Source organism: Marmota flaviventris, chromosome X, assembly GCF_047511675.1.
Source record: "Marmota flaviventris isolate mMarFla1 chromosome X, mMarFla1.hap1, whole genome shotgun sequence".
NCBI lineage: Eukaryota > Metazoa > Chordata > Mammalia > Rodentia > Sciuridae > Marmota > Marmota flaviventris.
Genome location: NC_092518.1, coordinates 118,105,654 through 118,249,832, shown reverse-complemented (window position 1 = coordinate 118,249,832; position 144,179 = coordinate 118,105,654). Strand labels below are relative to the sequence as shown.

The 144,179-nt window shown below is 38.8% G+C and overlaps 2 protein-coding genes across 9 annotated transcripts; one reads left to right on the top strand and one right to left on the bottom strand.

The window, feature by feature from the left end:
* The first annotated feature begins 30,447 nt into the window (after nucleotides 1-30,447).
* Map7d3 (MAP7 domain containing 3) lies at nucleotides 30,448-62,845 on the top strand. 4 transcript variants are annotated; one of them, XM_027940167.2, is made up of 18 exons: nucleotides 30,448-30,570; nucleotides 35,907-36,005; nucleotides 36,094-36,177; nucleotides 36,995-37,158; nucleotides 40,865-40,979; nucleotides 45,146-45,238; nucleotides 46,136-46,261; nucleotides 49,025-49,593; nucleotides 50,171-50,307; nucleotides 50,577-50,779; nucleotides 52,556-52,691; nucleotides 54,354-54,492; nucleotides 55,670-55,774; nucleotides 56,874-56,927; nucleotides 58,237-58,339; nucleotides 59,413-59,611; nucleotides 60,691-60,962; nucleotides 61,537-62,845. In XM_027940167.2, exons 1-18 carry the CDS (start codon nucleotides 30,504-30,506, stop codon nucleotides 61,542-61,544), a joined length of 2,673 nt encoding a protein of 890 aa, XP_027795968.2. In that variant the 5' UTR covers nucleotides 30,448-30,503; the 3' UTR covers nucleotides 61,545-62,845. The 4 variants fall into 4 exon arrangements, with proteins under 4 accessions (XP_027795968.2, XP_071462889.1, XP_071462890.1 ...); XM_071606788.1 differs by having other exon boundaries at nucleotides 50,580-50,779; nucleotides 60,691-62,845; XM_071606789.1 differs by having other exon boundaries at nucleotides 54,354-54,480; nucleotides 60,691-62,845.
* Nucleotides 62,846-67,506: 4,661 nt separating this feature from the next.
* Nucleotides 67,507-125,792, bottom strand: Fhl1 (four and a half LIM domains 1). 5 transcript variants are annotated; one of them, XM_071606192.1, is made up of 8 exons: nucleotides 125,661-125,792; nucleotides 106,144-106,217; nucleotides 72,794-72,975; nucleotides 71,745-71,919; nucleotides 70,976-71,145; nucleotides 70,291-70,477; nucleotides 69,473-69,672; nucleotides 67,507-69,073 (listed from the first exon to the last, which is right to left on the bottom strand). In XM_071606192.1, the coding sequence occupies exons 3-8, from the start codon at nucleotides 72,947-72,949 to the stop codon at nucleotides 68,990-68,992; spliced, it is 972 nt and encodes a 323-aa protein (XP_071462293.1). In that variant the 5' UTR covers nucleotides 72,950-72,975; nucleotides 106,144-106,217; nucleotides 125,661-125,792; the 3' UTR covers nucleotides 67,507-68,989. The 5 variants fall into 5 exon arrangements, with proteins under 5 accessions (XP_071462293.1, XP_071462294.1, XP_071462292.1 ...); XM_071606193.1 differs by lacking the exon at nucleotides 125,661-125,792 and adding an exon at nucleotides 125,426-125,534; XM_071606191.1 differs by lacking the exons at nucleotides 106,144-106,217; nucleotides 125,661-125,792 and adding an exon at nucleotides 80,230-80,266.
* Between the last annotated feature and the right edge of the window lie 18,387 nt (nucleotides 125,793-144,179).

Below are 144,179 nucleotides of genomic sequence, written 5' to 3'. Positions count from 1 at the left end.
TGATATCCAGATTCTCCCCATTGCTGATCAGGAAGTTGTTTAGAGATAGTATGGACTTGAAATCTCTCCTGCTTGCTACAAGATGAGTTGTTGTACTCTCTGATATAAAAATGACTGCATGATACGAATTCAATATAAAAGACTTTGGAAAGATTTCATCAGCCTACTGTAAGATAAGCAATGATCAGAAGCTTACATCATAACATGCCTCAAAGTCAGGAGCCTAGATTATGAAACCCAGGCAATGAAACCAACTAGGACTGCTTGAGACAACCAGGTGTTTTTTTTTTTTTTTCAGCATACTCACAAACTATTATACTTTCCCTGTAGTATTTGCAAAGATGTAACAAGCAATATTTCATCCTTGGCTGGCTAAGAGGAAATCCCGAACTACATGATTATCCATAACCACTCCACCTAATGAGTTTTGACTAGTTTCTTCAACTTTCAGAGCAGAAATTTTGCTTCTACTTGTCGGAGACAAGTTTCAGAACACCTTTCCAGTTGTATTATGTCCACTGTGGGAACTACAACTCATGGCGTAAGCATAAAGAGGAAATAGATTATCCCTCTTAAAAGTTCTCTTGAATAACCTGTGTTTGCCTGATTTTGGAGACTACTGGTATTATTCTTAAGAAACTATGATCCACTATAAAGATTATGATTTTTAAATCCTAAAAATTACCCCCAATATGCAGGACATAGTAGTGTATGGCAGAAGGTACACAAGAAGGTGCATACAGAGATATGTAAGAAGTAGTACCATTAGTGAAGCATACAATTTATTAGGGGTGCATAATCATCATTTACTATAATGGAAGTGAGCTCATTGTGTCTCTCAAAATGGACAAATCCCTTTAGTAGGGTTAAACAGTTCTTCCAATGAAAGTTGAAGACAGCAAACTGACCACCACAACCAGGATGTCCCCAAAATGACATCATGTTCACTCGTGATTGAATAGATTTTTCTGATAAGATTATAATGACTTCAAGCAGAAGCATTTTTGTTGATGTGAGTTCTAGTTTTTACTAGACTAAAGGTTAGGGTTAATGCTGTGAGGAAAAAGAGTACCAGAAGAGACCTGTAAAAGGGAATCTACCTCCTGAAGTGTTTAAAGGAACAGCTATTACATTTTTGTCAGCAGGGCAAGGCAGGGGGTGACATGTTCAGCAATCAGTTAACTTCAGAGTTGTGGTTATGGGAAAAACATATAAGACAGTTTTATTTTTTTTCTTAAATTATAGATAGCAAGGCAAAAATAATAGGATACAGATAAAAGATGTCACATTAGTATTCTAGAAGGCATATAAGTGGAATAATAGGCAAAATTAGAAAAGTAAAGGAACTGAAAAGGGAGTTTTTATAGAGTCAGAAAATTAATGTTGTTCCTGTCAACTTGGGTGGAAATTGTCCACCTCTAAAAGCAGGAGCTTCTGGAGGGTTCCTAAGAATCTAAAATCCAAGGTCCACAGATGGAATGGATGGATGTGCAGTAATGAGCATGAAGTTTTGTATGTCTTGAATTGAGAATCACGAATCCAAGTATCACCATGTTGGAGTTTTAAGGCTGTGTCAGTTGGTAACAGTAATAAGGTCTTTTCCATTGGTGTTCAAAAGCATTGTTTCTCTAATGTCTTTGCTAGAAGACCAACCCTCCAGGTTGCAAATCATGCAGTGGCTGTTTAGATAGAAATTCTGGAAATGCACTTTGTACCTATTAGTGATAAAGTTAGAGGTATTTATGAGTCCATTGTATTAATAAATCATGTTGGCTTATAATAGGGTATAATCTAAGATTGAGGGTGAAATTCACAAATAGATAGGATAGTCTACTATTAATTCATAACTTGTAGATCCCAGAGAAGAATGATCTTGTAGACATGAAAGTTAATGGTAATACTTTAGGCCACAGAAATTTTAGGGTTTCTGTCAGCTTTGCTAATTTTAGTTTTAGAATTCCATTAATTTCCTCTGCTTTTTATGAGGACTGTATACAATAAGGATAGTGATGCTTTGGGATAAAAGAACTTTACAGAACTCCTTAGCAACAGTGCCAGTAAAATGAGTTCTGTTTTGTGAAACATAATTTGGAATTCCCCAGAATAGGAAAAATGATATCAAAATATTAATTTTTCCACACTTAGGGCCTATTGTATGTTGCATTTTGTTCCCCCCAAATTTATATGCTGAAGCCTAACCTCTATACCTCAGGATGTGTGTGACCTTGTTTAGAACTAGGTTCTTGGCAAAGGTAATTACTTAAGCTAAAATGAAGCCATTACAGTGGGCCGTAATCCTCACAAAAAAGGCAAAATTTGGACTCAGGCACACATAAAGGCAAATTGATATAAAGAAACTCAGGAAAAGGCAGCCATCTACAAGCCAAAGAGAGAGGTCTTGAACAGATTCCTCCTTCCGCAGCCCTTTAGAGAAAGCAACTCTGTTGCCATCTTTATTTCAGACTTCTAGCAATATATTTCTGTTTACCACCCACTCCCCAATTTGTGATCCTATCCTACAGCAGTCCTAGCAAACAAATACAGAATTGTAGCCCTCTGAACATAAATAATAACAAGATATATTTATAGCTATTAAGGAGGCATTTGTATGAAGTTCATTTGTTCAAAGTGCCCTTGAGGCTTTGGTTCCTATGAGCCACTTTTCCTATTTAAACAAGATTGCTGGCAGGTAGGAAATATTCTGGAAATGTCTTCAACAATACCTTTAAAAATCACTCCCATCAATATTGGTTTAATATCATGACCAATTTATCTCCACTATTGTGGATAATATCATGGACAATTTTTGCTGAATTCCGTTTTAAAGCACTTGGTGCTGCCAGTCAGCCATCCAGGCAGTACCAAATATTATTCTTATGCAATAAATCTTCAGGTTTTCCCAATAACTTTTTTCCCCAATTAGGGGCTTATCTCTGACAGCACCATAATCTCATTTAATTCCTCTAATGTTTTTCCCTTCTAAGTGATTATAGGAGCAATTGCCTTGGCAGAAGCTGCTTGTTTAACCTAGCGGTCAACTAAGGCTATATCCTGAGATTCTGGGTCCTTGTGCTTTGAACTATGCTCCACTTTCATTTTAGCTATTTTCCTCAGTTAACAGCATCTCAAAGTTCTTTAATGTATCCATCTTTATAGGTGTTTCTGTTGAGGTCAAAAAATCTCTTTATTTTGAAGTCAGACTAACTAAAGCCACATACTTACTATCACTGTAAATATTTATCCTTTTCTTTTTGGGGGGAGGAGTACCAGGATTGAACTCAGGGGCACCCGACCACTGAGCCACATCCCCAGCCCCATTTTGTATTTTATTTAGAGACAGGATCTCACTGAGTTGCTTAGCATCTCACTTTTGCTCAGGCTGACTTTGAACTTGCAATCCTCCTGCCTCAGCCTCCTGGGCCACTGGGATTACAGGCCTACACCACCCAGAAATCCTTTTCTTTTTTTGTCATTTGGTAAGTCTAAATGATGACCACTAATGAATCCATCTGAACTGATTTAATTTCTGTGAGTGTATCTTTGAAACGTGAGTTTAAGTCTATAATAGCATATCCTATTTGTCATTTTTTATTTGGCTCTTTATGTGTAAACAATTAACAAACAATTACATTCATATTTCTCAAGGGAGTTCTTATAGAAAATCTATGCAATATGTGGATGTTTTTTTATTTGTTTTGCTTTTAACAGAGGTAAGCAATTAGGATTTTTTTCCTTTGTTAGGTTAAAGAAAGAAATTAGGTTTATAATGTTTTAGCAATGGACAACATTGTGTCCTCTGATGTGTGAAAGAGAAAGCAACAATGATTTACAGAAAGTTGGGTAACAAGCTAAAAATCAGTTAGTGTTTTGTTTTTGGTTTTGTTTTGTTTGTAGTGGTGTGGTTTGAACCCAGGGCCTTGTGCATGTTAGACACATGCTGTACCACTGAGCTACATCCGTAGCAAAAGGGTTGATTTTCTAATACATGGGTTATCACAGCTTAGAGAACCACTAAACTTAGTCAGAACTAAACTAACTGAAATCTTCATATATTTTGCTATTGCTATTATGACACTTAAATAAAGGTTATGTCTTGCTACTGATTCTAATGAAAGACCAAAATAAGCAATTAGTCTCTGATGATTCCCATGTAACCGAGTCAGTATTTCTAGTGCCTCTTTTTGTGCTTTATGAACAAAAATGGCAGTGGATCCATGAATCTACAATCTTGGGGGAATTTTGTGATTTTCAGTCTTTGTGTTTATACATGAATATGGGTCTTTTACCTTTTGAAAAGTGTTCAATCATTGACATATACTCATATATAACCTGTCCCTAGTCCAGGTATGTCATAACTTAGCCTAGATCATAGTAAGTTTATTACAGTGCAATAATGCAGTCTGGAAGAGGCCAGGGTGTAAATACAGTCTCACTCCCTGGGACAGTTCAGATACTGCAGGAAAGCCTGAATGAAGATATTGTAACCTACATTCATAGAAAGGCTCATTCCAGAGAATGGCCAACATCTACCCACCTACAAGCATGCAATTACTTGGACATCAATCAAGGCATGTAAAAAAGAAATAGATCTGGCCAAAATGAGGTACAAATGAATGGAGTGCACAGAACAAGTAACAAAGAGGAGTCCCCAAGCCAGGGTTTAGGGCTAGAATTATCCAAGAAAGACTATTTATTTACTAATTATGTATGGATTGATTACTTTTCTTTCCAAGAGAATTGGAGAGAGTGTAGAAGAATTCATTCAATGCTGCAATAGAAGCAAGTTTCAAACAAACAAAGCAATATAGGATAAAGCGATAAAGGTATTTAAGCGGATAAACTGGTCCAGAAGTACACAAAAATTCAGATCTAGTGTTGCAATTCACTCAAGTAACAAAGGGGGACCATTTAAACTAGGGGGTGGAAGAAGATTTCAATGGTCCAGCATGAAACTGGACTTTGAAAGGTAAGTGATACTTTCATAGGTAGAGATAAAGTAGTAATCACTTCAGTTAGAGGGAGAGCACTAGTTCTTACACCAAAGCCTGAGTAAAGCCTCTGAAGCAGAGACAATGGGGAGGAGCCATGGGAAGTGGATAAGACCAATGGGAGAGGCACAGGGACAAGAAACAAGTGATACAGGATCCTGAACATCTGATACAGAACTGTTATGGACTCCTTTGCAATCAAAGGAGTTTTGAAGAATGCAAAACTTAATTAGAGAAAAGACTTAGGAAAATATGCTGTACAACAGGGCAAATGTTGTGTTTCAGTGTGACTGTACATGAACACCTAGGTCTGGAAAGAGGTGCAGGGATGGGTGTTACATGGTAACATTGGTTGCTGTGATGTAAGGAGTCCATGACACCACAAGATTAAGAGGGATGATTGAAGTGGGGACAATTGGGTGGGGACAATTGAGGATGAGGGAGAGAAATGGAATTAAGAGAGACTTCAGTGATCTACTTAAAACAGACTTCTGAGTTGATTTCTATGCCTGTATAAGTATGTCAGAATAAACCCAACTACTATGTATAATTGTAAAGCTCTAATTTAAAAAAAAAATAAGCTTCTGAAAAAAGCACTTCCTTCCTAAGGGAAGCTGTTCAGAGGGAGGCACACATTCTTTGGCTGCTCACATGTCATCATAAGGTTCTCTCTAAATGGGAGAAGGGAATCCATGTGAAGGAGGAGCCATGATGCATCCATTATGAGGGGTTGATTGTTCCTTAAATTCAGGTTTCCCATTAGCAAAACGTGAGTCAGTGGCAACCCTCCTACCTTATCAAGCCAATGTGCTGACTTCCATGGAAATACCTAGTATCATGGAGCTTAGCTGTTAAAAGAAATACAGGTTCAGAAGAAGCCAGTACTCATCCAATGATACCTCCAACAATACAAACTGTACCATCCCCCCAAGGAAAGGACTTGATATGGTTTCAAAAAAACACCATATCTATTAACAGCACATTGCCATAAACATTTCAGAAAAAGATTATCTCTACCTGACTGAAGGACAAAAAGAAGGGAGGATTTGCTACACCTCCATTGGGAAGATTGATGGTCTCTCCATTAAGGTTTCCCATTAGTGGAAGTAAGCCAATGACTGACCTTCTACTTAATCAAGGTCACTGTATGATTAGCGAGTGTTCATGTCTCCTCTACCAGAATGTGAAGTCATAGGGTTGCACCATAAAAATTGATAGGGGTGGTAGGAAGAAGTAATGCTTCCTCTATGATGATATCTGAACCTCCATGTGTGGCACCCCTAAGAGACAGAATTTAGAGGGCCACAGATGTCATCACTTCCATAACCAATACATGCATATGTCCCTCATATTTCAGCACAAGTTTCTTTTATTGGATTAGGAGACCCATAAAAGAGAAGGATCATGATGCCTCCCTTGTGAGCCGTAATATTGTTTCTAAACACTGTTTCCCGTTCGGTGTCATGTCAGCCAATAGCTGCCCTCCTTCTTAGTGACATCATCAGTCACTACACCACAATGTGCTTGTCAAACACCCCATATGTCTAAAGCATAAGATCTGGTTATTAAGACAAATATGAGTGGTCTATTAAAGTAGTGTTCCCCACAACACACAGTCACACCCATACCCTGCACTCTACCCCAGGAGGAGATTAGAGGGATTCAGAAGACATCACACACTTTACTTTTCACACATCTGCATAAGGTGATCAGGTGATCTCTGATTGGCTGAAAGGCCCTTACCAGGAAGAAGCCAAGATGCCTCCTTTATGAGGTATTGATGGCCTCTCCACTAATGTTTCCCATTGGTGGAAGGTGGCCCATGGCTGTCCTCCTCCTTAATCAAGGGCACTTTGTGGCCAGCCAATGTGCTCTCTTCTCACCTCAGAGCTCCAAATTATTGGTGTGTACCATGAAAATTGATAGTAGTGGCTCCAGAAAGAAATGTTTCCTTTATGACATCTGCACCTCTGCACATGGTACAGTCATTAAGGTTCAGAATTTAGTCTTGCATATGCTTTCCTTTCTATTACTAATGTCATTAGTAATACATTACTAATATACTACTATTTGCTTTTCAGTGCAAGTTTCTCTCTAATGGGCTATAAGGCTATTCAAGGCACATGTGTCATTAATCCCTTATTCTGAGGCATCAATAGCCCCTTGAACTGAAGTTTCCATTAATGGAAGGTGGTCAATGGCTTCCCTATTTCTTAGTCACCACCTCAGTATCAGTACCAGTGTGCTTATTTATTATCTCAGAACTCCAAATCATAGGGCCACATCAGTAGGAAGAATACAGGACCTAGGATTCTATGCTCCCCCATGAGGCCTTCATAACCAAATACTGTAATCTATCCAAGGAAGGAGATCAAAAGGTTATTTAAATCATCCTCTGACATTGCTCTCAACATCTCTGTAAAAATCTTTCTCAGGGTGCCTGAAGAGACACTTAGGAGGGAGGACCCATGTTACCTCCATTGTGAGTCATTGATGTCCTTTCTGCTGACTTCCCATTTGTGGGAACTGGCCAATGGCTGCCTTCCTATTTAATCACAGTCTCTATATCACTAGCCATTGTGCTTGATTCCCACCCTAGCACTTGGTGTTACAGACTCAGGTAGCCCCCCTGAAAGGTTTAGGCTTCTATATACAATATCCACTTCAGCATAGTTCTTCCTTCCTGGGGAAGGAATTCATTGGGTTGCAGAAGTCATCTCCTAGTATACTATTCACATATCTTAACAAAGCCCTCTATAAAGACTGAAGGACTCATGGTTGGAAGATCCAAGCTTTTCTTATGGTGCCAAGTGGCCTCATAATCTACAGACTTCCACTGGTGGAATCTGAGCCAATGGCTGACCTTCTACTTAATAATAGTCTTCTCTTTGCTAACCATGGGTGGGGTTTGTGTCAGATCTAAAGGTGAAAAGGTCTCTCTCCCATTATCACTCTCCTGAGTATACAAAAAGCACATACAGGTTTTATGAAGAGATTAGTTAAAAGCTCATAGTCTTGAGACATTAAGTGCAAAATGTCACTGAGAGTTTGTGGAATAGGATAGATGTATTACATGAAATGAGAAAGATATTTTAGAATCTTTCAGCCTAATTATATGTAAATGTATATATTATAGGATCTATAGGATTTGCATATTATACAAATATACAATATTGATTAATTAATGATGGTGTTGCCAGTCAGAAAATGTATGGGCCTTTTCCTGACCCCTTTTGAATCTTTTGAAATTGATTTTAATTTGCTTTTGGGATATATATGAATTGGGCCATGGTTGCTATGGAGATCTCAAAGCTCATCCAAACTTCTCTGTGGTTATGTCTGAAATTATGTCTTTGGGGAGATTCAAATTATGAGAATGAGGACTGTGGGTGTCTGCCTCTCAAGGTGCCACTTGTTATCAGCTACCATCATCTACTAAACTAGAAAGACTCATAGATTCCCAATCTTAATAGATGATTACATTTCATAGTAGATCTTTTATCCTGTCAACCATCCTGAATAACACACCAAATTAATTTGGGGGCATAAATGGATGTGCTTTTTAGGAGAATTTGGCTCTATTTTCAGCTGTGAATTATGCATTAGTAAGAATTATTTGGACAGCATTCATCATCATTTCCGAAGTTAATGAAATTCCATTACACTTCGGTACATTTTCATTTCACCCAGTGGTAAATTAATTCTCCCTCACTCTTTCTGTCTCTGTCTCTTGCTCCTCTTTTGCATCATTTACAGTAGTTACAGAGAGGGAACATGGAAAGTCTTCATAAGAAGAATAAGTTAAATAAGGGCTAGGAAAGACAGATGTTACTGATTCCATCTATAATGATGATGTGCTTTGTAAGTCAATGCCAGGATGAAGGCTGCTTGTTTTCTGAGTTGCCCCCACTGTTGTTTCCACTGATCCAGAATTTAGGGCAGGGCAAGGAGCTTATCAGGGCTACAACTTAGTAGTGTGGTTGCTCATTCCCTTGTTACATGACTCACACTAGTGAGCCATCAGCAGCAAGTAGAACATGCCACCCAGCCACAAAGACTGCTGAAAAGACTACTTGACTTGGTGGGCAGAGTTCCTTGAACAAATGAGAGCACCAATGGCATTGCAAAGTCCAGGTTTACCATGCTGAGAAGCAAGCCTGGAACTCTCCTCGGTGCTGGATATTTCTATTACCAGTCTGGTCCTTCCCTGGTTGGCACCCTGTTGACACACCTTATCATGGTGGAATCCTGCTCCCACAGGTCCCCTGCCCAATAAGCAAACAAATGTCTTCTGTCTAGTTCCCTAGAAACAGACCAAAGTGCATCCTGGAAGCAACTTTGACCCCTCTGTCTCTGTATCTTTCTAGACTTTTCTTCCAGCTAATAGTGTAGGGTTAAAAGGGAGTTCTGACTGTGAACACAGAAAAGACTGAAGTTTGAGTTCCTTGGACTACTGTGGGGACATTGGCAAGTTCTATACCAACTTCATCTATAGTTTCTACAACATAAATACTCTCTCTCACAGACAAATTATGAGGAAGAAATGAGAAAAATTATGCAAAAATATCAAGCACAAAGGCTGCAACTTAGGAAATGTCAGTTATTATTATTACTTGCTCATTCTAGTGATGTTTACTGATCATTCCCTGATCCTCTGCTCCTTTTCACTTCTATTTTCTGCTGTATACATCTTCCTGCCCATCCTCCATGAGGCTTAGAGAGTTAACTAAAGCATGATACATGCAGCCCCAAACATTACACAGAAAATATGGGAAGTTGGGGTTTCCTTGTATTCTCTTTAACCAAATCATTCATTCCATCACTGAGTCCCATGAGATACTGTGTTAGACAAATGTGTTCGTGGTGTGTGTGTGTGTGTGTGTGTGTGTGTGTAGAGTGAGAGAAGGGTGGGAGAGAACCTGTTCTATTCCAGATAAAATTAAAAGCCTCTCATTTGAACAGGCCCCTGTATGTGCTGGGAAATGCTAGGAGTCATGGAATGTTTTAGGTGGAAAAGGATATAGATACTAAAGTCATCCCATAGATGAAGGAGGACTTGAAATTAAGAGGAAGTTAATTTTCAAAATGTTCAGTGATTCCATTATAGAAGTAACAGAGGACATAGTATAAATTTTCTGCCTTCAGCTGCCTTCTCCTTTATTTACAAAGGAGAATTGAACCTTGAATCATTTAAAGAGGGATGAAGCTTCCAAATTCCTATCAAAAAACATATAAAACATATCAGTTTCTATAGCTGAAAATGTCCTCAATCAATTGTATCACAATGTTTAGAAATGACCATAGTCAGATGTATTGTTTTCTGGTTTTCAACCAAATGGACCAGAATGAAATCAACGGATGGCAATACCATTGATTGTACAATCACTGGTCATTTTCTAGGCCCCCAAAATGGCTTCCCAATGAGCAATTCAAACTCCTGCTTATATACAGTAGTCATCACTTTAGATTGCTTTTCAGCTTAATCTAGTTGCTCTGTGTAATAAAATATGTGTTTATTCAGATTATTTAATGCTCCTTATTTCAATTAACTCCAGACAGGTCCCCTCCAGAAGCAAAAGGCAGAGAGTACAATTTTATTTGCCTATATTAACCAAATTAGCAGGTACTCAGGCAAACACAACCATAGCAACGTCTGTGTAGTAAGCTGCCTGGAGCTCCTAAGCCAGGAGAGTGATTTGAGTCAGGTGGAGATAAGAGGGGACCTTAACTGTAATTTATAGTTGTTGGGGAAATGACAGACTTGGGGAAGTGCCCTGCTCTTGCTGAAAGCAGAAGCCATTAATGAGGGGAAGTCATCAATATTGATTGTGAAATGTACAGTAAATCCTGTGACCACATGCATCCCCTTATCAGGAGATGGTCTCGAAGAGTCACCAATCCTGGGAATCTGTACATAAACCTGATAGCTAAAAAGCAGCATGATATAGACACTGCATTAGATTGGGCACCATGGAGCCCAAGTTGCTGGTCTTGGCTACAGGCTATGTAACTTTAGTTAGGCAAGATATCACTCGCTCTTTCTCTCCACCCCCACCCCCATCTCTTTCCCTCCCCCTCTTCGCCCCCCAATCCCTCACCAGGTCCACCTGCAAAAGGAGACAAATTACACTAGATATCTATCTACCCCTCATTCTATAAACTCTCAACTAAGAGGGAAGTAAAGAAATAAAAATATCCTACATTTGGAAGGAGTAAGTATTCTGTCAATGGTGAAAGTATTTTCCAGAAGCATGCAATTTTAATAACAATAATGGTAGCTAAACTCTTCTTGTTGTGCAAGGTTTCAGGTTGAGATCATGAACTCAAGTCTTTCAAGTTCCTCATTTTGACTGATTTTGTCACCACACAACACATGGACACTACTATTTTTAGTTCCTGGCCCTATCAAGACCACTTTATACCTTTTATTTAGTTCCTGGCAAAGAAAGCTCCACCCAAGAGAAAGATACCAAACTATCCCACATTTTCATTCCACTTTGGTGGAACATTTCTCATCTCACTAAAATATATGAGTGGTTCAAATACTCTGCATCCTTGCTGACATTTGATATTGTCTTTGTCATTCTAATAGGTATGCAATGGTCTCTCACTGTGGTGTTTACTTGTTTGTTTGTTTTGTGTGTGTGTGTGTGTGTGTGTGTGTGTGTGTGTGGTACTGGGGATTGAACCCAGGGATGCTTAACCACTGAACCACATCCCCAGCCCCTTTTTAATATCTTATTTTGAGACAGAGTCTCCCTAAGTTACCTAGGGCCTCTCTAAGTTGCTGAGGATGGCTTTGAACTTTTGATCCTCCTGCCTCAGTCTCCCACTCCCAAGCTGCTGGGATTACAGGCATGTACTACCATGCTCGGCTCTCATTGTGATTTTAATCTGCATTTTCCTGATAACTAATGATGGTGAGCATCTTTAATATGCTTATTTGCTAGCACTATGCCTGGTACATAATATATGTGCCTCTACAAGGTTTCAGCTAGTTTTTACCCTCTTCTTCCCCAAAACATGACTTCAGCAAAATCCACCTAGAGATAATAACCCCAGGATTTTAAGTGCAGTCACATGCTTGGAGAAAAAGGCATGGGGGAGCTAGGGAGAAAAGGGGGACTCTTTTGGAACTTGTCACACACCACATCACAGAACAAACCACAGACTTCTGATAGAAAGAAATGCACTAATTCTAAAATTTCTTTTCAATACTAACTTTTCTGAATTAACACATATACATACACAGAGGGAGCTTTTTAAAATATTATTTTAGAGTCATTTGTACAGTAAAGGTAGACAGCTAGATTGTCAAGGAGCTGTTGCAAGTCACCGAAAAACTACCCATATGTGCTGCATTATCACAGTTATGACTCATGTAAAATGAGATGAGAACATTTACTATCTTTACAATCTTCCCTTCACACTCTGAAATGAAGTCTCCATAGTTTCTCATGTGTTTTGTTATTTAAAAAAAAAAAAAACACACACACACAACTTGATTCTCGAAGCCTGATACCCGATTACAAAGCTCCTTTTCACTTACCAAATATATATTGAGAACCTAAAACATACCAAGTGCTACACTACACAACATGGAAGAAACTAATGATAAATGAGACATTCTCTCAATTCTTGGAGGGAAAATTGTAGCCTTCTTGTACCCCAGGTATATTTTAGGAAACAACTTAAAATTCTGCTTCTCATCTAGTCTGAATACATGGAGTCTAGGTGTAAAATGAGTCTTCTATTTTTTCTTTAACTGGGCCTTTTCCCTTCTGATAACCCTCTGAACATAAAGCTTCCTTTAGTCCTGGACTCACTTCCTCTTTTTTAACAGCTTCTCAGCTTGCATTCAAGTATTTCCTGTTTGCATATTCTAAATGTCCTTATTCTATGCATTTAAAAAACCACAGAGAGCCAGGTGCAGTGACTCACAATGGTAACATCAGGAATTCAAGAGGCTGAGGCAGAGGGATCAGGATCCCAAGTTCAAGGCTAGTCTCAGCAACTTAGCAAGACCCTGCATCAAAATAAAAAATGAACAGGACTGGGGATGTAGCTCAGTGGTAAAGCAGTCATGGATTCTACCCCCCAGTACCTCCAAAATATTACAAAGAAAAAATATAAAATGTTAAATTTGTCTCAGCTTATATTTTTAGCCTAAGGAACCCAAAAAAGTCAAGGAGGAGTGGAATAGGGGCAAGAGTAAAGTCACTGTGGTGCATATTTGCTTCATAATAGATTAGACAGATACATACATAGATATATAGATACATAGAAAAATACTGCTTTAAGGAACCTCTTCATCTAATTATAATTCAATAGGAGGAAGAGGAAGAGGGGTTTGTATTTAACAACAAACACCAGAAGGAAGTCCATTCCTTTCAGTGAATGATTCTTTACATGCTTATTTACTATTGAAGAGAATTTTGAGTGTGAAAGAGAAAGATTTGGGTTACTTAACTACACAGTTAATTCTTAATAATCCATGTTAACAGAGAGAAGCAATTTCTCTGATAAACTGAGACAATAGATAATCAAAAATTATTTTCACTAATTAGTCACCTATCCTCCTACAGTCTGTCTCCTGTTCCACCCGCCCCACCCCCCAGACAGCAAAATTTTTTTTGCACATTAGAGAAAATATTTTCCCGAGGTAATCTCTCCCCCTACAGGCAACTAGGCTACCAAGCCCATCTATCATTCCCTGAGGAGAGGCTGTAATGCTGGACTACCTATGCACTCATTTACATCAGGGGCTGGGGATAACAAGGAGGAATCTCCTCCTAGAGACAGAAAGATGCATGTTTTAACCAGAAAATACACTCACTTCCTGCTTCTTTGTATTAGGACACCCAGGAAGATTAAGAGCTGATATGATCAGAGAGAGCCATGTGATTTCAGGGAAACTGCTCTGAGCCTCAGTTTACCCCACTGTAAAATGGGTATCACAAAAATCATTACTTCATCAGGCTATTGCCAGATATATGAAAAAATGAGTGCAAAGCACTAGATACAATGGATGTCCTTGATGATAACAGCCATTATTATTAACTAGGGTTATTGACTGTAAAAGTCAGGATTATGTGGATTATCTTAACTAGGGGCTGCCAGTTTGTTGTTTGGGGTTTTTTTGTTTTGTTTATTTGGTTTTGGTTTTGGTTTTTGTGAGTTTTGTTTCTTTGTTTTTATTTTGGAACAGAGTCTCTCATAGGGCCTTGCTAGGTTGCTGAGGCTGGCTTTGAACTCACAATCCTTCCGCTTCAGCCTCCTGAGCTGCTAGGACTGCCAGTTTGTTGTAATTGATCTATTATAATTACAATAAAAGCTTTGTTTTTTTTAAAAAAAAGAATTTTTTCTAGAAGAATCTAGAAGATTCATGTTATTTCACAAAAACGTTTGCTTTTTTCACTCTCACTTCTGATATTCTTTCCTTGTAGCAAAGAAAATGGTCAGGTTGCACCTGGTGCAATGAGAACCCTGGGAACTCCCTCAGAGGTAAAAATGTATTGCATGAAGTTTGAGACATGCTAACTGCAGCCTTGACATGCAGCCCCAAGCTGCTATAAGTCCAGATGAGCATGAGCAAGCAAGCCCTTCTTCCAGCCAGGCACAGAGTGTCTTTTAGTACCTGAAGCTCTGCTCAGCTTCACTTTCTCCAGGTTTCTAGGCTGACCACCCATTCCTCCCTACCAGCACAACATGGCTTCCTTCAAACATGTTCACATCATTGATATGTTTCCTAATCATGTCACAGACCCAAGAGCTATATTCTCTTGTGAAAATGATTCAGCAAATATCCAACCTCATTCATTCTAGGCAGATTTTATCAGACCAGTCTTCATTCTGGAAGCAGTCTACAGGCAACTTTGCCTGCATTAACTTTCTGCACAACCTCGGTCAAATCCGTTTACCTCTGTTATATGACGAAAACTACCCTAGAAATCCCCTGAGGGTGATTCCTTCCTTCTCGGACTCCATAGGGTTCTGGGATTCTAAATAGGAGAGAGAAAGGACCAGTGAGAAAGGACACAGTATAGCAGACGTTTGGAGAAGGCCAAAGATGGATCATGTCTATTTACACTGCCCAGAGTGAGTCTTCTCCCAACCCTGTTAGCTCAAAGGAAAACGTATTGGCTTGAATATGATAAATAAATCAAACACTGCGGTATTTAATGTACCAGTGAAATCCCATAAGTTATCTGCTTAACTAGATGATTTATGGTATTTTTCAATGGGCCTCCACAGAAGGATCTGACCTTGCATGAATGCAATGCTCCTTTTACACACTAGGTGGCAGCAACACTCAGCTTTGCCAACTAGTAGAAAGTGGCCTTTCTGTTGTCATTTCTGTGATTTGGGAACACCTCCATACTTTGTATTTCTATTTTTATTTTTTCTGAGCAACTAAGCACATCTAATCCCACTTATGAGTGATCACAAATAATTGCAGAATTAGAATAGAAATTAGAATATAAATCCAGGAAAGAATGAGAGTAGTAATTGCATATGGCCCTTTAATTTACAGAGGATGAAACAGAACTGGACTGACTTGCCAAGGTCATACAGGTAGTTAGTAACTCAAAACTTAACGCTCAGTCCCAATATCTTCCCCTTTTCTTCTTTTGAGAGGTGAAAAGTCCCAGTAGTTTCACTTAGTAACTGCATGTGTACCCTGTGGTGATTAGTTACCCTCTCTAAGCCTCGAGTTCCTCATTTTTAGTATAGAGATAATCATAGTATCTACATCATGGGATTTTACCAGAATTAAATGAGGCCATCCACAAAAGGGTCAGAGAGGTATGTCACACTCAAAAAGGCATTTCACATACAGGGATGCCTTATAGCATTTCATAACCCAATTTCCTGCAACAGAGTCTGATACAACACACTACATAGAGTTTTCCTTCTTTTCCCAATATTGCACAGTGTATGCATTTAAAAAAAAAAACATGGTGTCACTTTTAATACATTTATTTTGTTTGTTTGTTTGTTTATTTATTTATTTTTATGTGGTGCTGGGGATCGAACCCAGTGCCTCATGTGCACTAGGCAAGCACTCTGCTACTGAGCCACAACCCCAGCCCGTGTATGCATTTCTAACAAACTATGTTCAAGAAATAAGAAATGTCCCATAAGAGATTGTCTAAGGCCTCTTCCAATGCAAATTGTCTCTGATTCTCATCCAACAATTCAATGTGCCTAATTCCAGTTTTCTTTACTTAGAAGAGGAAGTCAGAGGGACAGTGGCTCCTTCAGTTAATACCCTGTTTCATCAGTCTCTCACCTACACCAAGATCTGAGGTGAAATAATTGAGTTCCCCCGACAGCCTCTGAGAGCAACTTCTGGTTCATCTGACCCTTTTGAAGGCATGAACAGGACCCCTCATGTACAAAAACATCAATACAAGTGAGTCTCATACATGTGGGAACATCACACTTGTAAATATCATAGTGTAACTATTATCAGAGACCCAACAGTCAGAAATTGTTCTTAGGACAGGGTCCTTTCCAGCCACATAATTACTGGGCCACATTATGTGGCTGGTAGCATTATATAGAACAGCTGTAACTAAATTAAATTCAAGTCACTATATTGCTTTATATTTACAAAATGCTTATACATTTATATAATATTTTCTTTGTTCTTTACAAGGTACTTTGGGATTTTTATCTCATTAGATCCTTGAAACAACACTGGAAACAGTATGGGAAGATAGACAGACACCATCTCAAAAATGAGGAGAGTATGAGAGGCAGAACAAGATCAAGAACAAAGAGGAGCCAGGCACGGTGGTCTGTACCTGTAATCCCAGCTAATCAGCAGGTGAGGTAGGAGGATTGCTTAAGCCCAGGGGTTCAGGGCCAAGCTGGACAACACAGCAAGAGAGTCAAAAAAAAAAAGAAAAGAAAGAAGGGGTGAGGGAGGGAGGGAGGAGGGAAGGAGGAAGAAAAGAAAAGAAAGCAGGCCCTCAACTCAGAAGAATTTGAGTTGATATCACAGCTCTGACACTTCTTTTTTTAAATTATTTATTTTAGTTGTAGTTGGACACAATACCTTTATTTACATGTGGTGCTGAGGATCGAACCCAGGGCCTCTCACATGCTAGACAAGCGCTCTACCACTGAGCCTCAACTACAGCCCCTCGGCCACTTCTTAGCTGTGTAACTCTGGGCAAGATAAATGATCTTTCTAAACCTCAGTTTCCTCCTTGGTAAAATAGGGATAAGAGAGTATTTCCAATAATTGTTATAAGGATTAAATAAGAGTGCATAGAAATAATGTGCTCATCATTTAAAAATGTTTCTTATTATTAACTGATTGACAGTTTGTGACAGAAGTCAGAACAGGCACCTCAAATCCAGTGGGCTAAATGCTCAAATTCAAGGAAATGGTTACACAGATCCAGAGGCAGACTTTTCTTTCTAAACAAAAAGAGCAGAATCATCAGCTGATTTTTGAAACCAAAATCCCATGTTTGTCCCAGGTGGAAATTCACAAACAAATCTCTAACATTTGATTTGGTGAAATACTTTAGACGTTCAAACTTCCATGTGTGTTGCTTTCATTAAATTTTGTCTAGTATGGGTGCAGAAACTGTTCATTCTGTTCTATAATCAGCAGGACCACTTCTGCTCCAAGATTCTCTATAGAAAGAGGAAGTTAGAAAAAGTCCAAGAAAGCATTAACAGTGTCGGGTGGGTGGGGGTACAGAAGGAGGTTTCAGCCAAGAACCCTCAAGTTCCTTTTCTATGCCTGGAGAGAAGCGTTAAGACACTTTTTCCCCAAAACATATAACTCCCCATCACTGATGACACAAAGATGCAATAAACTGGTGATATTTCCCTGGAAAGTAATTTGATTTGAAAGCTTTTTACATCTCTTCCTGAATTCCTGAGACCATATTCCAAAGATGCAATCCCCCAAGGAGCAGGGAGTGAGATTGTGTAAGATTGCAAAAGGTCATTCCAAGCCATACTATTTATAATGGTGAAAAACTGGGAACAATCAATAATAGTGTCTAAAAAAATTGACCAGATGGAATGCTATTTAGGCATTAAAAGGATAAGTATGTGAGAAGTGTTAAGTAAAAACAGCAGACTATAACATGACATAGACAAAAACATTATAGCTATGTAAAACTAAAATATATGTGGACATTAATATGAAAGAAAGAAAGCAGGTGTAATGGGTAGAACTTTTTTTTTTTTTTTTTTTTTTTTTTTTTTTTTTTTTTTTTGTAGAGGGAATTGAACCCAGGAGCACTTAACCACTGAGCCACATCCCCAGCCCTTTTTTTAAATTTTTTTTAGTTGTGGATGAACACAATACATTTTTTATATATCTTTATTTTTATTTGTTTATTTTTATGTGGTGCTGGGGATTGAACCCAGGGCCTCACATGTGTGAGGCAAGCACTATACTACTGAGCCACAACCCCAGCCCTGGACACAATACTTTTATTTTTTTTTTATATGGTGCTGAGGATTGAACTTAATTCCTCACACATGCTAGGCAAGCGCTCTACCACTCGGCAACAACCCTAGCCCCTTATTTTTATTTAGAGACAGGGTGTCGCTGAGTTGCTTAGGGCCTTGCTACATTTCTGAGGCTGGCTTTGAACTTGTGATCATCCTGCCTCAGCCTCCAGAGCTGCTGGGATTATAGGCATGAGCCATCATGCCTAGCATGGGTAGAACATTGTAATTGAGTTTGATTTAGCTACTATGCATGCCATTTTACAAACATTATCTCATTTAATAATCATGTCAACTAACCATCTTGCTAATTCATGCATCAAAAAAAAAAAACCCAAGAACTTGCCTGGAATATAATTTGGATTGCACATACAGCATTTTGAAAAGGGGACTTTAAAATGAATGCCTTGACCATTAACTAGCTATGTGACCTTGGACAAGTCACTTCATCTATATGGTTTCCTTCATAAAATTGAGGGAGAAGTTGATTAAATGTTCAATCTGGGTGTCTTCAAGCTATCAAGTGAGCCATACTTTTAGCTTTTGTGTCTCTGGTGTTCCTGAGAATGACAACTTAGACTGCCTAGCATACAGGTTTTGAAAAGTAAGGCACAAAATGGCACTAGAGAAAAATATTACTGACCTTCCTATTTTAAAGCAATACAGAATTTGAAACTTTCTATTACTGCCATTTATATTTCCATGAATTTTGGAGACCAGACTGAAAATATTTCCTTTCTACCACACCCAGAGAGTTGGCAGTCACTGCGGTGGACGGGGAGCAACATATCCAGAAATAATTTGAAGCTATGCACAAAGAGTTGCAGTGAAAAGTGTTGAAATTCTGTGCCATGGCATCCCCAAAGCCAGAGAAAAACCGGGTTGTTTTCAGGAAGCATTTAAATATCTTTGTCCTCTAGAAGGCACTATTCCCCCCAGGGCAAGTACCTCCTGAGGTGCTTGAAGTGGTTTTAAACACACGATCTGATCTGGTTAGCCCCTCCTTAACCTGATCTTCCAGGCCTACATGCCTCCCTCTTCACCATAAACTGCTGAGGCTATGGCCTCCTAGCTCAGATTCTCACTAAATGCTGATTTGTTTGTTTATTTATTTATTTATTTATTTATTTATTTTTGGTACTAGTAATTGAACTCAGGGCCCACCACTGAACTACATCCCAAGCCCTTTTTAAATATTTTTTTTTTCTATTTTGAGACAAGGTCTGGCTAAGTTGCTGACATTGGCTTCAAATTTGCAAATCCTGTGGCCTCTTCAGCCACTGGAGTCGCTGGGGTTACAGGCTTCAGCACCACGCCTGGCTGATGCTGCTTACTCTTGAAAGAAGTTTTCATTTCTTGCAAATCTATCTTCCAATAAGGCTGTTGGCATTTGTAAAACAAAAAAAAAAAATGAAGGAAGGGTTCAAGCACTGTGGTGGTAGCTATGATCTGCTGGTTTGGAATGCATTTGCTCTGCTTTCTGGAGGGGAAGGATGTGCCTGGGGGAGGGGGCAGATGGGTCTGTGACTGTACAATGTGCTTTGCCACTACCTTGAGGGAACAGACCCTACCTTGTCCCCTTCTGAGGCAGGCCTTCTTCTACTCAACAGCTGAGGGAAGTGGAGGAAGGAAGGAAGGGGGTGGGGCAGGAACACAAAGGGTACTGGCCTCTGTGAAGTTCCAGTATTCTGGTTTTTAAAAAGATTTCAAGTATATGAATGACTCCTGTGTTTATTTCCCCCCAAACAAGGCTCTTTGTTAAATAATTACACACAATTATTATCCCTTGCCTGAAAACTTAATGTCTTTCAGGCTGCAAACCAGAGGGGTTTGCTTACAAAATGCTTGTTCTCTTGACCTCTTGTCTTTATAGGCTGACCATCTGGTGAAACATATTCATCTCTCTGTTCACAAATGAAGACATTTAGGAGCAAGGTGCAGGGGAGGAATATAAGGCTTTCCAGTAACTATAGTTAGGGCAGGATTACTAGGTGAGGAATTACCTATTCCAATCTGAGCTATGTGGTATATCATCATTAGTAGTAGTATTAGCATTTTAGGGGATAATTCTACTGACTCTCATAGCATTATTGTCAAAGGTAAGTGAGGTCACGTGAACAAAGTGTCTAATTCAGTAGCTGCCACATACTGCCTCCTCATATTAGCTATTATTACTACTAGCCATGTCATATGGAGTCTGTACTATATATTGGATGCTATATCTGATCTTTTATATTAACTGATTTGAGTATCAATAAAGCATTTAGTTGTTACCAACTGTCATTATCCTCATTTGACAGAGGAAGAAAGTAAGGCCTGAGACTGCACAGTCAGTGGCACCCAGGCCCAAATGTATTAAATTTCAAAACCCACATTCTTCTCACCACACTACAGAGGATAAAGAACACATTTGGGGGCCATACAATTTAGCCAGTCGGTTACTCTCTTAGCTAGTCTGTAACTAAAATTCAAATGCTTATATAATGACAGCATTTCTCCCTGAACCAATTTCCTCCAAATGTCATTTCCTCCTTCTATAAACAGACTGAACACATCCCTGACTCACATTTGAACAAAGTCATTTCACATTTCAGATTTTCTTTCCCCTGCAGTCATCCCTATGGCAATTCCGCAGGCCCAGGGCCAAATTCCAGCTCATAGTGGAAGATGTGTGAATACCATAGGCTAAGAAATTAGCATGGGACCAACTGACAGAGTTCCCTTAAGAGCTCCTTACCCAGCTATTTCCCAGCAGGCTGTGGATTAAGATATAAACGAAACATATGGAGATGGGAGAAAGCATATGTCAGGCATGCTGTGGCCCGTGTTCCTGTCAAGCATACACACTGGGTCATTTTTAATCATGAAAACACCACCAAACAGTCTACCCAAATATTTCTATAGAACCAAAATTAAAGTTACTGCTTTATTTCTCACACCTTCCTTCTTAAATCACTCTCATCAGCACTATGCCAGTGTACACACATCCAGAAGAAACCAGAATTCGATACACCCACCCCTTCCCCCATACAAAGCAAAGAACCGTTAGTTCCAAAAGACTGAGCAGTTCCTCCTGGATCTGTTTCCATTGAATTAATTATCCCCAGGCATCATGGTAAATGTCGTCATCATCAACAAAAACTGTTGAATATAAACCCTCTGCACAGACCTGGATGAACTCTGGAGATACCACATACAAGAACTTGCTATAGTGGTTGTGGCTCAGTGGTAGAGCACATGCGAGGGCTGGGTTCAAGCCTCAGCACCACATAAAAAAAATAAATAAATAAAATAAAGGTGTTGTGTACAACTACACCTAAAAAAAATATTTTTAAAGGAACTTGTTATCCAGTAGGGTGCAGTGGGGAGCGCCTGCAGTCACAACTACTTGTGAGACAGGAGGATCACTTGAGCCCACAAATTCAAGATTGGCCTGGGCAACATAGCGAGACCCTCATCTCATTAAAAAAAAAAAAAATAGTCCTTGCCAGCCAATAGACAGCAACCGCTTACAAAATTCAGTTGGAAGAGCTATTTCTTCCATGAAACCTCAGGTACTCTTGTGCTTGGCCATGTCTGCATTTCCCACCCTCACTCCCAGATTTGGCACTTGTTGAGCCCTTGGCCTAGGCACTGTTTTTAGTTGTCCTCTCTTCCTCTGACTCCTCAATCTGCTGGAAAACTCCTGAGCTCTGGAGTCAGATTATCCTGACTTTGAATCATGCCTCTGGGAGGTGGGGGGGACGGTAAAGATGAAGAGGCAGAGGCTCATGGGCTAAGATGATTGCCTGGGAGGAAGCAGTGAGGAATGTGTGTGGACCAGAAGGCAGGGGCCACCTCACAGGAGCCCTACAGAAAGGACAGTTGCTAAACTGTCTTGCAGTATGCCTTTCACAACTTTGCCACATCTCCCTTCGTTTCCCTCTCATCTCTTTTTCAGTTTCATCTGAAGGGAGGATATAGGTCAAATTCCAACTGGATTACATAATGGTCCCCAGCACTAGTTCAGCGATGCTCACTTTATTTTTCTTCCAAAAGATTGTTTGGAGGCCTTTCACATGTTTGTGTAGAACAAAGAGCATTAGATAGGGCCTCAGGCGACCCGGGTTCCCACAATGGGGACTTGAGTCAACTCCTAGTCTAAACTAGGTAGCCTTCCTACTGCTGGTATTCTGTGATCTGTCCTCAACAGTAACAACTGGAAACTAAAGAAGAGCATGTGTCTTTCACCATAGCAGAGAAATATGATCTTAAATTTATCCACTGCCTCAGAGATCACCTTCACTTTTTCTCTTTTCCCTCCCCTTCTTCCCCCAGTCTTCCTCAACACTCTCCTTTGGGGCTTGGAAAGGCTCAGGGGGTAACCTGAGCATTAGAAGTTTTACTGTGTTTTTGTTGAGTCCTTCACCCCAGCTGTGTGCAGAGACAATGAGAACCCATTGATAAAACCTGCTTCGGCTATATGCCCAGGAGAGTGTGCCCTAGAGAGTGCACACACAGTTTGCTTTATACTCTTTGGCTCTTTTTTTCTCCCAGAGTACACATTCTCTAAATAAATCTTCAAGCTGGCCATGAAACAAGGTGGTTTACAGTGCAGCCTTTTGACTACACAACTCTTTTAGTCCATTCACAACTGAGTTTTGCAAATGGAAATTCTCAAGAAAAATAAACTAAAGTCAGATTTGTACCCACTGAAAATTGTTTCAGTTTGGGTCTCAAAGTCTTAAAGATGGAAGACTTTTTAGAACAATAGGACTTGATGATTCATGAAGAAAAAAATATGAATACGAATGAAATTCCTTCCATCTCCACAGCTTTCAAACATCTAAATCAATACTCAAAGCAACAAACCATTCCCTCTTCCATGGAGGCATCTGAATTTGAAGCAGAATAAACTGGCGATTGAGTGTCATGGGTCAGGGAATTTTTGTCTACTCTCAGTCTGGTTCAAATTCCCTGGGAAGGGGCTGGGGTTGTGGCTCAGTGGCAGAGCGCTTGCCTAGCATGTGTGAGGCACTGTGTTCAATTTTCAGCACTGCATATAAATAAATAAATAAACAAACAAACAAACAAATAAATAAAGGTATTGTGTCCATCTACAACTAAAAAATATTTTTTAAAAATTCCCTGAGAAACCTCTCAGGAGTTTCTTCTGCCTTTTGCTTCCTGTGTGCCATCTGAATGGCTGTACTTTCCCCTTGCTCAGATAACTAGCTCATACTAAAATGTAGTTGGGTTTGTGCATGCACTATCCTATGTGAGGAAAAGAAGAGGGAAAACATGTATGTTCTGTATTGTTTCAGATGATACTGCAGGAAATATGGTTACAAAATGCCATTAGGCACCTCTGTCACCCCTCCATGTATGTGATGCTCCTTTCACCTGCCTCTGTGTCTTTAAAGGGCATTCCTTGATATTTTGTGCTTGTTGCAACCTATGAAGCTTCTTATATTGCAGGCCCATATTTAGAATGAGAAGTCACAGCCCATGTTTGCTCTACTTTATTTGATGTCAAGAAAAAAAGGGACATTTTCTTGCCCTTTAATGATTTTAAGTCTGAGCTTTTTCAACACCCTGGAGACCATTCAAAATATTTTCATTTCTTCCTCCTTCAGTACCCAGGGAAGCTTTCAGTACTCTCTTTCATTTATTCAACAAATATTCCTTGTGGGATAAACAGTGTGATAAATGTAGCACACTTTCCTTTTACACATGTATTTTTTAATTTGTTCTAATTAGTTATATATTATAGTAGAATGCATTTTAACACATCACACATAAATGGAGTATAACTTCTCATTCTTCTGGTTGTACATAATGTACAATCACACCAGTCATATAGTCATTTGGCACATAGGGTAATAATGTCTGATTCATTCCACTGTCCTTCCTACCCCTATTCCCCATCCCCTCCCTTCACTCCCCTCTGTCTAATCCAAATCCCCACCTTATTGTGAATTAGCATCTGAATATCAGAGAAAACATTGGGCTTTTGGTTCTTTGTGATTGTCTTATTTCACTTAGCATGATATTCTGTAGCTCCATCCATTTACCAGCAAATGCCAGAATTTCATTCTTCTTTAAGGCTGAGTAATATTCAATTGTTACACATGAATTTTTAAAAATTTCTTTTGTAGTTATAGATGAACAGCATGCCTTTATTTTATTTATTTATTTTTATGTGGTGCTGAGGATCGAACCCAGTGCCTCACACATGTGAGGCAAGCGTTCTGCCACTTAGCTACAGCCCCATTCCTACACATATATTTTTGAAATCAATAACGTGGGGGCTGAGCCTTTCTAGAAAGAACTACTTAAGAGGAATCATATCTATGTACACTGCCAGACATGCATTAAACTCACATTTTAAATGGTTTCTTATCCAATAGTTTGAGTCAATTCCATTAAAGGCATTAGAGGCAGCTATGCTGATACTTAGGTTGGGCAATATAGTTGTGATAAAACTTTACCAATGAGAAAGTACAACTATGTAAAGGCTCCATCACCAGGGTGTGAGGATTGGATCAAGGAAGAAGTGATGACATGGGTTGTAAATTAAGAGTGTACTACAGCTTATCAAATAGGAAACTGAGAGGTGCCAGGAAGAGGATATGAGCCCTAGAGTCAAATGTACTCACTCTGCTTCTTCCTGACTCTGTACTAACCTTCAGCAAGTTACTTATCCCCCTGTGCCTCCTTTCTCATCTGTAAAATGGGAATGATCATAGAAGCTAGCTCATAAAGTTGTGGTGAGAATTACAAGAAACAATCCCAGTCAGACCTTCAGCACTGTGTCTGTCATTGAGTCATCATTGACAAATGACAGCTCTCACTATCTACCAGTAAGGGTCCAAGACTTACCTACCACTCCAAGCAAATCACCACCACTGCCCCATCCTTCCTCCAAGAGCTTTTTATGAATTTCCAGTTTGAACGGAAATTGTCTCTTCTTTTTTTCTTTCTTTTCTTTTTTTTGGGGGGGGGCGGGGGTGGGGGTGGTACCTGGGATTGGACTCAAGGGCACTTGGACACTGAGCCACATCCCCAGACCTATTTTGTATTTTATTTAGAGACAAAGTCTCAATGAGTTGCTTAGCATCTCACTTTTGCTGAAGCTGGCTTTGAACTCGGGATCTTCCTGTGTCAGCCTCCCAAGCCACTAGGATGCCACCATACCCAGCGTCTTCTTCATCCCCTCAGAAGCTCACACCTCCTACCCTGGTGATCCCAGACAATGAAAATCAGGCCCCTACCCCAGGAAAGACCAGAGGCTCGCTAAAAGAAGATGGCACAGGACAGCCTGTGGAAGTTCAAGAGTGAGGTGTCCTGTTCTATCCTTTTTATCATCCCCACCTTCTCAATCTCTGCAAAAAGAAGGAGGGATGCCAAAGTGTCATTTGGGAGGAGTTGCTGCAGTTGTGGTAAGAATTATACATCTGAGAAGGCTTCCATGAGCAAATTGAGAAATGAACTGGCCCTGAGGTAGGTCTGTTCCTTAAGAGGCAATAGATTCAGGGCAAGAGTCGACATGAAAGCAGAAAAAATTACAAAACCAGAGCTCTGTCTAAACTGGGTGTAATGGATGAATCAGGTAGCTCAGGACAGGGGAAAAAGAGCTCCCACATAGCTGGGAAGCTTACAACTCAGTACAGTGCTGAGGTGGTGGCAGCTTTAATACAACAAATGTGTTGGACTGGAAAATTCCCTGAATTTTTATTAGATGTAAATTAAATTTTTATAAATTTTATCTTTTAATAGAAAAATATTTGACAATCCCTAGACCTGTTATGACTGTGGTTTCTGAATATTTTTCCTGTTGGTGTAAAGTTTTTTTTTTTTTTTCGTTGTAGATGATCTTTATTTTATTTATTTATATGTGATGCTGAGAATCAAACCTAGTGCCTCACACATGCCTGGCAAGCACTCTACTACTAAGCCACAACCCCAGCCCTGGTGTAAGTTCTAAAGGGGAAAATGAGAGAGAAATAAGTGAACTGGATTCTTGTTCTGTTCTGCCCTCCCTAGGGAACACTTCTCAGATACCAGGAGGAGACTAGAGGGAGGAGAGGGAGAGGAGGAGCTGCCTATATTCTTTCCCAGCTATGAATCTGTTTTAGCTCCTGAATAGATGCCACTCTTCCCAAGCTGGGAGCCTTACCTTCCATGTTATTCTGAGAAATGTACAGACAGTCTGGCAGGGGGTCCTTAGGGAGCTGCTCTAGGCCCAGGGAAATATCTAAAGATACTCAGATATGAATCATTAGCTTAGAGTCAATGAGATGTGTAGGCCAGGTGCAGGACTTCCTTCTCTGTCTTTTGATCTGTGCCAGACACAGAGTAGGTGGGCAGTAAAATTTAATTGGATGACTTACCTACAGAATGAAACGATGAATACTAAATTTCATAGTAATCCATCAAAGATGTTAGAGAGAAAGAAGGGTTACCTATACATTAAAATGTGCTTAAAAGCATATCAATTAAGGCAATTTATGGACTTAATTTGGATTTTTAAAAAATTAGTTGTTGATGGACCTTTAGTTTATTTATTTAGTTTTATGTGGTGCTGAGGATCAAACCCAGTACCTCACACATACTAGGCAAGTGCTCTACCACTGAGCCACAACCCCAGCCCCTGATTTGGATTTTTATTCAAGCAGCAAATAGTGAAATAATTGGAAAATGTGAACACTGGCTAGATATTTGATATTTTTGTTAACCCTACAGAGTATTTTTTTAACTTTAAATGTTGTCATCATTTTAAAGTAAGAGGTTTTACATTAAAATCCAGATTCCAAGCTTATTTTTTAAAAATAGGGAGCTCTGATCCCAAATGGACCCATCTCCCCACTCAGGAACTGTGTGCTGTGGTGAAGGCGTACTGGTCTTTTGAAAGTAAAACAAGGACTATCTGGTTCCCTAGGCCCCCATCTCAAGCCCAAAATAAGTGCCACTTCTTCCCTTGACATCTCAAACAGGACTAATGCCTCATCCTTCTCAACTCTTAGAACCTATCATAATTAGTTAACCAGCTCCTTGTACTTTTGTTTGTGGATGTCTTATCTCCCCTCCCTCTCTCACACCCAGGCTAGACTAAAGTTTTAACAGAATCTGAATACCAAAAAGATTGTGTAGGGTGCTTCCCCATATGTAGTTCCCAATCAATTTTATGTTTCTAAGTAAGCTGAAGACAAACTTTCAAGATTAAGAAATGAAAAAGAAAAACCTATAGAAGAGTTGAAAGAATGGCAAAATGAACTCATGTGACTGTCCAGATTTTTAATATTTTTTGGTATTTGCTTTTATCTGGTTTTCTCCCCTAACTCCTCCTCATCAATGTGTTTCAAATATTATGAGGCTTCACCTCCAAATTCTTTTTTAAAAAATATTGTTTAGTTGTCAATGGACCTTTGTGTTATTTATTTATTTTTTAATTTTTATTGTTGGTTGTTCAAAACATTACATTGTTCTTGACATATCATATTTCACACTTTGACTCAAGTGGGTTATGAACTCCCATTTTTACCCCGTTATTTATTTTTATGTGGTGCTGAGAATCAAACCCAGTGCCTCACACATGCTGGGCAAGCACTCTACCACTAAGCCACAACCCCAGCCCCACACCCAAGAAATGTGACCTTTATGCACTATTATCTATTATACCGTTTATATTCAAAATCTTCCAACTATCCCAATAATGAATGTCATTTAGAGTTATTTTTAAATCCAGATTCTATTCAAGGATCATGCGCTGCATTTGGTCTCTTTAGACTCTTCCAAACTAGAACACTTTCTTGATGTTTCAGTCTTTCATGACACTAACATTTTGAAGTATCTAGGACCATTGTTTTGTAGATTAAGTTACAGCCTCGCTTTGTCCAAATATTCTATCATTTCTAGATTTGAGTTCCACATTTTTGCAAGAAACCACAATGGTGATGTTGTTTTCTAGATTTTCTATTTGTGAAGTTTCCAATGAATTAAAACCCAATTCATCAAAGTTGAATTTGGGTTTGTGTATGTGTATGTACTTTGCTGGTGCCCTAATCACAGGTGTGTCATAATAATAATCATGGCACTATGATCACTGTATTTACTTAGAAGCAGGGCTTCTAGTGTTGTTGATTACTTCCTCACCAATACTTATTGTTCAGTCTTTAATTTGTGCCAAATCTGTAGGTGTAACATGATATTATTCGGTGCTTTTTATTTGTATTGACTACTAAAGACTGAGCATTTTTCAATATGTATTGGCTATTTGTGTTTTCTATTGAGAGGTGTGTTTATGCCTTTTGCCAATTTTTTGGAAGTTGTTTTATCTTACATACATTTAGATCTTTGAATTCTGAATACTAATCATTTATACATTTTCTATGTCTCAACTCTCATGAACCAGTATTACAGAAGGCATAAGCACATGAATACTGTAGTGAAACATTTTGTTCAGATTCCAGTTTTGTCACTTATGTGTGGCTCTGGACAAAAGATTTAACATCTCTCTGCTTTATGTAAAAATGAGGTTGATAATGGTACATATGTCATAGGTTAGGAGGGGGACTAAATGAGTTAATACATGTAGTGAAGTAAGAACAGTACATGGATCTGGGTGTGGTGGCACACATTGTAATCCCAGTGGCTCAGAGGCTGAAACAGGAGGATCCCAAATTCCAAGCCAGCCTCAGCAACTTAACAAGGCCCTGAGCAACTTAGTACGATTCTGTGTCTAAATAAAATATAAAAACGGCTAGGGATGTGCTTAGGGTTTAAGTAACCCTGGATTCAATTCCTGGTACAAAAAAGAAAGAAAGAAAGGAAGGAAGGAAGGAAGAAAGAAAGAAAGAAAAAGAAAAGAAAGAAAGAAAAAGAACAGTACATGGCACATAATAACAATAAGTGTTTGGTATTTTAGCTTCTTCCATTTTATAGCTTCCACGTTTTTTTATTTGTACTTATTAGCTATACATCATAGTAGAATATATTTTGAAATATTATACATATATGGAGTATAACTTCTTATTCTTCTGGTTATACAGGATGTAGACTTACATTGGTTGTGTAATCATACATATACACACAAGATAGTAATGTGCTATGTCATTTTGATGTCTGATTCATTCTGAGACTCAGTGGGCTTATTCAAGTGCTGTCCTATAAGTGGTCTCCTGCTCCATTTTGAGGCTCTCCTGCAGCCCCAACCATAAACCCTTTCCTTTCAACCATGTGTCATAACACACAGTAATAATACATTAATGCCAGGGGTGAGTGCATCTTGTATAGGCAAGTGGCCATGAAATCATGTTCTTCAAGCCAACTTAGTTTGTCCTGTGAATGGGAAAAATATTCTGCAACCTCAAAAGCCTCACTCCAAATCTGGAGATTCATGCCAATAAGTGCTCTGTTTTACTTTAAAGGTACACACATATCCCAGTGATTTTTCACTCAACTTTGAGGCCCAATGGCGTCATCATTTGGTCTGCAACCAGGTAAGATAGTCTCTCCTCACAATAGAGCCCCTAGCACCTCACAGCAACGTATCCTCCCATCCTGTCCCTGGGCCTCTTCCCTCAACTCAGGCCTTTGTGGTTCAAAGACTAGTAAACTGGTGATACAAGTGCTCGGTGGAGGCACTCCGTAAATGTACCCTAACTAAATGAATGGCTGGGGAAGGGTGGAATATTAATGCGTTGCTAGGTAGAGATGAAAAAAGGAGAACAGGAATGTTGGATGGGCAAGTAGGCTACTGATTGGCTAGCACCCAGGATGCGCAGGAGTACAGCACGAAAATAGGAGAGGGTTTCTTCAGATAAATTAGTCACTGCCCAGTCGGTGAGGCGACCAGATGTGTGAAGAGCCGCGCTGCCTAGATTGAGGGTTCCACGGCGGCGCGGTGGCTCTCCGGGCCCCGCCCCGCCCCGCCCCGCCCCCCGGGGTCCAGGCCGCTTTCCCCTCTGAGGCTACGGCACTCGGAGGCTACGGCAGCGCCTGCGCATTGCCGTTCCAGAGTCACCAGTGGGTCCCATCTCGCCTCCGAAGATGGCGGACCACACTGTCGCCGGCCCCAGCGGCAGCACATCCTTGCGGGGACTTCGAGAACGTATGGGTGAGCTGGCCGGTGGCTCTCAGGTTAACTCGGGCCATCACGGGAGGTGGGCTTCCCAGGGCCCTAGAGGCCAAAGGAGCCGCGGCGCGAGTTCCACAAAACTTTTCTCCGGAGTCGCCACGCGCGGTCCGGTCCTTCCTTCACCCCCGCGGGAATCCCCGGGGATGGAACTCGGGGAGTCCTGAGCAGGGGGCGGGAGGGGAAACGACTGTCCAGACCTGCCAGTGGTTGAAGTCCCGCTGCCAACGGCCAAACTGTCGCTGCCAATGGCCAAAGTCCCGCGGGCTGGGCGCGAGTGAACTAACGGGCACTGCCCAGGCGGGTGGGGCCCGCGCGGCTGGAACCTCGGACTCCGCCGTTGGCCCCGAGCCTCGCCGTTGGAGGACGGAGGACACCCGTGCGACCGGCCGAACGGATGCTCAGCTACCGGGGATGTGCGGGAGACCCAGACCCCGCGCACCCGCGCCGCCACTGCGGCTGGGGCAGCGCTTCCAGCCTTGGAAAGTTTGAGTTTTTTCCCAGCCTGAGGCGTTCACACCCTTCTGGTCAAAGTCCAGGAAGGAAGGAGCTGTGGGTGGGGGGGTTTAAAGTTGGGAAGAAACTTGGCTCTCTGTACCTCCTGATTTGCCTTGCTGTAGCACGACTTCGACAAGATGTCACCTTCCTGGGACATTTTGCAGTCCCTAGGCTGAGCAGTACTTAAGAGTGTTTTCATCTCAACAGATCCCATCGTCAGAAAGTTTTTCCCTCCTAAAAAAAAAAAAAAAAAAAAAAAAACGAACAAACAACAAAAACACATTAATCAAACGTGGCAGTGCGTTGTTTGATTCGGGATAGTGTGCTCCTACTGAGCCAGAGTGTTTCTTGCTCACGGGAGGGTGTTTTAAGCCTGTCCTCAGTAATTACCTCTGCTATGAGCGTGAATAAAACGGTTTTATTGGTTTTTTAAAAAAATTCCTTTTTTTCATTTGCAATTAAGAAGTTAATTTAGATTGAGATTGGGAGGCTATATGATACTAAACAAGACTTTGAATCAACTTTCCAAAGAATATATCAGAAAGAAATACACTTTCATTGTTCCGTAGGGAAAAAAAAAGACTATACCTTCTGCGTCTATGTTTGGTTCACTCAGAGTTTGCAGTAACTTGTAGTGCTTATTGACACCTTAGGCCCTCTGATAGTAGATTATCAAGGATTGAAATTAACCAGCATGTATTCCAATATGTTGGAAAGAGCATGTGTTCTAATATGTTGTCTGTATATCCACTAAAAACATTTGTATATTGAGTTTTGGAAAATGTTTTAAAATTATGGAAAGTTGTCTTAATTTACAGCATTTCAAACTTCAAAAATATCATGCAAAAAAGCCTTAACCCTTCTAGAACCCTAGTTTACAGCATAGTTTACATCCTTGCTGCCCCTTTCATATTCACAATCAAAAACATCACATGCTAGACTTCCACAAAGCACTAGCTTGACTAGAAATGCCCTCATGGTGTCAGCATTTTCCTGAAGGGGTCAATGAGACAATGGAATGTTTTTGCTAGAAGGTCAATTTCATCTCCTACTGGGAGCCTAGCTGCATGAATTAAAATAGAACAAATAACTTATGTAGGTGCACAGTAAACTCTACACATATTTATTTTATACATTTATACATGTATGCATTAATATATATATACATTATATACATGTACATGTATATACACTATATAAATGTGTGTGTATATGTACATTTACTGAGTTACGTTTCTCTGTGTAGCACTATGCTAAGGTTGTAGTATTATATTGACAAGAGACATGTTTCACACTTTTATACAGAATTGTTTTAAAATAAAGTTTATTTGAATATTTCAGCCAGATGAGCATAAGAAACTTTGCTCCTGACATGTCACCTTTTCCTTCTTATTTTTTAAATCCGCACATGATTTCTCAGTGTAGAGTTTATTATTCCAAGAAACAAATGCAGAAAAAGCCACTGAGACTGAAAGCCACATTATCATAGAATTTGAGAGCTGGAGTAATCTTAAATTTAGTTCAGAAGTCAGTATCCCAGCTAGAAAATTCTGGGCAGGTTCTACAACTGGACCATATACTGTAATGGGGAATTGGCTGTTTTTCCACATAGCCATTCTATTCTAGACAGCTCTAAATGGTAGAAAATTGTCCCTAATTTTTATTGTCTTTAAGATATTGGTTTGGCTTTGTGTGTGTGGGGGGGGGGGAGGTGTCTTCTGAAAGTACTTATCCTTAGGACTTTGGCTGTTGCTGTTTTAGGCAAAATTCTGCAATCTACCTTTGTGTGTGTGTGTGGTTCCCTGATTGCAAATTTGTGTTCCTATTAGTTTTTTCTTAATACTTTAATATTTCAAAATTAGTTGCTTTTTAAAGTACAGTTAATTCCTGGCTTTATCACTTACTATTTTTCTCTGTGATCTGGGAAAGTTATGTTTAGCTTCAGTTTATTCATTGGTGAATATAAAAATGTGCACTTCATAGAATTGCTAAATGAAGTAATACAAATGAACTTTGTAGATTGCAAAGTGATATGTATTATTTGGTATGGCAGTTGTATAAATATTAAGACTCATAATTCAGTTATTTAATTTTTTTAGTTATAGATGGACAAAATATCTTTATTTTGTTTATTTATTTTTATGTGACTGCTGAGGATCGAACCCAGCACATCACATTGCAAGGCAAGCGCTTTGCCACTGAGCCACAACCCCAGCCCTATTTAAATTTTTTTAACCTCATTCAATTTTAGTAATATTCTTCAATTTCCAGGCAAAAGGTGGCTTGGTCCCTTACTTTGAGTTTAGAGTTGGGATAACAAGTATAGAAATAATATAGTGTTGTATACTTACTGTACCTTGCCATTACTTTTTCTTTTTCCCTTCAGGGCTGGGAATGGACCCCAGGGCCTCATATGCTAGGCAAGTGCTCTGAGCTATCATCCATTGCCCTTGCTGTTACACACACACACACACACACACACATATACATATATATGTATATTTATATATATACATATATATGTATATATATACATACATACATACACATGTATGCATTAATACTTCAAATGAATGTTAAACAAATTATCTCATTCAGTGAAGTTGAATGAAGTGAATCTGGAAGGAATTGAATCTGGACATAATCTCTCATTACCTGGACATTTAAAATAATTTTTAAAGCCTGTCTTTTTTGTGAACATATTTCTTGCCAGTAGGAATTTGTATACAATGATCTAAAAATCGGGTTTAATATTATTACTATATTAGTCTTTATATGATTTAGTTCATTAATCCCACCGCAAGTACTTCTAAGGTTATGTGGTATAAGATTTTTATGGGCTGAGGTTGTGTGGCTCAGTGGCAGAGTGCTTGCCTAGCATGTGTGAGGCATTGGTTTCCATCCTCACACCACATTAAAAAATAAATAAAATAGTTATTATGTCCATTTACAACCAAAAATTTTAATAAAGATCTTTAGAACCTGGTAAAATTGTACCTTTTGAATGAAATTGTCTTATGGTCAGCTAAATTGTAAAATTCAGAGTCCAATTCTTAGGACTTCTAAATAGGAGAATTGAATGTGCAAAAACAATACTGTGTTCACAAAAATGTGAGTGGGGAAGTATGTGGAAGGGTTCAATTTATAGACTATTTGTAAAAATTACTGTCTCCACATAATTGCCAGTAGTTGAATTATCAAGAAAGAGGAGAAGAGTCTCATCTTCAAATTTAGTCAGGTCCTAGATTATCTGAGCTGTTAGGTCCATGGGTCAAAAAATATCCCTTTTCTCTCTTGAAATAGTGATCCCTATGGCAGCATTTGTGATGTCACTTTCAAGGTTACCCTGTAAAACAACTCCCATGTAGCTTAAGTGCAAGGAAAGCACCTCTTTTCCCTTATTTTTAATATTTTTAAAACTTTTACTTATTTTATATTGTGCTGAGGATTGAACCTAGTGCCTCACATGTGCCAGGCAAGTGTTCTACCATTGAGCCACAACCTCAGCCCCCTTTTCCCTTATTTGTTTTGATTACCCATCTTTGTTATATTTTTCCTATACCTAACAATCAGACTTGTGTGCAGTTTCAAAGGTGCATATTTTCTGTGCTTTTATACAGGAGTAAAACAGTTTTCAATGTTATTCTCCATACCCTTCCTAAAAAAGTCCAGGAATCAAAGGGTTCAGAGATCCCCTATAATAACTCTCATGTGTATCATTTTATAGTCTTTCTTACTTTATCTCAAGTTGCAGTTTCCTAATCTTGCACATAGTCCTTACTGAAGTTTATTTTCTCTCTTTTCTGCCTGTTGATATATGTTAGCAACTTTGCACAATTTGTATTGCTTTTGCTTGATGTTTTGCTACCTAGAATGATATGTCATTGGAAATTCCTTCTACTCATTGCTGTTGCCTCCACCTTCCTTGTAAATTAGAATAGACTTTGGGAGGCCTGGAGGTGTAGCTCAAGTGCTAAGAATACTGGAAAGCCTGGATTAAATCCCCAGCACACACCAAAAAGAAGAAAACAAGAAAGAGAATCGAGCTTTTTACAATTGCAGATGCTTGTGCCCCACCTGGGGCTGGATTAGGCATTGCTGATGTTTTTAAATTGACTCAGGTGATTCTAGTGTGCAGCCACGATAGAAAGCCCCTATTCTAGATGACTTACAAATGTACTTCTTGATATTGGGCCCAAGCACTGAGGATTTCACTGTTCATACTCTGCTTCCAGATTCAGATCCATAAATTTATATATGTGTGTGTGTGTGTGTGTGTGTGTGTGTGTGTGTTGTATTTGGACACAATAACCTGTATTTTATTTTTATGTGGTGCTGAGGATTGAACCTAGCACCTCACACGTGCTAGGCGAGCACTGTACCCTCAGATCCATTAATTTTTAACCTATTAGTTTCTAAATTCCCAAATTATGGTGAAACATATTTTTTCCCAGTTCTTGGCCAGCTCAGTTTTTTTCTACTACTTGGTGTAATGTCCTTCTCACACATTTTGAAGAGCTATCATCATTGGTCTCCCATTGATCCATAAACTTGTGCTGCCACATACAATACAGTTGTCTTTATGTCCACAAATACTTTGGCACATCCATAGTAAACACTTTTAACTCTTTAATCAGGTATTGTTGAACAATATAGGTATTCAGTACATCTTTATTGTTGACCCAGATTAAGCAGTCACAATTTTACCTTGAAGAGTGACCCAGTTCTTTATCATCACATAAAATTGACTGTGGTGATCCCTCTATTTCCTGTTTGTGTTTTGATATCTAATCCCTTTCCTTTATCTCCTAATATTTTAGTTGCTGCCGCTCAAGCAGTTGCAAAAGAAAGGCGAGATCAAAGTGGAGTTAGCTCTTTTTCAAGTCAGTCTCCAACTGTAAGATCAGCATTTAAGCCAGGTATAATTTCTTTAATGCTTCAAGAACAGCAAAGTGTTGTATCTTTAAGATTTGATAGCATATTAATGTCTATATTCTTTTTTTAAAGTAATAGATGGGTCTGTTCTAAAAAATGACTTAAAACAAAAATTAGCAAAGGAGCGCAGAGAAGAAAGAAAAAGACAACAAGAAGGTATATTTCAGACTTTTATTTATATTAAAATGAATAAATTTTATGTAAAGTTCATATTGGTTTTACTTGCTTTTTCTCTGTGTTTATATGATAGATAATAACTTTTGTTATATAAAAGATTATTATATTGGATTAAATCCAGTTACCAAATCAGATAAAAAATCTTTGACTAAATTATTCAATTTTTCAAGATGTAGTTTCTGTTGTCTGTAATTTTCTGAAAAGTAAGATATGAACATTTCTTCAACATCTGTAAAAACAAGCAGAATGGGATTTTAGTAAAAATGATTTTAAGCCAGGTATGGTGGCACATGCCTATAATCTCAGCATCTTGGGAGGTCGAGGCAGGAGGATTTCTAGTTCAAAGCCAGCCTCAGCAATTTAGCGAAGCCCTGAGCAGCTAATCCCTGTAATCCAGGGTTTACAGGTGTGGGCCACCATGCCCAGCTAATTTGTTTTATTTTTGCTTTTGTTTTAAGTGTTGGGGATGGAACCTAGGGCCTTGTGCATGCTAGGCAAGAGCTATATCTGCTGAGCTATATCCTCAACCCCCTTAATTTGAAATTACCATTTGGACAGGATGACGGTCATCTGGCTCAGACACTCCAAATCACCAGAGTTAAATGAGCACCCAGTGAAAAATGGTTCTTTAGTGTCCACTTTTATCCACTTATTACATAAATCTTTAGTTTCTAGCTAGGTTATGTTATTTTGAGAAAGACAATGAGTGATATTAGCTGTTTTCTTTGTGTGTAATGTAGAAAACAAATTTTTTTCTTGGCTCTTACACCTTGAAATTGTGTTTGGATTATTTCAGCCAGTAAAGAAATACAACTACTTGAAAAAGAAAGAAAGGCCAAGCTCCAATATGAAAAACATCTGGAAGAAAAGCAACGAAAACTAAGAGAACAAAAAGAAAAAGATGAGCGGCGAAGAATATCTGCAGAAGAAAAAAGAAAACAAAAATTCGAGGAAGAAAGGGTATCTAATTTTATAGCCTATTCATCAGATGATACCATATGTTGCCTGAATCTGAAATATGTTTATTCTTAGCCCTTGTCGCTTTACTCCCTGTGGAAAAGAACTCAGTCCCAGCTCTTTCCTCTCTTCTTCCCTTTTCCTTCCCTCAGCAGTAGAGGCTCCTGCCCTGTCCTGATAAGGTCCTAGGAGCTCAGACCCTAACCTCAGAAAGGAGTAGCCTTGCAGATGTAGGAACAGAGGTCCCATTTGCCTTTGGGATATGGCTCATAGGATACCTGTGATTTGGGTTGTGCTCTGAGCAGTTCTATCTATTATCAAAAACCATTCACTATTGTCCCATTGCCTAGAGACTGAGGACAGACCCCAGTGCCTCAGCTCCCTGACCTGCCCCCATCTGACTAGATGGTTTCTCTAGACTCCTCTAATTGTGTGACTCCCCAATCAAATCTAAGCACTTTCTCTCCCCTTCCATGTACGCTGGCTCTCTTGTGTGTGTGCCTACTCTCTCCCTCCCTGTCCCTGTCCCTTTTGTGCTTCACAGTCCCTTTTCTGACTTGGCCCCTATGGACCTGTGGTTCATGGTCAGCATTCTTCATTTTTTCTCTTGTCTTGTGGCACTACCACTCTTCCTTTCTGGGCTCTTTTTGGTGTGTGACATGTTAGTGTGAGCCGGTGGCTTCCTTATGCCCCCTTTCTTCCTCATGTGTGCCTCTGCAATCAGTTTGTCTTTTGTTATTTATACTGTGCATCTGGCTACCTGTCATTCTCTATGATTTTCCTTTTTTTTAATCTTAAATTTTTGTCTCATAGGTCATTTCACTGCTCGACTCCTTCTGAATCTGGCATGTTCTCTGTGACACAGTCTGTTTGTTCCACTGACTATTCAGTGTCTCTAAATATGTTTTAGACTCTCTGACCCTGACTTTTTCTTCCTGAGACCACTCACTTTTCTTTTTATTTTCTTTGTCTTAGAGTTTCCATGCTTTTCCCCATCTTCTAGCTCTCTGCCTGTCATTCTCTCAGTGTGAATGCATCTTTAATCTCCCTCCTTATTTTCGATTGCTCTGATTTTTGTATTTCTTTTTTTCTCCTTGTCTCTTTGGTTCCATTTCTCCCTGTGAAACTTCTTTTGTCTTTCTCTGTGGTACATACTTGTCCTCCTTTCTGGTGGATGCAGGTGCTCTCACATGTGCTTCATGCGCAGCCCTGCACCCCATCTGGAGATCTTCAGTATTTTCTTGTGCCTTTTGTTCCCCATACATGGTCTGTTACCTTTTCCTCTCTGCCTTACTGAACATTTTTTTCAGTAGTGGGGATTGAACCCAGGTGTGCTCTACCACTGACCTCTATTTCCAGCCCACACTTCTTTTTTAATTTTGAGATAAGGTCTCACTAAGTTGCCCTGGCTGGCCTCAAACTTACAATCCTCCTGCCTGAGCCTTCAGAGTAGCTGAGATTATAGATGTGTACCAACATACCCAACCTGAGCCTTTTTCTTTTTTCTTTTCTTTTTTATTTTTTGGTACCAGGTATTGAATCCAGTGGTGCTTAACCACTGAGCCATATCCCCAGCCCAACCTGAACTTTTTTCTTTGGATGTTTGTGATCTGCAGGTTTCATGTTCCAGTATTTAGTATAATATCTTTCATAATTTCTTGTCACTTTCCATTGTCTTCTGTGAAACATGTCCTCATGGAAGCCAGAGAAAATAGTAGGAACTAAGGAAAGACAGTTCAAGAACCAAAGAATGTAAAATAGAAAACTGTGTGCAGATTGAAGAGGAGGGTCCTTGGAGAAGAGACAGTCCCAGGGACTGAGAGAGAAGGAGAGAGAGATAGAGAAAGGACCATCTAAGTAAAAAGAAAAAAAGCTGAAAGACAGAACACAGAGAAGAGAATATAACAAAATGACACTGCAGACAAAAGGGGAGCCAAAGGCTAGGTGTGGTAGTGCATGCCTGTAATCCTAGTGGCACAGGAGGCTGAGGTAGGAGGATCACAAGTTCAAAGCCAGCCTCAGCAATGGTGAGGCCCTAAGCAACTCAGTGAGACCCTGTCTCTAAATAAAGTATAAAATAAGCCTGGTGATGTGCCTCAGTGGTCAAGTGCCCCTGAGTTCAATCCCTAGTACCATAAAAGAAAAACGAAACAAAACAAAAAGAACAAAAGAAAGAAAGGGAGCCAGAGACATAGCCAAAGGGGCAGGAAGGAAGAGAGAACTCCAGAGAGCTAGTGTAAGGGAGTCCCAGACAGAGTAGGGGACATGGGGCACTTTAAGTAGGCTTGGCTATAGGAAATGAGAATATAATTTTGAAGAGTAGAGAAGGAGAGGTGAGTATAGAGAGGAGATATATATGACACAAGATGGAAACTACACGTAAGCTATGGGCAGCCACAGATTTGAGAAGGAACCTGAAAGACAGCACAGAAGGTCAGTACATTTAAAAACAGTGGGATACAATTCTTATGGATCAGAAATATTTTCATAAGGCAAGGTTCTTCTCTGGTTTTAGTCTATTATAGTTCCAGGGTTTCTAAGCAATTTAGAATAACTTGACTTTCTGTTAGAAAATGTGATTTTCAAATATTGCCATTACATAAATTCTCTTTCATTTTCCTGGCATGTTTATCTTTGCCCTCAGAAATGGTGGGGACATTATAAGGATGATGTTGCTATGAAACGGTTGTTAAGGAAGAATAGAAAACCTCTGGTCCTGAGGTTGATTTGCTTACTCAAGTATAGTACATGGTATTTTACACACAGAAATGAGAAATATCTGAGTAAAGATCTCGTTTCTGGAGTGCAGCTCTTCTGCCACAGCATGGCAGTTGTGAGTGGTGATTTGACTAGTTTAATGCACAGTTGAGGTCAAGACAAAGACATCACTTATCTTTTTTAGAACACTATTAGTTGACACCAGAATTAAGCTGCTGTAGGTGTGGGTATAATAGATGACTGTGGCATAGATTTACTGATATTTATGCTGTTATTTTCTTGCTTCATTTCACAAAAATTTAAGGAAATTTAAAAAATACATACCACACCAGATATTAAAATTAATGGTTGAGAAAGTAATGATTGAGGGAATCAAGCTGAGGGGAGAATTTAGGTAGATAAAGGTATTGAGGTAGGTAAGATATGATTAGCACTCAGTCTTTGCAATTGCTAAAAATAGACCACAAACCCGGCGTGTAGCACATCCTCCAGCTCAGGAGGCTGAGACAGGAGGATCTTTTGAGTTCAAAGCCAGCCTTAGCTATTTAGCGAGGTCCTGAGCAACTTGGCAAGATCCTGTCTCAAAATTAAAAATAAAAAAGGGCTGGGGATATGGCTCAGTGGTTAAGCACCCTTTGGTTCAATCCCCAGTGCCGAGAGAGAGAGAGAGAGAGAGAGAGAGAGAGAGAGAGAGAGAGAGAGAGAGAGAAATAAACCATAAGTTTGACTGTAAATTTCCTAAGGATATAAGCAAAGAGGAAAGCATGGTCAGTTCATTGATGCAGGGTTCATAAAACAAAAAAGAAACTATTCAGAAGAAGCACTGGTATTGATTGGTACCTGAAACATGTCTCCAATTATTTTAAACTTTTATCTAATAAAAACTTCTGATAATGAAATTTGGTGATGAGGTTTGCTTTGTAAACCACAAATCAAAATTTTTACTAATATAATGAATGTAGAAAATTGTGTTGGCATTTATTTTAAATAGGAAAAATACAGAGCTGTTCTTTCTCGCACTTTGGAACGGACTAACCGTGTTGATCAACGGCAAAAGAGATGGTCATGGGAAGGCTCCGCCATGGCAAATTCTGAAAACAAACCTGGTAATGAAAACAACAATCAAATTTTAAGTTCACTAATGTTCATATTTAAATGTTGGCTATTACTATAAGGATGCATTTATAGCAAGATTGTAATCTCTATCCTAAACAAAAATGCTATACACAGTAAATTTATATTTAAATTTGTGTCATATGACAGTGTAGAAGAAACAGGTAAGATTTTATAATATATTTTAATTCAGTATACCCCAAATCTTAATTAAATTTATAACCAGCATAAAATGATAACTACACACTACTTGTTTTAAAAAATAAACTATTTTCTTTACTATTTACTCACCATAAGTTTTTTTTATATGTAGGTATAATTTTACGCAGTTTCATAAAATAAAATATTAAGTTTATATAGTTTGGAAGGAATGACTGACAATAAATATTATATTCCTAATTAATGTAAATCTGTCCTCCATAGAACTACATCTATGAAAACTCATTTTTTTCAGCTAATATTGTCTTGTAAAAATATGATTACAGTAAATATCATATCTTTTCTCAGTTGATAAATGATCTATATTTACTGAAAATCTTCAGCAGGGCTTATCTGCTTTAATTAAATAGATGCCTATGTCATTTACACGTCTTAAATTCTATTGCTAAGAGTAAGTAGTTATGTCATGAATTCTGCTGATTTTCAACTTAAGGAAATCAATTATTTTTATGTATTTACACAGTGCCTCTTGTTTAGATTGTAGAACATTTAGATTTATTTCAGAAAAACACCACATTATTTTACAGTAGAATGAGATGGCCATTGCTATTTTGTATTTTCATCAATATAAATCCTTGTTTCATGATTTTTGTGTTAATCATATTAGATGGGATTTGGGGGCTCAAATTTGAAATGTTTGAAACATATTTTGCCAAAAGACATTGGCATTAAGTGGCATAATAATTTATTTTACTTTTAAATTAATTCACATTCTAGTCAATTTGTAGAATGTAAATTAATTTAATTTACTTTTAAATTAATTCACATTCTAGAAATTTTGTTTTCTAAAGTATGGTTAGACTAGTCATTCAGTTTACACTGTCATTTAAAGAAAATAATAGCATAAATATAGTGGTGGACAGATTGATCTGCTTTACAAATATCATATTTGTTATCTACAGTGAACTTGTGAAATATATCAGCAAGTACAATTGCCTTCCTTGTTTCATAATTAAGACATCAAGAAATTCAATGATTTCTACCTTAACATGCTTTATTTTTATTTTTTATTTTTTGGTACCAGGAGTTAAACCCAGGGGTGCCTACCAATTGAGCCATATCCCCAGCTATTTGTTTTACATTTTATTTAGAAACAAGGTCCCCCTAAACACCCTAATGATAAGAATATTGCCAAGTTCACTTTACAAATCTTCATAGTTAAAAATGCAGTGTTGTTTTAAATAAAATGAAGTTATCTGTTATGAATACTTTAAATACCTTTTTTGTTCCTGGTGTTTCCCCTTTTCATTACTATTTTGTATTTTTATACTTTGTACCTTATGCTTGCTAGGCAAGTGCTTTGTCACTGAGCTACACCCCAGCCTAGTATTACTTATTTTTTTAAAAAATCTTTACTTCAGTGTGTGTTGGTGACCATTTCTGACTTTTTTCACATGTATTGAAATATATTAAGCAACCATATCTATCAATCTAAGAGGAAAAATACCTTTGTCTTTCCAGAGGAAGCAGTAGGAATGATCTTGGCAAGAAAAACATTGGGAAACAAATTCTGCATCATTCCCTCAAACTTGGCCATTAAAAAAAGATAGATAGCTGGGCATGGTGACATGTGCCTGTAATCCCAGCTACTCAGAAGGCTGAAATGGGAGGATCACTTGAGCCCAGGAGGTTCTAGGCAATATTTTGAGACCCTGTCTTAATAATAAGGACAAAAAAAGATGAAACAATATCATTTTTATGCCTGGAATAAGACATCATAATAGTTTGAATTTAAAATGTGTCCTCGTTGGGCTGGGGATGTGGCTTAAGCGGTAGTGCATTCGCCTGGCATGTGAGGGGCGCTGGGTTCGATCCTCAGCACCACATAAAAATAAAATAAAGATATTGTGTCCACCAAAAACTAAAAAATAAATATTAAAGAATTCTCTCTCTCTCTCTCTTTAAAAAAAATGTGTCCTTGTGTTATTAGGTGCTTTGACATTTTTTGAACAATGCTGATGACTTTAAAATTCTAGTACAGCAAAAGATTCTGGGTGGTACCATTTAAAGAATAATGAATCGTAGCAGTGACTAATCTAGTGGATAGGATTTCTGTTTTTTGTCCAAAACAATATTATACTTGTGATAGGTTCAGGGGAAAAAAGGATTTTTATTTTGTTGAAACTCACCTGTTATTTGTCTTAAAACTCTTACAATTTCAACTATGAGCTTTCATTTTGTCTTTTGTTTACTTTTGTTGACAGTCTTAGTCTAGCACATTTTCTCTTACAATAGTCTGGGAAAAGTTGGATCCACATACCACCTCTCCTCCCTCATTGTTCTTTTCCAAAGCACTTTTATGTGTAGCCTGGGTTCATTCATACGCTAATGTAGGAAGACTTTTTTTTAGCACCTTGCTTGTCTCGTGGTAAAATTAATGTATTATTTACCAACTAAATCTCTTAGAAAAATTAGATAGCAATAATTGCAATAGCATATTTGTGTCCCATGAACATTGTTCTACAAGTGTTGACTATGTTTTATTACCTATTTACTTCAAGAATTAGCAGAGATTAAATATAATATTATATAAAACTATGCTTTCATTGATATGTCCACTTGCCATATTCATGAAACATGTAAAGAGAAGGGACAGGCGATGACTTAAAAGGTAAGGTAATAACTAGTTAAACAATACTGAAGGAGCAATACCAAGTTAACTTTTTAAATGATTTCTTTACTAGTTTTTAATAGAAGGTATTATGGAAGATACTTTGTGAAGTAACCTACTTAAAGGTACAGTATGATATATACTCCAAAGTGATGAATACTGTAATTAATGATTCCAGAAAATCTCTTTAAATTGAAATGAGACCTATTCAATCCAGAGAGATCAATATTTGAAACTCAAATGAAGTTCACAATTTAATATGTAATATTTTAAATAATCTTGTTTTAAATCTTGGTTGATTTAAATAGTCTTATTTTTCTTCCACTCATTGCTGACTCATAACTATTCTCAGTATTTTGTCATTTCTTGCAGTCTACTAATGAGGAATTGTGTAACTTAATCATTGACTTGCTTACAACTTTGTAGTTCATGCTATACAATCACATTATCAATTCAAATTTTCAAATGATGCTGGATTGTCAATATGTACTTTAATTTACAGATCTCATTGTTATACAAAATTACATACAAGAGGTTGTGAGGGGAAAGGGAAAAAATAAAAAAAAAAACAAGGGAGAGAATTAAATTACAGCAGATGGGATAGAGAGATAAGATGGGAGGGGAGGGGAGGGGGGATAGTAGAGGATAAGAAAGGCAGCAGAATACAACAGACACTAGCATGGCAATATGTAAATCAATGGATGTGTAACCGATGTGATTCTGCAATCTGTATACTGGGTAAAAATGGGAGTTCATAACCTACTTGAATCTAAAGTATGAAATATGATATGTCAGGAGCTTTGTAATGTTTTGAACAACCAATAAAAAAAGAGAGAAATTGTTTTTTTCAAACAGACATTCCTCAGTATTCTGAACTAGAATATTTGAAGCAAAATGAAAAAAGTGTCTATTGGAAGCAGATTGTTTTCCCTTGTGAATGGTTGGGTTGCTTAAGTTGTGACATTAATACTTTTGTTTAAAAATACTAGTTATAACTAACATATAAATCACTTTTACTATTAGACATCATGGATTGTGTCTAGAATCAAAGGTTGTATATTCCTAATTTGGGAACTTTGATGTTGTGGATAGTATCAGACATTTTACCTCTTAAATTTTAACATTTTCTAAATCACCTTATTTTCATTTCAGTAACAGAGTAAATTAGTTTTAAGTTTGGGGAGTAGAATCTCTGTATTGTATTTGAAATTAAATTCTTATAAGCAAGGGTAGATAAGATAAACAAAAATATGTAAACATGAGTGGCTCCTAAAATAATATATTTATGTCATTTATGAAAAGTAATATTTCTTTGCTTTTGACCTCTAGGAAAAACAGAAAATAAGAGAAGCTCATCTTTGAATAGAAGAGAAAACAAAGTACATTCATCTACTGACATAGAACACATGGAGGACAAGCCAGGTGATTAGTTAGTGGTTAAAACACGCATATTTATGTCAACATTATTGGTTAAAAATCATTTCTGAAACTGAAAAGTGAAGCATCCTTTTTTTTCCTCCTTGAAGTTCTATGGATGGAACCTTTTCATATGTGTTTGTTGCTTTTTGTTTCTCACCATTCACTTATGGAAGACTTTGTACTTAATTGATTCAGGTTCAACCCTATTGGAACAAATGCCATTTCATAGGAATCTTTAACAATATAAATACTTATTGGAGCAAGATATTTATTTACAACAATGGTCATTTTGGTAGGAGGTACTGGGGATTGAAATCAGGGGCACTGATTTCACCACTGAGCTACATCCCCAGCCCTATTTTGTATTTTATTTAGAGACAGGATCTCATTGAGTTGCTTAGTGCCTCACTTTTGCTGAGGCTGGCTTTAAACTCATGCGCCTCCTGAGCTGCTGGGATCACAGGCGTGTACCAGCATGCCTGGCACAAAGCTCATTTTTAACAAAAAAGTTCAGTCAATTCCTGGGAGCTTTTGGCAATGCACTTGATGATTGTCAATGACATATATCTGGAAATCCATGTAAAGGTTGTTTTGTCATGTGCAATTCTTTTTCTCCATGTGTGAGTTCCCATAAGGACACCATACTATGGGAGGTGGTTATGTCAAATATGTTACCTGGGTTTCTTCTTTGGGGTTATTATGGTATGCTGAGGCCTTTGCTCCTTAATTCAGGTAATCTTGTCCCTGACAGTGCAATCTGATTAGATTAGCAGTGTCCAATCCTATTATACTATGTATTGTTGGGAAAGTTACCATTTTTACAGCAGTTTACATTGATCATTGTTGCTTTGTATTCATTCATCTGTAAGACCTCAAATTGAATGTTTTTTTATCATTTAGCTCGTCGATTTTATAGCAATCCCTCAGAGAATAATTTAATCAGTCGCCTGCTTATCCCAACAAGAGCATCAGTAGCCAGAAGCAAGACTGCTGCTTCATTATCCATCCCAGGAAAAGATACTCCAGGTAACAGGCACATGGAAAAAAGCCTGAAAGTACTCGTGTTTGCACTTAAAAAGTAGACTCTAACACTTAACTTTTTGCTTTTAGGTGTCAAAATAATTTGAATCAATAGTTACAAAATTTCTAGCATGGTAGATTAAACTGGGTAATGGGTAATTAATAGGATGAGATGACTAACTTGGTGATGGTTAAATTTTATTTTGTTTATTCAACTGTTATTTATTTATTTATTATTACATGGTGCTGAGGATGGAACCCAGGGCCCCACATGCACTAGGCAAGTGCTCAATGACAGCCACAACCCCAGCCCATGTTGGTTAAATTTTAAAGCTCTATAGATTCTAAAAATATAGAAGAATTTCACTAATATCAAACAAGAAAATTTCCTACTAACCTTTTTTTATTCAAAAATATGGAACAATAACATTGATCAAACTTCCAGTTTTCAATTAGGGACATAAAGATTGTAAGTACAACAAAACAAATCTTCAGGATTATGAGGACTTTCTCATTTGTAGTTTACATAGCCTATGGACAGCAAGATATCCCCAATAATGGAAAGGTCTATTGCATTGTCCCCATTATTTACCCTCTCTGCTTTTTCCTTTCCAGAATACATCCCACCTCTTTTTTTTTTCTGTCATTTTCATGTGATTAGTAAAATGAATCAACATTGTATCAGTCTTTCTTGTAGTACTCTGATTCCTGGCATGCTTTATGTGTGTGTATGTGTGTGTGTGTGTGTGTGTGTATATGTATATATATATATAATCAGATTAGTTTCTGCCAGTTTCCCCCACTACCAATCTAGATATTTCTGATTATTTTTGTTTTGGCTTAATAGATCACTATCATGAAAAACTCAGTATTTTGTCTTAAATTTCTATAACGAGCTAAGTGTAGATTTTAGCACACCTAAAATCTCAGCAATGTGGAGGCAGAGGCAGGAGGATGGCAAGTTCCAGGCCACCCTGGGCAACAAGACCCCATGTCAAAATCAGAAATAAAATGGACTGGAGCGGGACTGGGGTTGTGGCTCAGGGGTAGAGCGCTTGCCTAGCACGGGCGAGGCCCTGGGTTAGATCCTCAGCACCACATAAAAATAAATAAGTAAAATAAAGTTATTGTGTCCAACTACAACTAAAAAAATAAATATTAAAAAAATGGACTGGAGGGAGATAATGATCAGTGATAAAGTGACCCTAGGTTCAGTCTCTAGGATCACACAAAAATCTTATACTTTATACATGTTCTATAATACTAATTTTTTGTGTTAATTAATGTAACTGTTAGGCACATGTAGATATGTAAAGAAACTGCTTTCTTTATCAAAAATGAGGAAGTAAAAAAATAACAACTTTGTCAAGTTTTTTTCATAAGTAGTCAATTGATAATTCTATTTTAAATATTTGACAAAATCATGAAAATTTGCCACGTAAAGTTGATGTACCAAATAATTGTACCAAGTGTTAAGAAAACTACCACAGACATTTTTAAAATGTTTACTTTATTATATAAGCAGTAAACATTTAGCATAGAACAAGATTTTAAGTGTAATCTCCCTAATATTTCAAGGCACACTGGTAATTTAATATCTCTCCACATATATATTTTTTCACAAAAGGAGATAGTAGCCTGCCTTTGTTAAACTCAATAAATATCATTTTCCTGTATCCAAAAAATTGCAAATTACTTCTTTTAATGACTGCCTTCCTATAGTGCAAGTTTTCTTTTGAATATTTGGATTATATTTTCAACTATCCCAGTATTTTAAACAATAGTTTAGTTAGCAACAATGTGAATACATTTTTACATATTTATCTAGTTTTTTTTTTCCAGGGCTAAGGACTGAACTCAGGGCCTTGCTGTGCTAGGCAAGTGCTCTGCCACTGAGCTAAATCCCCAACCCCTTTATCTAGGTTTTTTATCTTTATTTTTTTACTAAGGATAAATCCAGAGGTGGAATTGCTAAAACAAAGAGTATATACTACTTAAATGGCTTTTGATACATATTACCAAATTGCTCCTCAGGAAGCATATACAAATCTACAATCCCACCAGCAATGTATGAGGTTGCCTGGTTGCAAATATTGGAATTACCATTTTCTTCCATACAAGCTGACATGGAATATTAGCATTTTGCTCCTTCCCTAGGCAAAAAAAAAAAATATTTGGTTTGCTGAAGCTGGAAGAGACCTTTGAGATCTAGCCCACTCCGAGTAAGTCTTAGTACAGTTTTTAATATGGCTGAGAAAATGCTTTTCTTAATTCCCTTCTGCAACGATCAACTATGAAGTGTCTTATGTAACCACCTGTAATGGTTAAAATCTAGTCCTGGTGAAGGTGTTCATATTACTTTTTAAAGATGTTGAAGACCTTGCAATTTTCATGAAAATAATTCTGGAGTGCAGTGCAGTTAAAATATAAATGGCAGGTCTGGGGCTGTAGCCCCGTGGTATAGCCTTAACTGACATGTGTGAGACACTGAGTTCAGTCCTCAGCACCATGTAAAAATATAAATAAATAAAATAAAGGTATAAAAAACAGAAATGGCAAACATCAACTTTGGAAAAACATCTTATTTTCATCTGTAATAAAGACCATTGCTTTCACAGTGACTGTTGTTGGGGAATACTTCCTGTGATGTGTGTAATCTCTGTGATTTCCTAATAAACAGTTGTCTCTTTTCTCTGTTCCTGTTCTTATACTGTCTTATCAAATTTCTAACTTTAGGGTATTTTACTCTCCATCCTCATTCACTTATAGGTGTCACCAATCACTTCCTCCAGTATGTACATATGCCCTTGCGTAGCCACAGTAGTGACGAATTGAAGAGTTCCATCATGTTCAGTAAGCCAATAGTGAAGACGCCTCTTCAGACAAAATTAGAAATGGCTCCCCTGGAGAAAGTAGTAACACCCTTTAAGGTAAATGTGGAAGCTACTCCCAAGGCGAAAATGGAAGTGCCCTCTGAGGTGAGAATGGATGCCTTGTTGAACATGGAAGCCTCCCCCATGGAGAACATGGAATTGTCCCCTGTGGTGAGCACAGAAACATCCCCCTTGGTTAGTGTGGAAGTGTCCCCTGTGGTGAGCATGGATGCCTCCTCTGAGGTGAGCCTAGATACATCCCCTGAGGGGAGCATGGACTCATCCCCTAAGGTGAACATGAAAGCTCCCTGTAAGGCAAACATGGAAGTATCCCAGAGTGTGGAAACACTTCCTGAGGCAAATGTGGAGGTGCCTCTTGAAGGGGAAGTGGAAGCATCACCCAAGGAGAGCTTGGAATCATCCCCTAAGGTGGTGGCAGAAGTGTCCTACAAGGCATCCCCCAAGGTGAGCATGAAATTATCTTCCAGGTAAAAGTGAGAGACTCTTCAGAAGTTTGTCATGTTTTATTGACAAGATTCCTATTAAAATGTGTGTATTTCATTGTATAGAACATAATAGGTTAGGTTTTACAACAAAATTATCACTATTATAGTGTTGCGCAATAAAATTAATAAAATAATTCACTAAGTAATTTAAAATCTCTGATGTTTGTTACTCTAGTGTAATATTTCCCCCAAACTGTGGAATATTACTTTTGGTTGAAGGGAGAAAGTGTAACATTCCTATGAACTGTTTCTGAACTCTGAAGAAAAGATTTTTAAGAAGTCTTCCAAACCCTTAATTAAGACTTAGAAATGGAAATAGGTTTTGAAAAAAAGATTTCTCATAAATTAGTTATTTCTGTGATCCATTTGAATTGTGTAATATAATTGTTAGTCTAGAAGAAAATGTGTCTGAACCTGATTTCAAGCACTAAAGGAAATTTGTGGATTTAAGGAACTATAATTGTACTTTATTCAGAATGTTTTTCTTTTAGAAAGCTAGCTGCAATAAAATACTTACTAATATCCTACTGCATTAGCCTGTTCAGAAACCAGAAATGGACAGACAGACCTCCAACCCTGTTATCAAGAAGCATCCATCCTCAAACATACTATCTAATATGCAGTCACCGTCTCCTGCCAGCGGGTGTCATCCACCCTCTCCCGTAAATACTATGTAAGTAAGTAGCCTACTTGCAACCATTCTGGTAGGTGTTAATTTCATGTCAGGACAAATTTCATGTCAGTGTTTGATGATGAAATATGATTGTATGTGCAGTAACACAAATGTGAAGAAAAAAAACTTTTAAAATGGATTTAGCTTTGTCTATTATAAAAATTCCCAGATCATAATCTTATGATCATTATCTCATAGTGTTGAGACTTTATATTTTATCAAATTGTATACTAAAAATTAACTAACACACATTTGTTACTTTTTCTCAGCAGGCACATTCAAAAGAACCGCCCACCATCACCTTCACCAGTCTTGTCAAAACAATCAGTACATGCTCCTCTGCCCTGTAAAATCATACCTGTTCAACGTACCCTATTTGTGCCAGATGGTATTGTCAAAAAGAAAAGAGAAACGGTTTCTAAATCCCCAAACAAATATGAGCCTGTGAGCCAAAAACAGATGATCTCTGAGGGTAAGTTCTCTCATTAAGAAGTGTGTTTTAAGACAGGTGTGGTGGCACATTCCTCTGATCCCAGCTACTCGGAAGGTTGAGGCAGGAGGATCACAAGTTTGAGGCCAATTGGGACAAGTTGGTGAGGCCCTAAGCAACATAACAAGACACTGTCTCAAATGAAAACTAAAAGGGCTGGAGATGTAGCTCAGTGGTAAAGCACCCATGGGCTCATTCCCCGGTATAAAAAAAAAAAATTAAGAAGTTCATTTTAACAACACATAAAATCCTGAGGTACTTTGGGAGTGGTCAATATCATTTTATTCCCCAATGGAAAGAACTTTAGGGAGTGATCTTTCTTTTAGATATTAAGAGAATTTAACTAAATCACTGGTTCTCCTGGAATGTAGCTTCTCTGCTTACTTGTCATTGCCAAAGCTTCGTATTCACCCCACCTCTTTGTTTTGGAAAGTTCATTTTGAAACTACTGCTAAAAGCACAGGTTGGATGAGAGGGTTGATCTAGGAGATCCCTGTAGGCTCTCCCAGCTCTGATGTTAGATGATTGCTGGAGAGAGCACATCTAGCCATTCCTGGATGAGCAGGTTTCCATTAGGAGATGTAGGTCAGGTTCCATATATAGGTCAGACCATGTGGTGTGCCTTAGTTTGTATTGTATGCAGGTTCCTGAAAATTGCCACATGGCTGTTTTGCCTTCCACACACATTTTTACACCTACAGACATTACTTAATTTTAAATACATTAGGGAGTTTTGCTTTTTAAAGGAATTTCACAGTAAATTCTTTGTAACAGAAATAATCTTTTTATTGCATATTGTTCATTCTTGATATGTCTTAAAATTTTCCTTTTCACATGTGATTTGTTTTAAGTAAAGCAATGAGTTACACAGACTAAAATATGATAATAGGCCTCCACATCTTCACCTTACTTTACTGATAGTCTTGGTTTCTTTGGTTATCATCTATAGTTAGACACTTTATTGATAACCAGATACACACACTGTTATCAGAGTTTAACTGGAAAGTAATGAAAATGTGCCACAGATCTCCAGATGTATGCCTAATGTATTTTTTGGTTAATCAGGTATTTAAGATTTATACTCTTCATTTGGACCAGGCTAAACCTTGACTTTCCCTATAATCAGTATATCTTAATCTTTTCCTATACAGTAATTTGATCAAGTTATCTCCAAATAGCTAAAACAAGGCCAGATGTGGTGGTGCAAGCCTGTAATGCCAGCAGCTCGGGAGGCTGAGGCAGGAGGATCCTGAGTTCAAAGCCAACCTCAGCAAAAGCTAGGTGCTAAGCAACTCAGTGAAACCCTGTCTCTCTTTTTTTATTGTGGTGCTGGGGATTAGAACCTAGGGCCTTGTGCATGCAGGGCAAGCACTCTACCAACTGAGCCATATCCCCAGCCCAAGACCCTGTCTTTAAATAAAATATAAAATAAGGCTGGGCATGTGGCTCAGTGGTCGAGTGCTCCTGAGTTCAATGCCTGGTACCCACCCACCCCCCAAAAAAGTATAGCTAAAACAAAGTAGAAGTATAGTATTGCATTTTGGAAAAAGTATTTATTTAAAAGAAAATGCTAATTCTCTTGTCAGGGAACAGTTGAGGCTTTGAACAAATCACCTATAGTTTGCTTATGGTTTATAAATTTGGATCTAAGCACACATTGTTCATTTTTTAATGTTTTGGGTTATATTGTACTTATTTATTAGACTGAGAGACAATAAGTTCACTAAACTAACTATTTTACATTTTCATTTAAACTAGAGTCTGGTAATAAAATTGCACCAGGAACCATGAGTGCTGAGGAAGCCACGAAAATTTTGGCAGAGAAACGCCGTCTTGCTCGTGAACAAAAAGACAAAAAAGAAGAAGAGAGACTCCAGAAAGAAATGGAACCAAGGTCAGCACAAAATCATCATCCTTTCTATACTAGTCTAGGCTGGGGCCCCAATTTTGAAATATTACCCACAAGTTATAATTTCTCAAAAATTGAATTTTTCTTCAGCAAGGATCAAAATTTCCTTGTTACCTTCTAACCAAGTGAGTGGCTGAACATAGAGGACCTCTCTGTCCCTTTTAATCTCCATATATTGTGTGCCATTAGGTTGTGCTACTGTATAAAAAGACCAAACTCATGCCCAGAGTTCCCATCTCTAAGCACAGTAGCACTTGAGTGATCACATGACATTTATATTTGTATTTTCTGGTGTCAGGCCCTTTAAGACTTGTAACTTCAGTATTTGTAAACCTGGAAATTATACATACTCTTGTTTCACTTTGGGTACTTTCCAAAGACCTTTGTGATACCTGAATCTCATCTGGCCAGTGAGTCACTGCTTGTAGGATGTCTTGTGGGCAGCAAACCTCATATACAGCTATATGCCTCAGAACTTGAAAAGAAAGGTTCCTTGCTCTTCCATTTATGGACCCATTTTAAGTTGAGCCCTGTAATGTAAACCTCTGTCCACTGCCTGCAAGGAATACCTACAGCACTGGCTTTATTTTCTTTGCAATATAATTTTACATGTTCTGTGCAATATAATTTCACACTTTCCATAAACTTTATATGGGCTCAGAGAAAGAGGAGAAAGGGGATATTGTGAATATTAACAAATTATAAGTGGAAGAATATTATCACCTAATGTAAACATGGCTAATTTAGCATTTGAAAGCGCTGGATACTGGGGCACCACTAGACCATCCTCTACATTACCCAGGTGAGATTGGGTGTAAGCATGTGTAAATAAGGACTTTGGGGAGTGCCGCAGTCTGGCTGGGCACAAAATCACGAGCCACCACACAGCTTGTAGATTCAAACAGCAACTCTTTATTCCCGAACTCACACCAGCTGTCTACAATCACGTTCTGGGGAAATCCACGTTCTCTGCCCAAATCCACCCCCACTGGGCTTCTGTCTCCCAAAAAATACTGTCTGAATCCCGTGAGAACTCAAGGGGAACTCAGGCAGCAGGATACACCCTATTCCCAGCAGGAATAACCTTAAACCTGGAACCACCCTAAACCCGGATAGTCCTAAACCGGGAACGCCCTAAACCCGGATTATCCTAAACCGGGAACACCCTAAACCCAGATCCGCCCTGGTCCTTGAGCAAGGTCACCTTAGATGCAATGTCACTGCAAAATGTCCTATTTTCACGAGTCCTTCCACTAAGCAACATAGGGTACGCTGGCAAGGAAATTGTCATACCTACTTGGCTAATGGCTCCCAGCAGGGGAGGATCTCTAAAACAGTTCAGGAGTAATTCTTTTCTGTTTTGCAGGTGTGCATGTGTATGCACAGTTTTTAAGATTCAAAGTAGTCCAGTACTTGAGAGAAGTCCTTTTCTACTCACAGGCTAGTTCCCCCACTTTTTAAAAAAAGGGTGAAATTGTGTAAATTTTGTGTAGTAACAACACAGTAAATGTAGTGAATATGGTGCAAATGTAAACTGTATTAGTGTGGGAGCAATTTCATTATAAAAGGTTGCATACTACTGCAAGCTGTATATGGTAGCAACTAAGATAAATACTAAGAATTATTTGAATACTCTTGTTTTCCTAGGAAAGTGGCAGATGTGAGAGAGAAGGTGGACAAAGGCCAAGCAGAAGAGCTCTCAAAATGTGAAGATGGGCAAGAACAAGAAAACGAGATTAAAAAGAACAAAGGATGTCAGCATCAAGACCAGGAAGTACTACTACAGGTTTACTGGCTTAACATTTTAGCAGCAATTAAGAACCAGCTAATAAAATTTAGTTGAAACTCACAGCAGGGCTGGGAATGTGGCTCAGTGGTAGGGTACTTGCGTAGCATGTATGAGACTCTGGGTTCCATCCCCAACCACCAAAAAAAAAAAAAAAAGGCAGCAATCTTTGTTTCTTATTTTTGGTACCAGGGATTGAACACAGGGATGCTTAACCACTGAGCCACATCCCCAGCCCAACAGTGAGACCCTGTTACTTAGAGCCTTGCCATTGCTGAGGCTGGCTTTGAACTCACGATCCTCCTGCCTCAGCCTCCTGAGCCGCCAGGATGATAGGCTTGCTCCACCATGCCCAGCTGACATCTGTCTGTAAGGAGATGTAGCATTCCCTGTGGCACTTTAACATTACAGTTTCACTATAACCCATTACCACTGCAGGTCATCTTCAGCCATCCTTGGCAAAGTCCCCAAGTTTCTCAAGGGCAGCTAAAAAAAAGCAGAAAACAGTATATTATAGATTAGTAGTCCTTTAGTTTAAAATCCAAACTGCTTGCTCAGATTAGATATCCCAGGTTGGTTTTCCCCAATTTTGCTTTCTGTGGTAACACTAATGGCATTCACAGCTGCACCCAACACCTCCCACACCAGGCAAAGTTCAAAATCAGATTCACCAGTAAGAATATATCACCCTTCTAAATTCAAGCCACTAGGAAACTAAATTCCTGAACTGAGCTCAGACTATACTCAGTTTGAATTATTACCATAGTCTAATTTCTAGTCCCAATTTTAGTGTGTGATTCATCAAATTTGGTAACATGTAAATTCCATAAATGATTGTGTGTGCTTGCATTTCTCTAGAAGGAACCTTTGTGGATTCTCTCATGACACTGGGAGAAATATGACTTTTCACTCTTGTTGCTATGTTAATGGATAGCTCCATAGTCACCTACGTAGTTTTAAAGTAAGATGATGTGATGTTCATAATGATACTCTTGACATCCTGAGCCTTCCAGATAACATTTCACCTAGTTCTGTGTATTCTAACTAATGGTTTGAAAACTGATAATCCATGACTGGTCATAGATAGGAGTGCTCAGTCAAGAGATTACAACAGTTGACTTTTTAAATGTGCTATCATATATTGAAATTAAATGATATTTTTACACACTTTTTCTAGAAAGGGGATGCCAAAATAAAAGCTCAGGAAGAAGCTGATAAACGCAAGAAGGAGCAGGAGAGAATTATGTTACAAAATTTACAAGAAAGATTAGAGAGAAAAAAGGTAAGTGTTTTCTGTTTTGGGGTGTTTGATTGTGTTAAACACAATTGGGTGGCATTTTTGAAAATCACAAGTCAGGTGTGTATTAACATCTGGCTTTTTTCCCACTATACTCTCCTCTTCCTTATCCAAGGAGCTGGTTTATATATAGAAGGTTTTTCCTCTTCATTACCACTTCCCCAAGAACCCTTGGTAATGATTACAGCATTGCCACAATATAGCAAACCTGTGGGAACACAGCTCCTTTGAACGGAATGACTAGTCATGGTACGGGTTGTCAAAAGTTAGAGTTCTAAACTGGCTAGCATTTGCAGTAACTATCATGGGAAGAAGTGCAGGCATCTTTGAGAGGCCAAGGTGCAGGCCATTTGTAAGGGTGAGCCACATGTTATGCAACTCACATGGCTCATCTGGGAGCCCCAACCTGGGCTGAGGTGTACAGGACCTCCCTGTCCATAAATCATGAGGCACCCTGAGTTGGCCAGGGAGTCACAGTTCTCCTCACCTTATGCATGGTAGAGAATTCTTTTTTGTTAAGATAGATACAATATTTTGTTTATTTTTATGTGGTGCTGAGGATTGAACCCAGTGCCTCAAATGTGCTGAGCTATATATAACCCAGCCCCGTGCATGGTAGGGAATTCTTAACCCTCCCTAAAATATACCTCTTGTCAGCCTCCTGTCTATTTTTAGTAACGAGATCTGTTGACAGTGCCATGACTGAGGTGCATTATCTTCATTTAGCCTCAGGAAAGGTCCGTAAAGACTAAAATCCTACTAAAAACTCCAATTTGTCTGCAATAAAATATGCTTACTCTAATTAATGTCTATGTGAAAATAGAAGTAAGAAATTGTCATTTGGGTATCTATGTTGTAATAAAAAGTACAACTGTCACCATTCATGGCATATTATAGCTGAAACCAGTTCAGAAGAACAGGGAGGCCAGCTGTCCTGCCATGTCTTTTGTGGGTGAAATCTATGGTTTTGGAGCATACATTGTGTGCCATTGTCCGCCTGTGTAAAATGGAGATAATCAACTGCTTCAGGACCACTGGTTTTTAATCTCTTTTCATGTTTGACTTTTTGTTTTCCTTTTAATAGAGAATTGAGGAAATAATGAAGCGGACAAGAAAGACAGATGTGAACATCACAAAGGTAGTCTCCATTCTACTGCCAGCAGTATATAAGAATTCCTCTTAAAAAAATAAAAATCATTGAACACCTATATTTAAAAAAAAAAGAAAGAATGCCTCTTACTTCCCATCCTTGCCAACTTTTGCCTTTTTGCTGATCTTATGGCCATGGTATAAAGTATCAAGTTTACATTTCCCTGATCATTACAGAGGTTGAACATGTTTTCCTGTCTTTAATTAGCTTTCATGTTTTCTCTCATGTGAAATGCTTTATAGGTCTTTTTACCTAAACCTTTTGGTTGTTTTGTCTTTTTCTTGCTCTTTAAATCTCCTAGATATTGCTGCTTTTTTGGTTGTGTGTTGTAGATATCCTCACCCTCCAAATGGTTTGGCTTTTCTTTTTTTTTAATTTTTTATTGTTGGCTGTTCAAAACATTACATAGTTCTTGATATATCATATTTCACAATTTGATTCAAGTGGGTTATGAGCTCCCATTTTTACCCCATATACAGGTTTGGCTTTTCTAATTGTCATCTTCTGCTAGGTAGAAGCTCCTAATGTCATTGCTGTTGAATTTATCAATACTTTCTGATGACTAATGAGGTCAAGTGCTTTTTGATATGCTTCCTGACCATTTTGAGATTCCCTTTGTTGACATGTCTTTTCAAGTCATTTGCCCATTTTCCTATTTTGTCACTTGCCTTTGTAGGAGTTTTTGCCTACCCCAGTGAGGAGTTCTTTAGATATATGTACTGCAGGGAGCTTCTCCCATGCTGGTTTGCCTCACATAATATTAGTTTAGTGGACCAGATGTTCTTCAATTTAGCAAACTCCAGTTTTTCTCCCCTTTATGGTGGAAAGTTTCTGTGTCTGTTGCATCATTATTTGCTTCCCCCAACAGTGTGTCTTTTGATTGAGCACATGCCTTTTTCCTAGATTCTGTGCTGCTCTTTATATCCTGTGTTACAAAACTTATATTTTGCCTTTTTACAATTGTTCAGTTATAGTCGTTTATACTATGAAGCCACCCTGTCTTTGGTAAAATTCTAAGCAGAGATGATGAATACCAGTTCAAGGCTGTAGTGTCTGTTCTTGCTCAGGGAAATCTTTAATTCTTGAGGGTCTTTCTCTAGCTGAAAGACACAACAAGGGCAACCTGCCCCTGTCCCCATTCTTTGGACCACTTAATGTTGTTAGAATTTTTTTTTACCGTGTAGTTGAAGTATTGAAAGTTAGCCATCAATCCAGTCTTGATATCTAAATTCTCTTAAATTCTAAGCCAGAATGATTGAATATTAGATATAATATTGATTTTCTTTTTTGACCATAGGCCTCAGAAATATCTGGCAGTAATACATCTGAAGAGGATGAAGCTGATGATGAGGATGAGACAGAAAGTGATGAGGACTCCCTTGATACAATGTTCCCATCAGGTTTGTTTGTGCCTAATGTTCTGTTAGTTGCCATGTAGGAGCTGGACTGCCTTGGTTTATATTTAAGGGCTCTGTCACATCTGAGCTTTGTGGCCTTGGGCAAGTCATTTAACCTCTCTGTGCCCAGCTTTACCATCTGCAAGAGGGAGAGATAATGTCTCTTTACCAGGGTTGGGCATGAGATTTCAGTGAGATAAATCTGAGTAATACTAAGAATAGCAGCTAACTGTCAATAAATATTTGCCACTGCTTCTTAATTTTACACTTTATGCTATTAGATTGTAGGTGGTAGCTCTTTCTCAGTAGAATATGAGGACTGTTGACATAGCTTAGAGCCTCAGAAGGCAGCTGTGATTAACTCTAGGTGGGATTCGACTTTCTAACTTATAAGGAAAAATTGAAATTGTGTCATGATGCTCATACCCTCTTGAAATATATTGGTGACTCCCTCCAAGTAGGAAATACTTCATAGTAATGGGCATTTGAGAAAACACTATTGATCCATATTTATCCTGAAAGCAGACATTGAACAGGTAAGCAAGGTATTCTCAAGGTACTGAAAAGCCTTGGGGAGATAGACACCTGAACAGAGAGTGGTTACTACCACACAAGGACTGGGTTCAAAGAAGTCAGGTGAGAGTGCAGCCAGTGTATGGCATTAGGACAGAAGCCTTGGGTCAGCTGGAAGGAGGAGAGCCCACAGGAGAGTCCAGTGTGAGAAGTAGCATTTGGGGGCAAGACAAACTCAGGGCCAGCCTGTTCTAGATGAATGCCAGGTGTGAGTAGCAAGAAGTAGCCCTACCCACTGGTCCACCAGTTTTTCAGGGCACAGGACAGGTTCCTTAAAGGTGGCCCCTTTGTGCATGGAGGGCAGGGTGAGTGCAGGTACTGGGCAGCACTGACTGTAGCTCAAGCACCACAAGCAGCTGGGGGTGGTAGGCCTGGCTCCCCAGAGTGTTACCTGCCTGATGCCCTCTGTGTCAGGCACCCGCATCTCCTCAGGATTGCAGCTTTGTCTTTTTCTTGTGTTGTTTGAAACTCCAGTTTTAATTTTGTTCCTTTCTCTTCCCTAGCCAATGGAAATGGCAGAGAGTCACCTAACAAGCCCAAAATGCCTTATAAAAATGCCAAGAAAATGCCTCAGAAACTGATGTTTTTACAAGCCACAACTGGTGAGACCGATAAAGAAAAGAAATCATATTTTAATGGTGATCTGAAACCTTTCAGGCAAAAAACCCTGAAAGAGTCTTCGACTCAAGCAAAAGGCTTAAAGTAAGTCACTTTGCATCCTATTTATCTGAATAAACTTGGGGGGATTATGATTGACCTTCTTAGAATGCCAAGCAACATTATTTCTTGAGCTCTTACTTTGCACATGCCAAACACTCAACTTTACAGAAATAAGCTAAGCCCCACTATAACCTTGCTTGGTAAGGAGCCTCCTCCTGATTAGACAACCAAACTGAGGTGCAGTGAGCTAAGGGGATTTTTTCAACATCCCACTGCTAAAGGGCAGAGCCCAAACTGCTTTTCTTTACACAATGACTGTTGTTTCATAAAATCAGAGAAGGGGCTATTTATTGAATGCCTGTTGTAACCAGGCCTTTTACATGGCCTACTTTAATTCTCACAGTACTTGTGAGATTGGTAATAATATCCTCATTTTTTAGATGGGGAACCAAGTTAGAGGTTAGTTTCTTGGAAAGGAATAGTAGTTGGGTGATTACCTGAAAAGATGTTTAAGCTATAAGGGCCTGTGGAAACACAAGGCTACTAAGAGGCTCAGAAACAGTTGAAAAGAGCTCTAGAGTTACAAATCCTGCTCTGGTTCTCTAACTGTGCCATAGTGGACATTTCCCTTGACCAACATGAAGGAGGGGGACTGGGTTCCTATGTGTTTATCTGCTCCCTAAGTCCTGGTACCTCTGTGGCACTGTAGGGCTTTCAAGAATGCAATTTGAAAAGCAGTGTGTGATCCCCTGGTCCCTTCCAGCCTTTCCATGCTAGGATTCAGGAGGTTCATTAATACCCAAAGCATCGCTTAGAAGTTAACTAAAAAATAATGCTTTTTTCAGGGTACAGGCTTGGTTTTGGAACTATCTGGACCTTGTTTTGTTTTGTTTGTACCAGGGATTGAACCCAAGAGCACTTAACCACTGAGCCACATCCCCAGCCCTTTTTTTATATTTTATTTAGAGACAGGGTTTTGCAGAGTTGCTTAAGGCCTCACTAAGTTGCTGAGGCTGGCTTTGAACTCACAAAGGCCTCAGCCTTCCTAAGCTGCTGGGATTATAGGGGTGTGCCACTGGGCCTGGTACTATCTGGATCTTAACCAAAACATCTCTCTCCAGGTCATCTACCAAAAGATCATCTACACGCACAGCAAAAACTGGAAAAGCAAAGGAACTCAGCACCACCACCCAATCCATCCCGAATGTCAGCACACCTCAGGAGCAGACTTATGGCAAAATTGACAGTAGTAGTCACAACACTGAATCACCAGACACAAACGTCACCCCTGATAGCCACAAACAAAATTTGAAGGATTCTGTGACATCCCACCCAAATCCTCAGATGCCTACAGACCATAAGAAAAAAAGCCAATCTGTGCCTACTATTTCCAGTAAGGCCTCATCCCATCTCTGCTTTGCTCCAAAGGCAGATGACCTTGAACCCTCTCCTACTTCTAGCAGTAGGGCATTATTTGGAGGAGAGGAAGAAGATGGTGTTGAGTCTGCAGGAATACTTTAGAATAGAGTCTTCCATTAAGTTAGTTTTGAGAGAGTAGATGGCTTGCTTCTAATTTTTATGTCCTGCATTTCCTGTCAGATACAAAAAACTAAGTTCTTTTCAAGATCCAGATTCCTCAGAGCTCTTGATCCACCAGCAACTTGACAAGAACATAATTTTCCTTTAGGTCAGAGGTCCAGGAAGGTCTTTGGAATTAGTCCCTCATCCTCTGTTTCCAAAACCAAGAGACCCCAAAAGACCATTGTTTCTCTTGAGAAGCTCTCTTAGAAATCAAGTGAGGCAGTGTGGGCTCCTTTGGGGATCTAGGAAGAGGGGAACATTTTAAGGGCCCCAGTGTGTCAGTCTATGGGGTCCTAGGCCCACCCCAAAAGGAGGCCAGGGACAAATTGCCATGAGACCACCAGCATCTTCTCTACTGGTCTTTCTTTCCTTTTCCCTCTGCTTAGATACATAAACCTCGTACAGCCTAGAAGATTGATCTGTCCTCCACTCTGGATAACTCCCAGGCCTATGCCTTAGAATTCACCTGCTTCATACTTGAACCTGGCAAAGGAAATGACCATTAAAACAAAAAAGAAAGGATACATCCGAAGGTCACCCTGACATCTGTCTTGGAAGGTGTTCATATCATTTTTTTCTCTTGTGAGAGTTCTGAGTTAAAAAGAAATGCTTTGGTTTCCCTTAAAAAATCATAATTGTCTTTTGTGTGTATCTCCATGTGTGTTGGAGTGTGTATATCCAGGGTGCTTTCATTAGGTGATAACTATTGAGTTTCTAAAAGAACTCTATTAAAGGAACGATGTTCTTTCATCATGTATTAGAAGTCTTAATGATTCTTGTTTGACAATGACATCAATTTAACTACTAGAAAGTTTGATTTTGTGGAGAACTTGATAGAAGATGTGAGGCACTCAGGATTGCTGGCAAAAGCTATCAGATTGTCTCTAATATACAAATGCCAAAGGCTGCATGATATAGTAAAATTTGAGCATAATATATGCATATTTCAGTTCTTCTATTGTCAGTGCCCGGCATTGATACCCACAAATGCTAGCAGTCTTGGAAAGCATAAACTTGGAGCATTCAGCATCTCTCACACTCCTGTCAGTGTTTCCTTTGAAGTACGTATTGGGGCTTATCTACCAAAAGATGGGTTATATTTGTTGTGTCCATAAAGCAGTACTTGGCCATTGTCTCGGGGTATGTTTAATTCCTCTAAATGTTGAATATTTATCATCTTTTTCTGTTTGTGTTCCCTAGTTCTGTCCATCAGTATAGGCTTGGGATATGTAACCAAAATATACTTGCCTTTCTCTAGGCACTGGCTGCAGGTGAGGACAGCAGCAGTGTTATTCTTCAGTTCCCGTGATAGGCACATAGGCTATATGATTCCATAAAACTTGAATGCAGATTCCTTGTCCTCATGGTAATGAGCTTTTAGTGTTGAATCACAAATAGTTTGAAGCAGGCCTGTGTTCCTTTTGGCCACCAGTCTTGAATTAGTCAACGAAGGTAATGATTCTTTCTGATTGCCTGGTTCATTGCTACACAGAGTACTGTACCTTTGTTATAGATTAGGCAGGATGCCTTAGGTTTAAAACTATTTTTATACACTAGCTTTTTTTGTATAAAAGGCAGAGACAATCATCTTAAAATATGAAATGCTATTTTTCTGCACAAATATCACATGCTGAAACATTGTTACCGTTCCCTGTAACTCTGATCTGTATGAAATAAACTTCACAGATAAAGCAATTTTTGTTTTCATTATAATGGCAAAAAATGTACTGGTACTGGTCATACCAAGTTGTTAATTAAACTATGAACACAAGGAACCAGCAAGGTCAAGAACTAGTAATCAGATCTTCTGCTTTCCCTCTTCATCTAGTTGGTGATTAGACAGAGTTACACTTCTAGGACAGTAAGAACTCTTCTTCCAACTCTTAACTTCTTCCTACAACTCTTAGGATGCTACTTGTTGCTCTTCCTGTGATGGCTTGCACTTATTATCAAGGCCCATTGTTAAAATCTCTTTATTGTAAAAATCATAATCTAACAGTCACCATTTTCTTTTTTCTTTTCTTTCTCTTTGAGATGGGGTCTCCCTCTGTTGCTCAGGCTGGCCTCAAACTCCTGGGCTCAAACAGTCCTCAGCCTCCTGAGTAGCTGGGGCAGCAGGTGCATACCACTACATCCAACGAAAAGTCATTGTTGTAATTGAAGTGTACATTCACAAGGTTGTGTAGGCGTCCCCACTATCTAGTTCCAGAACATTTCAGAAGAGATATCTATTCCCCTGGCCTTTTAAATCTTGAATCCTTGAATTCATTGCTTGACTCAGAAGAGGAAACCTATCTCTACATTTCTTAATTTCTTTATTCTTTCTTTTGCTCACTTTTTTTGTTTGATTGATTGATGGATTGATTTTTGGTACTGAGGATTGAACCCAGGGAACCAGGGGCACTTACTTAACCACTGAACCACATTCCCAGTATTTTTTTATTTAGAGACAGGGTCTCACTGAGTTGCTTAGGGCCTCACTAAGTTCCTGAGGCTGGCTTTGAACTCACAATCCTCTTGCCTCAACCTCCGAAACCCTTGGGATTATAGGTTTGTGCCACCACACCTGCTTGCTTGTTTTTTAAAGTCTATACTCAGGCAGTTTGTGTGCTATTTTATATGTACATTTTCTTCATTACATTACTGTTAACTGTGAATGATAAAGCAAATATTCTGATATACCCACAGATGTTTAGTTTGAACCTTTTTTGGGGGAGGGGTAACCAGGGATTGAGTTTAGGGGCACTCGACCACTGAGCGACATCCCCAGCCCTATTTGTATTTTATTTAGAGACAGAGTCTCATTGAGTTGCTTAGGGCCTTGCTTTTGCTGAGGCTGGCTTTGAACTCATGATCCTCCTGCCTCATCCTCCTGAGCCACTGGGATTACAGGCATGTGCCACATCCGGCTGTTTAATGAACTTGCTTTCCTCCACTAAGTTTTTTGAAAAGGCCAGGTACTTGTTATCCCAGGTATTTGGGGTCTGGCAGTTATGTAGCTATTCCCCACTGGCCTTTCAAGAGCATTCTATGTACATTTGAATCAACACAAGCAGACACATCCCATTCCTGCCAAAGGTACCACCTCCATGTATTTATCTGAGGAGTTCTTCACTGCCAAGTCAGGTACCAAGTACTGTTGCTTCATCTGTTGGAACTGCTGAACCAGAGTGTTCTGTTTACCACTCCAAGGTAACAGAATCCCTAGCCTTCTCCCTGCTTATCCCCTCATGTTTCCCTCCCTCTATAGCTTTTAGATGCCCTCTCCCTGAGACACAGATCTCTGGCCACTACCAGGTTTTACAGATGAGCACATTTCTTACATCACTGTTATCATGGGCACTGCATGTAGAATGAAGCTTTACACAGCTTCAGTGCCTAGAAAACCCAGCAGTGCAATATGGGATCCTGTCAGTGCTCCACAGTACCCTGAAGACCTGAATCCTAGCCACAAGGATTTGTGTGTGTGTGACTTTGTGCACACTGCCTCTCCTCTCTGAGCCCTGTTCCTTGTCTATCAAATGAAGGGGGCTCTGGGCCCTTTTGGTTCTATAATTCTGACATTCCTAAATGCCACTCATTCTGGTCGGGGCCAGAACATCAGGAGATATGAAATAGGAGTTACTGCCAAGGAGCCAGAGGTGGAAGGCAAACTGTCCATCACTTAATCTTATCAGGGGTCAATTCCCTGTTGTTTTTAGTGCCCCACCCCTGGCCTGGTTTGTTTAAGCAGAACATCTCCCTTCCCAGCAGTCCAGTTAGTGTTTCCAGATGGGTCCTAGCTGCTCCTCTACTTCTCCAATTCTGTGGTATAATGGTGGTCAGCTCTCCATGTACCATATGCCAGCTCTTTAGAGACATCATTTTAAATCCTCAGAAAACCCTATGAGGTGTGGTATTCATTTTTACCTACAGAACATTGCCATTTATACAGGTTGGCATTTTTTCCAGGTTGCACAACTAGAAAGAGGAAGAGCTGGTATTTGAATTTAAGTCTCTCCAACTCTGAAGACACCCCCATACTGCTATGGGAGTAAAATTGTCTTTTGGCTTACAAGGTAGGTCAGGGACACCAGAGCAGTGTCTTTGGTGCTGGGGAGAAAATTTTTGCTAACATTGATTACATTTACTGGATGCCAGTCACCCCACTCATTAAGCACTCATAATCATGTCATCTGCATGTGATTTGGCAAAGTAGGAGTCTCATTTTAAAGGTGAAAAACAACAAGCTCAGAGAGGTTAGGGAACTGCCAAAGATCTCATCGCTAAGAGATGGCAGAGCAGCCAAGGTTTGAACAGGCAGCCTGGCTCCCGACACCATCCTATTAGCCATAGTTGGCCTGTTTTGAGATTCTGATCCCCTTTGAGGATGAAAATGCTTCTTTATTGACAACGTGGTAAGTAGAAATTTACCCTCATTCCTCCTGAGCCTTACAGTTGTTGCTTTTTCAACACACACAATTGCCTTCTAAAGTATTGAGCATAGTGCATGGTAGTTTCCTTATTGTGATGCATTCCTTTTTATGACAATGCAGTGTCACCATTGATAAACTAGAGGGTGTGGCTTGTCAGGCAAGCTTCTCAACCCATCTGAACCTCCATTTTCTCATCTAGAAAATGGAAACCATGGACCTAGCATGGGCTGGAGGAGCAGATCCAAAATGTATGAGGTATTTGCTTCTGAAGATGTTTAAGTACTAAGTGCTGAGCAATTGCTGAAGGCAGACACTTGATAGGCCTCCATGTCTTAGGTGAAGAAGGTGGTGGGGGCAATCTGTTGGGAATGTGGCCAAGTAGTGGAGTGGCTGTATTAGGAATGTTAGGCAATGTGGCTGTTCCTCAGTAGAACTCAGGCCACTAATTCAGGTTTTGTGGACTGGGGGTGAAGGTAACAGAATGGAGGCAAGAAAAGAATGATTGAGGTGCTTGGAGCAATCTAGGACAGATTTGGAGGGGAAGTAAGGGTAGGAAAACAGAGGAGTTTAGAGCAATGAGCAGACTATAGAGGCCAAGGAACCAGCAAGGTGAGTACCAGTTTCCAGAAGGACAGGAGTTCTGGGTAAAGGAGGGTGAGCTTGGGTGTGGAAAGGCCCATCGCCTGGCCCAAGTGGACCTTGCAGAAGTGGAGATCACTGGGGTGCTGTCATGGGCTCTCCTGGGGAAAAGGGCATAAGCCAGGTTCCAAGTATTCAGGGAAGGGAGTGGCTTGTCTGTCCCAGGCCCATCTCCTTTGGTTTTTTTTTTTTTTTTTTTTTTTTTTTCCTTGCTGTAGTTTCAAGAACCTGCTCCCTTGAGAAGCAGAGAGAACAGCTGCTCTCCACTCCCTAATCCACCATCCCTGCTCCCTGGTGTCCCCAGAAGACTGGACAGACTCTCTGTTGGTTTAAAGGTTTTGACATCGAATTTGATCTAGAGAAACACAAGGGGATGTTCCATGTTCTTAAAAACGTTCATGGTCATGCAAGGCCCATGTTCAATCTCTAGCACCAAAAACCAAAACAAAAACCCCAGTGGTTTTTGACAGGTTTCCATCCTCTTCTGAGATGGTAAATGTTAGCTACTAAGGGATTCTGCCCTAGCCATGGAGCCCATCAAAACCTAACACCCTCTCATCCCTCCAACTCTGCCTCTTAGCTGAAGTGCAATGAAGAGATGCCCTTAGGGCCTGTTAGACCCTTCCATGCCAGAAGGCAGGCACAGTAGCTTTCTGATGCCCTGGGACTCCTGAACTATACAGAACCCACCACAAGGGTGTGGGTGGGATGTGTGAACCGCTTATGTCAGTGTGTGGTGATCTGAAAGCTATAGCAACTGGGGAGCTGTATGCTGGACCAGCCTCTTCCTCTGCCCACACTTCTTCTAGCCCCTCAGTCCTAACAAGAGACATGGGCCCAAACCTCATGGAGGAAACTGGGTCTCATTAAAGTAGATGGCAGAGATTATGCAGTTGGGCTACAGTAGTGCTCAGCATGGATCATGGCCTCCAGAGGGCCCAAGAGGAAAGGAGCCAAGAGGAAGATCCTTCTGAAACAATCAGGGACCATGATTACTTCTCAGTGACATGCCTCATCTGGGATTGCCCCCCCTACCCCACTCACACCACCCTGGCCAAATAGAATCAACTCATCCTTTTTAAGAGATGCAATCCTGGGGCATGCTATTTTGGGGTCAGAGTGGTCACTAGGTTTTATTTTTTAACTAGATCAAAGTGGCATTATAGGCTTGTTTATAATCTATGTTCAGAGTAATTGCACTGAGCTGAGGAAAATCTCTCAGAAGAAGTTACTTGGATTTCTAGTTTAGTACTATCAGGTTATAGTGCTTCCTCTGTGCAGAACTGAAAGACAGGAGGCAAGTTCTTTCTATGCTGCTTTATTTCTGTAAGGATACACTGAAACGTTAGATGATAATATCTAATGACAAAATGTAGAAATGAGGCATTGGCTTCTATAACCACTTCTACAAGAATGTTAATATGTATTGTCATTACATTTTACTTTTGATATTGTCTCATTATACTATGTAATATAATAATGAAGAATACAGTAAGTAGGTGATCCTGCATTTCAGGGAAGCAGGAGGTGGAAATCTGGTTCCGCTGGTAAGGACGGTGGCCTCCCCACTCCCCCAGAGATCCAGCTAAACTCTTAAGGAAAAGTCTTAGTAATCACAAGAGAAGGGACTTTGCAGTCCTCTTGAACACACGGACAAAGAGCAGACAACTACTATGTTACAAGGAATTCAACTTGTCACGGTTTTGAAATGTCACAACCACACTGATGACAGCCCTGGCGCCTGCTCAGCTACCCCTCTAGAGTTTTATAGTCACTTTTGTAGGATGACTCTCAAAACTGAAAGTATGTCTGAGGGGGCTCAAATATTGTCATGCAAGTTTCCAAACCCATAAACTATTTTACTATTAAAACAAAAATATCATTAATTAAAAAATATAAAAAGGACAGCAGGGTTAGTTTTGATAAGCTTCCATACGTACTCGCTGTGACACTGTTGCTCTGAAACAGGCTCGTTTTCTCAGGCCTGTTTACACTTCCCAAATCACCTGTATGTTCCATGTTTTAAAGTAGGAACACTCAGAAAACATGCCACACCAGGAAATCCAATGTTAGTATGGGGAAAGGTCAGGTGAGAATTACCATTAAGTTCAAATGTTAATTTTCTGGAAATTCTTGTTAGTCAAGTGAAAGCACAAAAGAACAGAAGTCAGAATTTTGATGAAAAAGTTACACCATGCATTCCAGCAAGTTCTTTTTCTGCTCACAGAATAGAGTGAGCAGTGAGTTGGAGCAGCCGCTGCAACTCTTGCATGTCATGTCACTACATGGTGGGTCCCAGCTGAGCCACAAAAGATAACTCAGTGGGGGCTTTATCACGTATGCTTCTTGCTTACATCACGAAGGAGCTAAATGGTTAGCACTTTTCTGCTCTATGATAAACATGCAGAAGAGTCAATCTATCTAAGTTTTTGTTTTTTTTTTTTGTTGTTTTTTTTTGTTTTTGTTTTGTTTTGTTTTTTCATTGCAGCCATAGAGTAATGAGCTTTGCTGCAAGGTTGCTTTTTGCTAAATCCTAACATGATCACTGTGTGCCCTTATGTGACAAATACTGTAAAATGGGAGAAAAGACAGAAGGAGCAACTTTAAAGAGGTGAAAGGCCACTCTTCCCCTACAGATGGTGTTGGGCAGAGAGGGCAAGGACACAAAGAACATGATGCAAATTCCATTTTACAGGACAGGGGCCCCTGTCGATTTACAACTTTTTGGCACAGTCAGGGCAATACACTTGCTCCCCATGAAAAACAAAGCGCTTGTTGGCAAGATTCACGGAGCATTTTTTGCAGTGGAAGCAGTAGTCGTGCCAGGATTGTCCTTCATAGGCCACCACACTGGAGCCTTTACCAAACCCTGTGGAAAAACAAAAGAAAACGAGAGAGACAGCTGAATGAATACAGGTGAGGAAGCTGCGGTTCAGAGATAAAATGATGACTTGCCCCATTCACAGAGCCGACAAGCACGCAGAGTCAGTGTCTGGCCTGCTCCCAGCCCCCCACCACTCCACCGCGCACTGGCCCCACGCCGCTGCAACCCTGCTACGGCTCTCAAGGACCTGAGAAAATGCCGGAGCTCAGCCAAAGGCTTTCCTGATTTAAAGAACCCACATTCCCATGCCACTGCTATCGCCCTGTGACGCGCACCGCACCGGACCTCCCAGCATAATCAGTTTCTTTTGATTTAGGTCAGGGCCATGGCATCAAAGTGGCCACCAGGAGGCAAACTTGGGCTGTTTGTGGGGTGTGCACTTACCGGGCCTCGAGGAGCTGCTAAGCTTCGATTTTTTCTATAAAGAACCACCACCCACGAGGGACAAGTCCTCTCTCCACCCGGATGCCTGCCCCGGAGGTTGGCGCTGGGAAACAGGGTGAGAGGCAAGCGTTTCCCGTGGCACACTGGGGGCTTCCTAGCTTTAGAGACTGGGTGGCTCACTCTTGACACAGTCCTTTTCCCTGAGGATGGCAAAAGTCTTCTCAAATGTACATTTCAAGGCTCCCCCGGGAGATGGGATAATTGGAGGCAGGGGAAAGGGCCCGGGGCACGTGGATCGCGGCCGCGAGATGAGGAATGAAGTGATTAGCTTTGCTTCTGATCGCAAAAAAATAAAAAAATAAAAAAAATAAAAAAATAAACCCTGCCAGCAGGTACCTCTGCGCTAGCCTTCAACTATGGGGTGTCCCCATCCCAGGTTATTACTCCGGCCTCCCTGGTCCTCCCCCTCCCCCAACCCCATCCCCACCAGCATCCCTCCCTTTCCCTCTCCCCCCAACCCCCCTGTGCAGTGCCTCCCCCCTCCGCACCCCCCCACCCCCCCCCCCATGGTCTCAGGATTGTGAACTCCTGGCATGGTTAGCTATTCAGCAGTATTCAGGAAGTGTTCTGTATTGCAAATGCTAACCTGACCTGGGGGAGAATCCAAACTATTGTGGGACCTTTGGGAGCATAGTGGCAGGGGCAGAAGGGCATTCTTTGGGGCCTTTGTGGATGAAACCGACGACATAGGAAAATGAGAGATGGTTACCATGCGTAAAACCTAGCCTGGCAGACTTAGCAAGGACTCTTTAGCCTACCAGTGATGGGGTTCTTGCATCCAGCACACTTCTTGGCCACAAAGTTCTTGTAGCAATCCACGCAGTAATACTGGTCCTCCACAGCGGTGAAACGCTGCCCAGCCAGCTTCTTAGAGCAGGTAACACACACAAAGCACTCGGCATGCCAGGGCTGATCCTGGTAAGTGATTCCTCCAGTTGTGATGGCCTAGACCAGGGGGTGTAGCACCGGATTCAGATTCAACAACCATTTTGTTGAATGACTACAACATGCCAGGCACTGTGCTGGGCGCTTTGGTATACATAATCTCCTTCAATCTTCACAACAGCCATGGGAGGCAGGTGCTATTATTATCCCCAATTTACAGATGAAGACACCAAGGCCCAGAGAAGGCAAGCCCCTCTGTGAGATTCCACAACAATTAAGCAGCAAAAGCAGGCCTCTGGAGCCAGGGCTTCCCTGGCTCAGAGCACAGTGCCAGCCGCCGTGCCACACCACCACAGTGAGTGCACACACGGGGAGCCTGACTTGGTCATGGCACTATTTTCTCATCCCACAGTCTCCTCATCTGCAAAATGGGCATAATAATTCCTACGTCACAGGGCTGTCGTGAGGATGGAATGGGATAGTGTGTGTGCAAGTGCTCGCAAACTGTGAAACACTTCTAGAAACAAAGGTCAGTGCAGAATTCCCTTGACGACATACCTTCTTGCACTTGACGCAGTGCTTGGCAAACTTGGTCTCATGGCAAGTCACGCAGTAGAAGTCTTCCCCTTTAGGGAAGAAGCTTCCAGTCCCGATGACTTGCTTGCAGCTGCCGCAAGTGAAGCAGTCCTTGTGCCAGACGGTTCCCTTGTACTCCACATTCTGGTCTCCTGCAGGGAGAAGCAACCGGATAGCCCCACTGACAGGCACTGCAGGGGGCTGCATCCACTCATCTCCCCTCCTCTGGGCCCTACAGAGGTGAGGGGATGCAGGCCCTGCAGTCACTGGCCTCACGCCTCCAACTAGCCTACTGGTGTGCTACTTGCAGTTGTGCCAACCCAGGATTTTGTCATGAGTAGGGACCCCAGCAGTATTAATTTAGGATGAGATGCCTGAATGCCCAGTCCCCCGCCTCTACCCCCTACATGGACTTAGAGGTTCAACAGGGGGCTGCCACATCCAGAATTACACCCCAGAAAGAAACATGCTTTGATCACTTACTACACCCAAATGAGAAAGCGCTACATACTTTTCACTTCATTCTCTTGCCACAAGCTGTTCTTGCCAGTGTTCTTTAGTCTCCGAGTGTGTGCGTGTGTGCGAGCATATATGTGTACGCATATATACGTGTATGTATATGTGTACATATATATGCTAAAATCTCAAAGCAGCTCACAGCAACGTTAGCCCCACCGTGACAAGCAAGCCCGAATCACGCCTGCCCTCAGGGCCTCCTCCCTGGCAGCCCAGGGTGGGAGAGAGATAGTACCTGCCACAATGGCCTTGAAGCACCCTTTGCACTTGGGGGAGTCCTCCCGAGTGACACACTTGTTGCAAAAGATCTTGCTCTCCTTGGACACGAAGGTCTCATTGGCCAAGGGGTGAAGGCACTTGGCACACCGGAAGCAGGTGTCGTGCCAGTAGCGGTTCTTGTAGTGCACCTCCTAGAAACAAAGCAGAGTGGGGCAGGCCACTGTGAGGGGTGTCAGGGGCAATGGAAGCAGCCTCCTATCAAGGCCACTTTCCCCAGGACTGACTGACTACTGAGATGCTGCAGTCCCCTATGCCTTGGGGATGCCCTGGGGTAAGTATTCGTTTCAGTAGCAAGAGAAACACTGAGGTGAGGATGAAAACCTCACATTTCCTGAAATACAGAGGATGCAGGTTGAGCAGTCCTAATCACAGAATCTGAAATTCAAAATGCTCCAAAATCTGAAACTTTTTGAGAGATAACACGATGCCTCAAGTGGAAAATTCCACGCCTGACTTCATTTGCCGGGGGGCGTCAAAACCCAGGCACACGGCACAGTTTATTCAGTGACCCCAAGGGGAAGAAAGATCTTCAGAGCCCCTTCCTCTGCAATGCACACAGTAAGCTGCATGTACACAATTTTTTAAAAATTTGTATAAAATTACCTTCAGGTTATGTGTGCAGGATGTATATGAAATTTTGTATCTAGACTTGGGTCCCATCCCCAAGATACTCATCATGGGTATATAAACATGGGTATGTAAATATTCTAAAATCCAAAAAATATCTAAACTCTGAAACACTTCTGCTCCCAAGCATTTCAGATAAGGGAGACTCAACCTGTACAACCAAAAGAGCTAGCAAGGGCCTTGGCATCCCTCTAGTCCAAGGCACATTTTAAACATCTCAGGACACCAGGAACAGTCTCAGGGACTGGAGAGGCCATCTCAAGGTCTCAAGATGGCTACCCTTGATGAGAACTCACAAAGAAAGCTATTGTCACAGCTGCAGGAAAAGTACACTCCAAAGCCCAATCTGTCCTGCTCACACATGGGGATGATCATTACCTTGGAGTCAGCACCAATGGGCTTGCGGCATTCCACACAGGTGTTGGCGCAGAACTTGTCAAAACACTTTAGGCAGCAGTTGTGGCCATCCTTCTCCACGTACTTCTTCCCCTGCAAGGGGTCCCTGCAGTAGTGGCAGTCGAACTTCTCAGCCATAGTGCCCACCCTATAGCTGGAGGGACCTGTGGAGGCAAGCCAGCAGAACAAATGACCAATGGAAGAGCTAGGGCACTCTACAGAAGAGGGTCCTAGAAACATCTGTGCACTACTGTGTGACCAATAAAACCCTCTGAGTCCGTGGGATCTGGGGACCAAGGCCCAGCTTCCTCTGGGAACCGGAGCCCAGCTTCCACTGGAGACTGACTGGCCATCTGGTGCCAAGGCAGCAGATACTTCACTATGATTCCCAAGAAGAAAGTGCTCTGAGTGGAACTCCCCTGAGTGCCAGAGGCCAAGGGCCAGCAACTCCCTGGGGAGATGGCAGAAATCCCTGCTGGGACATACCACTATGCTGACTCTCATAGGAAACTGAGGAGGATAAGGGGATCAGAGCTTCTGCTGGCTGGGATTACCACACAGGGATTTTGGAAGATGAGATCATAGTGAGCAGTGAATCTGAGAGATTGAGGAGTGTGATGGAGCAGAGAGGAGGAAGAAATAGTTTCACACAAAAAAGAGAAGCAGGCATACTATGTGCACACAGCAGCTTCTTGGGGGAGATGCCTACACTGGCAGCCCGGTCCACAGGAGGAGACAGGGGCCAGGCCCTATGCTCCAAGGACTGCCCTGGTTACCATATTACAAGACAGAAGCCTCCCTGCCAGCTGTTGCCCCTTTCCCCATCACTTTCTAGGTAGAAAAAAGTATTCTCTGCAGGCCTTACTATCTTCCTATCTGTCCAATTCTATTTGTCGTGAACAATACTTAACTGCTAACTCTGTACCATACTAGGTACAGAAGTTCCTCAAGAATTCATTTTAATTTACTTGAAATCTGGCAGAAATGTTTGTAGTCCCTGAATAGATCCCTAAAACTTTTACCCCTGACAGCTTACTGACTTTTGAGGCCTGAGCAATAGGGCCACAAAGTATTTATCAAAATGGCATTCTTGACAGGCACCAGCATGTTTCGCAACTGAATAATTTTGTCATAGTGATATGTGGTTTTGTGACATACCAAAATCAAATCCCCTATGGTCAAGCAAGTGAGAATCAGTATATTCACTAAAGTATATTCACCAATTGGGACAACTGCTGTTTAAAACACTGCAAGTTTAAAATACAATGTGGAAAAAATGACTTTTTACAAAGGTTTTAGCTGATTATTCCAAGAATCTCAGAAGTCCCTTCTCATGAACAGCCTCCACTTATTCCCCCAGCCCTGCCATGGCCAGCCCGTAGCCCTAGACAACAGGCCAGAACAATCCTGAGCACTTCCAAGGCCTTTTGTGGCCCCTTTGCCAAATCATTTTCTAAGGAATTTTGTGCCCGGGAAAGTACCAAATTATAAGTTTCTATTAGCTCTCAATTTCTTTACACATATGCTAATTTTTCCTCTCCTTCTGAAAAAAGAAATCTGTACAAGTAAATCAAGAGCAATTATCTAATCTATGCAAGGAACAGTAGAACTCAGAGTATTTTATTTCAAACTATCCACATACATGGTTATCAAGCATCCCAAGTATAATTTAAAGAGAAAGGAAGGAAAATAAATGAGCAGTTGCCTGCTACTCACCGCAGCTCTCCCATCAACTGAATGGCCCCAGACTCCCACTTTGGGTTCCATTCCCAGGTTTTTTTTTTATACAACCACATGTCCAAGTTGTTTGGATCATGTTGCCAGTGGCAACCAAACAGCAGAGAGTGAGCTAAGGAAACCACACCCTGTGTCTGGGAACCAGCCTGGGTCCAGGCTGTTGAACTCTCACTCAGACCCCAGTAAGTCTCTGCAGCCAACCTCCAAACAAGGGAAACTGGGTCACTGAACACACACAACACCTTCTGCCTCATAGGGACATACATCCAGGCCCCCTCATCTCCAGAGAGCTGGCATGCGAAGTAAATGAGTGACATTCTTGTGTAAGGACAGTTGCTTGGACAGGTGTGTCACAGTGAAAAGACAAGAGAATGGTTCTTACTTACATATTTCCCTAAAAGGAATATGGAGACATTCCCTTGTGTGACTGGATTAGAAACAAAATGTACACACAAAGTGAACCCAGGGCCAATCTCCTTGAACTATGCATTGTTTATGTAAGACAGCTGTTCAACTGTCTGTGGCTCCATGCCTAGAGACAAAAGTACCTGTCACTGTGACAGCATGTGGAAAAATCACTCTCCCTCATCCACTCTCATTGGTCTTTCCCATGTCATGAGATTCTTGTCTTCTCTTTGCCACATTGAAACTGTGCTCTCAACAAAGATTTGCTTTCTTGTTAAGAAGCTGACTAGTGAGACCAAATAAATCTCCAGTATGAGTAAATGCCAGGAAATTAAATTATCAGTGGCTCCTAGGTGCCATTTGGCAGAAAAACAGATTTTGTAAGATTAGCCAGCAATGGCTTCCTACACGGCTAGGAAGCATGACTGGGCTCGCCTTTCAGAGACTATCTTCTTGGACTATATCTGAAAGTCCCTCTTGCTCCCTTACTGACGCCTCTATTAAGAATACAACTTTGAACCTGCTCATTTTAGACTCTTTTAATGTCTATCAAAACAGAAATTGGATTCCAAACATTTCTACATTAAGGTACCATGCACAACCCCACTTAAGGGGAGTCCTACCTTTTGGTAATTTCAGAATCCTAGCTTTATGGTATATAAGTATCAGCATCATACAATAGAAAAAGAAATGCTAGGTGCTGGGGTTGTGGCTCAGCGGTTGAGTGCTCGCCTTGTACATGCAAGACCCTGGGTTTGATCCTCAGCACCACATAAAAATAAATGAATAAAATAAAGGTATAAAAAAGAAAAAAAAATCTTTTTAAAAAAGAAAAATAAATGCTAAAAAACAAAGAATTTCATTTAGAGTTATCTAGAAGTTTTCAAGAGAAGGAAAACTGCAATAGGAGTCACAACACCAAAGATATAACTGCCAAGCCTTTCTCACTTTAAAAGCAAATGCTTTCTGTATTATTCCCAGTGCCAAGGTCTTCAGTGCTTACTTTCATAGTTTTAGAACACAACTCACTCAGTTTCTAGGCACCCCAATGATGAAATAATCCATGGCTCACCAATGAACAAGGAAGTACAAAAGTGTGTTGAAAACATCAGTCAAGGAAGCACAGTATTATTCCTATATAACAGGGTCTTAAACCAATCAAAAGTAACAATAAACGAGTCAATCTCAAGTTAAAGATAAGAGGAGCCTCATTTGTTGGCATTTTGAATCCTGGCTGTTCTCCAAGTGTGAGAAATTTAGGGTCATATGGCATAATGAATCTTAATATTATGTATAGTTATAATGCACCAATGGGAAAAAATAAGAAATCCAGGCTCACTTGATATTCCCACCAAACTCTGTATCCAGATAGACATAAAGATTTCCAAGGGCATAATTTAGAATTCATTTTGACAGTTGTCTTAAGTCATTTTTATGTGTGTGGAAACATTTATTAATCAAGATAAAACAGGCACTTCTAGGAATGTTGGCTTTATTGCCTAATAAGTAAGTAGCCTAGAAATACCTAAAGTATGTTACCAATGTCTATGTCAAATTCATGAACTTTAGTACTTTTTGTTTTTAAAAGAAATCTTAAGTAGAACTTTGGGAAACATGAATTAGCTTACCTCATGTATTTCTTTTTGATCATTTGGTATGAAATTATTTCAAACCCTCACACAACGAGTTTAGGGTGAATCTGAAGTAATAGCTATTCCTACTGGCAGGATAGCTACCACACTAAAACTTTCCATAAAGGAGGGGATAAAGTGTACAAGATCAAAATGTTTTGCTAGGAATTATCTTCAAAGGGGTCCACAACTCTAAGAACCCAGCTGATAAATGACAATGCTGACAGAAAAGTTCCTAAAGGACAGATATCCCAAGTGGTGGGCACCATCAGTGTCTGGGACACAGTTCAGCTTTAGCTTCATAGAGAAAAGTCTGCACTCCCCCCCTCTTAGCCTTTATTAGACATGCTCAGAGAAGAAAGAAATACTATGATTACATTTCAGCTTTTCTTCAGGGCTCTATTTATTCTTATTCAATTGACAAATTCTTAGTTACTATTCTCTAGGGAATAATTTTTATCCCCTTAGCAATTTCTACATACGTGAAATGTGAAGCCTTTTAACTTTTTAGAAGGCAGTTAGAAATGTGGCTAGGTGATCAAATTTTAGATACCAATTCCAAAAATGGCAGGCTTTCTTTTTATCCTTCTTCTTTCAAAAGACACATCATTCTTCACTTTAAAATTTTTTCCTGAAGAGAAAAAATTTGTTATCTACATCCAACATGCTAAAAGGTGTCTACACAAACCTTAATATTGCAATAAAGTTTAAGATTTCAATTTAATCATGTATGTATATGAGTAATATAATATTGCAAATTTGGGTTTTTTTTTTACTATAAACCTCTCATTAGAAAAGCTCCAGTCTGTCTTTTATATGTATTTTCCCAGGTGTTTCTTACTAACATTTTTTTTCTTCTTGCGCAAGTGGCTCAAAATAAGACTATTGAAGGAAAAAGTGAGTATTATGACTAGGTAGTGTTTTTCTAACCATTCCTTTCCCTGAGTGCTATAATGTACAGTATCAACAATAAACAACAACCCAAATGGAAAAAAAATCAGGTTATTTCTGGTCTGTTGATGGCTAAGTCCAACATACCAGCACAACAGTGACTCCATGTATAAATAAATGTTGGCTTCCAGAGAACATTTGACAAATGGAAGGAGCCTCAGCTGATGAATAGGACACTTGTTGTCACAGACTTGCTAATGCACCTGGAAGTGTCATCAAACATTTGGGAATAAATACCCAAATAGCTACAAGGAGCTGGAGCTCGTGAGTCATGGCTGAAAAGTGATCTTTCATAGACTCTCACAGAAAAATCAGAAAGTATTTTTCCCTTAAAAACAACATGTACAGGGTGATTCTATATTATTAGTATGCTGCATTTACAAAAAAAAAATCCCCTTTGGGTCACCGATACCTAGAGAACACCATTTTAGATTGTATCTGGTGTCAGGAGGGTTGAATATAGATCATTAAATTAAAAGTTATGTGCCACTGGGCTTGCAACAGGCCAGATTCTACCCTAGTACCATTTTGTCAATATATGAGGTTTATCTTAATGTTGTACATACTACTTGCAGCATATCCCATCTTTCATATAAGAAAAAAGCGATCACAACCTGGCAGCAATAGAACATGTGTTTTTAGTTTACCCAGTTGTAGACAGTCATTTGGTGGTCATTAAAAGTACAAAACGTTCAGTTCACCCTCAACCAAATATTTTGACTACCATTTTTCATTGATTTTAAGAGGACAATCCAGTTTGATTGCTCCCCTCTCACCCCACTCTCTCATTTTCCAGCCCTTCTCTGAGAAAGGACTAGTGGGTATGTGCAGCCCACTGGTCAGTGACTGGTAAAGGGACCTAATGGCTATATAATATGGCCAATGATCTTATTTCCCTTTCTAGACCCCATTCTGGCCTTGATTTCAAATGCCAAAGGGTAAAAAAAATCAATCTATGTTATTTTGCAGTGTTCAGGGTCCCTGAAATGTTCTCTTAGTGTGTGGATTTGCTCACAATAAATTCTGATCCAATGATCTGAACCTCTATTTTTGTCCATCTGAAGCACATTTCAGTGTAACACTAATTTTCCTTCTGTGAGAACTTATCTTCCTTTCATGGACCTAGTTATTCTCTGCATTCATGGAACAATGAACCTAATGAAATATAAAATGCTATTTATTGATTTTAAAAATCTTCTAAAAGATTTTTAGAAGGACAGACCCCAGATTCAGATAACCAAAAATAACATGATTTGGTGTAATTTAAAACCCAAGATTGGGCATGCCATAAATATTTCACCTTTTAAACTTATTTTCCTACTGTCACTTAATTAGTAAATAAAATGGAAAGTCACTCTGCAGTTAATGTGCATTCAAGGTCCATCATAACAACAGGGACAGATGCCCAATTTGTCTACACCCAGAGAATGCAAATGTTGGTCAATAACCACATTCTTGGGCATGCAGTACCATGTTTTTAAAACAGTTTCTAGGGATTGGGGGGAAATACCAAACACCTTCTGAACACTGTCTCTATTAATTAAAGTAATGAATTCCATTGCAGCATATATGCTTTAAAAACCAAAAGGATTACCATTGTTGAAATATTGACAGACATTTACAAGTTTTCAAAAATAATTTTCCCCAAACATTACCACAATAATTACTTTGGCCCTTAACCTGAAAGCTGGGAGACAGGACAAAGTGCTTGTTTTCTTCCCAACTGTCTTACTTCACCAGCTCCAGGGCAGAGGGCAACATGAACAACTGCCACATTCCTGGCCTTGGGGGAGAGACACAGGGAGCAGGCTAACTTCACAAAACTGGGCTTCTGTCCTTTAGCCCCTATTCCATGGGTTTCTTGTTTGTGGCAAAGGGCTTTCATAATGGCAGATTACAAAACAAGAGGATGAGTTGTGTGGTCATCATAGACTAAGGGACCCAAAACTTCAACCTTTTTTCCAAAAAGAAAAACTAATGACCTATTTGTCATATCAGAAGAATCTGTAGTTATTTCTTTAGGAACATTAAAAATATTATTCAGGGCTGGGGCTGTGGCTCAGTGGTACAGCACTCACCTAGCACATGTGAGGCACCTCAGCACCACATAAACAAAATAAATAAAATAAACGTATTGTGTCCATCTACAACTAAAAAAAAATATTTAATTTTTTTTAAATCTTGTTCTGAAAAAGGGAAGATGTGGTAAGTCACTATTGACTTTTGTAGTTACAAATATCCCTCCTTGAACAACCAATAAAAAAAAATAAAAAATAAAAACAAATATCCCTCCTTCTTCTCCATGTTCATTTTATCTTTTTCCAACACTTTAAGTTATATTTCAAACACAGTCAAGATGAAGAGTTATATATTATAAATAACCAAATACTAAATAACCAGTCTCCCCTCTTTTCTCATAATCTCTTATAGTTTCATAAGACATCCTGAAAAATGTAAAATATCATCACTTATATTTTTAAACATCACTCAAATGGCTAATTCTATTTGAGTAATAATCTTTTGTCTTTGAAACAGTATGAGAGGGCAAGCACAAAACAGATAAAAACTATGATTTGTGTACTATTTCAATAAGACTAAAATCATTTAATTGAAAGTTATCTTTTAGGCAAATAATGAGTTCATTGCCCTAACAAAATTGTGCTCAAGAGAAAAGAAAGAACATGAGGTTTTTACCTGAGTGTCTATGAGAAGCCATGGCTTAAAGACCAAGTTCAGCAGCAGCACCTAGATCAGTCTTCCCTCAATCCCAGCTGATAGGACTGTGGCTCATTTGCGAACATACATTTAAGGGGAAGCGGCTCACAAAAATAACCAAGAGCAGATGTCCCACCCCTCCTCAGAGATCACAACCTTAATCCCACTAGAAAATTCTTAACCATTTTAGGTGATCCAAGGGAGAAGAATAGGACCCAGTAAAAATACCAAACGCTACATATAAATACCTGTGGGGCGACTCAGCATCCAAATTAGCTTCAGAGCCAGAGAGGCCACATAGAAAGTCATCCCCGTACCGGAATAAAATTTGGACTCAGCTCTGACATAGCTTAACGCTGAGCCAACCTTATTAATCTACTTTATATGCCTCAAGAGCTTGCATTTGGCCCTATAAATAATGCATTTTTGTGCTGTTAATGATAAAAGTAACTAAGTGATAGACTTTTGTTACCAGTGTAATTAAAGAGGATTAGACGCTACGACTATAGAGATTAAGGGTATTATAAATGCTTATTAACTCTATGTCCTCCTTGGTATGTACCAGAGATCAGCAGATAGCCGAAGAGAACAATTCTAGCCACCCTATCTCCCCAACATGAGATAGAAAAAGACAGAATGGGGATGCACATGCATATCCCTGCTACACACACAAAGAAGACTGTCCCACCTACTCAAATCTCTCGCTTTTTATTGTCACTGGACTATAAATGTAAAAGCATGAATGAAAATAAAGACATGAAACCTTACATGTTATAATGACTCCACAGACCATCAACTGGCTAGAGACTGGCCAATCAGACAGGAATTTTAGCAAAAGCCTCCAAGTCCCTCCAGGACCCCCTACCAGCCACTCCTCTGCCCTCATCCCCAGACCCCTGGCACCGGTACACTCTTCACTGGCCTTCTCACTATTCCTTGCACCTTCTTGGTACAGAACATCTCCTGGTTGCTCCTCTAACCACTACAAGTCTTTGCCCCAAGCCACTGTCAACAGAGTCTCCTGTGACCACCCTTAAGGTTCAAATTGCAACTTCGCTCCCTGCCAACATACTCCTTCCCTTTCTTCTGCAAGTTCTTGTCCACACAATAATTTTCCGCAACTCCTTCTTCCCCTTCTAACACAGCAGGCATCACACTCATCTCTCTCACTTGTCTGATTCGCCCCTCTGCACCAAGAGAGCAGAGACTTGGTGGTGGTGTTCACTGCTGTGGCCCCAATACCTACAACATAGTGCAGCTCCCAGGAGGCTTTCAAAAACCATTTGTTGGAAAAATCAAACAAAAGAAGCCAACAAGTGTCAAGTAACCCTCCAAAAACATAAGTGCTACCAAGAATCCTTAAAGTGGCTTTGGCTACTAAACTTCAAGGATAACAAGATGAGTTTTGACTCTGGGACCAGCCCTGGGATGAGTACCTTTATATCCAGTGTCTTATCTAATAGTCCATATGTCACTGCTTTTGGCCCTATTCAAAAAGCTCCCCTACCAAGCTGAGGGCTCACATAGTGCTTTGTCTTGTCTCCACATTCCTACAGCACATAATAGGTAAGTGCTTCACAGATAAATGAATTAATGAGTTTCCCAATTCTCATGCTCTTCAAGCAATCCAGGAAAAGTTATTCTAGGAGATAGCTGAAATTGCCATTAACTCCTAGTTAGCTGGAAAATGGCATAACAATAAACACCTGCAGTTTCAGGCAAATACATTGCATGTTAGGGTAAAAAAATAGACCTGAGAAAAGATAGGAAGTGGCACTATGCTCTCCCCTTCACATTTTTCTAGCCTTTCACTCATCCAGGCTGATTAAATTATGGCAGATGGATTGGCCAGTTGCAACAACACCATGCCCACAAAATAAACTTACACTTTTCGCTGAGGGGAAATGCTCTTATTTTATTATATGATTAACATTTACATAATCAAAATTTTAGATTTTCATGAGGGAGGCATATTTTTTTTTTAGGTTGAGTAAGTGTATTTTTAAGTGCTTCTCTTATAGTGGTGTGAATAATAAGCTTAGTGTGCCACAAATGCTTTCTTTTAGGAAGTCAATTTTAGTTTCAAGCTATTCATCAGGAGGTAGATTGTCATAGTGAGTACAGTAGTCCTTTAGGGGTCAAATCATTTTGAAAAGCAATCACAGATAAATATGAATCTATTCTGCCTGAGACATAAGAAAATACAAAGACAAAACACCACTTTCTGAACACTAACTACTCAAATATGACAAGCCACTGAGCTGGGAGTGCCATCCTACAACTAACTACATTTATTCCATCTGAAGTTCACATCAACCAGATAACTCTGCCTTCCTAAAAACTTTATGAAGCATGACCCGTGCCTGCTTGGACATTACTCCCTACTCCTGCTGTCCTCAGGTCACAAAACTAGACCTTTCACAAAACCAAAAAGAAAAAGGCCATTTGTAATGTAAAAATCAATTTCTCAGTAAGAATAGTTGGTAGCTTTGTCCTGTGGTTCAGAAACCTTGATGGTTATTTAGCAGATACCTGAATAGTCAACTGGCTTTACTGGTGTCTGAGCTGATCTTATTACACATTAACAGCATGATGTTTAATAATATCCTTGATAATCACTGTGCTGCTTTCAAGTGCCTTAGTATAGTGCTGCTGTAGCTGCCTGCACTAGTGAACCAATCTTGTTAGTGTCTGAAGGCCACATTTCAGGTCTTCAAGTCTCTCCTGGGCTAGCAAAATTAGGATGACTTTTTTTAGGGGGTGCTAGGCATCAACCCCCCGGCCCCCAACTTGGTCTTGTATGTGATCCTAAGAATCATTCATATCAGAGTTTATCTACATATCTTCATATTTCAACTACCCATGGATGCATTTTGCCCTATCTTGGGGTCCACCTGTATGTGACACTGTGCCATCCGTTCATTTATTGTATATGATAAACACTGAGCAGATGTCCTACTATGTAATGTAAGACATTTTACATATCCCTTACTTTCAATGGTGCTAAAATAAATATACAAATGACTTCCATTCAAGGCAGAGCTTGGTGAGTATTACAGGGGAGACATAACATATTATCGAGATTTATCACGAGGAAAGATCATACCAACTTTGGGTATGATCTCTTTCAAATGAGAAAGACTTGGTGAATAGGTATCATGGCACTGGAATGGTCCCTGAAGAATGGCTAAGACTGTAGCATGCACATAATGGGGAGGGGCCATTCCAAGATAAAAGTATGGTGAGGTCAATTGTGTGAGAAGAACACAGAGCTTATCAAGAAGCAGGATGTAGCCTGCAAGTGGGGAGGTGACAGGGCATGATGATAAGTAGTAGGACCCATAGAGAGAGAGGTGGGAAAGCCATAGCAGAGGGCTTTTTGTAAGTGGTATATGGAAAGGGTGAGATCTGAGTGATGCAAGCAGCTAAAAGAAGGGTGGATCTCACAGGAAGAGTCTGGAGGCAGGGAAAGGGCCTACAAGAGCATTACACTTATTAAGGAAGGGCTGCATGAACGACACTGGCTGTGGGCCTGGAAAAGAAAGACTAGATGGAAGGGACACTGTGAGACAGGACTGAAAAGACTGAGTAGACACAAAGGAGGGGATGGAGCCAACGAGCTCTTGGGAGATTGAGATTCTGGCAAGCAGGAGAATCATAGGGGATGTGAGAGGCAGAGCCAGTGTGGGACAGAGTGGCACTCTGGACTCCATGATGAGGTTCTTTTACGATGTCAATAGTGAACCCCTTTAATGAGATTCAGTTGTTAAGCAGAGAGAAAGTAAGACTAGTTTGTGGGGATTCCCACACTGCAATTGGATCCTACCCTCTACCTCAGAAGCACCACTGGGAGGATCACACTTCAAAGTTCAAAGTGGTGCAACCATAGAGTCAAATGCTGCATATTCAGTGACCCACTTGGCTCATGCACACCTCAGGAATTTCTCCTTCACAGTGTGACTTGTGGTCACACTTCTCCTTTATTTTCCTTTTATTAAAGACTTTTTCAAATGGTTGAAAACTTATTCAGACAATTACTGGTCATTAGTCATGGCCAGAAGCAACAGGCTGAATAACAAGGAATGGATTCTTTGTGGATTTATCAGTGGTTTCATCTCAATATTTTTTACATTATTCTTCTCCTCTTGTCTACTACTAATAAATTAATATGCTACAAGTCTTTTTCTCAATATAATTTTGTCAGGCTAATAGTTCCTCTGCCAACAATTTCTCCTGAGTGACTCCAACTGCAAGATTAAAGCATCTAGTCATGTACTATGATATGATGTGATTCAATGTTGAACTCTCCAGAGTTATTTCTTGTCCTATGTACTCTTGCCAGAAAAAGTCAAGTACAGCTTCAGCCATCTCAGGTTCCTGTCAATCTTTAAGGTGGGGAGAGTACTTTTTCCTATTCACAAGTCCAATTTTGCAAAGTCACTGCTTAAATGTCACCATTCCCAGCATAACTATGAAAGAGCAAAATGAAGGAGCGCTCCCAAAACTACATAAGGGGTGATTTTCTTCATGCAAGATGCAAATTAAAGTCCATAATTTTGCCTCTCCCAAAGGGCCTCTTAATCTCAGAGCAAAAGCAAAGGTGGCTATGAACAGGGGAAGATCTGTTACAAATGAGATAAGATACATGAAATAAAAGACCCTGTAAACAGCAGGGCACCTTTAAAATGCTAATTATCCCCACTGACGACCTGTTCATTCTACAATTGACCAAGGCTCAGAAGGTTTCCAAATAATATTCACTGAGGGATTAAGAATTGAAATATATGCCATGGCTTCTGTCATTTGATTTTTGAAAATGTCATTCCATGATTAGTAACAGTTTAAAATGTCTCCTGTTCCCAAAGTCTGCCCCTTCCCATGTTACCTTTAGACCCTCATCAAGATGTAGAAAATATTCTACAGATATTTTCATGGCCCTCTAATCAGAAATCATTATCAGGACACCACTGCACAAATGATTTTCAGAGCAAGCCACTATGATGAGTTCAGATATAAAAAACAAAGGTGGCACTTAAAAGAGAAATAAAGAGAAACGAGAAAATAACTAGAAACCAGAAATAATTTTAGAAGGAAATATATAATACACACATAAAATCTCACATCAAGGGGAAATGGACGTTTCATGAAACTTAGAAGCTGGTAGGGATAAATCTCTGTCATATTTTAGGTGTTAAAATTCTCTTCCAGTCTATTTCTACCACCCACTTGTGATATATCTGTTTTATTTCCATGTTGCCATGTGCCATGACTCAAAACACCCTTTCAATCATACTAAGTCCTGGCATTCACCAAGCCCACCTGTTATGGACATTTCAAGCCTCTGATGGATGCTTGAGGGCTAAACATTCCATGGCCCTCTTCTATAATTTACCCAGATGATTAATATCCATAACAGGAAAGAAGAGCAAGTCAAATAAGCTACCATCCATACCTGTCCTCTTAATGCTGATAACTAACAACTGACTGCTTGGGATTCGAAAGAAACCCTAATACTTCATGAACCCTTCTTCTTAGTGTGAAATATTAAGACTAGAAACATATAATCTGTCTTCACTTACCAAAGGACTATGTTGACTATATTACTGTGCTATGCACTGTTCTTTTCAAACGCCAAACAGGATAGTCCTAGAATTCAAGGTCAAGGTTGAAGAAACACATAAGTAGTTGTATGGGATTTGCTCAGTAGAACATCTGAACTTAACGTACCCGAAGTGGGACTGTGAATATAGTAGAAGGAAAGAGACCAAGCAGTGATCTGGATGTCACTCAGGAAGTCATATTTTGTTAAGACACTAGAGCATCTTAAAAGCAATCTAGATTTCTGGAGGAATGACTATAGTACAGAAGGTGAAAGTCTGCTTGGCCTCCATATGCAAGTTTTCTTAAGGGCCCTGGTAAGTGTCTCAGCAATGCCTCAATCTACACTCCACCCAAGAGTAGTTAGAGGTGGACTCAGGAAGGTGGTAGCCCACAATGATCTATGTTAAAAGAGCTCACAAGAATAACTTTCTATGGAAAGAACTCTTCTACTGTGCCAAGACAGGCACTATTTTGTAAAAACTATGTGGCAGTAGCAGAGTGATCTGCATGTGTGGTCTGCCAAGACATTATTCCCTAAAGCATAGCTTGTATGCCCTTGGTCAGTCTGTGCATGGTCAAAACAGAGTGTAAGTAGGTCCCTCCAAATGTGGAGATTCTAGGAGGACCTAGAAATGAAGTGGACCAGGTCTATGGATGTTTCCACTTCTGTAAAGATTGCATAATGACAGAGCTAGAAATCATCTTCAATACCATCTAGTTCAACTCTCTCATTTTGCAGATGGGAAAACTGCAGCTCCAAGATGGGGAGATGACTTACTTCCCTGAGTTAGCTGCAGCTCCAAGTCTGGAACCTGAGTGTCTGTACCCTCAAAAGGTACTGTTTCTTGCTCCCTGTCAAGCTACTTCCACCAAGGGGTCCTTTACTCATGACAATGCAAAGCCTAGGAATATGGTTTATGATAAGTGAGGTTCATGATCCCTTGACTTTGGTAATTACAACATCTAGTCTGTAATATGGATCTCAGACTCCAAGACTAAAGGACAGTTATATGACTTACGAGTGAAACAGCATAGATTCTCTTGTGCTACACCAAGAGTCTAGTCAAAGAGACCATACACTGCTGAGATAATTTGGAAACAGTTGCTGATATAGGTCTAGGATGAACAAAGAAGCAAAGAGTCTATCCAAAACAGCTAACATTTAAAGAACAAGAGTGTGTGAACTCAAGGATCTCAAAGTCAAGCAATATGTTTACTATATTAGGTGGCAATGAGAGGATATAAAGCCAGCAAATTGGCTTCACAAAAAAGGAGGATCTTGGGGCTGGGGTGTAACACAGTGGTAGAGCACATGCCTAGCACAGGTAAAATTCTGGTTTCAATTGCCAGCACCAGAATAAAAAGAGGGTCTGCAGGTAGACCCAGAGTGGCAGAAACCACCAAAGGATACACGCTTATTGCATCACACTGACCTCAATCTCAGCCCTTCTTGTTCATTTTCAAGCAATGTGATAAACAGAACATGTGACATATGTACTTAGTATAAATAAGACCAGATTATGTAAAGTACAGAAAATGAAACAAAGAGTGATAGTGATTATTCTATTCAGATAAATGGATGCAGGCTGGATCAGAACTATTTTGAAAGCTTCTGTGAAAGAAATTCAAAGTTAAATTATATATAAGATTGGTTGAACAACTAGCATTGTTAGTTCTAAGATAAATAATAAGGAATTTTCAAGATTAATATGAGTTTCAATAGAATACAGTGTACTACAGTGTCCACTTCCTGGTTGTATGACATACACAAACTAACTTCTCTGTTACTCCATTTGCTCATCAGTAAAATGGGGATAATAGAGGCTATGTAATAGGGTCACTGCAAGGATTGGCACACAGCAAGCACTATATATTATTATTTATTCAACTGCACTCTAAAAATATAGCTGTTCCAAGCAGCAGATTCCTGCAAGTACAATTTATCTTCAAGTTTACCATTTCACAGGAGATATGTTAAAAAGAGATAAGAGCTCAAGATGTTGGCCAAGAGCCCGGCTGTAAAGACCATGGGAATAACTATAGCAGAGAGCAAACCTCAAAGTCCTAGGGACTTAGAGGTATTGGCCTCTGGCCTAGCACAGAAAGATGTATAAGCAACATGGGCAGAGAAGGGTTTATGGACACAGAATGGGGTCGTGGGAAGAACAAAGCTCTTTTGCTCCTCAAGGAAAAGGCCCAATAATCTAGGTCACCTGCCCAGTTTGCGGGTACATAAGAGCCTTCCTACCAAGAAAGGGTCCAGGTAGCACAAGAGAGGATTAGAACTTTCCTGGCTGGAGTTAATAGGCTTTCCAACATAACAAAGAAGGGTTTGCTCTTATGAATGCTATTTAATAAAAAGACTATATGTGCTTCACATCTTGGAGCTAAAGTTGGTCCATAAAGATCAACAATGCAAAGAAACTATTTATATCCATTAGGCAGCTCCCACCAGAATGCAGATTAATTTTGCATCATGAGTTAATTATGAATGTATGCCAAGAATATGGATCTGAAACATCCTATCTCTAGCTCTTTTTGTTTATTTTGAGACAAGGTCTTGCTAGGTTGCTGAGGGTCTCACTAAGTTGCTGAGGCTGGTTTTGAGCTTGCCATCCTCCTGACTCAACCTCCCAAGTCACTAGGATTACAGATGTGTGCCACCAAGCCTGATGTTGTTCATTATCTTATATGTTCACACTGACTGTTAAAGCTTTCATTTTCTCACTTTACCAAGTAGCTTTTTATTTCTAAACATCTTATTTATATACCATAAAATTCACCCTTTAAAAATGTACTATGGTTTTTAGTATACTCAAAGTTGTACAGTCATCACCACTATTCAGAACATTTTCATCAACCCAAAAGAAATCCTGATTATCTTAGCAGCTACTCCTCATTCTCCTCTTCACCCATAGCCCATCCCCTGGCAACCACTAATCTACTTTCTATCTCTACAGATTGGCCTATTCTAGACATTTCATATAAACAGAATCATAACAACATATGGTCTTTTGTGTTTGACTTCTTTCACTTAGTGTAATATTTTCAATTGGTACATGTTGCCACATGTACCAATATTTCATTCCCTTTCATGGCTGAAAAATATTCCATTATATAGATAATATTCCCTTATATAGGGGCTGGCATTGTAGCTTGGTGGTAGAGCGCTTGCCTAGCACATATAAAGCACTAGGTTCGATCCTCAGCACCACATGAAAATAAATAAATAAATAAACCAAAGATATTGTGTCCATAAAAAAGTATTCCATTATATAGATACATCATATATTGTTTATCCATTTAGAAGTTGACAAATATATGGGTTGTTTCTACATCTTAGCCCTTATAAATAATGCTACTATGAACATTTTCTTTTTTGTGTAAATTTATCTTACTTTGAAACATCTATTTTAAAGGTACAAAAAAAGTACATAGGGAAAAGTCTTCCTCCTCCTGCCTATCACCAGGCATCTACTTCCCCTCTACATTCATAACCAATGATACCATGGTCTTCTTGTGCTTCCAAAGATACAAGTATATAACAATTAGGTAGTTATATGTCTTCTTCTGTGCCTTGCTTTTGCTATTTATTCTACTGCTATTTGTATTTATTTATATTTAGAGAACTTTGTATGCCAGAACAAAAAAGAGATTCCATTTTTTAACACGTATATCCTAATTCAACTGTGTATATATACCACAGTTAACTTATGTGGTTCCTTGTTGACATTTAAATTGTTTCTCGTCTTTTGTTGTGACAAACAGTACTGTAAAGAATATATGTATATCTTGGTTGAGAATATAGCTCAGTTGGTAGAGCGCTTGCTAGCATACATAAGGCCCTGGGTTCAGTCCCCAGCACCACACACACACATACACAAAGAATATATGTATATCTAGAAAGGATGGAATGTACCAACTAAAAATACTACATAATGAGTGAGTTTAACCAGATTGCCCTTCTCTAACACTCAAGAGGCATCAGCTATGCTAAAGGAATGGGAATTTTGGTTTACAAAGAAAGGGAGAACAAAAAAGGAAAAGGATGAGCTTGGGGTATAAGTCAATGGCAGAGTGCTTGCACAGTACATGTGAGGCACTGATTTCGATCCTCAGCACCACATAAAAATAAATAAATAAAATGAAGGCACTGTGTAAAAACAAAAAGAAAAAAGAATGAAAAGATCTCAAGCAGATCAGGAAGAACAACCACCAAAGCGTACTGAAATGACAGATTATTTTTGTTCACAAATTGAAGATGCCATCTAGAAATCCCATGCCAACTAGGCTACAATTATCTTTAGCATATCCACCCAGAGAGGAAGTGGCTTTTGATTCCAAGTCTAATGCTCTTTGCACCCAACCACAATGCCTTGCCAGTGAATTTAAAAACAACAAACTTAGTAAAATGCTTCTGCTGACAATGTACACAACATGTGCTCATGCTACACCACATCATGGTGGATTAGTGGCAACAGAGGATCTACTTCTCAAAATTAAGGACAGTCAAATCTTAGTATTCCTCAAATCTTAGGCTAAATAACTATATAAAGTACACACATTACTTGACTTTCAAATATTCATGTTGTCTTCTTTATCTATTTTAAAAAAAACGAAGGGTGGCTTTTCAGCTGGGGATTATAATGGAGTAATTTGAGCTGGGCACAAGCCCTTTTGGAGGATAAGACTGGCAACATGTTACTGATGCATACCACCAGGGAAGTGCACAGTTCTGAGTCACAGGTCTGACCTTAAAACTGCATGCTGGGAAAACAAAACAATATCCTCATTTGTTATATAAGTCTTTCAGGGATTTTCCAAGTGTATCTGTGTCAGTTTTTTCAATCCACCCTATAATTGTTCCCACTTTCAAAGCAGAGTAATACCTTGATGTCTATAATTTCAAAAGTATTTCTTTTCTGAAATAAGCACTTGGATTTTTAAAGGTCACATAATTAACTGAAGCCAAGTGACCTAGTCTGTGGCTAATTGTCACTGATTTACTAACGTGTAATGTACCTCTGTATTTCTACAAAAAAAAAGCAAAGAAAAAGAGAGATCACTGATACCCTCATTTCACTCACACAATGAATATTTTAAAATATTAACTCTGGAAAAGAGTTGATGTTTATAAATAAGCTTAAATGTGCAAACTATTTTTTATTTATATATAATATAGTATTATATTAGTATCACCACACTATTATATATATGATACTAATATGTATATTAGTATCATACTATTATATAGTATTACATTAGTATCATATCATATACTATATTATAGTATTTATATGTGTGTGTATATATGTGTGTTTATGTGTGTGTGTGTGTACACAGGGGATTGAACCCAAGGGAGCTCTACCACTGAGCTATATCCCCAGTCCTTTTCATTTTGAACAGGGTCTTGGGAGCTAAGCTGCGGAGACTAGCCTCAAACTTTGGTCATCCTACCTCAGCGTCCTAAATCACTGGGATTAAAAATGTATACAACCGTGCCCAGCTCAACCATTTTAAAAGTATGGATAACAACTAATCTTATTAGATGTCAAAATGGGGATCCACAGTTATGGTGTTCTGGCACTTCTGCATGGTAAACCAGGAGTATGTAAGAAAGGCAAACCTAGTTACTTTTAATTATCTTTAAACTGTCTCATTTAATATCACAAATAAATGCTAAAGCCTATTTAAATTATCATATACTGGCCCAAGAAATGTTCAAAGAAGAGATTAATTCAGGAGTTGTGAAATAGGATATCTAATTTTCAAACACTTTTAGGGAGTTCAAAATCAATTAAAATTTACTTTGTAGAATTTAAATTGAGATAACCATTTAAAAGTTAATTTTAAGCTTTCATTTAATGAAAATAACAGTGAAATTTTGTTGACTTTATTGTGTTATAACTCAAGGAAAGAGTTCTAGACTTGGAATCAAATACCCCACATGTAGTCTCTTGATTAGTGAGTTGCTTACTAGCAAAATTAATTTACTTTTCTCATCTATGAAAACAGGATATCAACATCTGTCCTGCTTTCCCCATAGAACTATTCTTTTTCAATAAAGAATAGATGTTTGTTTAGCTCACATTTTAGAGACTGGGAAGCCCAAGAGCATATTCATGACATCTTGAGAGTACCTTCTTAGATCATAACATGATTGGGGGGTATCACATGGTGAGACAAAGCAAGGGAGCTGGAAAGAGCTCTCTTTTTTAACAGTATGATTCCCATGATATTAATCCACAATACCTAATAATTTCTAGAAGTCCTACCTCTCAACAAGTTAGCTGTTAAATGTATAAATTTGAGATGGATGTTCAAACTATAGCAGTTCTGAGTAAATATTAGTTCTCTCCTTCACTTCCTATCATTTTGTCTTCAAGAGAGTTGTTGTAAAAAAATGGAGTGTTATAATTATACATAGTAGTATAGAATTGTTTTAGGAACAGAATTGAATGATGTCTCCAAATATTGTATGAAATAAAAGGTAGCAAAATATTTGTAGAAGAAAAAAATATAAATACATATATAAATCAGGCTGTGTACATATGTAGGTAGTATCTTCTTGGTTTTCAGTTGGACTTAAATTTTCATGACTCACACAATTTCTATAATAAGTACACACACGTTTATTATACACCACAAAATCCAGAGGCAGATCATTGTGAAAAGATTGACAATCTCTGTGGTAGAGATTTTCTCTCTTACATGTTAGCCCAAACTTTCAAGGATATAGAATTTAGAAAAATAGTAATATGTGTATTTTAGCTTTACTTAGAGTCAAGACATTTAATCCTCTTGTATATAGCTAATATGGAATTCTTTGCAAAGGCACAAGTAGTTGGGAACAAATGTATAATAAGCAAGCTCCACATAATCTTGGGTCTTTGCTTTGATCTAAAATCAAAAGCATACTACTGTGCATATTTGTATAGGGTATTTTTAGTAGCTTTAAGTAACTGACATGGTTCATCCTTCATTCTTTACAAAGAAAATAATTTGGAAAGCCATAAACTAAAGAAAAATTTCAGCCAAGATTAGTTATAAGACTTTCACTTGGGAAAAAGTAAATAAAATAAGGAACACTTTGACTTCTGTTGTTTAAGGGCTGGAACTTCAGTAACAACTTGAAGAAGTGAGTTAATCCCTTTGTAACCCAGCCAGGACAGGGTTTATTTTCCTACTGTTATGATGGTAACTTAGAACACACAGGACAACAATATCAAATATCAATTCCCTCCAGAGTGGTAACTTTCTAAATGTAGTAATTAGTAATTTGTCAAGATTATCATTCAGCATACAAATAAATACTTTCTACATAAGTAATTTGAACTTCTGTGCCACTTTTCATACCAAGTCCTCAAATGCTAAAATGTAAACTAGAAACTGTTTTCATGAAATAAAATTACAGGTGTTATAGGTGGATAACTGAGACATTAAAAGATTAAGTGTCTTGCCTGAAGAGAAGGGGGCAAGGACAAACTAAGAATAGAATCTCAAGTACTGTCACCTGTCCTAAGCATAAATCTAGAAAACTTTCCACCTTCCTACTTAAGCCATAAGTGTAATCAATTTTTATTTATATTTTAAACATATGCTTAGCAGTTAAGAAAATCAATCTTCTCAACTAATCTGTGGAAATATAAAATCAAGGGTGGTACTGTACACATGAACTATATAAAATAACATTTACATATAAAATAACATTTATATAGCATTCCTATATAAAATAACATTTCCAAATAAAATTAAATCTGATTTGAAAGCTTAATATCATATCTAAATCCCAATAAAATAATTCATAAATGAGCTATTAACAAAAACTACATATGGTTTTAAACTGAATTCTTACCCTATATACAGTAAATCAGTTTTATTATGGGTGATTATGAAATATTCACAGGACAAGTCAGTCACATTCTAAGATCAAAGAGTAAGTCAGTGGTAGACAAATCAAAATATCTGCAACCCAAGTCTCTTCCCAGACCAAAGTGCATGCTATTCTATCATGCCAAGGAGTTTTTATGGGTTTTAAAGGCTCATGTGCTTGTCTGAAGGGTTGGTAAGTTTTTTATAACTCCTATATATAACTTTCTAAAAATTCATGCTCTACTGACACATTTAAAATATATGTAATTGCCAAATTTCCCCCTCCTAATGCCTGTCCAAGATTTTCTGTTCTTTTTGTTTTTATACACTAAGTTTTCATGGGCCATCTAGAGACTGGGAACATAAAAGTCTGTTTCTACCCAAGCAACAGCAACTGGAACTGAAGTGGAAAGAAGAGCATTATCCCCTATAGGGAATATGAAAAACTGCTTGGAAATGCTTTTAAGGGATCTCCTGCCAGCTAACTCAAGAGTGCTAATGAAGACTTCCAGAAGGAAATACACCCAGCCAACCCCCTGGGCCAAAGGGAGACTGTTTGGACACAATTCTGGGGACTGAGAATAAAGGGAACAACAACTCATATTTGCAAGAACATAGGGAGTGTTTTCCACATAAATAAGGGCAAAAGTCTTACACTGGAACCTTTTAGCTCCATCCCCATTCTCTCTCTGTTCAAATTGTTTTAATAATTTGCACTTAACACCTTGACACCAGGGTTTGGGACTAGATCCAGCATAGACCAATTTATCCCTCGGTTAACTGTTCCTCTGCTTTCCAAATGCAATAGCATCTGTGGGCGGGACCAACACAATGTTTATAACTCTTTTAAAGATAATCTTACCTCTCTATTAAGAACTGGAAGCTATTTGGCGTCTACCTCTGATGAAAATGAAATTTACAAGCACACTCCAACTTAATTAGGGGTCAACAATGTCCGAGTCACAAAAAAAGTTCAGATTTAAAAATAAGACAGTATTTTTTCCAACTCCATGCCAGAATTCCAGAAAACCTGTTACTTTTAAAATAAGGCTCCTAAATTTTTTTCCTAGTAAAACTGGGACATTTATTTTATATCTTCTTTCACAGCATCTATGCCAATTTAGGCACATTAGTGTAATATTCAAAAAGCTAGACTTGAAGTATATAAAATACATGAAAGTTAACAGTGGTGAAGATTTCTTCTACATTCACTTTGCAATGCATCCCAAAATAAGATGGACTGGTGGGTGGATGGATATGTGGTAAAACAAGTAGAGTAAAATGTTGTTAATGGCAAACTATAGATGATGAATATACAGTTGATCACTGAAAAAACATTTCAGCTTTGAAAATCTTCATAATAAAATGTTAGGAGGAATTAATATATAAATAAAACCTTAAAAAATCAACTGCAGCTACACACAAGCAGGTATTTACTTCTAAAAGGCATTTATGACCCCACACACAGAACATGATACAATCTGAGCTGGGTGTGGTGGAAGACACTGATAATTCCAGCAACTCAGGAGGCTGAGGCAGGAGGATGACAAGTTTGAGGCCACCCTTAGCAACTTAGTAAAACCCTGTCTCAAAGCAAAAAAAAATAAAAAATTTAAAAAAGGACTTGGGATGTATCTTAGTGGTAAAGTACCCCTGAGTTCAACCCCCAGCATAAACCACATAAAAAATGAACATAGTACAATCTGTAGTGAAGGAACCAAGGTGAGTACAACTGCCTCTAATGCAATGAATCTATCAAGCCCATTTGAAGGTTTCTCAGGGATAATCAAGAAGTCCTCAAAAAAATCCCACAATGAACTGAAATATTACATACATAAGTTTTCAGACCTGTCTTGAGCAGTTTGCTTTCCTAAATTCCCTAATCCATTTCCACAACCTCATCTGAGGAATGATACCATAGCCAGCCTCCAGCTTCTTAATCATCTTTCCCCTTTTATGGTCGTTTCAAGTTTAAAGGATATACTCATCTGTTTCCAGATTCCTAAAGGTACTAGAAAAAAAAATCTAAATATAACAGATGGATAAGTGCTCATGGTAACTGGAAACCCAAATGTAACTTCAGCCTTCACAGGCCAATGTCTTAACACCCATGGCTTTAGTGTAATGGCCCACTGTAGACCTTTTGTCTTTATTCCCCCAACAGAAATATTATCCTGACTTTGATGGATGACAGAAAAGTGCTATTCAAAGTTTTATTTTAGGCTGACATTAATAACCTTTACTTATTTTAAAGTCAATCAGTAAATATTCTCCAGGATGTTAAAATTGACTGTACAACACAGATGAGTGTGTCTGTCATTTTTATTACTTTTTAAATAGTTCAGTGCGCTTTTAAAATCAAATTCAAACTTGGTAAAACCTCTGAAACACAGCTATGAATTTTACATTCCATAAAATATAATACAAAAACCAGTAGACTAGAAGCACTATTTTTGTACTCTTAGTGCTTATTAGATCTATGACTTCTGAGTAACATTAAACAGATACTAAACCCTCTCTAGACTTCACAGACTAAAGCACTATCAAGCTGGTAACTTCTTGATTCTCAACCTGTCCATCCCCCTGCCCATAGTATCTAAGTCTATTCCCATCCTTACAGTAACATTGCACTACTATCCTCAACCCCAATTCTTTGGTTTCATCATATAAATAAGACCTTCAATTGCATTTCCTAGGTTAACCTTCCAAGTTTCAACAGTATAAATAATGCAATCAGCAATGTGGGGGAGAAAGGGGCAGCAGTATGTATGTTTGTATACTTGCCTGTAGTTAGAAACAAATGGAAACTTCCCACAGTCTGAAAATGGAGTATATTTCACATTCAAGTTAACACTTCTTCTTGGCCACCACCAAAATAAATGTCAGGATTTCAGCAAATCTGATAATAGCTCTAAGAACATCAAAATCAAGGCCACACAAAGATATTCATGCCAAATTGTTAGAGGTGAAGTGGATATATGCCTGCAGCTTACCATGAAATGAATCTAAAAAAATCAGAAAGGGGGCTGGGGATGTGACTCAAGTGGTAACGTGTTCACCTGGCATGCGCAGGGCACTGGGTTTGATCCTCAGCACCACATAAAAATAAAATAAAGATGTTGTGTCCACCGAAAACTAAAAAATAAATATTAAAAAATTCTCTCTGTCTCTCTCAAAAAAATTTAAAAAAAACCCAGAAAGACTAATGGATCAATGGATATGTAATAAAGCAAATATAGAAAATGTTTAATTTTAGATTATATAGGAATATGAGTGTTCACTGCACAATTTTAACTTTTTATGCTTGAAACACTTCATAATAAAATGTTGAGAAAAAGTGATGCCACACTATAATGAGGTAGGAAAGACTACATTTGGGGAGGTTCTCCAATGATGTCAGGAATATGGCTATTAAAGGAACAGAGAGTCAAATAAAGATTCTGCATTATCCTGTACAATTCCGGATAATGCTATGGTTTGCAATATATTCAATTCTTTTCATTCAATTTATTGTATCTCTAGCCAATGCCTACTAAGCCTCTGGCACTAATAAATGATATGGAAGACCTAAGAGGAAATATGAGGATTCTTGCTCCCCAGGATCTTCCCATTTCCTGGAAAAGCAGGGTACCATTTAAGATAGTAACCTCAACCAAATCCTTTATTTTTTATATTTTAGATTGTACAAGTAGAAAAAATGGGAAACATTCAGGAGAGGGCCAAAAGAGTCAGATAAAGATCCTGTGTGAAGTTTTGGGGCCTGACAGTACAGACGGCAGAACTGGGAATATGGGCTAAAAATATTGACACACGTTATACTGTCACTCAGTTTAATCCTATCGCATGAGTCCAATGCAAGTGGTAGAACTCTCCCTCTCCAATTACCAAGTGGATGAATCACTTGAGGCACCAAAAAAAAAAAAAAAAAACTATGTACCCTGACAACTATGTACACAAACCCTTACCATCATCCACAGAAAAGGCTGTACTGGTTCTGGGAAAAAAAAACAAGTGGAATACCTTAATTAGCACATTACAAATTCACAGCTTTAAAGAGTGTATATTTAAAGAAATGGTCATATCATCACATGCATACATCCCATGGTTTAAGAGATGTCCACAGACTCAACAAACAGCACAAATTTTTTACCAAACTACCTATGGATCATTGCTTTTCTCCTCAGGTGAGAAGAACTGTTAAAGAAACTAATAATTCGACATCCTCAGTAAGAAATGCTCTACAAAGTGGGAAGTCTCTCTGGCAGACAGACAGTGAGGTTACTCTAAAAACATTTTTATGTATTTCATCCAATTCTATTTACATTGATTTGATCCCTAGTACTATTTACACATAATTCAAGTATTAACAATGAAAGAAATAACAAAATTCACAAATTATAACAATTATTTGCACAGTTCTCCACAATGGCTTCCAATGTGATATAAAACTGATAGGATAATAATAATGATAAGATTTATGATGAAGACAAAAGTGCTATTCATCCTCAAGCATTATTAAGGGCTATAGGCCTTAACAGTGATTTCTGTAAAATGCTTTCACCTAAGCTATAACTATACCAGCCATGACAAAATTTATATGATTTACCTATGACCTTAACCTAATAAATTTTCTAAGTTCACCGTTATAAAACATGTGAGTCAAAGTTTCAAAGCAGAAATTAAGAAGCATCCAACATTCATCTCACAAGTGTAGCTCTCTCTTACAAGTGAGCATCTGTTGTTGGCTTCTCAAGTCTTTGTCCTATTAATAGAAGAGGTGACGATGGACAAGATTCCACATCCACTGTGCTTTTATGATTAAGTATTCACAAGTTCCTATTGTACCTGAACTGAACTTGATGACAGTTCTTAATATTTTACAACTGGGGAGTAAGGACAGGACACAAGTCATTTCCCTTGCCATAGCCTTTGTGCAATCCTTATTAATCATTTTCTGATTCCTTGGTTTTGGTCTTAAGAAAAGTTTGTGTATGTGAGTGTGTTCCTAAGAAAGTGAAAGGTCTTGCAAATTATCCATGAGTAAAGTGACAATATGCACTAGCCTTAAAGAATTCTGACTTGATTTTGAATAAATGATTTAAGTTCCCTAAAACTGGAATCTTTTTAAGTCTCAGACAAACCATATGGGCGAGAATAAAAAGTACTCTGTCATCACACAAACTAACTGAGGTCCAAGACAGTGTGACTCTAGCTATGTTAGAAACCAGATATGTGTTCTCCATTTAACATCAAGTGCGTATAGATGAAATGCTAGATTTGAATTTCAGTGTCCAAGTCAGATTTCTTGCATGAGAATCCTGATCAAATTCAACCTTTATTTTGAACTTCCATGGCACAGTTTAATACATTTAAACTCTGACATATAGTCTGAACACTGATACAAATGCAAATATATTATTCCATAATGGATAAAGTATATTATCCATTATGGAATAATATATTATTCCAAAATAAACACAAATGTAATATCTAATCAATGTTCCCATTGAGTTACTATCCTTACAAAAGTTCTCTTATAGAAAGTTCTCATAGTTCATTCACATTAAGAAACAAAACTTTATTTCTCTGAAAAGAAAATTATTTCCTTGGGATATCAGTGATGCTGTGTGTGTGTGTAGTGCGTGCGCCTATGTATGTACATCTCTGTGTGTGTGTATGTGTGTGTGTGTTTTCTTAGCTTTTCTTTACAAGTACAATGTGTAATCTGATCAAAGACTGTGTAAGAATCAAAGTCTCTGGAGACTCTATTTTTCATGACTCTTAGTTGGGACCCCTTTTATAAATGAGGCAGTTTCTCTCCTTAAGTGAAAATGAATTCCTTTTAAATCAGAGGCTGGGCAAAGTTAGGAGATGTTACAAGAGGTCAAAATTAAGTCCATTAAATCCCAGGCCCACATTTAGTCACCATAGAGACAGGGGAGATAAATAAACCAGTAACCTTAACAAATGTGCTGCACCTTTGCCAGGCATCTCTCTGACTTACCATTATTTTTACTTAAGTATCTCTCAGTCCAAACATAACCGACTCTGAAGAATACAAAATCAAACAGAACTAGGCCCAAAAGAAATACGAATGCTCATTCAAGCAAAGGGCAAGAAAGAGAGTCAAGAACTAACCCCCCTCCCTTAGCAATGTGCTTTCTGTTCCCCTTGAAAAATAATTGCAACATGAAGCTCCAGAGGCAATGACATATGGGGAAAATATGTGGTGCCAAAGCCAGAGGAAACCATGTCAAAAAAGAAAAACAGACATGAAGTAACTGACCTAATTAAAAAAGAAAAGTATACTTAGAGCAGGGAAACGAGTATATCTGAAACAGGGAGAATAGCTGAAAGGGAGGGGGCACTGTGAGAAGGCTTGCAACTTGAAAGTGAATTTCTATGCCTTATATGAAGGAAATCAGAAGATAAGAAGGGTCTTGCCCTCAAATTATAGATTCATTAAGATTCTCCTTCATGGGACTGGGGTTGTGGCTCAGTGGCAGAGTACTTGCCTAGCATGTGTGAGGCACTGGGTTTGATTCTCAGCATCATATAAAAATAAATAAATGAATAAAGGTCCATCGATAACTAAAAAAAAATTTAGAAAAATTCTCCTTGATTATACACTGAACCTTTACATATGAACTCATTCCCTGGCATTGCTACACATCAGTTAAATGTTCTGAAGCAAACATTTGTACCTTGTCATGTGGAACAGCAAGATGCCTTTCTACCAATCACAAAAACATAGAAGAAAGAAAAAATGGGGTCTTGGGATGAAGGAACAAAATAAACAAGAAACTGAATCATTGAAACTCCATGTTTAGGCTCTAAGCAGGAATCCTCATCAGGTATTTACTAGGCACCTACTGTGTGATAAGCAGGAACGTCCTACTTGCAAAATGGAGTTAAGTAGTCATAGTAGAAGATTCTCAACCTTTAAGTGAACACAAACTTATAGTAAAATATATATTCAACATAAATAAAACCTCAAAGTGATACTTACATTTTTATTCATGTGCCTTCTAGTTCTTGTCCATATGTACATATCACTTTGCAAAGTTATAATCACAGCATATACACCATTTTGCATCCTTTATTTTTTTTTACTAAGGTTCTATTGCACAAATTCTTTAAATTATAACTTTTAACAAATTCATGGAATTCCACTGCATAGATGTGTCACAATTAATCAAAATACTTGTTGAATAAATGAACCATTTCTCTATCAGACATTTAAATTTGTTCTAATTTTTATTCTTACAAATAACATTGTGATTAATACCTATAACATACAGCATTTTTTCTTCTTTGCTTGGGAAAATTTGTTTCATAGAATATATCCCCCAAAATAGGATCACTGGATTAAAAAGTACCAATCTGTGACTTTTGCCATATACTGCCAAATAATGCTTCAAAAGGCTTTGTGCCAACCTATAAAGCTACGAGCAATAATTATATGTGTGTCTGTCTCAAATAATCATATTAACATTGTTTTCTTTTTGTTTTTGTTGATTCAATTGGTGAAAAGTGTACCTTATTGATATTTGAGTTTACTTGTCTTTACACCTAGTAAGGCTAAACCTTTTTCCAGGCATTTATTTTTGTGATGTAATATGAATATTTTTTACCCATCTACCTCCTAGAGAATACATTCAGCCAACTGGTATGGAGCATCTACCTCACATCAGGCCCCTGTATGCCTTTCTTACTATCAGAAGGAGTTCTGCATAATATAGAACTTAATTATCTTTTCCTATGTACAGTAAATTTTTCATGGCTTACTTTTCATTTTAATTATACTTTTTTATGATAGAGTTGTATTTATTTTAATGTGTTGATTTATTCCTTGCTGCCTTTTTCTGTTATCATATAGCTTATGACATTATTATATATCCAGAGAGTTGATAATAATTCTATTTTCTGTGAACTTTTTTACAAGCTAAGAGCCCCATAAGTATATTGCCTTATATAATAAAATTAAAGGGGCTGGGATTGTGACTCAGTGGTAGAGTGCTTGCCTAGCACGTGTGAGGCCCTTGGTTCAATCCTCAATACCATGTAAAAATAAATAAATAAAATAAAGGTAATATGTCCAACTACAACTAAAAAATAAATATTAAAAAATTTCTAAAAAATAATAAAATTAAAAGCTCTAATCTCTACTTCACCATTCTTGAACTTTGATGTAACTGGCTTCTTTACTAGGAGCACATAATTTAGAACAAAATATTCAAACAAAATTTTGATTTATCTTCCACATATGCTATATTATATTCAAAATAATTGATTTTTTCACCTAACTTGCTACAAGTAGAAGTGAACCCAAAATAATATTGATAAGATTACTTTCTCTTTCTCAGGTCAAAGGAAAAAGTCACTGCCTATTTTTTCTTTGGATTGTTAAAGGGTTAAAGTCCCCAAACTACCCAAGTAGACGCAGACCCTTAGACTAGTAGCAGTGTAAATCTAACATTCTGTGGAACTGCAGAATCTCAAGTCCTACTCCAGACCTCCTGCATCAGATTCTTTACATTAGAATTAGAAAAGTACTGAGGGAGTCCACAGGAATCTTCCAGAATGAACTAAAACACCTGAATCTGCTGATGTTCCCTCTCTTAATCAAAAGTATACCTCCCTTGAAATGCTTGCTTTCAAATCTTATAAAGCATCCCCCTTATAATGAACATCACTCAACATTGTACACCTGAAAATCAACAAGCCCATCTTCTGAGAAAAAGGATGACCTTTTCTTTGCAACCTCAATTTCATCTATACCTGGAGTTGAAAATTCACATGCTTGCATGAGTAAAACATTCCCTTAATGGCACCTGACCCTTGACCTTAAAGTTATGGAGACTTCAAAGAATGCTGGAGATTATGGCAAACCCCAGAGTCTGTGCAAAAATTAAAACAGTAGCAACTTGGCTCCAGCCTGATGCAGCCAAACAGGAAGGCAGGCTCAATACTGCCAGATCTTCTGATACTGAGAAGAAGCTGAAAAATCTGAATTTTTAAAAATATGAAATCTCTCAATTTTTAAATTCTGGCAATTCAGTTGAAATTTTAAAAGAACACCTCAGTGTGCCAGATCCAGCCCACCAGTTTGAGACCTTGGCTCTAGACTGATAATTTCCAAATTGTTTAAGCCTGTGTAACCCATCTGTGCCGATTTGCATGCTTACTACCAGTGCTCCAGGAAGACAGGTCACATCAATATAAATGGCACACATAAAATCACTATGACTACTGTCTTTTAAAATTTTGTGTTTTGTGAAAATTAAAAACTGCCAAAATCAGTAATGAAAAATGACCATATGTCAGTGATACAAATATTTCCTAGATGTGAAATACGTGTCTAATTAATTAACAATATTGTCATTACTAGAGTACAAATACAGAGTACTCATATTTAGCCCAGCTCATATATGTGTTCAAGTCTGTGTTCCAAATACTTCCATAAACTAAAAGGCAGCCAAATGGAATAATTTCAAGTTTCTGAAATATAAAGTTTATCTAAGATAAATGCTGTTAAGCTTAAAATGGGACACTCAATTATTTTAAAAATATATCTTCCTGTGGAAACTGCAAAGTTCACATTCCCAAACTGTTCAATTATTCCAAACAAACTTTTAAAAAATAGAGTGTGAAAGGCACAGTTTACATTTATGTTCACTTGGGGCATACGGATCCGAGGCACAGCTGCATCCCCAATCATCATCACATACTTTATTATTTTGCACATGTTTATAATAATTGAGATGGCATAAATCAAAGGCTCAAAGAGCCAAGTAGAGAAAGGGAATATTGGGCAATGCAATAAAGAAAAAAATTCAAAAGCAATTTTCAGTTTCCTCATCTGCTAAAGGGAAAATAATGTAAGGATATCCTACACTGGAGGAAATATCAGAACCAAAATATATTATTCTTTTTTGTTTTGAATACCACTACATTTCTGGCCTGGCACATAGTAGGGCTGAATGAATGAATGCATAAAAGGAACAATGAACACAAGAAGCAACTGCATTACTTTTATGTATTTCTGTCACCAGGAAACAGAATTTAAAATAATCCATTTAAGTGACTCATCTGGGAAACTCATTGCTCTAAAAGAAAACCCAAAAGATACCGAATTTTGGTCAGAGTGAAGATGTCGTTGACGTATTGTTGGTATTAGAAAACCACTTTAAACACATGTTGAAAAACTTCAATTAAAGTGTTCCATCTTAAGAACACAGCCTTGTACACCTATATCAAAGTTTTCTACTGATGAAGATTGTCAAAGTTGCAGATTGCCGTGGAATTCCTGAGGGCAAACAATGAAGGTGAATTGCCAGATTCCACTAGCTGGCACTTTCAACTAAGTTAACGGGAGGATGTTTTACTTAAGGAAACTAGTTTCTATTTCTGTGGGAAAATAAAAAAAATTAGAGCTGTGAAGTAATAGAGTTAAATCTCTGTGGGGCTGGGATTGTGGCTTAGAGGTAGCGTGTTCGCCTAGCATGCATGAGGCACTGGGTTCGATCCTCAGCACCACATAAATATAAAATAAAGACATTGTGTCCACCTATAACTAAAAAATAAATATTTTTTTTTAAAATCTGTGCTCTTTAGAACACTGTGGGATTCCTCAGGGGAAGGGTGGCAAAGTCACAGACTCCTGCTTGAGCCAAACCATTTCTAGTTTGGTTTTCTTTACTGGGGTTAACACTAAGATTTTGGGGGAAGATAGGTTTCTATGGTGTTTTTTTTTTTTTTTTTTTTTTTTTTTTTTAATTTGGAAACACTGTGCTGGGTAAATAGTCATTTATGAAGGATATGGCAGAGTTCAGAGGCAAGGATGAAAAGTCCACCTTGATTTTTACTATTAGCCACTTTAAAGCCCCAGACCCTTGGAAGGACTTCCCACTACAACCAGAATTGAAAAAATAAAATGGGTAAAATTCAAATTAAACATACCTCAAAATTTGCCCTGTTTTTCACTTTTCATGTTTAACATACTGGTGTATCTGAATAGATATACAGGTTGAGTATCTCTAATCTGAAAATCTTAAAAATCTGAAATCTTCTAAAATCAAAACCTTTTTGAGCATAAACATGATATGATACCACAAGGACAAAATTCTATACCTAACCTCATGTTATGTGGGTCAATCAGTGTAGTAAAAATATTTTGAAAATTACCTTCAGGCCATGTGAATATGGTGTATCCAAAACATTAATTATTTTTTAAAATATTTTTTAATTGTAGATGGACACAATAGTTTTGTTTTATGTATTTATTTTTATGTGGTGCTGAGGATCAAACCCAGCGCCTCACATGTGCTAGGTGTGTGCTCTACTGCTGAACCACAACCCCAGCCCCAAAACATTAATTAATTTTATGTTTAGAATTTGGTCCCATCCCTAAGGTACCTCAAATACTCCAAAATCTGAAATCTGAAACACTCTGGTCTAAAGCTTTTCAAATAAGTGATATTCAATCCATATTTTACAAACTGAGATAGATTCCGCCAGCAGACATAACAAAGGCAATCTAACAAATATCTAATATAACACTGAATGTCTGATAGCTGCATGGGGAAGGGGGAGTGGAAAAGGCAAAAATACAGCAACCTTTTAATGGATGAAACTGCAAATCCTGAATGGTATAATATAGGCAAATGCTACATCCCCTCTTCTAAATGCCTGGGGCACAAAAAAATGAGCAACTATTCCTGCATTGTGCTTGAGTGAGTCATCTTTAAGATTTCCCTTTTTCTGGATCATCACAGAATGTAACTAAGCCACTGTGGCTAAATGAAGAGGACAGAGGATACCTAGCCAATGTATAGTAAATAAAAGTTCTGGGCCATCAGGCTGCTCACACCAATGCAGCAGGGCTGCTCTGAACTTCAGGGCAATTTTTTTTTAATTTGCTGGTGCAGGTTAATGTGACCCACCAGAAGTACTCTTTGGTGTTTCTATCATGAGATTTTTCAGTGGAAGTCCTACAACTTGTCTCTTTCCACCCTGGACAGAAATATTCCTGATGGTTGATACAGCCAGCACTGGTCTCCAGCAGGAGTCTGCTCCCTTCCATCCTGGTATTTGCTCCATGAAGCTTTCCTGCTCCCTACTGTTCATGCTGCACATAAGCAGGTCTTTATTTTTTAACTAACCTTCTAACAATTCTGTTGTGCCTATCACACTCATTTTTCATGCCCCCAAGTTCAAAGCAAATGAGATTTTCCCTTGAAAAGGCATTTCCCCAGAGAGCTAATATTTAGGGTAAGCAGTGATATTGGTTGGGCCAATTAAAATAAACCTCTTAAACCTCATGTACAAATAAAGCTCTTCGTACAATGCTGCCCCTAACACCACAAATTGCAAGATTGGAGATCAGCATAAGAACCTGTGGCAATTAGTAAAACTTACCTCACACTGGACGTGTGGAGAACAAGATGTATTCGGCAAGGGCTTGGATACCGTTGGGAACAGCTTCCACTTGCCTAAGTTAGGGAAAAAATGAGAATCAAGAGACAAAGTTACCTTTTTAGAATAAAAGTCAGAAATTCTAAAAAAAATAAAGTCAACTTCCTTTGAAATGGCTCATGATAACACATTCTACTTAGTATTTACAACCCTTAGAGTTAACGGAAAACTGCCAAGATGTTCTGCATATTTCTCCAAATGTCTGTTTATCATATAACATTAGCACTGGCAGTGGATCTGGCTCCCTCATTATCAAGCTGTATTAGCTCAAACACTCAGCATTGTTAGGGGAGTGAGCTCATGGCCTATTTCAGTTTTAAATTAACATTTGGCAATCACCCGGGTAATCAAAACAAATGACTCAGTCGTTTAGAATAGATTTATTAGTTGAGCCTTTTTTCTCTTTTAACATCTTTAGAATATTTTGCCACAGGAGGGCTCTGATCCAGCTAGAATGTAGAACGCAAGTCACCAGAGGAATATTTAGAGGTGTTGCCATGGAGAAGAGGTGCTGTGTGACCACTGAAGTTATCTCCAATCAACAACAGGATTAGGATGCAGGCTAGCAGGCAGGCTCATCTCAGTGTGGATGGCTCTATAGCACTAGGAAACAGGTGTGCCTTCTGTTGTTCCCATCCCTGACACAAATACAGTCCACCATGACACGCTGCCCATAAGCCCATACACATCACCACTTTATGTCTTACACTGCCTAGTGATCACCTCCCTGAGAGCAGGACCCATCTGTTTTTTCACTGTTCTGAACCCACGCCCAGAACAGTACCTGGCACACAGGAGGCTCTCAAGAAGTATCCATGGGAATAGGGCAAATATAAACCAAGGATTTTTAAACCAGGCTTGAAATCCCCACCACCTCACACCAACCATACCCAGGCTGAATATCAAAAAGGCAGTAGTGCAGTAGTTATAGATTTAAATAATTTAATAAACTGTACAATAAAGAGTTGGTTCCATTCAATAGGCTAAAGGGTTCCTCTGTTTAAGATATTCTAATGATAACTGTCATAATTAAGAATTACTCTTCTGAACTCACAATGTACAAAACTATTAACTATAGGGACAGGGTTCTTGTTGCCAGGTGAAGAGCCCAGTGGAAGACAAATTTGTGCTGATGGTGATTAGCTAACATTCAAATATGTTCATGAAGAGAATGTTTAAAAGTGCCTGAACTCAAAGAAACATCTTCTAGTCTTCCTCCCACCTATACTTAGAGATAATATTTCCATATTCTATCATATAAATAGACATTATTTGTTTCATGCTATAACTCATTTCTACTACATGACTTTTAAGTGTTTTGGTGGCAGGGACAATCTTCCTTTTCTACCTCCCAGTACTCAGCATGGAATGTACAAACAAAAGCCCTGTTCAGTCTCCTGTCCCATCACTCATACCCCACTTATATGGAACTTACTGTTTCTAGAAGATGCCACACCCTTGTATGCAGCTGCGACAGGAATGCAGCATGGCACAGCTGTTCACAGCCTGGGTGCCAGAGTCACACTGCTTGGGTTCATACACTGGTCCCAACTCGTACGACCTGCCAAACCTCTATGAGCATCATAATGGCAACCTACCTCACAGTGGTAAAGAGGTAAGCACATTCTATGCCCTTGGCAGTGCCTGCCACAAAACAGGTTCTCACTGAATATTAGATATATAATTATTGATACTCACTGAGTATTCGATATATAATTATTACTACTAGTATAGCAGGCAAAGTATCAAAATGTTATCAGATAATAATTTCATGTGCTTCCACAAACACTTGGCACCCAACTTAAACTACAAAACAAAACTGAATCCCTCACATTCTAGCCTTAGTATTGTATTTCAACTTATTCTTGTGGAATTGATTTTTCCTGGGGGTGGATACAATTTGTACTGGGTTCTACTTGAAGGAATCTGGTTCTCTGCTTAAAGAACCAGCACAACTTCCTTCCTAACATCTCAGCCATGCTGATGCCTTCCTTGCTTTCACTGTCCGCTCCCCAACTCTACAAGTTCTGGTTTGAAGTTGGGGATTACAAGTGGAGAAGGGGCAGGGAAGCTGTCTTCTAATAACCAGACCAGGACTCTGGCTATCCCTTTCAAAGGAGTTCCTTGCATCTCCTGTTCCCTGACACCCTCCAGAGGGCAGAAGAGGGAAAGACCCAAAGGCTGAGGAGGCAAGGCTCTCAAACTGAGGTCCAACTTAGACCCCTGCTAGGGCAGCCTTCCATTCCAGTTTGTGGTTTTCCATCAAGAACCAGTCCAAAGGACAAAAACCTACAGTGAGATCTGAATGCATTTGTGTCTCTGTATCATTTTACTGTCTATATTAATATTAGTTAGGGTTGTGACGTTGAAGACACTCATGGTAGGTATATTTGTGCATACTTCTTAATTTGTAGTATACAACTTTGGTTCTGACCAGACATAATACAAATTGTGTTGTTAATACCGAACAAGTCAAAGAATAAAAACAGAAAAGCAGCCAAACACACTGGGCAAAATGTGATGACAGCAAAGTAATCCAAAATAAAACCCAAACAATTTAGGGTCAGTCATGCTTTAAAATAAATCATGTTAATCTTATCCCACCCTGACAAAACTAATAAGTGAAATTAGAGAAATCATTTATATTATTCCAGCATAAGTCTGTAGCTACTTGTAGTAACCATCCAAGCTTAAATGATCCCCAATCTCCAATCAATTTGGTGAATTATATGGAAAAATAAAATCAAAACAACAGCTATTTGAGTGAACTTTAAAGACCAGTTGAATCAATCAAAATGGATGATCCCCACAGATTTATTGTCTCCTCTAGATTCTTTAAATGTGATTGCCATGGCAACCATTCCTTAATCAGGTCCTTCAGAATATTCTCTCCCACCTAAGAAATCAAAGAATCGGTGAACCCCAAAGATCTTCTTAATTAGGTACACTTGTGATGGTAACAGGCGGTTCAGACTTCTCATTTACCCCACTTTTATTCATTTACCTTATTTGATCTACTATGGGAGTCAGAAACACTGGCGCATGCACCATTAAAATGACATTTTCAATGTTAATATAAAATGCAATAATAAATACACCTGAGATGGTCACAATTCCTTTAGCAAAAGAACGGACAAAATGGTTCTCACTTAGCTAAATAATGTATTCAAAATAAATGACTGAGGTGAAAGATGCCCCACTTAAATTTTTTTTAGTTGTAGATAGACAAAATACCTTTTTTTATTCATTTTTATGTGGTGCTGAGGATTAAACCCAGTGCCTCACACATGCTATGCAAGCACTCTACCATTGAGCCACACCCCAGCCCAAGATGCCCCATTTTTAATAATTCCAAAACAATCAAGATCAACAACACAACCAAATCTTTAATAACATATTGACTTAGTAAGTAAACAAAAACCAAAAGGATATTACCACTAACAGAAATAAAATAAAGTACAATTTTGTGTTTTTATACTAAGATAATTTATTTCACACAAGCTCCTACACTTATTTTATAGGACATACTCACAATGTTCTTCACAATTTGGAGACAGGTTTTTATCCTTATCTAGTTTGGGAAAAGACCGGTTATATTTTTTAAAGGTATCTACTAGATATACTACACATTTAAACTGGTGATTAGTCCAATATTTTTCCAAGGATTTTGGCAGTTCCTTAAGAAAACTAAAATGTGCACAGATTTGCCATTTTTCACTTTGCACTGTTATCTTTTAAAATACTGAATCTGCTTTTGTAGATTTTCAAACTAGACTTTCCTTCTGGATGTGGCATGATCTATAAACTAACAAAAGGTGGAAGGGTGAGCAGTGCCTCCACCATTCCCCAAATACTAAGGGACCCTTTTCCTGGGCCATTTCCAAATCAAACTTACAGAATTTTTTGTCAAGGAAAATATATTTGCTTATTTTTTGCCTGTCATAATAAAACAGTAAGAATATTTATGAATAAAAAAGCAATCAAAAATAAAATAGAAAAAACTAAAATTATCAGGCATTAGGAACAAGTGGGAACAAAGCAAGAACACAAGTCAAATGGTGAAATCCAGCAAGAAAAATGGAGCGACAAATATTTGCTAAAGTCAAAAGGTAAAACCTTGAAATTCTTGTCCTTTGCCCTAATGTTCAATGATGTTTTTGCTTTGTTTTAAAAATAAGGAGATTGATGTTCTTTCGATGACTATTGCAGCAGCTCCCAAATAAAACAAATGATAAAATAAAAATTCACTTAATTGACTGAGAGGCTTGAATTAATCACTGCCAAGTTTACAACTTTCCCACAACTCCAAACATTCTTTCCTTAAGAAAAACAGCATTTTGCCTCCTGACATGACCATGGGTAGCTTTTTAGGTGACTGTAATTCTCTATTTTTATATGACTCATTGTGGACCCCCACCCACAAATTAGAACGATATCAAAACAATAAAGGACAAAGGATTGTAAAGATCCATAAATGACAATTCTGACAGATGCATCCAGAGAACAGTAGCTCTCCCTGAAGTCTGAGATGAACTCCTGAACCAAAGACAGACCCATCATCCCCACAACCCTCACCAAACTCTGCCCATTTTTTCTACAAAAGAACTTTCATACTTTTTTCTTCCCTACAAACTATTTTCTACTGTCTTGGTTTAGTCCATTTAAGGCATAGAGGATGAAGCCCTTGTGAGTGGGAATAGGTACCCTTATAAAAGGGCTAGACTGAAAGGATGCAGAATCAAGGCACCATCTTAGAAGTGGAAAGCAGCCCTCACCAGACAACCAAACCTGCTGGTTGATCTTAAGACTTACCAGCCTCCAGAACTGAGAAATAAATTTATGTCTTATATAAATTACCCATTCTCAGACATTTTGTTATAGGAGCATAAACAGACTGAGATAGTGCCCTCCCCCCAATAAAGTTTCCCCAGATGAATCTGATGTGCAGCCCAGGTTAAGAACCACTGACCCAAATTCCTATAGTTCATAGTTGCAAAACTATAGTAGGCATCAGAGTTTCCTGAAGGAGGGGAGGATCTTGTAAAAATACACATGGCTGGGTCCCATCCCCAACATTTCTGCTTCAGAAGGTTTGGAGTGGGGCTCATGAATTTGCATTTCTAATAAGCTCCCAGGTGATGTTCATGAAGCTGGTCCAAGAACTCCACTTTGAGAAAAACTGATCTATACTCATCAGTTGTATAATTATACAGTATAAACATATGTACCATATACATATAATAGTAACTACTACATATACGGTTTGAGTATCCCTTATGTGAAATATTAGGGCCAGAATTATCTCAGATTTAAATTTTTTTCAGATTTTAGAATATTTGCATACACTTTACCATTTGAAAGTCCTTAATCTGAAATCTAAAACGCTCCAAAATCCAAGCATGTAGGGATGTTCAACCCATACGATCCATTTGGCAAAAGAGAATGGGCCACCTTATGGAACCTCTTCCACATTTTTTATGAACCAAGCTACAGGGTATCTTAGAGATGATCTAGTCCAATTCCCTTTTTATAAACTGAAACCCTGAGTAGAGAATTGATTTGCCCAGAGGATCAGATGGTTTGTGGCAGAACTCTGGCTAGGATTCAAAATTGCCGATTCTCCTCACTACCATCACCCCACCCAGTTCAATATACCCTCTACTACATCTTTGATGCTTCTCTAACAGCTTCTCAGAGTGAACATTCCTTGCTTGAAGTGATCACAATGTTTTAATATTCCCCACAGCATCTAGCCCACCCAACAACGAGCCTTGAACATTAGGGTGAGCACTTCATAAACATTTGTTGATTAGATTTTATGAAGTACTTAGCCCCATACTTGTCAAAGCTGAGTCTGGCACTCTGTGAACCATTCCATTATGCCATGCCAAATGGGCAGCTCTGCTTCAATCAAATGGCCATAGAATAAATCCTTCACATCAGCGTGCATGCTGCCATTATCTGCTATAAGGACAATGATAAACACATAAAGAAAAATTAGGGGGGTTTTAAAAGTAGCACGAATGATAACCAAGTTTATATGGTGACACAATTCAACTTTCATGTTGTATATGTCAGATAACCTTCACAAAGTACCTACAGACCATTTTATACCTAACAAACCACAGCAGTAAAAATTTGAATGTTAGAAAATTATGAAGTACAGTGTGAAGCTCTGGTAGTTTAAATACTTTGGTCAATGTTTTTCCAAGCTGAGGCCCTCCTTATTCCTTAACAGATAATTAAAAATATAACTGGAATAATGTTAAAAAAAAGTAGAGGAAAGGGAAAATTAAAAATGACAAAATGGGGTTGGGGTTGTGGCTCAGTGATAGAGTGCTTGCCTAGTGTGAAACACTGTGTTTGATCCTCAGCACCATATAATAAACATAAATAAGCAAAACAAAGGCATTGTGTCCATCTACAACTTTAAAAAGTGCCAAAATGTAAGCAAGAAGCAGGTTGGTGAGTAGCAAGGGGGTAAGATGCTGCTGTCATACACCCGCCCCCAAAACCATCATCAATATGCCTCCCCAGTCCTTCCAAGTACAGTCAGCCCTCTGTATCCATAGGTTCAACATCTACAGATTCAACCAACTGTAGATGGAAAATGTTCAAAAAGATTGCATCTGCACTGAACATGTACAGACTTTTCTTATCATTATTCCCTGAACAGTATAACAACTGTTTACATAGCATTTACACTGTATTAGCTACTTGAAATTATCTAGGGATGATGTGAAATATACAGAAGGAAATGTGTAGGTTCTATGCAAACAATGAACCATTTTATATAAGGGACTTAAGCATCTGGAAATTTTGGTATCCAAAGCAGGGAAGGGGGGTCGTGGAACTAATCTTCCAAAGATGCTGAGAGATAACTATACTTCCAGCAGCCAGGGAATATGACTCTGCTGCGCCTCATGTGTAACTTAGCCTATCTCTACCTGTGAAACAAATGCATTCTGAGTTGGCCAGATCATTAGTTTTGCCATATTTCTGATTCGCAGGAACTGCTGTCAAGACAAGTCAGTAAAAGAACTTGGTATCAGCTGTGAAGGTGAATAAAAGGAATGTAGTGGTGTCGCCACCATTTGTCTCACCACTGCCATCAAGTGACTGGCTCTTGGCTCCTGAACTGGAACCCCCAGTCTCCATCATAGACTGTGACTCAAGGCAGAGGCTATTTTGGTCACCCCTTTGTCCTTCTCCCTATTAAAATCTGTTGCTTCTAACACAGGTAGTGCCACATATAGTAACCAGGCAAGCAGTGAAATTAAAAAATAAATAAATAAAACTTTGTCTAATAACAGATATAACAAGATTTTATATATTATATATTATACATTATATACCTAATACATATATTATGTATATATAATATACATACATATATATGATCCATATATAAAGAATTACTTCCAAGGTACAAAATAAAATTTAATAACTTAAACAGAAGTGTATTCTAAAACCAACTCCTCCATTTATTAGTATGTTTTCAGACAAATATATGAACTAAGAAGTTTTCTCCCCTGGGTCTTACCACATACCTGATGGGGTACATTTCATGGATACCTACTTTAAATGCTCATTACATTCTTGGTTACCCCTTTGTCTTGTAATGACAACTTGTCATTTTTTTCTCTCCCTCTTCCAGGGATTTTCACATCACCACAACATCTGCTTGTTTCCTTTCTCAGTTTCAATGGCCCTCATAGACCCAGTCACCGCCCTTACTACCATCTACCACAGAATGCTGGGGTTTTTACAATATTTTTTTAGTTGTAGTTGGACACAGTACCTTTATTTTATTTATTTATTTTTATGTGGTGCTGAGGATTGAACCCAGGGCCTCACACGTGGTAGGTGAGCTCTCTACTGCTGAGCCACAACCCCAGCCCTAGAATGTTGTTTTTATAGCCAACTCAGAAAAGCAATACATACTTGTGGTTGCTCCTCAGAGTTACCCAGTTCAATATATAAAAACCACTTACATTAGCACCTATAAAATCTTAATCTTGTCACACACATTTACAGTAGAGCTGGCGATACTAACTGCATGGAGGTACTCGTGTCACATGTCACACAACAGCCTTGGGCCCAAAGCAATCAAACTGACCTGGATATTAGTTCAGGGATACTGGATACTGCTGCTAGTGATACCACAAATGCTAGGGTCAAAAAAAGGCTCACTGGCTTGAAGGGCAGGAAAGTGACCGATCAAGAGTGGGATTCCACTTCACTGCAAAGATGGCATAATGTCCCAGTGGGTGGCAGACAAAGAAAGTCCCAAACCAGTGTTCACAGTGATACTTCCACTGAGTACTGTACCACTAGGCAATATTTGACAATACTGGCTAGCTCTTGTGGGATCTCGTACCTTCCCCTTCCAGGAGCCTATATCATAAGTTATGTCACTTATACTGAAAAACAAACACCAAACTTTATAAGGTAATAAGAAAGACGCCTTACATGTTCTTTGTATTCCTGAAACCCAAACAAATGGAGGGATATTGTTGGTTTTTGTTTTGTTAACATACTTTACTTTTTGAGAAACTTTCGTGTTACAGAAAAACTGAATACAAGGTACTCACAGTTTCCATAAATCTCCTCAACACTTCCCTCTCAGTTTCTCCTATTATTAACATCTTGGATTGGTGTAGTACATTTGCCACAAATATTAATGTTATTACACACTGAAGTCCATAGTTTGCATTAGGGTTCAATCTTTGTGTCAAACATTTTCTGGGTTTTGACAAATGTTAAAGGGGTTTTAAATACCTGTACAGGACATTCTGGGGAACAATAAATCCCCATGCCTTGAGACCATTTTAATTGCTTTAGCTTTGTCAAAGGAAGTTATCATGTAATCATTCATTTATTTTTAGCAATCTATGGTGTCAGAGAACTATGATAACATAGCCATCAAAAAAATTCTACTTTGATTATTCAAAATCTGTCTTTTCACAATTCTCCAACTTCTAGTATGGCTCCAAACTTAAAAGGTATCTGAAAATTTGATTGGATCACAAAATGAAAAGTAAGAAATATAGACACCAAGATGCTATCTGACATGTTAGAATCAGTTTGCTGCCCAGTCTGGAAATGCTGATAAAAAATGGATTTGTAATAAAAAAAGCAGAGCAGTTTGAGAGAAGTAGCATCAGGAGACAGGAAATACAGAGGACAAAAGTTAGGGAAGGAAGAAAGAACAAACAGAAACAGTAGCTATCAGGAATGGCAGAATGAAACTAGATACAGGCCAGAGCAATAGCAATGAAACAGTCAAGTTTTAGCCTTTTAATTTTTTGAGGGGTGAGAGGGAAAAGGACAAGCTGTATGTGTATGTGTGTGCATGTGTATGTGTGTGTATGTGTAGGTGGAGGTACACATACACTGCCATGTACCGCATAACATTTAGTCAATGATGGACTGCAGCATATATGACAGTGGTCCCATAAATTATAATAGAGCTGAAAAATTCCTATTACCTAGCATTTTGTTTTCTATGTTTAAATTCACAAATACTTCCCATTGGGATATGATTGCCTATAGTACTAAGTAAGTAAAATGCTGTGTGGGTTTGCAGCCTAGGAACAACAGACTTTACCATATAGCCTAGTAATCAATAGGCTTCACCATATAGCCATGTAGTAAGCTGTATCATCTAGGGTTGTATAATATGCTCTTGTGTATGTACAATGTTGAAATCGCCTAACAACATATTTCTAAGAAAACAGACCCTTTATTTAGTAATGTATGACTTATAGATGGTTTTATCTTAAAAGCAAACATAAAGCAAAATTGAGATTATTTTAGTTTTTCCTGCTTTTAGAAGATTTGACATCTCACTGAACTTGAGAATTACATATTCTTCTCTCCTGTTTATCAGAATTGTTTCTTTCTTAGCTGTAATTTCCCTTCAATCCAAGTATGTAATGAGACAATCTGCTAAGCAGTTTACTTGAAAGCAATTAGGAAAAGATTCTAGAAAATCAACACCTAGAAATCTTTTGTAATATTATTTTATTTTAAACATAGAGAATAATATTGCATTCTGAAAGCCATGCATGATGGTATACAACTGTAATCCCAGCAACTTGGGAGGCTGAGGCAAGAGGATTGCAAATTCAAGGCTAACTTCAGCAACTTAGTGAGACTGTCTCAAAATAAATTTTTAAAAGGGCTGAGGTGTGTACCTCAGTGTTAGAGTACCACTGGGTTCAATTCCCAGTACCACAAAATAGTGGTATGTATTTGTGTATATGTGTGTGAGTATTTTAGACATAAATCCAGTCCTTGTATAAAGGAGAATTCACAAAATTTTCAAAGCTAGTTCGAAAAGTGACTCTCACAAAAAAGCAGATCAGTGGGATCCTGAGGACAAGGAAAGAGGGAAAAATATACTACAAAGGGGGCACAGGGAAACTTTGGGAGACTAAAAAACTGCATATCCTAACTATGGCACTGGTTTTGTGGATATATACATCTGTCAAAACTCATCAAATTGAAGGCATTAAATGGACACAGTTTATACATAAATGATGCTAAATAAATATTTTTTAAAGTAGCTCTAACAAAGGCCAGCTGTTTTTAAGTACAAACTTTTACCACTTCATATTAGTTTGACTGCTTGGTTTCTTTCTTTAGTATGATTAGTTGTGCTTACTATATTGGAAAGTTCCTTTCCATTTATTCCTTAAGAGGCAGAGCTGGGCTGGGGTTGTGGCTCAATGGTAGAGTACTTGCCCAGCACATGGGAGGCATTGGGTTCAATCCTTAGCACCACTTAAAAATAAATCAATAAAATAAAGGTATTGTTTCCATCTATATAAATTTAAAAAGAAGCAGAGTTTCTTGTGGCCCAGAAGGCAACTGGTCTAGGGTTTGATAACTTGCATTTATCTTAGTATCTGGAGGTATAGGATTATTAAGACACTTTATTAAAGGACCTTTTTGGCTGGGTGCGGTGGCACATGCCTGTAATCCCAGCAGCTCTGGAGGCTAAGAACAGGAGGATCATGAGTTCAAAGCCAGCCTCAGCAATGGCAAGGTGCTAAACAACTCAGTGAGACACTGTCTCTAAATAAAATACAAAAAACAGGGCTGGAGATGTGGCTCAGTGGTTGAGTGCCCCCGAGTTCAATCCCTGGTACCAAAAAAAAAGGGGGGGTGGTCTTTTTGGATTCTGAGGACTTCGATTATTTTATCATTTTCAGCATTTAAAACTACAACTATTTATGGGGTACTTCTTAGAAATTTGTGTGAAAAAAACATTTTGTTAATTTGAAAACCTAGACCCATGACTATGACTTATCAATATAAAAAGTTGTGGGCTTTATAGTTTACACGTGTGCCTCTCTTTGTGCGTATAATCCTTAAGTCTTTGAGAAACCTTGAGGGGAACTCATTATTTTAGTTCTACTGGACACATGAAAGTACATATGATTGATTATACTTATAGGCAGATGCTAGCAATCAGCTTCATAAACAGGAATGGCATATAGAACTAGGCCTGTCAGAGTTCATTGAAAGACCAACCCTTAATGTCATCCTAATAAATCAGACATTTTAAATCTGACAGGAGCCAAGTAGCCTTAACCACACTCTAAAATTGAAGGCAAGTGAAAAGACTTATTAACTAATCAAGTGGACAGATTTAGTTTCGTACTTTCCTTATCAAAACAACTTTGCCAATAAAACCTCTGCATTCCTAGCTATCCTTAATATAGAAAAGTAAATTTAAAACCTTGTGGCTATTACAAATATTCTGGTTAGGATATATATGGAACATTTTGTGTCTTGAAATATGTGTAACATTTTATGTGGGTAAATAAAATATAAATTTGACAAGCAGTAAAGTGATGATAAGAATTATCATTTCAATTGTTCTTTCCTTTCACTAGCTTTAACTGTGTTTGAAAAAAATTGTCCACATCCATCTTTATTTGTGCATTTTATGTATAAAGTAGTTCAAACATGAGGTACATGTACATCTCAATGGTTTAAATTTGGAGGAAGATCCATTTTTAGTAGAAAATAGAGTATACCATAGGAAGCTGAGAAGAGCTGACTACTTACCGGTGATGTACATATTTATTAGCAAGCAGTAATGATGAACAGGGACAAAAATTGTTTTCAAAACACACCCCCTAGGCAAAGGAACAATGTTCTCATTTGTTCAAATAGTAAGCCCTTATCAGTGAGTATCCTATTCATTATTCCACATAGCTTTAGCATTTCGGGGACCCTGGCAGTAAGAAAGAAAAAAGGCAAAGTAGACAAAAGAAAAGGACCCAGAGAGCTACATAAAGAAATGAAGAGGAACAAGGCATAAGGGAAGGAAAGCTAAGGAAGTTTTATTAAAAGAGTGTAAGATTAAAATAAGTGTTATGTGTACATGTGTATGTTTTAATGACACTGTACTGCCAGCATTTGCTATAATTTAACTTCCTATCCAGATTTCCAAAAATGCAATCTTTAAAACCCCTTTCCCACAATTTCAACAGACATCTCATTTTATAGAGCAATAGTCCAAATAGTGGTTTTCCAGGTTACCATGTCTAAAGACTCTTAAAGTCATCTTTCATTTTCATACTTGATATGCCTTTGTACTTGTCCCAGAAGCCAGGGGAAATTAAAGTGAGGGCTAGATGAAGGCAAGAAGTTCACTATCACTAATGTTCAATTTCAATTCAGCAAGTGATATGAAAAATTCCTGAACAGCTCACAATTGTTTTGATCATTTTCTAAAATTAAGATGTATTTGGGCTTTTGGTATCCTTCAATACAGTTAATATACTTCCACCACAAAAACTTATTCTTTTTGAGGGGTGAGCCACCAGAAATTTCTTGTTTATGAAAAGTATTTAACTGCAAAACACAAACTGACCTGTGTATAGAGAAGAGCAAAAAATCCAAACTGCAAAAAAATTTAATCTGGAACCATGACACATTATATGACCTTGATTCAGGTGCTTGACCTCATTCAGTCTCTTGTTTCCTCTTCTGTAAAATGAAGGGAAGGATGGGGACAACCCCTTCTAGCACTGTATTTCTATTAATCAAGTTGAAAGAGGAGAAATGTGAAGAAGCCAACCTTAAGCTTCTTTAGATAGATGTCACAAGGAAGCCATAGTGTGGTTCTCTACCTCCCTGGCAGCTTTTCCATTTCACTCACATTGTGATCATGACTCTATCTAGATATGCAGCAATGATTTGAAACCTCTTTTGGTAGTCTCAAGAAACCTTAGAATACATTTATAAATTGGATACTTTGTAATGATATTGAGTCCACCATTAAAAAATGACTTCATTTTGAAGATATACAAAATATTGTCACTAATTTGTCACTAAGGGTGTGGATTATGCCTGATTTTCCTTTTCTTATTTAGGGTTTTCTACACTTTCTGCATTTACCTACAATGAAAAAGTACTACTATTATCGTTGAAAAATTAGATTTTCCAAAGAATGTGTTCCAGTTTTGCCAGATCCCTCAAATATACTCGAAAATCAGTGGGGGGTAGGCCTGGGGATGAAGTTCAACTGTAGAGAAGTCAGCCCTGGGTTCCATTCCCAGTGTCACAAATAAATTAAATAAATAAATAAAGTAAAGCCAGTGGGTGGGGGATACAAAATCAGGCAGCATCACCACGTGTGTCTATACACAGCAGTTGATTACCCAAATAGCTGAGTGCTACAGTCAGAATCAGGACATTATTATTATAATCAGAATCTATAGCTCACAGTCCAATGTGGAAATCAAAACATGCATTTTATCTAAATAACAGTTTTTCTTTGCAGCATTCTGGCCCTTGAGAATCATGGTTAAAATTCCTTTCCAAAGTAAATGAAATGAAACATGAGGTCCATTTTTTGCATGTGCTTATGTGTGTGCGCGCACACACACGCTTTCCAGACAAAATGTGATTATTATTGGACTTTTAAAATTTTTTCTTCTTTTTATGCTCTAAAACAAAACACATAAAAAGTTAAATATTTAGCTTTCAAAACAAAACACCCCCATATAGATACACACATATCAATCTGATGATGTTTATTATCAAAACAACTTCTATAGCAAATACGCACATTTAAATTGTGTAAAAAGAATTCAAAATGAAATACTGTCATTACTGAGTTCTATATAACAGTTCTAAGGAAAGCAGAAGATGAGCTGCTGAAAGGATATAAACACTGGTAACTTCCAGATTAAAGGCTATCAAAGCACTGCCTGAAATTTTCAGGTAAGAAAGAAAATGAAGATCTCTTAAAAAAAAAAAAATTCCATGGTGAATACAATTCTCATCAGTTGAGAAAAGTACAGAAATTTACCTCTCTAGTCTCTATCTGAATACAGCAAAATCCATTGTTGACTACATATTACCTCTGAAATTACCTTTTACTCCACTCTCACCACCAGGCTCCTCAACTCACCACCAATCTTTACAGCAAGTAGCAAGGCAATGACTTAGTCATGGGACATCAATTCAAATCCCAACTCTGTCACTTATAAATTGTGCAGTCTAATCTTCCTCCCTCTCATCTGTAAAATGTGCATCATAACTACCATGCAGAGTTTCTATGAGGATCAAATTAGATAATTGGTGTAAATTCAACCAGTATACTTTCTGGAACTACAGCAGGCATTCAATTAATGTTGATCCCCCTTTACCCCTTCTCCTGCCACTTACTCCAAGATTGATCAAATTTAACATTCATGATTTTAATTACTCTCAACAAAGCTCAATGGTATATAGGACATGCAGCAATTTTCACTTTAAGTAAGATTTTGAATGGTGTATGCCACAAGGGAGACAGTATGAAATTGTGCTCAAAACCATAACTTGAGAGGACTAAGTAATCTTAATTTTGGTCTCTATTTCCAACCTTGAGAGCTGTGAGACCTAGGGAAATTAATTTTACCTCTCTGAACCCAGTTCTTCACTTGTAAAATGAAGAGAATAGACAATGTATACAAGCTTCTGGCACACAGTGCCATAAATGGTAGCTGTTGTTATTCTAATTTTTCAGATCAGTGTGCAGGACTAGTCACTTTTAAGATTAGCCAAGTGAGCTCAGCCAAGTACTCAGTCACATGAACACACTGTTATTGTTCTCTACTCTCCTGGAGTTATGTTTTACTGCATTTTGTAGAGGAAATTACATCAACCTTGGCTTCATTGACATTTCATTACTTCTTTGTTGTGGGGTGCTGCCCTGTACATTCTAGGATGTTTAGGCAGCATCCCTGGCCTCTACCAACTAGATGCCAGTAATTGCATCTGGCAAAAATGTCTCCTGGATACTGTCCAAAGACTCCTGTGTGGCCCAGTCCCCCGGTGGAAAAAAAATCCCTGGTCTAACATGATCCACACACAGGGGTATTCTCTAAGATCTCAGGAGGTAACCTTGCAGAAAAATCCAAGGTTTAATTGAGCTATTACTTAGTACTATTTACTCTTCTGGGCTTCATCATGTATTATTATCCATAATTCAAACCTTGCCACAGAAAAATAATATGTGGGGGGAGGCTTGGTCTGAAGTCAGAACATGCTTTAAATCACAGGAAGGGATGCTGGCTATTCACTTTTCACTACTCTTATTCTATATAGTGACACAAAGCTGAATTTTAAAAAATCTGTTATGTCCATTTGCTTTATATAAAATTTATCTTTACATACACATTGTGTATGTAAATCAAATTACCACTCTATACCCCATAAATATGTAGAATAATGTGTTGATTAAATATTTTAAAAAGAAAGAAAAGAGCATAGAATTCAAGATAACTTATACACCATGTTACAGTTTTCCCTCATTATGAACATGGGATCAGTTCCAGAACACCCTATGTATACCAGATTCCAGATGCCCTTGTGTAAAATGACATAGTATTTGCACATAACCTATACACATCCGCCTGTATACATCCTGTGTGCATCAAATCATCTCAATTACTTAAAATGCCTAATATGATGTATATTCATGTAAATGGTTGTTATATTGTATAGGGAATAATGACAAGAAAAAAATTGTAAATGTTCAATAGAGATGTGATCTTTTTCCCAAATATTTTTAATTGTTGGTTGGTTAAATCCAAGGATACAGAGGGATAAACTGTATTACCTAAAACAAAAAAAGTATGTCTTTGTTGGGAAGGTGAGGCGGAATTTATGCAGTGAATAAGTCGCTAGAAAGAAATGACTTCACTATTTGTGTCCTTGAAGCATGTTAAATGTGTATACAATTACTACATTAATGTCCAAATGACCCCAGACATCTCTCGATTACTCACAATAGATTCATTGTCCATTTTTTTTGTTTTAATAAACACACCAGAAAGGCAGGAGCCATTTTTTATCCACTGTGTATGCCCACACCTAGTACGAGAGCCTCCACCAGAGGTAACTCAGTAAATGTTTGTTGAATAAACGAATGGTCATACATATACTCTTACTTAATTAAGTACTCTGTTGACACACACACATACACACACACATACACACACAAAAAAAAAATCTTTCTTTGCTTTTGTGCAACAGGAGCTGAAAGACCTCTTAAGAGAAAATAATTACAATCTACTCCCTTTTACCCCAAATCCAAAGTGAATAGTTCAATTTAAAAAAAAAAAAAAAGTGTAGGCAAAAGTTGGGGAAAGCAGCCAAACAGATAAGGCCTAAAGTTCAAGCAAGCAGGAACATTTGTTCAACTCCCACAAGGTTATAAAAGCCAATGTTGCTGGCACCAGGGGGAAAAAAGGGAGGGGTGGGGGAAAAAAGGGAGGGGTGGGGCAGAAGGGAACCCAGAGGTGGAGAGAAGGAAAACAGGGATCAGTCTCAGGAGATTAGTTGCCATTCCTTCAATAAATGGCTATATTTCTAAACTGTTCAAACTTCAGAGGTGAGGGGGATTTTCTCACACAAAGCCTTGACTTACAAATTACTTTTCCAAGGGACATTGGCAAAATCTTTGAGAATGTTTAGAAAGATCATTTGATCATACTTTTGCTAATTTCTGAAATTCCTTTGTATTTTTCCCTCATATCCCATGGGGAGAGCAACAGGTTCTCAAGAAAACAGGTAAAAGACATTCCCTTTACCCCTTCTTAAGGCCCACTTCCCACCAACATGTTGGTCTTCATAAAATATCTTAACATTTTCAGCATTTTATTCCTCAGAAGGCAAAAAAATTGGACCTGTATTGCAAAACCATGTTATTTTTCAGATGGTTGTGTTTGTACAGAATGCAAATCAGACTAGCAATGGTACATACAACAGCATAAATAAATGCATTTTCACCCATCTTTGTAACCCAAACTCTACTTCCACTTTAATGTTTTTAGAAAATTATCTTTTTCAAGTGACCTATTGCCCCGATATTGTACAAGAGGAATTTTACCAATTTAAATCTTTTTAAGTTTCACTCAAAGATCTAGACTTGCTTGAAAAAATATTTTCCTTTTCCAAAAATTAAATATCAGAATGGTAACCTAGAATTTTAAAGCACCATATAAGGTTACAGAATCTATATGGTAGTCTTAGACTATGTACTTACTGTGAGGTGGTTTGGGAAAATCATGACCTAAGTAGCTGACCAATTTCCTGTTGCATAAAAATTATATTTGCCCTTAAAAATGTTAAATAAGCAATTTTAAAGACCGAAGGTAAAGACTAGATTGGAACCTTATGTAACCAAAATGCAAAAGCATTATTGCTCCACCACATTAAAGCCCGATGTCTTTTTAATATGGATTCTTCTTAAGTAACTATAAGCATGGGTTTCCAAAGGCAAAGCTACCATCCCAGAAGCCCTTGCTTCTTCAGTATAAGGAACCAGGAGGACCCCAATGCCATTCCTGAGGATGAGCTCGGGTGCTAAAGCTTTACAAAATTCCAAGGGGCCTATAATTCAAACTTGTGCTATTCTGCAAATGTTCACATTTCCAAGGAACAACATTAACATTTACATTAAAACTGTCTTAATCAAGATATCGAAAAATATTCCTGGTGTTCTATAAGCTTGCCATATATTTGATAACCCAGAGAAGAATTACAAGCAATTACAAAATGATGGCTTCAATTAGGAAAACTGGATCTGTTCCAAATTCAAATCAAAGGGGGCTCAGATAGTCCCGATGGAATAATTTAAGTGAATAATACAGGGGATTTCCAGCAAAGACATGCGTTTATCCTACTATTTCTCCTCTTCTGAAAGCCAAGAAAAATGCTACAATGATGTACCTCTTACCCTTCAGGAAATTCAAGAACCAAACCTGCTATCCCGTTAATAGACCTTGTTCTCTCCTTTTCCCAAGGGGGTCTCCCTAGTACAGGGTTTTTATTGTAAAGGGCAACCAAAACAAACCTGAGAAACTCGCCTAGCCCCAAACGCAGAAAATAATATAGCACTGAACATGAACCACACACAGCGTTTCCCTTAGCCTCGCTGATTTTCAAATCTCTACCTACTCCTGGAAGACTAAGAGGCCCAGAAGAATGGAAGAGAAAGAGAAACTTCGAAAGCAGAAACCTTTCCCCCAGAACCTAGATTAGACGGCACCTTGTAGGGATTTCAAGCTTTTTGAGACTGAAAGGTCACACCCTGCGGTTTTGCAAACCCACCTTCTAAGGCTCAACCCGGTGACACAACCTTAATCTTGGCTTCTCTAGGTTCCACGCTGGATTTGAAATTCCCCACTCTTCCCACCCCCATTTCCCCAGCCCCTGCCATCCCCTTGAAGAGCAGAACCACAGCGGGCCCTCCCCCACTCCTCCATGCTCTCTGCACCCCACCCCCACTCCTTCCACCCCACCCCCAGCATCCCCGACGAGAAAGCCACAGCTAGCCCCCTCACTTCCATTCCCTCTCATCCCCACCCGTTATCCCCATGGAACAAACCAAGGGATGTCCCCCACCTCCTACCCCTCCCAACAGCCGCCATCCTTGATGGGGAAACCAAGGGAGCCCCCACTTCATATTCACCCTCCCCCCACCACCCGGGTAGCTATCTTTGAAAAAACCAAAAGGTGCCCCCACCTAGCCCGACTCCCACTGCCCGCCAACCTTGGTGAGAAACACCAGGACCACGTTCACTCCCTCCCCATCTCCACCCCCCAGAGGAAAACGTGGAGAGAGCCCCCATTTTACTCCCGCCCCCCACCCCCGTTCTACTCCTTCCTCATCTCCCAGTGGCGAAAGCCCCAAGGAGGCCGAGGCACGCACCCCAGGGGACCTCCCAGTCCCTCATCCCGCACCCGGCAGCACGGGGTGCCCCAGATGCGGCGAGGCCGCCGAGGCCCGAGGCCGCAGGTACCCAGCCCCAGAAGTCCAGGCAACCGGCGCCGCGGGGACCAGCCTGGAGCGGCGACGGCGGTGGCGGGGCAAGAGGGCAGCCGCTCCCCCGGGACGCGGGCGGGAGGCACACACGCATGCACACGCGGAGAGAAAGCGGGCTTACTGCCTGGGGATGCTCGCCCGCGCAGCTGTCTCGGTGGCGGCGGCGGCCGCTGCCTGCACCGAGGCCGAAGCGCAGCGGCGGCGGCGGCGGCTGCGGACTGAGCCCCCTCGGCCGGGCGCTGGATGTAGGGCGCGGGAGGGGCGGGAGGGGAGGGGCGCGCGCAGGGAGGCGGGAGGGAGGGGGAAGAAGCGCGCGCGGGGGCGGGGGCGGCCGGCTGGGGCGGGGCTGGGCGCGCGCCAGCCCGGGCTCTGCCCGCGGCGCGGGGGCTGCGGTGCGGGGTGCGCGCGCGGGAGCCGGCCAGGCGAGGGCGGGGAGGGGGCGCTCGCCACGCACCCGGCGCAGCCTCGTGTCCCAGGCTCAGGAGAGGCCCGGCTGCCTGCGAAGCGCGCGCGCGAAGAAGCTGCGGGGAGGTGGTGGCGGGCGCTTCCCCGAGGACCCGCTAGCGGCCAAAGGCGGAGAGGAGGGTGGGCTGGGGGCGCCCGGGACCCCCTCCCTTGCGCCTCAGGCCTTCGTAGGCTGACGGGGAGTCACGAGTCACTGCAGGCAGCCGCGGCCAGGACCGGGGAGGTGGGAGCAACAAAGAGAATAGGCGAGGGTGGCGTCTCGCCTCGCCAGGGGCCTCGGTAACCTGCGCACCTCCTGCAGAGCGGCGCGGGTCTGGAGTGCACTGGTCTCAGCCCCCTACTGCGCAACCCCGCAGTTCAGAGCCTGGCTGAAGGACTCACCGACTACCCCTCCCTGTAATAACTAGCTGGAGGGCATTAAAGGAGCCAGGTCCTTAAGCCTAGTGCCACCACCCTGAGGGCTTTACATCGTTCAGAAACACTAATGGCCGAGCTGCGCGTGGCGACTCATTCATTCATTTCCCTGAGCCCTCACCGTGTGCCAAGCGCTGTGCCTGACGCTGGAGACACAGCGCAGTCAGGCAGACACTATCGCCTTATCCTGGGATCTTGAAATCTAATTTGGGAGACAGACTATAAAGAAGTGAGAAGATAGTCACATTTGTATAAAGCTGTGCATGCAGGAAGAGGGGGGTGCAAATAATGTGGTCAGGAAAGGAGGAGGTGGCATTTAAGCTGAGCCCTGAAAGATATGAAAGAAGCAACCATTTGAGGGGAAATCAAAGAAAAGCTTTCCAGTAAGAGCAGATGTAAGAAAGCCAGAAAGGGGGCAAATCTCGATAACTTGTAACTAAAAGGTGGTGATTGCGGTTGGTGCCAGGAGAGTAGCAGAATGTAAGGCTGAACAGGTTGGTAAAATCAGATTGTGGACTGCATCCTGGTCCTTATTTGAGGCCGTTTTATTCCAAAATCAATGAGAGGCCATTGAATGGATGGCTTAACCCTGGAGCATGATATGATCTGATTTATATTTCTTTTAACTGTTTTTTCCCCTTTGGGGATGATTGTAGATTTTCATGTATTTGTAAAATAATACCAGTTCCTTGTGCCCTTACCCAGTTTTCCTCAGCTTAAATTGCAAAATGAAACTACAATATCACAACCAGAATATGAACATTAGTACAACCTTCAGATCTTATTTAGATTTCCCATTTTACCTTAATTCATTTGCGTGTGTCTGTTCTATACAAATTTATCACTTGCATCAGCTGTGTATCCACCACCACAGTCAATAAAACAGCTCCATTTTACAAAGATCCCTTCAATTGCCCTTTTATAGCCACAGCATCATCCCAGTTTCCTGGGAGTCCTTTACCAATATCAACCACTAATCTCTTCACCAGTTCTGTAATTCTGATATTCCAAGGCTGTTATGTAAACCAGGTGTGGTGGTGCACTCTTGTAACCCCAGTTACTCAGAAGGCTAAGGCAGGAGGATCAAAAGTTCAGGGCCAGTCTCAGCAACTTAGTGAGACCCAGTCTCAGAATTTACAAACAAAAAAAAAATGTAAGGTCTGGGGATGTAACTCAATAGTAGAGTCCTCCTGGGTTCCCAGCACTGAAAAAAAAAGAAGAATGTTATGTTAATGAATAATAATACTGTATAGTCATCCCTCAGCAGCCACAGGGGATTAGTTCAAGGATCCCCTTTGGATACAAAAATCCACAGATGCTCAAGTCACTTATATAAAATGTCATAGTATTTGCACATAACCTATGCACATCCTCCCATCCACTTTAAATCATCCCTAAATTCCTTATAATACCTAATATAATGTAAATGATACTATGGTTGTTATAGTTTATTGTACAAAGAATAATGGCAAAGTCCATAGATGTTCAGTACAGACACAATTACTTTTCTGCAGATTCAGAACCCACCATAATGGAGGGCCAGCTGTACACATTTTAATATTGCACATATCCACTCAGCTTGATTCCCTTGAATTTCACCCAAATTGTTGCATGTATCCATAGTTCATGTTTTTATTACTGAGTAGTATTCTAGATCAGATTTATCTTTTGAAGTCCTCCTTGACTACTGTGTGAAGAATGGTTCAGAGGAGATTAGGAACCATAATCAGGAAACTAGCTAGGAATCTTTCCAATAATCTTAATGAAAACTGACAATGGTTCAGATCAAGTTGGTGCCAGTGGAGGTAAGTGGAAGTGTTTGATAGAATAGAGCTGAAGAGGAAATTGGAGTTGAAGTAGAGACAGTATAAGGGAAGCAACGGTTTTGAAACCTTTCACTGTAAAGTGGAACAGAAATAGAGTAGAACTAAAGGTTTAGTAGGGATTAGGGGATGTTTCCCTTCTCTCTTTTGAATTTCAAAAATGGAAGTCTGTTTATAAACAGTTTATGGACAATCAGTTGGGAGGTGCTGGTGAGGTATGAAAGAGAAGACTTTACTAAAGGAGTCAAGTCCAGAGGTAGCATAAGAGTTGAATTCAAGGAGAGGATTGACCGTCAGTCTGGAAAAAGACTTTCTCAATTGTAAGGAAGACCATGGAGGTGGAAGGTAAGCCAGCAGTGTGTTTAGATCAAGCTAATAAGCTCTGTTGACTCTTATCTTCCCACAGCTCACAAACTGGGTGGTGGCTTCTTTTACCAGAGATAAGTCCCCTTCTCTATCCTGGACTTAGCCCTTCTCTTTTCCCATTCTGAGCATTAGAAGCACTCAAGTTCTGTCTTTCCGGGATCAAGAGAAGCCCCATTACACGTTGCCTAGGAAAAGAGGAGCCATCCATGCCTCCCGCCATTACAGAAGATAATGAACAATCAGCTGTGCTGCAGATAACTCCCCTGAATACCAGCCCTGTGCCCAGCCTAAAATAAATGGCCAAGGAGCACCCAAGACTCTCTGTCAAGGAAACTTCTGGCCATTCTTTAGCACTCAGTATTAGCTGTGGTTCATTCTTCCAAAATCCCCTTCTTTTCTTCCTCCATACCTTCCCTCCTTCCTTCTCCCCTACCTCTCTGCTCTGCTCCTTGCTTCCTGCTTTCTACCTTCCCCACTTCTTTCTAACCTTCTGTAAACAGTCACATTCCTTTACTAGGTACAAGGTCGCACCTCCCACATTGTCCAAGACAAGGACAGTCCTGTTTTACTCATTTGTGTGTACCTTTTAACACTTGGTTTCCTTGGATTGGGATGCAACTTCTGGAGGTCACGGAAACACATTGTTTCATTTAAAGCATGCAGGGTACTTGTGGTATGTGTTGCCAAATAAGCAAAACAGATGAAAAGAAAGGGGTTGCACAGACTGAGAGCTTGTGTGCTATATTTTCATAATGTTTTCAGCATTAAAAAAGCAAAAATAGACTAAAATCAGTATGATCTCAAATAGGATCATTTCAGTTTCCACTGGAGCATGGAAATAGACATGAGGAGAAGGTCTTCAATTTTTAACAGCATTTAAAGCACCTTTGAAAGGAAATAATGGAATATTTATCATCCCACAAAGCAATCAAGTCCTTTGCCTCCTCTTCAAAAAGTAACATTAAGACCATTAATTCTAAGTTATTGAAAATGTATTACATACCAGTTTGCATACATAATTTTATTTACTCTCATGTTAGATACTATTATCCCCATGTTACAGATGAGGAAACTGAGGCTTAAAGAGGTTAAACAACTTTGAAGTCAGGATTAAAACAAAGCAGTGTAACTCTAGAGCCCACAGTACAAGTCAGTATACTATACTTCCAAAAAGGCTGCTTCTTAAAGGTAAGTGATTTGTTTTTTCAAAGTGGCACAGAGTCCTTCATCTTCTTTTCCCTGTTCCTGAGCATCAAGCATCCCCTTCTACAAGGGACCTCATGCTGTCAAACACGTGGTTCATTTCATGATCATGCAACATACCAATGATAGAATCCAACATAACTCTCAGGGAGTATATCTATGTCTCTGGCCAGCCTCTTTCTACTCAGATCCCATGGTCCATGAACCTGGGGTCTAGAAGGATCTTGAAATACATCTTGTATATTTCCTTCATGAAACCTTTGGCACTGCAGTTTCTTCTGCCTGGAAACACAGTTTCAGTGACTTCCTGACCATCTCTGTATTTCACAAGTAGCTTAACCTCAGGAGATACAAAGATAAACTGCCCCACACACCACCTACCCCCATCATGACCTATTTATTTTCTGTCTCCATTAATGGTATGGCATCCTTCAGATGCCCAAAGTAAAAACTTCCATTACTTTTGACTCCTTCACAACAAATAGGCTACCAAGTCCTATAAATTCTACTTCTGAAATAATGAAACCTTCCAACTTGCCCCTGAGCAGCTCAGGCAGAACCCATTGCTCTGATGGCACTTGATAATCATGATGTATTTGGATATTTCATATGTTTATTCCCCCCCACCTCCAGATTATAGGTTTCTTGAGGACAGACAATATAATGTGTCTTTCCTGTTTATGACTCCAGTTTCTTGGAACATGGTAGGCATTAAATTAATAATTACTTTTAAAAATATTTCATCAGAGCCAAATGCAGTGGTGCACACCTGTAATCCCAGCACCTCCGGGGGTGGAAGCAGGAGGATCGAGAGTTCAAAGCCAGCCTCAGCAATTCAGCGAGGCGCTAAGCAACTCAGTGAGACCCTGTCTCTAAGTAAAATACAAAGTAGGGCTGGGGATGTGGCTCAGTGGTCGAGTGCCCCTGAGTTCAATCCCTGGTACCAAAAAAAAATCATCATGACAACATGGAGAAAATAGTGTAATGAACTTCCATGCACCAAATACTCAGCTTTCACAGTTTTATCAACACATGACCAATTTTTTAATAGTCACCCTACACATTCCATCCAATGCACACACACACACTGGGCTACTTTAAATCAAATGCAAGATACTATGTGTTTCCATTAAGAAATACCTCAGTATATACTGCTGAAAGAGAAAGATTTTCTTCTACTTTTTTTTAAAACATAGGCACAACATAATTATCAGACTTAAGGGTTGTTAACTGAAGTTCCTTAATACCATCGGACTCAGGATTCAGAATTCCCTTGAGTAGCTGGGATCATAGGTTTGTGGATATCTCACAAATATTTTCACATAATTTATTCCAACCAGGATAGCCCCATTTATTATATTTGTCTATTCTCTTTTTAACTAATAGTTCTTGGATGAATGGATGGATGGATAGATGAATGAGTAAATGAGTTCTCCCTACTTTCTCTTACCCACTTCTTCCACCATTAATTTTACAAAGACCCATCCATCAGATATTAGAACCTGTTCAAACTCTTCTCTGATACTCCAGATAACAGTAATATCTCCCCTTTTCCACAGCATTTTTCATAAATGTCTATAAGATTACATTTAATCATATAGTAAAGATTTTGTGAAGATGGCTTATCTCTCCTATAAATTTTCAAGTTACTTGAAAGTAAGTAAAATGTTTTACTCATTTGTGTGTACCTATTGGCCCCAAGCAGAGGCTCTTTCTCATATAACAGAAACAAATAATTTATTTCTAAGATGAATGGAGTTGATTATTAAAACTCACATCCATAGGGGCTGGAGTTGTGGCTCAGTGGTAGAGCACTTGCCTGGCATGTGTGAGGCACTGGGTTCAATCCTCAGCCCTGCATATAAATAAATAGGTAAATAAAATTTCACAAAAAGATCCATTGACAACTAAAGATTAAAAAAAAAACCACTCAGTTCCACAGACTCCTCAGGTATGGTTGAAGAGCCTGTGTAGACATGTTTCCAGTCTGATCTTAGCCTCCTGTTGGTTGTATGGCCCAGGGAAAGTTATAAACTCAGGTTGTCTTGAAATGTATGTGTTCACATGCTCCCTAAAGTAATTTTGAAAACCTGTGTACCTTTCCCCACATATTCTAAGTTGATACCTTAACTTTTTTCATGTCATGTTCAAATAGTTACAAAAGGAAGCTATTTTCATAGTAAATATTGACAGTAAATGGTTGCATCACCTTTTTGAGTATGTCCAATTGACTCTAAATACAATAACCTATGCCCACTATCAATCATTCAAATATACACGATTAACCCAGAAAAAATGGCACACGCCTATCATCCCAGCTACTCAAGAGACTGAGGCAGAAACATCTCAAGTTCCAGGACAGCCTCAGCAACTTAGCAAGACCCTGTCTCACAATAACAATTTTAAAAGGACTGGGGATGTAAGTCAGTGGTAGAGCACCTCTGGGTTCAATCTCCAATCCGCAGAAAAAGGAAACAATTCAAAAATTTGCATTGTTCCCTTTTTCTCCTTAAACTCATATCTCTATTCATTCCTTCCCCAGAATTTTGTCCTAAAGTAATATATTTTATGCATGTAAATCTGTTTTTGATCATTCTATATATGTCTCATGAACAAATACACACACACATAAACATGTATTATTTATATTATAGAGGGAGAATTTTTAGAGATGAAAGAAATATTTTTCAATCTGCTCACAAATTTGTGAATAAATATTGCTTGTTGTTAGAATAATTCAGTTAAGTATCAATTTTATTTTGGTTCTTTATTTTTTTAAAAAATGCAAACACTAAGAAACTTTGTTCACCTAAATAAGTAGAAGGAAGTGAAGAGTTTTTTCTCATAACATTGTCACACAAACCTTTGTGTTTCTTCTTGAGTTATATACCCAAAATCCCAATGCACTCTATCATCAAAAAATAATTTTAATGATTTATTAGCTGACAATGCCATTAGATCCTTCAGCAATTTTGTTGAAGGCAAAGAAATGGAATCCACCTGTGTTGCAAAAGGTCTTGTTATGCAGTGATTGGGGTCATTTATTTTTCCACACCAACACCCTTATTTTGGCTTTTGGCTTTGTTTGTCACGAGGAGGTTTCTTACCCCTGGGGCAACACATCAAAGTCAGATTAGCAGTGGAGAGATGCTTGGGAGGATTGGCTTTCTTTTGTAAAATGTGAGGAAGGTTTTTGAGAAAGAGGATGAAGGCAAGGAGAATCCACCTGCCTGAGAGAGTGTTCCCAGACAGATCAATTTTTTAAAGTTGAGTGTCTAGTAATTGATTTCTTGACAACTGAATGTGTCCACAGAGTCTTGGCACTTCTTCATGTATCCCCAAAGATATGTGTACTCTAATGTGACTCAATTTACCTTTTCCCAGTTTTGACATCTGCAGTTAAGGGCTAGCATTAAGTAAATCACAAGATTATTGGGAAGATGGAATTAAATTATATATCACATGTAATGCACCTAGTAGAACATCAGACATATAGTAGGTGTTCAGAAAATGTTATATTCCTTCTGCACCTTTCCATCTTGACATTCCTATTTTTATAAAAGTATGATTGATTATCTTTTTTTCTTTTTGTACAGCCTGAAAGTGATGTTTGAAAAAAGGTTGACATGGCCCAAATTGTACATGAAATCAATAAAAGGGGGCTGAAAATTTAATCAGGACACTTTGCCGTGTATTTTTTTTTAACTTTCAGACATTTTTTAGAAAGAAAAATACAAAGAATAATATAATGACCACTCATACTCCCCCCTCCCAGAATTAACAACTGTTAAACAGTTTATACTTTCTTTCAGTCTCTCTTTTGAGAAATGAAAGAATGAAACACTACCGTAAGTACTTAATAATGGCTACTATCTTTTTTTTAATTGGTTCTTCTTAGTTATACATGACAGCAAAATTCCTCTTTGACATAATTATAAAGGCAGATAATATGCCTTGTTCTACTTCAATCCCCAGTCCCTCTCCTTCCCCTTCCCTTTCCCTACCCCATGGTCCTTTCCCTCTATTGATCTTTCTACCATTTACCCATAGTTGATTTTTTAAATTAATTTCTTATGGATATACACAATGGTGAGATTCACTGTGATATATTCACATACGTACATAGAAAAGTTAGGTCAGATTGGTCATCAAAAACATGAAAAGATGTTCAATATCTCTAGCAATTAGAGAAATATAAATTAAAACTCCACTGAGATTTTACCTCATTTCAGTCAGAATGGCAATTATCAGGAATATAAGCAATGATAAATGTTGGTGAGAATGTGGGACTGCAAATTGGTGCATACACTCTGGAAAGCAGTATGGAGATTCCTAAGAAAACTTGGAATGGAACCACCATTTGACCCAGTTATCCCACTTCTCAGTTTACATCAAAAGGACTTAAAATCAACATACTACAGTGATACAGCCACATAAATGTTTATAGCAGCTCAATTTATAATAGCTAAACTATGGAACCAACTTAGATGCCCTTCAACAGATGAATGAATAAAGAAAATGTACATATACACAATGGAATATTACTCAGCCTTCAAGAAGAATGAAATCATGACATTTATGGGTAAATGAATGGAGCTGAAGACTATCATGCCAAGTGAAATAAGCCAATCCCCAAAATACCAAAGGTCAAATGTTTTCTCTGATATGTGGAAGCTAATCCACAATAAAGGGAGGAGAGTTTAAAAATTAAAAAAAGAAGTTCAGTGGAATGAACAAGGGGGAATGATGGGAAGGGTGGGGCAATAGGAAAAGGAAAGAGTGGAATGAATGGCTACTATCTCTAATCCTAGACCCTTATCTCTCTCCTGAGTCAACCACTATTCTGAGTTAGTTTGCTTTACAACATTATGTTTAATGTACATTTGTGTTATTGTTAGTCTATATCATTCTACAACTTAACTTTTATTTGTCTATTTGACTCAATATTATAGCTTTATTCTTTATTCCTTCTTACCTTCTCATCTCCGGTCATTTTAGAACACAGTTCTCTCTTGGTGTCCAAATGGAAATGACTGGTTCTAGGTATCCCCTCAGATACCAAAATCCAAGAATGCTCAAGTCATCTTTATAAAATGGTGTTGTTTTCACGTGTAATCTACAACACATCCTCCTTTATATTTTATTTATTTTTAAGAATATTTTAGTTGTAGATAGACACTATACCTTTATTTTGTTTATTTAGGTTTTTTTATATGGTGCTGGGAAAAAAAAAAACACCCAGTGCCTCACACATGCTAGGCAAGCATTCTACCACTGAGCCACAACCCCAGCCCTCTCCCTTTTATTTGAAATGAACTCTAGATAACTTATGATACTTAGTACAATGTAAATTCCATGTAAATAGTTGATATAGTGTATTGTTTAGGGAAAAAGAGCAAGAAAAAAATCTCCATACATACTCCATACAGATGTAATTCCCCCCCCCCAATATTTTTTATCTACATTAGCTGACTCCTCTGATGTGGAACATGCAGACACAGAGGGCAGACTGTGCATTCTATTTCTATTGTTTAGTCCAAATGTATTTAACATTTCCATCCTTCTCCCAAACGAGGAAACTTTCTACCCCACCTTGACTCAGTGTTTCTATCCCTTGACATTTTTATTTCACTGTGTTTGTTTTTGAGATAAAGTTCAAGTGCCATAATATTTACCCATTTCATGTGCACAATTCATTGGGTTTTAGTATATTCACAAAGTTGTGCAATCAGTTCTGCAATCTAATTCTAGGATATTTTCATCACCCCAAAAGAAATCTCCTTACTATTCATTCTCCCAATCTTTCCCAATTGCCCCCTCTCCCAAGCTCCTTGCAACCACAAATCTATTCTCTATCTTCGTGTATGTGCCTATTTTGGGCATTCCACATAAATCAGATAATATGTGCCTTTTTGTATTTGTCTTCTTTCCTTTAGCAACATGTTTTCAAGATTCATCCTTTTATTGCTGAATAATATACCATTATGTAGATATTTTGCTTATCCATTAATCAATTGAATGACATTTGGGTTGTTTCCACTTTGGACTGCTACGAATAATGCTACTATGAATATTTGTGTAAGAATTTTTTAATGGGCATAGGTTTCCATTTCTCTAACATCTATATACCTAGTAGTGGAATTTCCAGATCAAGTGGTAAAGCTAAACTTTGGGGGAACTGCAAAACTTACATAAAATGAGTGCACATTTTACACTCTCAACAGTTTCAATTTCACTACATCCTCTCCAAAACTTGTTATTGTCTATGATTTTTTTTTTATTTTAGCCATGCTAACATGTATGAAGTAATATTTCATTGTGATTTTGATTTGGGTTTCCCCAATGACTAATGGTATTGAACGTTTTTGTATGCTTCTTGACCACTCGTATATCTTACAGACATGTCTACTTAAGTCCTTTAACCATTTTTAACTGAGTTATTTCTCTTTATATCATTGAGTTGTAAGAATTCTTCATATATTCCAAATTCAAATGTCCTCTTGCGTATTTTATTTTGAAATGTTTTCTCACAATTGTATGGTTATCTTTTCCTTTAAAGCCTGTATTAGTCAGCTGTGGCTGATGTAACAGAATACCCCAGATTGAGTGGATTACACTACAAAAATGTATTGTCTCACGGTGGTGGAGGTTAGACATTCAGGATCAAGGTGCCATCAGGGATAAATTTCTTTTGCGGCCTCTTTTCTTAGTATGTAGACAGCCACATTCTTACCATGTCTTCATGTCTTTTCTTCTTTGTGGAGGGGGGGAGTGGAAATGCACATGAATCACTGTCTGGTGTCTTGTTTTCTTCTTATAAGGATGCTAGTCCTGTTGGATTAGGGCCCCACCTTTATGATTTCATTTAACCTTAATTGCCTCCCTAAAGGCCCTATCTCCACATTATGGTCACATTGCAAGTTAGGATATTAGGGAGGGGGAGGCACCATTCAGTCCCTAATAAAGCAGAAAGTTTTAATTTTAACAAGACTTCATCAAAATTTAACTCTTTTTCCTTTTGTTTGTATTTTTGATGACCTAGCTAAGAATGCCTTGCGTAAGTCAAGGTCATCAGGATTCACTCCTATTATATTTTAAGAGTTTTGTAGTTTCAAGACTTACACTTATGTCTTCGATAAACTTTGAGTTAATTTATGTGCATGCTGAGAGAAAGGCTTCCAATTTCATTATCACTTATGTGGGTGGCCAGTTATTCTAGCACAACTTGTTGAAAAGACTATTCTATTTGTTCCCTTATTGAATTGTGTTGGCACCCTATTGAAAATAAATTTGCCATACATGTAAGGGTTAATATCTAGAGTCTCTATTTTAATTCCACAGATCTATGTGTATCCCTATGCCTACAACACACTCTCTTGATTAATGCAGCATTATATTAAGTTTTGAAATTGGGAAATGTGAGTCCCCCAACTTTGTTCTTCATTTTTAAGACTGCTTTCATTATTTGGGGTCCCTTGAGTGCCCGTATGTATTTGAGGATGAGCTTATCAATTTCTGAAAAAAAAGACAGTTGGGATTTTGATAGGGTTTGTTTTGAATATATAGATCAATTTGGGAAGTATTACCATATTCACTATATTGTCTTCTAATTTATGAACATAGGATGTCTTCTATTTAGGTCTTCTTTAATTTCTTTGAATTATACTATTTTAAGACTATTAATTTCACACTTTTTCAAAATTTATTCCAAAGTGTTTTATTTTTTTGATGCTATTATAAATTGAATTGTTTTCTTAATTTTATTTTTGGATTGTTCATTTGTAAAGTATATAATTACAATCAGTCTTCACATATTGATATTATTCCATGAAACCTGCTAAACTCTTTTATTAGTTCTAATAGGTTTTGTTGTGTGTGTACTCAGTAAGAACGTCTGTATACAAGATTGTGTCATATGAAGACAGAGATAGTTTCATTTCTTTCATTCCAACTTGATGCCTCCTATTTTTTTCTTGACTGATTACATCAACTAGAACCTATAGTACAAATGTTGAGTAGAAGTGATGAAACTAGGGGCTCGGGTTGTGGCTCAGTGGTGGAATGCTTGTCTAGCATGTGCGGGGCACTGAGTTCGATCCTCAGCACATAAAGATAAATAAATAAAAGAAAGGTATTGTGTCCAACTATTCCTTAAAAAGTAAATAAATGATTAAAAAAAGAAGTGATGGGGGCTGGGGTTGTGGCTCAATACGTAGCGCACTCGCCTGGCATGCGTGGGGCGCTGGGTTCAATCCTCAGGACCACATAAAAATAAAATACAGATGTTGTGTCCACCAAAAACTAAAAAATAAATATTAAAATTTTCTCTCTCTCTCTCTCTCTCTCTCAATAAAAAAGAAGTGATGAAAATAACTTATCTTAAAGAGAAAGCTTTCAGGTTTTCTCCATGATGTATAATGTTAGCTGTGTTTTTAATTTTTTTTTTCCTTAAAGGAAAGTCATCTCTACAGAGAGTTTGACGAGTATTTTTATCATGAAGGGATGTTAGCTTTTCTCAAATGTATTTTCTGTGTGCATTGAGATGCTTAGGTGTCTTTTATTATATATCAATTTCAATTTTATTGATATGTGATTTCCACCAGACTTCTACTTTATAAGGGTTCCTTTCCCACCTTATAATAAGTAATCTAGGAAGTGATATTTGGGGACTGTGTGAATATCTTATTTCTTTTTCATTATTATTTTTAAATTTTCCATGTTGCCTTTAAAAAATAAACAAAAACTTACTTATTCTTCTGGAAAATGAAAAACGGCACACATTTTTCTTAGATTATATCCACATCTATAGAACTTTAGGTTAATGGCCTTAAGAGATTAAGTAAAGCCATGTGTTTTAGGAGATGAAAGTCTAATTTTAGTCTCTGGAATAAGTAACCAAGAAAATCAGGAAATTTTCACTCTAATTACTTTCTGACAATCTATGATGTCCTTTTTTCCCTATCTTTCTTTCTTTTTTTTTTTTTTTTTGTAGCGGGAATTGAACTCAGGAGCACTCGACCACTGAGCCACATCCCCAGCCCTATTTTGTATTTTATTTAGAGACAGGGTCTCATTGAATTGCTTAGTGCCTCACTTTTGCTGAGACTGGCTTTGAGTTCGCAATCCTCCTGCCTCAGCCTCTCCAGCCACTGGGATTACAAGCGTGTGTCACCACACCAGTTATTACATTCTCCTTTTGATGAATACTCTATTTCTGAACATATTTTCATCTGATTGCTTTAGCACTTATTGATAGTTTTTGCTTGAATAAGTTATTACCATAGCAGTTATAAAAATGATGATTTGGGTTGGGGTTGAGTTTCAGTGGTAGAGCACTTGCCTAGCACGTGTGAGACACTGGGTTCGATCCTCAGCACCACATTAAAAAACATAATAAGCTAATGTGTCCAACTACAAATAAAAATATATTTTTAAAAATGATGATTTTCTATATCTGCCATTTTTTTCTACATTTATTAGTTGGAATTTCCTACAAAAAAGAGCCATGTTTTCTTTCTTTTTTGAGCTTTCATTTTTAATATCATTATGGATTTTCTTTCTTATTGTTCAATGTGGTATAATCCATTGCTGTCCTTATTTATTTCACTGCTCAAATTGTCCCAAATTTGTCTGGGATTCCTTATAATAGGATCCCAATTTTTAAATGAATCCATTAATTTTTGACCATTTTCTTGTTTTCTCACATTATAAAATGTTCCAGGCTCACTTTCTTCTTTCCTTGCCCTGGACATAGAATCAGCCACTTGTCTGAGGAAATCTAGTTCCTTTTATTGTGGAACAACATGGTAGACATGAAGAGGTGCCATCCAGGTCAATCATCAAGAACAGAGTCGCTGCCTAGCTGTGGAAAGTATGGTCATTGGGCAGCCTGAAGTTACCAGCTCCTTCAGGTCTATTTTATTTGCAAAACCCCTTTAAGTGCCTTTTCCAGAGCCACCCACATCCATGGAGTTAAACATGGGTATAAAGTCCTGGCTTTTCAACCTGATATGGGGCACTATGTTGGGGAAAAATATTAGCTTCACAGCTCCTTGCTCCACACCTGGCTGAGGCTTACAGTGCAGTTAATTTCTTTCTTTTTTCAATCCTACTTCCTTCCTCCATCCTTATATACTTGTTGATTTCTGGTAAACATCTTGTACTTTTTTCTTTTGATACTGAGGATCAAACCCAGGAGTGCTATACCACTGACTTATGTCGCAGCCCTTTTATTTTATTATTATTATTATTTTGAGATAGGTTTTTTCTAAGTTGCTGTGGTTCATCTTGAACTTGCAATCCTCCTGACCCAGTCTCTCAAATTGCTGGAATTACAGGAATGTGCCATCATGGTCCATGGCTGAGAATATTTTGTGTTTTAAACTCCATCACAGCATGTTTCAGAGAACCCAACCTGAGCCATATGGTATTTAGAATATGATTCTAGGTACTGTGTGCTAATATTACTAGAACACCATTGCTTCTATGCTCTTTTAGTAGACAGATACACATTTTAAAATAATTTCCAATCCAATGCCACATGGTACTTCTATTCCTTCTTCGACAAAATAATTTGTATTTCCTTCTTCCCACAGTGAGAATCCTGACTCCTGATCTATTTATGAATTTTCACTGTATTTATTCATTTTCTCAATCCAATGATGCACACAAAATAACTTCAGTATTGCTACATAAATAGTGTTACCAATAATAAACCACTAAGAAATGTTTGAGGTTTCTTTGCCATATTTTGTGTTTGCTTTTTCAGAGACAGGAATCTCATTATGTTGCCCTGGCAGGCTTCAAACTCTTTGCTCAAGTATTCTTCTTGCCTTGGCCTCCTAAGTAACTAGGACTACAGGTATGTGCCACTGTGCTCAACTTATTTTTATCTATATGATACATCCCACTGAGATTGCACAAATTATTGTGTCAAAAGTTGTTAATCTAATCATCCTTATTCTGTCACATAGTTACATTTTCAGTGTGATGTGCAGTTTAATTTCTTTGTTTATATGGAATTGAATTTTTCTCATATGAATTCAATTTTATTTATTGAATATTTAAAATACTAATGTAATTAAAAGACAAAGCATACAAAATATTCTCAGAGAATCATTGCCCTCCCTAGTATCCCATTCATACCCGCTCCCTTTAGATCATCAATTTCCTTAATTTCTGATTTATCTTTCCTGCAAGATGTATTTTGCAGATATTAGCAGATACGTATATATATATATATTTCCCCTTCTTTCTTACACAAAGGTAGTGTATGTACTACAGATAGTATTCTGCATTTTACAAGCACGAGATTTAAATTAAAACTAAATTGAGATCATAATTTCAAATTTGGAGATTTTAAGCATGCTTCCTTGAATGTATTTAGGTCATTCTATTATCTTCATTTCCTCAGATATTGGATGTGTTGGCCACTTTTCATAGTACCCATCTTCCCCAGGAATGGTATAGTTTTGCTGAGAACTGATTTTCTGTGGGGATTTTCTTCTTTATGTTTATGGTGCTAGTTTTTCAGTTCCCTCAGTCCTGGCCCCTCAAATTATCAAAAGTTCATACCAGGGATTTTCCTGCAAAGTTTAGCAAGTCTAATACCTACACTCACATGACACAAATGCAGGTATAGGTCTCATATTAGCTAGAGTTTTCTGCCTCAGGTAAGCAGGTGATTCTAGCCCAATTCTGGTGGGTAGGCAGGATAGGCAGGAAGGCCTGGTTTCACACAGATCCTGGCTCCAGTCTCCTACCACATTCTGGGAAAGTTTGGCCACAGTTTTCCATGGATTTGAAGTCCTGTACCCAACTGCTTCTGACTTAACTGCTATAGTTTCTGTTTGCTTTGGTCTGTCATAATTTTCCTATCATATTTGATAGTTATGTACTTATTTTTGGGGGGAGTACTGGGGATTGAACCTAGGGGCACTTTACCACTGTGCCACATCCCCAGTCCTTTTTAAATTAATTTGTTATTTTAGTTTTGAAACAGGTTTTCCCTAAGTCATTGTGATTGTCTTGCCTCAGCCTGCCAAGTTGCTGGGATTATAGGCATATGCTACCATACCTGGCTGATGGTTATGTACTTTCGAGTGTATTTTAAACAACCTTATAGATCTTTGCTGTGTTTGAAATAATGTCAGGAGAATTGTGCATATGCTCACTTTACCATCTTGACATGAAACCATTTATTCAACCCTTTTTATATATACTAGGGATTGAATCTAGTAGGGCTTTATCACTGGACTACATCCCCAGTCCCTTTTTACATAGTAAAAAAATATAGATATTGAGAGAGGATCTCACTAAGTTGTTTAAGGTCTGGGTAAGTTGCTGAGACTGGCCTTAAACTGGTGATCCTCCTGTCTTAGCCTCCTGAGTTGCTGGGATTATAGAAGTGTGCCACCATGGCTCAGTCTCAACAAATTATTTTTGCAGTGCTGGGGATCAAACCCAGAGCCTTGTGATTGCTAGGCAAACATTCTACTGCTGAGCTACACTGCCAGCCCCTATTCAATAAATATTTATCGAGATCTACTGGGTGCCAAACACCAATCTAAATTTGTGGGATACTGAACTAGATTAAAAAAATTTTAAACGGCTGATCAGAGCTCAAGCTTCTTTGTCTTTATGCTTTATTTATTAAGAAAATGCAGTTCACTTTCATAATATAATAAAATATTTCAAATATATTAGGATGGTCAGGTTATCTTGAAGGGGTTCCCATCTTGCCTATTTCTTCCTCCCCTCCACCTATATCTATCTGGTTATACACTCTGAAAATGAAAGAACCTGAAGAAACTAAAAGCTCACCCCAAAAAGAAAGCTTCTCTTTTAATCCTTCAATCCTTCCCTTCATTGCATTGATGATGCCTGTTGAGAGCCACAGCCAAAGGGGCCCCAGCAAACTTCCAGCTGCCAGCAAACTTCCAGCTGCCGGCTGATGATTGGCTCACAGCGGCCCCAGCAACATCTAGCTGATTGGCTCCTCTGCAGTGATGCTCATTGGGCTGTTTCCCTGCCCTTTCAGACCACGGAGCTGCTCATTGGGGGACTTTTTTGGCTCCGCCCACGTGACCCAGCCAATCGGCCTCAAGAGAAGGAGGATTGTGGGAGGTGGAGAGAAGCTTGTGTGGGAGAGAGAGGCTTGTGGAAAGCCAGTGGTGGCAGTTGAGGCTCTGAGGGTTTTTCCTGAGGAGCTGTGTGGCTTGGCGTGTGTGGTTCTAAAAATAAAGTTAGTTTTTTTTGACAAGTGGCTCCTGATTGTGCCCAGCCAGACTGCGGCATTTGGCGGCTCACACGGGGAGCGACTGAGGGTAAGTGAAACTGCTTGCCCCTGAGGGCAGGGCGAGAGGATGGGTAGCCATTTTAAGATTCCTCTTTTATTTTGCTTCACTTTTGTTTTAAGTTGCCTGTCCCTGGAGATGAGTGAGACGGAAGAAAAACCGCTCACATCTGAGGAAAAACTATTTACGTCTGAGGAACAGATAGGGAGAAAGGACGGATGCACATGTCAGGAGGATAGAAAGGCTATAATGACTTTTTGTTGTTCCCTTTTTATTTCATTCTGTCTCGGTTTTGTTTGGCGTCATCTTGTTGGGTTGTATTATAGTAGAAATACGGGATCAGAAATTAGTAAAAAACAAACTGAAAGAGTGTTAAGTAAATTGTTAGAGGAAGGAGGCATCTCAGTAAAATCAAGAACAGTCAGGGCATACATTGATACAATACAAAAATGTAGCCCATGGCTTTTTAAGGAGGAGTTGTTAAATATATCACAATGGAACCATCATGGTGAAGATTTAAAAAGAATAGAAAAGAAAAGCCCAGGGACTCTGCCAGTTGGCACATTGCCATTGTGGACGTTCGTATCTTGTTTGCTTAGTCCAAAGCCTTCAGTTCAGACAATGGTAGAGGAAGGAGAAGACATAATGATTCAAGTAAAAGAGAAGGTCTCTCAAGTTAGTCAGACAGAGGAAAAGATTCAAGTAAAAGAGAAGGCCTCTCAAGTTAGTCAGACAGAGAAAGAAAGTGTAAAACAGAAAAAGCCATCAGGGGGAAAGTTACAACAGGAGACTGCTACTAACACCTTTCTATCACCAGAGGGTGTAAGTGTCCAACCAACAGCACCACCTCTACAGGAGACTGCTACTAACACCTTTCTATCACCAGAGGACGTAAGTGTCCAACTAACAAGGCCACCTCCATATGCTGGGAGGTCCCCAACCCCCGCAGTTGATAGTTGGGATCCTGAGACAAGATCTCAAATATTAACATGCCCTGTATTTGAGGCAGGAGGGCAGCGATTTTACCAAGTTTTAAATTTCAAAACAGTGAAGCAGCTAAAAGAGGCTGTAACA

Excerpts from the sequence above, each read along its gene's own strand:
- Fhl1 (XM_071606191.1), bottom strand. The coding sequence starts at position 80,251 with ATGGCTTCTCATAGACACTCAG. Across the intron at positions 72,976-80,229 it reads GGCTTCTCATAGACACTCAG|GTCCCTCCAGCTATAGGGTG; the intron begins GTAAAAACCTCA and ends TTGCCTCCACAG. Across the intron at positions 71,146-71,744 it reads CTTCAAGGCCATTGTGGCAG|GAGACCAGAATGTGGAGTAC; the intron begins GTACTATCTCTC and ends TTCTCCCTGCAG.
- Map7d3 (XM_071606787.1), top strand. The coding sequence starts at position 30,504 with ATGGCGGACCACACTGTCGCCGGCCCCAGCGGCAGCACATCCTTGCGG. Across the intron at positions 30,571-35,906 it reads GGGACTTCGAGAACGTATGG|TTGCTGCCGCTCAAGCAGTT; the intron begins GTGAGCTGGCCG and ends CTAATATTTTAG. Across the intron at positions 45,239-46,135 it reads ACACATGGAGGACAAGCCAG|CTCGTCGATTTTATAGCAAT; the intron begins GTGATTAGTTAG and ends TTTATCATTTAG.